The sequence below is a fragment of the Bufo bufo genome, chromosome 4, assembly GCF_905171765.1.
Source record: "Bufo bufo chromosome 4, aBufBuf1.1, whole genome shotgun sequence".
NCBI lineage: Eukaryota > Metazoa > Chordata > Amphibia > Anura > Bufonidae > Bufo > Bufo bufo.
In genome coordinates this window covers 443,029,761-443,173,939 of record NC_053392.1, presented here as the reverse complement: position 1 = coordinate 443,173,939, position 144,179 = coordinate 443,029,761, and the positions used below count along the sequence as shown (strand labels likewise).

Genomic DNA, 144,179 nt, shown 5'->3' with positions numbered 1-144,179 from the left:
GTCACTTGTGGGGTATTTATACTGCCCAGGCATTTTAGGGGCCCTAATGTGTGAGAAGTAGTTTGAAATCCAAATGTGTTAAAAATGCCCTGTGAAATCCTAAAGGTGCTCTTTAGAATTTGGGCCCCTTTGCGCACCTAGGCTGCAAAAAAGTGTCACACATGTGGTATTTCCGTACTCAGGAAAAGTAGGGCAATGTGTTTTGGGGTGTCTTTTTACATATACCCATGCTGGGTGAGAGAAATATCTCTCTAAAAGACAACTTTTCCCATTTTTTTTTATACAAAGTTGTCATTTGACAGAGATCTTTATCTCACCCAGCATGGGTATATGTAAAAAGACACCCCAAAACACATTGCCCTACTTCTCCTGAGTACGGCAATACCACATGTGTGACACTTTTTTGCAGCCTAGGTGGGCAAAGGGGCCCAAATTCTAAAGAGCACCTTTAGGATTTCACAGGGCATTTTTAACACATTTGGATTTCAAACTACTTCTCACACATTAGGGCCCCTAAAATGCCAGGGCAGCATAACTACCCCACAATTGACACCATTTTGGAAAGAAGACAACCGAAGGTTTTTCGTGATGGGCATAGTGAGTTCATGGAAGTTTTTATTTTTTGTCACAAGTTAGTGGAATATGAGACTTTGTAAGAAAAAAAATAAAAATCATCATTTTCCGCTAACTTGTGACAAAAAATAAAAAGTTCTATGAACTTTGCCCATCAGCGAATACCTTAGGGTGTCTACTTTCCGAAATGGGGTCATTTGTCGGGTGTTTCTACTGTCTGGCCATTGTAGAACCTCAGGAAACATGACAGGTGCTCAGAAAGTCAAAGCTGCTTCAAAATGCGGAAATTCAAATTTTTGTACCATAGTTTGTAAACGCTATAACTTTTGCACAAACCAATAAATATAACTTATTGCATTTTTTTTATCAAAGACATTTAGAACAATAAATTTAGAGAAAAATTGATATATAAATGTAGTTTTATTTGAAAAATTTTACAACTAAAAGTGAAAAATGTCATTTTTTTGCAAAAAAAAATTTAAATTTCGATTAATAACAAAAAATGTAAAAATGTCAGCAGCAATGAAATACCACCAAATGAAAGCTCTATTAATAAGAAGAAAAGGAGGTAAAATTCATTTGGGAGGTAAGTTGTATGACCGAGCAATAAACCGTGAAAGTAGTGTAGTGCAGAATTGTAAAAAGTGGTCTGGTCATTAAGGGTGTTTAAGCTAGGGGAGCTGAAGTGGCTAAGAACCTGTGTCCAAATTAGGTTTTTTTTTTTTTTTTTTACAGTACTTCGTGGGTAGCAGACCAGGACTGCTAATAAAGGTCCCCCATAACAGTGTGACATCCACAGGTCCCCCATAACAGTGTGTCACGCACAGGTCCACCATAACAGTGTGTAATCTACAGGTTCCCCATAAAAGTGTGTCATTCACAGGTCCCCATAACAGTGTGTCATCCACAGGTCCCCCATAACAGTGTGTCATCAACAGGTCTCCCATAACAGTGTGTCATCCACAGGTCCCCCATAACAGTGTGTCATCCACAGGGCGCCCAAACCGTGTGACAACCACAGGACTTCTATAACAGTGTGTCATTCACAGGTCCCCCATAACAGTGTGTCACGCACAGGTCACCCATAACAGTGTGTCATGCACAGAGTCCGCCATAACAGTGTGTCCTCCACAGATTCCCCCGTAACAGTGTGTCATCCACAGGTCCCCCATAACAGTGTGTCATCCACAGGTCCCCCATAACAGTGTGTCATCCACAGGTCCCCCATAACAGTGTGTCATCCACAGGTCCCCCATAACAGTGTGTCATCCACAGGTCACCCATAACAGTGTGTCATCCACAGGTCCCCATAACATTGTGTCATCAACAGGTCCCCCATAACAATGTCATCCACAGGTACCCTATAACAGTGTGTCATCCACAGGTACCCCATAACAGTGTCATCCATAGGTCCCCCATAACAGTGTCCCAGATGGGACAGCCCCTTTTTTTCAGCTTGTGGTTTTATAAACTGCACCATGGAAAAACAGAAGTGCCCTGGCCATTCATATTCATACCTTTTGATCAAAATGTACACTAATGCCTCTTGTACAGCATGCAGTATAGGGGGCTGTACACTTTAATATTGCGGTGAGAAGCGAGTTCAATTAGATCTAAGCATAGCATTGTGGATGTGCGATCAAGTTTTGTTTTTCTCCCCTTGATATACAGGGAGTGCAGAATTATTAGGCAAGTTGTATTTTTGAGGATTAATTTTATTATTGAACAACAACCATGTTCTCAATGAACCCAAAAAAACTCATTAATATCAAAGCTGAATATTTTTGGAAGTAGTTTTTAGTTTGTTTTTAGTTTTAGCTATTTTAGGGGGATATCTGTGTGTGCAGGTGACTATTACTGTGCATAATTATTAGGCAACTTAACAAAAAACAAATATATACCCATTTCAATTATTTATTTTTTACCAGTGAAACCAATATAACATCTCAACATTCACAAATATACATTTCTGACATTCAAAAACAAAACAAAAACAAATCAGTGACCAATATAGCCACCTTTCTTTGCAAGGACACTCAAAAGCCTGCCATCCATGGATTCTGTCAGTGTTTTGATCTGTTCACCATCAACATTGCGTGCAGCAGCAACCACAGCCTCCCAGACACTGTTCAGAGAGGTGTACTGTTTTCCCTCCTTGTAAATCTCACATTTGATGATGGACCACAGGTTCTCAATGGGGTTCAGATCAGGTGAACAAGGAGGCCATGTCATTAGATTTTCTTCTTTTATACCCTTTCTTGCCAGCCACGCTGTGGAGTACTTGGACGCGTGTGATGGAGCATTGTCCTGCATGAAAATCATGTTTTTCTTGAAGGATGCAGACTTCTTCCTGTACCACTGCTTGAAGAAGGTGTCTTCCAGAAACTGGCAGTAGGACTGGGAGTTGAGCTTGACGCTTGACTCCATCCTCAACCCGAAAAGGCCCCACAAGCTCATCTTTGATGAAACCAGCCCAAACCAGTATTCCACCTCCACCTTGCTGGCGTCTGAGTCGGACTGGAGCTCTCTGCCCTTTACCAATCCAGCCACGGGCCCATCCATCTGGCCCATCAAGACTCACTCTCATTTCATCAGTCCATAAAACCTTAGAAAAATCAGTCTTGAGATATTTCTTGGCCCAGTCTTGACGTTTCAGCTTGTGTGTCTTGTTCAGTGGTGGTCGTCTTTCAGCCTTTCTTACCTTGGCCATGTCTCTGAGTATTGCACACCTTGTGCTTTTGGGCACTCCAGTGATGTTGCAGCTCTGAAATATGGCCAAACTGGTGGCAAGTGGCATCTTGGCAGCTGCACGCTTGACTTTTCTCAGTTCATGGGCAGTTATTTTGCGCCTTGGTTTTTCCACACGCTTCTTGCGACCCTGTTGACTATTTTGAATGAAACGCTTGATTGTTCGATGATCACGCTTCAGAAGCTTTGCAATTTTAAGAGTGCTGCATCCCTCTGCAAGATATCTCACTATTTTTGACTTTTCTGAGCCTGTCAAGTCCTTCTTTTGACCCATTTTGCCAAAGGAAAGGAAGTTGCCTAATAATTATGCACACCTAATATAGGGTGTTGATGTCATTAGACCACACCCCTTCTTATTACAGAGATGCACATCACCTAATATGCTTAATTGGTAGTAGGCTTTCGAGCCTATACAGCTTGGAGTAAGACAACATGCATAAAGAGGATGATGTGGTCAAAATACTAATTTGCCTAATAATTCTGCACGCAGTGTATATAATGTGCCATTCCCTTACGTCCTACCAGCAGCACAGATGGGGTTAACTACCCCCCGTGGACTGGTAGGACCGGTGGAATTTTAATGAGTCCAAGCACCAATAATAAAGATTTACACCCCTACAAAAGAAGGAGACACCCCCCAGCCCACTGTGTTTTTTTCTGTCCTCCGGACAGGTGGACTGGCAGTTGCCCCTCCTCCTTGTTTTTTTTTTTTTGTTATCCTTTTCTTAGGGCGTGGGCGGGTTTCCGCCTATGTTTGCCTATATTTTTTGTTTTGTTTTTTTCACTTAGCCCCGCTTATTTTACTACGACGGAGCTCTTTTTCTTACCTCCCCCCCCCTTGCTACAGGCTGCGTGTTCCTGTTGGCCAGTGCGGCGCTCCGCCGTCTCGCCGGTGGGCACCGCCATCTCCGGAAGGGACGTCGGCCCCTTCCGGCATCACTTCCGGTTCTCGGCTTCTCGCCTGGGAAGCTTGCTTCCCGTCTGCCTGTTTGCTTGGGCTGTTTCTGGCTGCTTTTTTGGGGGGGGGAGGGGATTAATGTATATACATGGATACAATAAGATTCATGTATTGTTGAAATTCAGGATCTAAGATCAAGATCCTCCTGGGGGCGGGATCTCCGCCCATGGGGGCGGAGCTTTGCCTATTTAAAGAGCCACTTTGCTCTCTTCCTCTGGCAGCACACGCTTGTTGTAAGCTAGCTCCCAGAGCACATTAGTACTCTGTACTTTGACTGTCTGGTTCTATTACGTTTTTTTCTTTTTTCAGTGCCTGCTTTGATTGGAGCGCGCTTCTGGACGACAATTGTCCCTACTCAAGATGCGAGGGTTGCCGTAGATCCCAATCGGCCACAGAACCCACCATGCAAGAGATGTACGCGTGGGTCAAGGGATATGTGGATGAATCCATCAAAGGTGTGGTTAACCTGCTGGATGAGAGGCTTCCTGCTCCTACTCAGGCTCCAATGGATACCTCCGTGCCCGTTGAGAGGCCCGCTGCGATTTCCTTGGTCTCTTCCTCTTCGGATGAAGAGGAGTTAACATTATGTTTTTTCCCCCCAGAAAAAAAACTGAAATTGTTAAAGTCCATCAGGTCGGGGGACCATGATGTTGACCCTGGGGAGTCCTCCGATCCTTCCGGTATGGCACAGCGTGTCTTTAAGGCGGATGAGACCCTTCATTCCGTTATGCGGATGGAATGGAAGAAGCCTGAGAAGGGTCCGGTCTTGACTAAGAAATTCAGGACCATGTTTCCCATGGCAAGCTCCTTTGTGGAATCGTGGGGTTCCATTCCCAAGGTGGACATGGCTATCGCCAAATTGTCCAGACGCACTCTGGTCCCAGCGGACGATGGGTCTAGTCTGCAAGACCCCCTTGATAGGAGGGCAGAGTGCACATTAAGAAGAGGTTACTCGGCAGCTGCAGCCTCCGCGTCTACCGATATCGCGACCACAGAAGTTTCGTCCTTCCTCCGTTCCCGCTTAAACCAAATTCAGGCGGTTTGATCAGAGGGTTTCTCGGGACGACATCATGGCCACATTCAAGACCGTCAACCTAGCGACGGACTTTCTGTGCGACACTGCACAAATAAAGTTGAAGTTGGCAGCCAAGTCTATGGCCCTGGTCTCTGCAGCCCACAGGCCCTTATGGCTTAAACCATGGGTCGCGGATAACGCATCAAAGTACAACCTGTGCAGTCTCCCCTTTGAGCCAGATCGCTTGTTCGGCTCAGAGTTAAACAGAATCATGGAGGGCCTCTCTGATAAGAAGGGGAAGAGTCTTCCCCAGCAGCCCCTTCGGGGACGGGGCAGACAAGATCGTGGTGGTAGATCTGGCCAATAAGCTAGAGCGCGTAGAGACTGGGGGGCGCAGCGAAAAATTTCGAAGTGCCCTCGCAGAGGAACTAGGGAGGCTAAGCCCTCCTGACTATGGGCCTCCCGGAAGCTCTTGGTTAACCCCCGCTACTCCTGCCTTCCCTCCGTAAGATTTTCAAATACCTTATCCCCTTGTGCCTGTCGGGGGCGTCTCGCCCATTTCAAGGGAGTCTGGGCCCAGGAAATTCCGGACCCTTGGGTCCTAAAAGTCATATCCGAGGGCTACCTAATAAATCTCAAATCTCCTCCCCCAGACAGATTTATCATCAATCAGCGCTTACTGCCCGCCAAACAGGCGATTCTGGAGGCCTACATCCAGGACTACATCCTCAAGGGCGTCTGGAGGAGGTTCCGGCAGGAGAGCAGGGCTTAGGGATCTATTCTCCGGTTTTTCTAGTTCCCAAAAAATCTGGAGATCTCCGGATGACTATCGATTTGAGATTTTTCAATCGATTTATAAGGAAGGCAAAGTTTCGTATGGAAACTATCAGGTCAGTGATCGACGTTCTCAACCCGGGAGACGTGATGGCTACCCTGGACCTCAAGGATGCGTATCTTCACATCCCCATCCATCCTGCTTCCCGGAGGTATCTCAGGATCGTGGTCCAGGTCTCGGGGGTCCTCAGTCAGGTCCTCAGTCACCTTCAGTTCGTCGCCTTACACTTCGGGATTTCCTCTGCTCCTATCATCTTCACCAAGGTGGTGATTTCGGTGGTGGCAGCTTTGAGGCTTCAAGGGCTGACCATAATTCCTTACCTGGACGATTGGCTACTAAAAGCCTCTTCGGTTCCAGTCCTTACCCATCATTAGAGTTGAGCGAACACCTGGATGTTCGGGTTCGAGAAGTTCGGCCGAACTTCCCGGAAATGTTCGGGTTCGGGATCCGAACCCGACCCGAACTTCGTCCCGAACCCTATTGAAGTCAATGGGAACCTGAACTTTTCGGCACTAAAAAGGCTGTAAAACAGCCCAGGAAAGGGCTAGAGGGCTGCAAAAGGCAGCAAAATGTAGATAAATCCCCTGCAAACAAATGTGGATAGGGAAATGAATTAAAATAAAAATAAAATAAATAAAAATTAACCAATATCAATTGGAGAGAGGTCCCATAGCAGATAATCAGGCTTCATGTCAGCAGAGAATCAGTCTTCATGTCATAGCAGAGAATCAGGCTTCACGTCAGCCAAAACTGAAACAGTCCATTGTCATATATTTAGGCCCCGGCACCCAGACAGAGGAGAGAGGTCCCATAACAGAGATACAGGCTTCATGTCAGCAGAGAATCAGTCTTTATGTCATAGCAGAGAATCAGGCTTCACGTCAGCCAAAACTGGAACAGTCCATTGTCATATATTTAGGCCCCGGCACCCAGACAGAGGAGAGAGGTCCCATAACAGAGATTCAGGCTTCATGTCAGCAGAGAACCAGTCTTCATGTCATAGCAGAGAATCAGGCTTCACGTCAGCCAAAACTGGAACAGTCCATTGTCATATATTTAGGCCCCGGGACCCAGACAGAGGAGAGAGGTCCCATAACAGAGATTCAGGCTTCATGTCAGCAGAGAACCAGTCTTCATGTCATAGCAGAGAATCAGGCTTCACGTCAGCCAAAACTGGAACAGTCCATTGTCATATATTTAGGCCCCGGCACCCAGACAGAGGAGAGAGGTCCCATAACAGAGATTCCCGGCTTCATGTCAGCAGAGAATCAGTTTTCATGTCATAGCAGAGAATCAGGCTTCACGTCACCCAAAACTGGAACAGTCCATTGTCAGATATTTAGGCCCCGGCACCCAGAAAGAGGAGAGAGGTCCCATAGCAGAGATTCAGGCTTCATGTCATAGCAGAGAATCAGGCTTCACGTCACCCAAAACTGGAACAGTCCATTGTCATATATTTAGGCCCCGGCACCCAGACAGAGGAGAGAGGTCCCATAACAGAGATTCAGGCTTCATGTCATAGCAGAGAATCAGGCTTCACGTCAGCCAAAACTGGAACAGTCCATTGTCATATATTTAGGCCCCGGCACCCAGACAGAGGAGAGAGGTCCCATAACAGAGATTCAGGCTTCATGTCAGCAGAGAATCAGTCTTCATGTCATAGCAGAGAATCAGGCTTCACGTCAGCCAAAACTGTAACAGTCCATTGTCAGATATTTAGGCCCCGGCACCCAGAAAGAGGAGAGAGGTCCCATAGCAGAGATTCAGGCTTCATGTCATAGCAGAGAATTAGGCTTCACGTCACCCAAAACTGGAACAGTCCATTGTCAGATATTTTGGCCCCGGCACCCAGACAGAGGAGAGGTCCCATAGCAGAGATTCGGGCTTCATGTCATAGCAGAGAATCATGCTTCACGTCACCCAACACTGGAACAGTCCACTGTCAGATATTTTTAGGTCCCGGCACCCAGACAGAGGAGAGGTTCATTCAACTTTGGGTTGCCCCGCAATATAATGGTAAAATGAAAATAAAAATAAAAATAGGATTGAATGAGGAAGTGCCCTGGAGTACAATAATATATGGTTAAGGGGAGGTAGTAAATGTCCAATCTGCACAAGGGATGGACAGGTCCTGTGGGATCCATGCCTGGTTCATTTTTATGAACGTCAGCTTGTCCACATTGGCTGTAGACAGGCGGCTGCGTTTGTCTGTAATGACGCCCCCTGCCGTGCTGAATACACGTTCAGACAAAACGCTGGCCGCCGGGCAGGCCAGCACCTCCAAGGCATAAAAGGCTAGCTCTGGCCACGTGGACAATTTGGAGACCCAGAAGTTAAATGGGGCCGAACCATCAGTCAGTACGTGGAGGGGTGTGCACACGTACTGTTCCACCATGTTAGTGAAATGTTGCCTCCTGCTAACACGTTCCGTATCAGGTGGTGGTGCAGTTAGCTGTGGCGTGGTGACAAAACTTTTCCACATCTCTGCCATGCTAACCCTGCCCTCAGAGGAGCTGGCCGCGACACAGCTGCGTTGGCGACCACTTGCTCCTCCTCTGCCTTCACCTTGGGCTTCCACTTGTTCCCCTGTGACATTTGCGAATGCTCTCAGTAGCGCGTCTACCAATGTGCGCTTGTACTCGCGCATCTTCCTATCACGCTCCAGTGCAGGAAGTAAGGTGGGCACATTGTCTTTGTACCGGGGATCCAGCAGGGTGGCAACCCAGTAGTCCGCACACGTTAAAATGTGTGCAACTCTGCTGTCGTTGCGCAGGCACTGCAGCATGTAGTCGCTCATGTGTGCCAGGCTGCCCAGAGGTAAGGACAAGCTGTCCTCTGTGGGAGGCGTATCGTCATCGTCCTGCGTTTCCCCCAGCCACACACCAGTGATGGGCCCGAGCTGCGTTGGGTGCCACCCCGCTGTGAACATGCTTCATCCTCATCCTCATCCACCTCCTCCTCATCCTCGTCCTCCTCGTCCTCCGGTAGTGGGCCCTGGCTGGCCACATTTGTACCTGGCCTCTGCTGTTGCAAAAAACCTCCCTCTGAGTCACTTCGAAAAGACTGGCCTGAAAGTGCTAAAAATGACCCCTCTTCCTCCTCCTCCTCCTCCTGGGCCACCTCCTCTTCCATCATCGCCCTAAGTGTTTTCTCAAGGAGACATAGAAGTGGTATTGTAACGCTGATAACGGCGTCATCGCCACTGGTCATGTTGGTGGAGTACTCGAAACAGCGCAACAGGGCACACAGGTCTCGCATGGAGGCCCAGTCATTGGTGGTGAAGTGGTGCTGTTCCGCAGTGCGACTGACCCGTGCGTGCTGCAGCTGAAACTCCACTATGGCCTGCTGCTGCTCGCACAGTCTGTCCAGCATGTGCAAGGTGGAGTTCCACCTGGTGGGCACGTCGCATATGAGGCGGTGAGCGGGAAGGCCGAAGTTACGCTGTAGCGCAGACAGGCGAGCAGCGGCAGGATGTGAACGCCGGAAGCGCGCACAGACGGCCCGCACTTTATGCAGCAGCTCTGACATGTCGGGGTAGTTGTGAATGAACTTCTGCACCACCAAATTCAGCACATGCGCCAGGCAAGGGATGTGCGTCAAACCGGCTAGTCCCAGAGCTGCAACGAGATTTCGCCCATTATCGCACACCACCAGGCCAGGCTTGAGGCTCACCGGCAGCAACCACTCGTCGGTCTGTTGTTCTATACCCCGCCACATCTCCTGTGCGGTGTGGGGCCTGTCCCCCAAACATATGAGTTTCAGAATGGCCTGCTGACGTTTACCGCGGGCTGTGCTGAAGTTGGTGGTGAAGGTGTGTGGCTGACTGGATGAGCAGGTGGGAGAAGAGGAGGAGGAAGCCTAGGAGGAGGAGGCAACAGGAGGCAAAGAATGTTGCCCTGCGATCCTTGGCGGTGATGTGACAGACTGATGGGCTTGGTTTTCACGCGTCATCTGTGCGCTTTCTGCAGAAGACTGGGTGGGAGATAATGTGAACGTGCTGGATCCACTGTCGGCCACCCAATTGACTAATGCCTGTACCTGCTCAGGCCTTACCATCCTTAGAACGGCATTGGGCCCCACCAAATATCGCTGTAAATTTTGCTGGCTACTGGGACCTGAGGTAGTTGGTTCACTAGGACGTGTGGCTGTGGCAGAACGGCCACGTCCTCTCCCAGCACCAGAGGGTCCACTAACACCACCACGACCATGTCCGCGTCCCTTACTAGATGTTTTCCTCATTGTTACCGTTCACCACAATAATAAAAAAATTATTTGGCCCAATGTATTGAATTCAAATTCAGGCCTTTTTTTTTACAGGCACCTAACACTATCTGGCTATCTATTTAGGTACCGTATTACACTAATACAGGCACAACAGTAACGACAGATTGAGCTGAATATAAATTGTAGGCCTAGTATTTAGGCGCTGGGTGACAGGTATACGTTTACGGACAGAATTAAACTTGGAAATGCACGGTAGCGTGTGAAGTTATTGAGGATGACACTATCCGCACCTTCAATCTAATATACCCTTTTATGGATAGATTTAACCTTGGCCTGATAGCAATTCCCTAAATTTGTGGTTTCTGCTCTAAGTTGGGAATTGTATTTCAACCCAGAACAAAAACTGTGCTTTGGCAGACACTAAATAGATTGACCAGCCACAGCAGTATCAACAGATTTAGCTGAATATAAATTGTAGGCCTAGTATTTAGGCGCTGGATGACCGGTATACGTTTACGGACAGAATTAGACTTGGAGATGCACGGTAGCATGTGAAGTTATTGAGGATGACCCTATCCACACCTTAAATCTAATATACCCTTTTATGGATCAATTTAAACTTGGCCTGATACAGCATAAAAAAAATATTTAGGGGATTGCTAAGTTGGGAATTGTATTCAACCCAGAACAAAAACTGCGCTTTGGCGGACACTAAATAAATTGACCAGCCTCAGCAATAAACATAGATTTAGTTGAATATAAATTTTAGGCCTATTATTTAGGCGCTGGGTGACAGGTATACGTTTACGACAGAATTATTAAACTTGGAAATGCACGGTAGCGTGTGAAGTTATTGAGGATGACACTATCCGCACCTTCAATCTAATATACCTTTTTATGGATCAATTTAAACTTTGGCCTGATACAGCAGAAAAAAATATTTTCAGGGGGATTGCTAAGTTGGGAATTGTATTCAACCCAGACAAAAACTGTGCTTTGGCGGACACTAATAAATTGACCAGCCTCAGCAATAAACACAGATTGAGCTGAATATAAATTTTAGGCCTATTATTTAGGCGCTGGGTGACAGGTATATGTTTATGGACAGAATTATTTAAACTTGGTAATGCACGTAGCGTGTGAAGTTATGAGGATGACACTAATCCGCACCTTCAATCTAATATACCCTTTTAGGATCAATTTAAACTTGGCCTCATACAGCAGAAAAAAAATATTTAGGGGATTGCTAAGTTGGGAATTGTATTCAACCCAGAACAAAAACTGTGCTTCGGCAGACAGCAGACAGTATTACAATTACTAGCCAAGCTGAAACACCAATTAGGTACAGCTATTTTGGCCAATTGTATTTTACCCCTCAATAAAATAGCAAGCACAGCCAAGCCCCTGATGTAGGATATAGCAAAAAAATAACCACACTATTGATGGTTAAATGACTTGGTGGCAGCTGTGCTGGCGCACCACAAGACCACAAAATGGCCGCCGATCACCAAGAAAAAAGTGACATAAAAACGCTCTGGGCAGCCTAAAAACAGTGAGCAATTAAATAGCAGCAGTTCAATGATCCACAGCTGTAGATCGATCACTGAATTAAGTGTTTTTGCTGAGTAAATCCCTGCCTAATCTCTCCCTAACAGCACAGCTGCAACCTCTCCCTACAACTGATCATAGCAGAGTGACGTGCGGCGCTACGTGACATCAGCTTAAATAGAGGCTGGGTCACATGCTGCACTGGCCAATCACAGCCATGCCAATAGTAGGCATGGCTGTGATGGCCTCTTGGGCAAGTAGCATGACGCTTGTTGATTGGCTGCTTTGCAGCCTTTCAAAAAGCGGCAAGAAAGCGCCGAACACCGAACCCGGACCCAGACTTTTACGAAAATGTTACGTGTTCGGGTCCGTGTCACGGACACCCCGAAATTCGGTAACGAACCTATACAGTTCGGGTTCGCTCATCCCTACTTGCAACGTCAGATATTTGGGTGCCCTCCAAACCATTTGTTGCTCCATTTTATGTCTGCTTGTGTTCCTGTGTACCTGACTCGGGGCTTGTGTTTTCTGGACTCTGCTACCTGTTTGATCCCTGCCTGCTTGACTTGACTCTCCTGTTGCCATCCGGATTGCCTGACCTGTAATGTGCCTCTGCCCTGACCTATTGCTTAAAATACAAAAAACAGAAAGTCAGTCCTGTGTCCCAACACGGACAGTTACTTGCGCTGCTGCTGGTCCCGGAATAGTGTGGTAGGTCACTCAACTGGTTTAGGGAACAAATCAAGGGTTTTTGGAACCGCGCTGCTAGAGACTATGTCTCCCGGTCAACAGTGGATGGCAAAAAGGGTATCAGCCCTCTCCTCAATACCCAAGGATCCGATCTTCCCCAGACCTCTTCCTCTGCAGGGTTTTTAAAGAAGATAGGCAGAATAGTGAAGCACCCTTTGCAATCTTTTATAAAAGGTTTATTCTACTCACAAAAGTCGGTAGACAAAGGCATAAAATACAAATCAGTCGTCACGTTCCTGCCCGACCCGGGTTTCGCTGCCTCGCTTCTTCAAGGCGATGACTGCGCATGCTTGCAGTCAGGCCCTTTAAATAGCCCAGCTGATCTCATTACACAAGCCGGTATAGTTCCGGACCATATACCAAACTTCCAAAAGCAACAGTTACAAATCATACATAATAAAATCATGGTCGACAGTCCTCAATACAATCACATTAAAGACATTAGACTAAAATAAAAGAGAATTTTCTCTCACTATTAACAATTCATATATATACCCTTTCGGGTTACCGCAATTACATACATTCAGTGCATATCTTCAGCCTCCTTTCAAAATTACTACCCCACATCATAACCGTATCATCTAGCCTTTTGTCTACCGACTTTTGTGAGTAGAATAAAACCTTTATAAAAAGATTGCAAAGGTGCTTCACTATTCTGCCTATCTTCTTTAAACCTGCAGAGGAGGAGGTCTGGGAAGATCGGATCCTTTGGGTATTGAGGAGAGGGGCTGATACCCTTTTTGCCATCCACTGTTGACCCGGGAGACATAGTCTCTAGCAGCGCAGTTCCAAAACCCTTTGAACTGACCTATTGCTTGTTTGACTTCACCTCTGTCTCATCCTTCAGTCCTGCACTGTTGCTTCTGGTTACGACTCGGCCTGCTGACTACGTCTGTACTTCTGGGACCTTGCTCAAGTACCTCTTGGTCCACCTGGACCACCTGCCTCGTGTGCCAATCCTCCTCAAGAGGTAACATAGTAAAATAGTTTATAAAAAAAAAGACATTTGTCCATCCAGTTCGGCCTGTTATCCTGCAAGTTGATCCAGAGGAAGACAAAAAAACCCTGTGAGGTACAAGACAATTTCCCCACTTAAGGGGGAAAAATTCCTTCCCGACTCATATAAGGCAATCAGAATAACTCCCTGGATCAACAACCCCTCTCTAGTAGCTATAGCCTGTAATATTATTATACTCCAGAATTCATCCAAGCCCCTCTTGAATTCTTTTATTGTACTCACCATCACCACCTCCTCAGGCAGAGAGTTCTATAGTCTCACTGCTCTTACTGTAAAGAATCCTTTTCTATGTTTTTGTACAAACTTTCTTTCCTCCAGACGCAGAGGGTGTCCCCTCATCACAGTCACAGTCCTGGGGATAAATAGATGATGGGAGAGATCTCTGTACTGACCCCTGAATATATTTATACATAGTAATTAGGTCTCCCCTCAGTCTTCTTTTTTCTAAAGTGAATAACCCTAATGTTGATAATCTTTCAGGGTACTGTAGTTGCCCCATTCCAGTTATTACTTTAGTTGCCCTCCTCTGAACCCTCTCCAGCTCTGCTATGTCTGCCTTGTTCACAGGAGCCCAGAACTCTACACAGTACTCCATGTGTGGTCTGACTAGTGATTTGTAAAGTGGTAGGACTATGTTCTCATCACAGGCATCTATGCCACTTTTGATGCAACCCATTATCTTATTGGCCTTGGCAGCAGCTGCCTGACACTGTTTTTTACTGCTTAGTTTGCTGTTTATTAAAATTCCTAGATCCTTTTCCATGTCAGTGTTACCCAGTGTTTTACCATTTAGTATGTACGGGTGATTTGCATTATTCCTTCCCATGTGCATAACCTTACATTTGTCAGTGTTAAACCTCATCTGCCACTTGTCTGCACAAGCCTCTTATCTATCCAGATCCATCTGTAGCTGTATAGTGTCCTCTTCAGTGTTAATTACTTTACATAGTTTAGTGTCATCTGCAAAAATTAATATTTTACTGTGCAAGCCTTCTAACAAGATCATTAATAAATATATTGAAGAGAAATAGGGCCCAATACTGTCCCCTGAGGTACTCCGCTAGTGACAGTGACCCAATCTGAATGTGTACCATTAATAACCACCCTCTGTTTTCTATCATTGAGCCAGTTACTTATCCACATACAGATGTTTTCTCCTAGTACGAGCCATTCTCATTTTATATGCTAACCTTTTATGTGGTACAGGGTCAAATGCTTTGGAGAAGTCCAGATATACAACATCCATTGATTTGCCGCTATCAAGTCTAGAACTTACCTCCTCATAGAAACTGATTAAATTAGTTTGACATGACCGATCCCTCCTGAAGCCATACTGATATGATGTTATTTGCTAGTTTTCATTGAGATCCTCCAAGATAGCATCTCTTAAAAAAAAACTTCAACAGTTTACCCACAACAGATGTTAAACTTACCGGCCTATAGTTTCCGGCTCTGTTTTTGCACCCTTTTTGAATATTGGCACCTCATTTTGCTATGCGCCGATCCTGTGGAACACTCCCTGTCAGTATAGAGTCCTTAAATATCAGAAATAAGGGTCTGGCTATGGCATTACTTAATTATCTTAGGATACGAGGGTGTATGCCATCTGGCCCTGGCGGTTTGTCTATTTAAATTTTTTTAGGTCATTGTACTTCTTCCTGGGTCAGACAGGGCACTTTTAATGGGGAATTTACTTTTTAGATTCTGCATTTCATCTGACAGTTTATTTTCCTCAGTGAATACATTGGAGAAAAAAATATTTAATAGCTTTGCTTTCTCCTCATCGCTCTCTTCAACTCCCTCCTCATTACTCTGTAGATTTATACTTTTTACCATTTATATATATTGAAGAACATTTTAGGGTTAGTTTTGCTCTCTTTTGCAATTAATCTCTCGGTCTCTAGTTTGGCGGCTTTTATTAGTTTTTTACATATTAAATTTTTTTCCCGTATAGTTTTTCAGTGCTTCCTCGCTACCGTCTGTGATTTAGTGATTTAAATGCTTTCTTTTTGTCATTTATTGCCTTCTTAACAGTTATATTTATCCACATTGGTTTCTTCTTGTTTCTTAACCTTTTATTCCTATAAATACCTCTCACAATTATATTTTAGGATGCTTTTAAAAATATCTGTTGTTCTGTCAGGTCTATTGGTTAATACTAAGTCCAGTATGGCCATCCCTCTAGTCGGGTCCTGAACCATTTGGGACAGGTAATTGTCTTTGGTTTTTGCCAAGAACCTGTTTCCTTTATGAGATGTACAGCTCTCAGTTTCCCAGTCTATATCTGGGTAGTTGAAGTCCCCCATAATAACCACCTGATTATGATTTGCCGCCTTGTCTATCTTGTTTAGTAGTAGATTTTCCGTGGACTCTGGTATATTAGGTGGTTTATAATAAACTCCTATTAATAATTTTATTATTTTTTTTGCCTCAATGTATTTCTACCCACAGTGACTCCACATGTTCATGTCCTTCACTTATATCTTCTCGGACTGTGGGCTTTAGACAGGACTTTACATAAAGGCAGACCCCTCCCCCTCTCCGGTTTTGACGATCCTTTCTAAACAGAACGTAACCTTGTACATTAACTGCCCAGTCATAGCTATCATCGAGCCATGTATCAGTTATTCCCACTATGTCATAGTCCTCCTCACACATCACTAATTCAAGTTCACCAGTTTTATTTGTCAGGCTTCTGGCATTGGTATACATACAATTAAGAGGTTTATGTATATTTTTTACCTTACACCTTTCCTTCTGAACTGTTCTAGTCCCTCCTTCCATTCCTCCCCCAGTCCCATTACCTTGCCCCGGGTCTCTATCTGCCCTATTTTCCCATAGCGACCTGGTGTTCCCCTCGGGAAAGTCTATCCCCACCATCAGGGGTACTGTGAAGATCGAAAGGTTCACTTAGACCACGCCCTTAGAGGAGGTAGGACACGTGGCACAGTGGGTTCACATCCGCTGGGTTCGTGACAAATATACCACAATATAAAAGATGCCATCTCTGCTAATCATGTAGATCTGGTGGCAATTGTGGAGCGCACTGCACATTTGGAAGACAAAATGGAGGAATTTGTTGTGATGACCCACAATAACCTGGTCAACGCTAACAACGCCATGGAGAATTTCATTCAGCATTGCGACTTCCTCATCTTCCAGCTCCTGCTCCTCGACAGCTTGATTAATGACACGACCCAATGCACGCTCCAGAAAGAAGGTGTAAGGTACGATGTCACTGATGGTGCCCTGGCTGCGACTGACCAGTTTGGTGATCTCAAATGGCCGTAGAAGTCTGGATGCGTCGCGCATGAGCAGCCACTGGCGCGGTGAAAAGAAACCAAGCTCCCCAGAACCTGTCCTGATGCAGAGTTCGCACAAGTAGTCATTAACGGCACGTTTCTGCTGGATCAGCCTATCAAGCATATAAAAGGTGGAGTTTCAGCGTGTTGGGCTGTCACAAATCAGACGTCTGACGGGCAGGTGGTGTCGTCGCTGAACGTCAGCAAGGCGAGCCATGGCCGTGTAAGATCTTCTAAAATCGCCTGCCGCAAGACCCCGGGGTACTTGACAATGAATCGCTGAACAACTAAGTTCAGGACGTGTGCCATGCACGGCACGTGTGTCACTTTGCCTTGTTTCAGCACACTCAGCAGATTGGCACCATTGTCGCACACAACTTTACCAACTGTCAAATTGACCGGGGTTAGCCACGGATCGGCCTGTGACTGCAGAGCTGAAAGCAGTGCAGGACCGGTGGGGCTCTTGCCTTCCAGGCACAACAGCCGTAGCACAGCATGGCAACATCTCACCTGGAACGTCGAATAGGTTCTGGGGAGCTTGGGGGGGTGCAGCGGAAGAGGCGGTAGAAGTGGAAAAGGAGGAGTCAGCCGAGGAGGAGATGGAGGATGGAGTAGGAGGAGGAGAAGAAGAGGCAGGCCTGAATGCGATCCGTGGCAGTAACACCAAATCCACACAGCTGCCATGGGTTACAGGCATGACGTCGTCAGAAAGTTCACCCAGTGGACAGTAAAAGTTATGTACCTTCCCTGCCCGTGTTTGCTAGACCACGTGTCTGTGGTCAGATGTAATGACACTGTGTGCCAGAGATATATTCAATTGCCGCTGAACTTTGCCATATAGCTCTGGGATGCCCTTCTGGGAGAAATATTTCCTTCCCAGGAGCTTCCATTGCGGTGTGCCAGTTTATATGGCAGTAGTTGGCGGGCTAGCAGTTCCGACAAGCCATTGGTCAGCTGTTGGGCAAGAGGGTTATCCGGCGTCATCAACTTTTTACGCTCAAACATTTGGGCCACGGAAGCCTGCCTTCTGCCAGATGAACGCGACGACAGCACGGTGGAAGGTGGAGTGGAGGACATATGGGAGGAGAGAGGAGAAGAAGAAGAGGCAGGACGTGGAGCGCCGGGAGTGTGGCCTTGTGTGTTCAGACAGCGTTGCTCCCACTGGGCTCGGTGATGGGAGGCCAGGTGCCTTCTTAAGGCGGTCATCCCTAGGTGAGTGTTGGGCTTACCGCGACTTATGCGTTGACAGCACAGGCTGCAGATGGTAACACTATTGTCAGCATCTGAAACGTAAAAAAAAAAGCCTACACCCCGGCGGAGCTATGTGCCGGCGTCCTGGGAGCACAAAATGTGACCGTGAATGGTGGATAGCTTGCTCCAGATACATTTGCAGTCTGCTTTTTGCCTCCTATGCACTGTGAGTTCTGCCTGCTTCTCCTCCCGATCTGCTGCTCCGTCTCTCCCTCTGAACTCCCCTCCTCTTCCTCTCTTGTTGACACCCACGTGACGTCCATCGACACATCATCATCATCACCTTCACCACCACTGACATTAGAGATCTCGGAGTAGGCAGCAACAGCGGGGACCACCCTCCTTGGGCTGATCTGGGTACTGTCATCAGACCGCTGGGTGGCGGCCGTTGCTACCTCCTCTTCCTCATCCGATGCCAAGAATGGCTGCGCATTGGTAAGGTCTTGGAATGGATGGGAAAATAATTCCTCTGACTTGAGTGGAGGGGCTATGGTGGTGGTAGTGGTGTCTTTGGGGGTGCACACAGCAGAGAGTGAGGAGGGTGCAGATACAGATGATGAGGAGGGTGCAGAAGCAGAAGGCTAAATGAGCCACTCAACCAGCTCTGGTGCGTCTTTTGACGCAATCGCACACTCCTTTTCCAACTTCCCACTGTCAAGGATATAAAGCAAAAGGCTTTATATAAAAGAAAGGATCAAAGAAAATATTTGAAAAGATTATTGATCCTTGAGGTGGACATATATAACACCTCAAAAAGCGTTTGATCTGTTATTTAATTATATTGCAATCAGTAAACAAGGTACAAGCGTCTATGCAAAAATATAAATGATTTATTATACAATAATTTAAAATACAATCAAAGATTAATCAATGTGAAACTCAATAATCTGCAATGATACACAGTGATATGCAGTACGCAAAATTCGCCACTATATGGCACCAACACATATTCCAACGTATACACAGTACCTCTCAGACATAAGATGAAATATAACGGGAGCACACTTCTGAGATATAAAAACTCAATAACGTTAATAAAACATACGAATCCTTGCTCTATCAAACTATGACAAATCTCGGATAATGAGGTAGCAATATAAATTATCAAGCCTGGTATTGACTATGGAATGAAATTATTCCAATCAGAGAGTTACCTCTGAAATCAATATTTAGGTATTTTATTTAGTAATATGCATCGTTACTGGATATTAACAATATTGATGTAGTACTTTTAACAACTATACATCCGCCAACAGTGGGGAGTTTGCTGAATATCAGGCTGATTAACCTGTTTAGGACAGCGGGGAGTTTGCTGAATATCAGGCTGATTAACCTGTTTACGCCCTGATGTCCCGGTATCATTGAGCAGGCACCGGGGACAATGCACAGGACCCCCCCCCCTGTGTAGGCGATCGCAGCAAACCGCAGGTCAATTCAGACCTGCGGTTTGCTGCATTTCTGGGTTATTCGGGTCTCTGGGGACCCGATAACCCGGAACAGGATGGTGATCGGTGGTGTGATAATACACCACCAATCACCATCCTGCGATCCTGAGAGGTGATGGTGACATTACCTCTCAGGATCGCTCTCATTGGTCGGCTGCAGGGGCGGGCATTTCAAATTGCATCAGCTGCGTCGGATCTCCAGCCAGCACCCCATCTGTAAAAAGCTCAGGATCGTCAGCCAGCACCCCCATCTGTGCCCCAGCACCTCCAGCAGCACCAGGTATTTAGGGAAAGGCTAGGGACAGGTTAGATTAGGCAGGGATATTTAGGAAAGTTAGTGGAAGAAAAAATATATAATAAACGCTTGTGATTGCATCACCCTAATCGGGTGTCTGGGGTCCCATATATAGATTGGGAAAAAAAGGGGGTGAAATATTTAGTGCAAATATTTGAGGAGGATAAACTGAAGGACTTCTCTACCTTGGCAGCGGAGTTTGGGATCCATCAAACGGATAGCTCTTAAATATCTCCAGCTAAAAAACGCTATTAGGATACCAGCTAATCCAAATAAATATAGAAAAGAACAATCAAGTAGAATATATAAATTTACCAATGGAGGGGAAAAAAAAGGTGCTACAAAAAAAAGATATGGAATTTTGATGGAGGCAAGAAAAGAAGGGATTATAATATCAGCTAGAGGAAACTGGGAACAAGAGCTCCTATCTTTTTTGGAAGAAAATAGAATGACGCCCTTAGAAGTTATACTAGGGTTTTAGAAAGGGCTTCACATAAAATTTCGCAATTTTTTATACTCCATAGGTTACATCGATCTCCCTGGGTGCTAAAGAAAATGGGGGTTAGAACCTCGGATAAGTGTCCAAAATGTAGGGGTGAGAGGGCGGATCTTATACACTGTTTTTGGAGATGCCCAAAATTGATAAGGTATTGGAAAGAGATTGTAGAGATTACATCACTATTATTGGGGATCCAAGTTTTGGAAGATCCCGTAGTCTGTATATTAGGGGCTACTGCACACCTTAAGTTAAATAGAGAGCTACAGTCAGCGTTGAATAAAGTACTGTTTCAGGCTAGATTGCTGATACTTCGGAATGGATAAATAAAGATCCTCCTACAGTAGGTCAGTGGCAGGAAGCTGTGTTTAACCTGATTAGATTGGAACAGGTTTCGGAGAGATGAGAGCGATAGACAGGGAAAAATTGATAAAATTTGGAAGAAATGGTTGAACGAGGGGCCGAGGTGTTGAATTAAAAAGAAAAGAAAAAAACCTTTCTTTTTTTTTTTCCTCCCCCCCCCTCTCTCTCTTGCTTCTAGGGGGTGGGTGAGTATTTTGGGTAAACGGTTAATGTAAAATGTCAATGTAAATGTAAAATGTTTTGTAATATGGACCTTTTGGATGGTCCATTATTGTTGTATTGGTCTTTCTGTGTTTTGGAAAATAAAAAATATTCGTAAAAAAAAAAAAAAAGACAAGGCGGGACCAGATGCCCGTTGCTTCAGGGTCTAGTGGAGCAAATTTTCAGATGGGCAGAGCAGAAAGTCCGGTCCATTTCAGCAACTCACCTGAAAGGATCCCAAAACTCCAGGGCAGACTTCCTAAGACGTCGCAGAATCGACTCAGGAGAATGGAGTCTGTATAGAGATGAGCGAACCCGAACTGTACAGTTCGGGTTCGTACCGAATTTTGGGGTGTCCGTGACACGGACCCGAACCTGAACATTTTCGTAAAAGTCCGGGTTCGGGTTCGGTGTTTGGCGCTTTCTTGGTGCTTTTTGAAAGGCTGCAAAGCAGCCAATCAACAAGCGTCATACTACTTGCCCCAAGAGGCCATCACAGCCATGACTACTATTGGCATGGCTGTGATTGGCCAGTGCAGCATGTGACCCAGCCTCTATTTAAGCTAAAGTCACGTAGCGCCGCACGTCACTCTGCTCTGATCAGTGTAGGGATAGGATGCAGCTGCTGCTGTTAGGGCGAGATTAGGCAGTGATTTACTTACTGAAGTGATCGATATACAGCTGTGTATCATACAACCTCTGCTATTCAATTGCTCACTGTTTTAAGGGTGCCCAGAGCGTTTTTCAGTCACTTTTTTCTGGGGTGATCGGCGGCCATTTTGTGTCTTGTGGTGCGCCAGCACAAGCTGCCACCAAGTCCATTTTTAACCATCAATAGTGTGTTGTTGTTTTTTGCTATATCCTACATCAGGGGCTTGGCTGTGCTTGCTATTTTATTGAGGGGTAAAATACAATTGCCAAAATAGCAGTACCCTAAATCTGGTGTTTCAGCTGTGGCTAGCCAATTGTAATATTGTCTGCTGTCTGCCGAAGCACAGTTTTTGTTCTGGGTTGAATACAATTCCCAACTTAGCAATTCCCTAAATAATTGGGCACACTCACTTATGTAGAATCATATATTTTATTCAAGGACATGTAAGGTAAAGTAAAATCAATTATTTTAAAAAACACATATAAAATACAGTCAAGCAATATAAGAACACATGGATACAATAAAATATATAAATATAGAATAAATACTAGGACCAGTGGTGGATAGGCTGGGGATGGTGAAAAATCAGTCCATACGAAAATCAGAACAAATAGAAGTATAGCCCAGCTAGTAGTTAGAACTAATATAGTGGCTAGCTTCACAAAGTACTATAAGGTTCACAGTCCTGATTCACTGCAAGAGGATAATGTAACTGTGGTTCAACAGAATTCACTTAAGTGAGTATACTTGCGGCGTCCCGCTAATACTCACTGCTCCTTATGCGGTTCCTCATGCAGGTAAACTTGGAAACAAAATTTTCGTTATCAGCTGCTGCTGTAGCAACTGAAGGATACTGTGTCTTTTCTCTGTGCCCTTGCGATCCTCTGGCTGCCGCTCCGTAGTAGCAGGAAGCCGGTCAGCGCTGGGACTCAAGATGCTTTGCCCCTCGTCGGTATGTTATGCGACACACTCCTCGTGTGTTTGCGCTTGTAGGTCCCGGCGTATCAGGGGTTTAGTAAGGCACGGAGTTCTTAAAGACTTTGAATTGCCGCACGGCTCTGGGTAGTTCAAGCACGTACTCCTTGGGGTTGTTCCGGGGGGCTCCTCACCAAACGCGTTTCGGGGTACTTGCCCCTTCTTCAGTCTACACCACTGAAGAAGGGGCAAGTACCCCGAAACGCGTTTGGTGAGGAGCCCCCCGGAACAACCCCAAGGAGTACGTGCTTGAACTACCCAGAGCCGTGCGGCAATTCAAAGTCTTTAAGAACTCTGTGCCTTACTAAACCCCTGATACGCCGGGACCTACAAGCGCAAACACACGAGGAGTGTGTCGCATAACATACCGACGAGGGGCAAAGCATCTTGAGTCCCAGCGCTGACCGGCTTCCTGCTACTACGGAGCGGCAGCCAGAGGATCGCAAGGGCACAGAGAAAAGACACAGTATCCTTCAGTTGCTACAGCAGCAGCTGATAACGAAAATTTTGTTTCCAAGTTTACCTGCATGAGGAACCGCATAAGGAGCAGTGAGTATTAGCGGGACGCCGCAAGTATACTCACTTAAGTGAATTCTGTTGAACCACAGTTACATTATCCTCTTGCAGTGAATCAGGACTGTGAACCTTATAGTACTTTGTGAAGCTAGCCACTATATTAGTTCTAACTACTAGCTGGGCTATACTTCTACACTGCGTGCAGAATTATTAGGCAAATGAGTATTTTGACCACATCATCCTCTTTATGCATGTTGTCTTACTCCAAGCTGTATAGGCTCGAAAGCCTACTACCAATTAAGCATATTAGGTGATGTGCATCTCTGTAATGAGAAGGGGTGTGGTCTAATGACATCAACACCCTATATTAGGTGTGCATAATTATTAGGCAACTTCCTTTCCTTTGGCAAAATGGGTCAAAAGAAGGACTTGACAGGCTCAGAAAAGTCAAAAATAGTGAGATATCTTGCAGAGGGATGCAGCACTCTTAAAATTGCAAAGCTTCTGAAGCGTGATCATCGAACAATCAAGCGTTTCATTCAAAATAGTCAACAGGGTCGCAAGAAGCGTGTGGAAAAAACCAAGGCGCAAAATAACTGCCCATGAACTGAGAAAAGTCAAGCGTGCAGCTGCCAAGATGCCACTTGCCACCAGTTTGGCCATATTTCAGAGCTGCAACATCACTGGAGTGCCCAAAAGCACAAGGTGTGCAATACTCAGAGACATGGCCAAGGTAAGAAAGGCTGAAAGACGACCACCACTGAACAAGACACACAAGCTGAAACGTCAAGACTGGGCCAAGAAATATCTCAAGACTGATTTTTCTAAGGTTTTATGGACTGATGAAATGAGAGTGAGTCTTGATGGGCCAGATGGATGGGCCCGTGGCTGCATTGGTAAAGGGCAGAGAGCTCCAGTCCGACTCAGACGCCAGTAAGGTGGAGGTGGAGTACTGGTTTGGGCTGGTATCATCAAAGATGAGCTTGTGGGGCCTTTTCGGGTTGAGGATGGAGTCAAGCTCAACTCCCAGTCCTACTGCCAGTTTCTGGAAGACACCTTCTTCAAGCAGTGGTACAGGAAGAAGTCTGCATCCTTCAAGAAAAACATGATTTTCATGCAGGACAATGCTCCATCACACGCGTCCAAGTACTCCACAGCGTGGCTGGCAAGAAAGGGTATAAAAGAAGAAAATCTAATGACATGGCCTCCTTGTTCACCTGATCTGAACCCCATTGAGAACCTGTGGTCCATCATCAAATGTGAGATTTACAAGGAGGGAAAACAGTACACCTCTCTGAACAGTGTCTGGGAGGCTGTGGTTGCTGCTGCACGCAATGTTGATGGTAAACAGATCAAAACACTGACAGAATCCATGGATGGCAGGCTTTTGAGTGTCCTTGCAAAGAAAGGTGGCTATATTGGTCACTGATTTGTTTTTGTTTTCTTTTTGAATTTCAGAAATGTATATTTGTGAATGTTGAGATGTTATATTGGTTTCACTGGTAAAAATAAATAATTGAAATGGGTATATATTTGTTTTTTGTTAAGTTGCCTAATAATTATGCACAGTAATAGTCACCTGCACACACAGATATCCCCCTAAAATAGCTAAAACTAAAAACAAACTAAAAACTACTTCCAAAAATATTCAGCTTTGATATTAATGAGTTTTTTGGGTTTATTGAGAACATGGTTGTTGTTCAATAATAAAATTAATCCTCAAAAATACAACTTGCCTAATAATTCTGCACTCCCTGTATTTGTTCTGATTTTCGTATGGACTGATTTTTCACCATCCCCAGCCTATCCACCACTGGTCCTAGTATTTATTCTATATTTATATATTTTATTGTATCCATGTGTTCTTATATTGCTTGACTGTATTTTATATGTGTTTTTTAAAATAATTGATTTTACTTTACCTTACATGTCCTTGAATAAAATATATGATTCTACATAAGTGAGTGTGCCCAGTATATTTTTTAACATTATTTATTCACTTTAGAGGAAGGGCGGATCCTCTTTTACTGGCAGCACCTCGTCCTAATTTTTCCTCAGTCCTGTGCGTCTCATTAAACCTGTGTCCCTAAATAATTGTTTTCTGCTGTATCAGGCCAAGTTTAAATCTATCCATAAAAGGGTATATTAGATTGAAGGTGCTGATAGGGTCATCCTCAATAACTTCACACGCTACCATGCATTTCCAAGTCTAATTCTGTCCGTAAAAGGGATACCTGTCATCCAGGGCCTAAATACTAGGCCTACAATTTATATTCAGCTAAATCTGTCGTTACTGCTGTGCCTGTATTAGTGTAATACGGTACCTAAATAGATAGCCAGATAGTGTTAGGTGCCTGTAAAAAAAGGCCTGAATTTGAATTCAATACATTGGGCCAAATAATTTTTTTCTTATTGTGGTGAACGGTAACAATGAGGAAAACATCTAGAAAGGGACGCGGACGCGGACATGGTCGTGGTGGTGTTAGTGGACCCTCTGGTGCTGGAAGAGGACGTGGCCATTCCGCCAAAGCCACACGTCCTAGTGAACTAACTACCTCAGGTCCCAGTAGCCGCCAGAATTTACAGCGATATTTGGTGGGGCCCAATGCCGTTCTAAGGATGGTAAGGCCTGAGCAGGTACAGGCATTAGTCAATTGGGTGGCCGACAGTGGATCCAGCACGTTCACATTATCTCCCACCCAGTCTTCTGCAGAAAGCGTACAGGTGGCGCCTCAAAATCAAGCCCATCAGTCTGTCACATCACCCCCATGCATATCAGGGAAACTGTCTGAGCCTCAAGTTATGCAGCAGTCTCTTATGCTGTTTGAAGACTCTGCTGGCAGGGTTTCCCAAGGGCATCCACCTAGCCCTTCCCCAGCGGTGGAAGACATAGAATGCACTGACGCACAACCACTTATGTTTCCTGATGATGAGGACATGGGAATACCACCTCAGCACGTCTCTGATGATGACGAAATACAGGTGCCAACTGCTGCGTCTTTCTGCAGTGTGCAGACTGAACAGGAGGTCAGGGAGGAAGACTGGGTGGAAGACGATGCAGGGGACGATGAGGTCCTAGACCCCACATGGAATGAAGGTCGTGCCACTGACTTTTAGAGTTCGGAGGAAGAGGCAGTGGTGAGACCAAGCCAACAGCGTAGCAAAAGAGGGAGCAGTGGGCAAAAGCAGAACACCCGCCGCCAAGAGAGTCCGTCTGCTACTGGCCACCGCCATCTGGGACCGAGCACCCCAAAGGCAGCTTCAAGGAGTTCCTTGGCGTGGCAGTTCTTCAAACAATGTGCTGACGACAAGACCCGAGTGGTTTGCACGCTGTGCCATCAGAGCCTGAAGCGAGGCATTAACGTTCTGAACCTTAGCACAACCTGCATGACCAGGCACCTGCATGCAAAGAATGAACTGCAGTGGAGTAAACACCTTAAAAACAAGGAACTCACTCAGGCTCCCCCTGCTACCTCTTCTGCTGCTGCCGCCTTGGCCTCTTTCTCCGCCTCTGGAGGAACGTTGGCACCTGCCGCCCAGCAAACAGAGGATGTACCACCAACACCACCACCTCCGTCACCAAGCATCTCAACCATGTCACACGGCAGCGTTCAGCTCTCCATCTCACAAACATTTGGGAGAAAGCGTAAATTCCCACCTAGCCACCCTCGATCCCTGGCCCTGAATGCCAGCATTTCTAAACTACTGGCCTATGAAATGTTGTCTTTCAGGCTGGTGGACACAGACAGCTTCAAACAGCTCATGTCGCTTGCTGTCCCACAGTATGTTGTTCCCAGCCGCCACTACTTCTCCAAGAGAGCTGTGCCTTCCCTGCACAACCAAGTATCCAATAAAATCAAGTGTGCACTGCGCAACGCCATTTGTGGCAAGGTCCACCTAACCACAGATACGTGGACCAGTAAGCACGGCCAGGGACGCTATATCTCCCTAACTGCACACTGGGTAAATGTAGTGGTGGCTGGGCCCCAGGCAGAGAGTTCTTTGGCGCATGTCCTTCCGCCGCCATGGATCGCAGGGCAACATTCTTTGCCTCCTGTTGCCTCCTCCTCCTACTCGGCTTCCTCCTCCTCTTCTTCCGCCTGCTCATCCAGTCAGCCACACACCTTCACCACCAACTTCAGCACAGCCCGCGGTAAACGTCAGCAGGCCATTCTGAAACTCATATGTTTGGGGGACAGGCCCCACACTGCACAGGAGTTGTGGCGGGGTATAGAACAACAGACCGACGAGTGGTTGCTGCCGGTGAGCCTCAAGCCCGGCCTGGTGGTGTGCGATAATGGGCGAAATCTCGTTGCAGCTCTGGGACTAGCCGGTTTGACGCACATCCCTTGCCTGGCGCATGTGCTGAATTTGGTGGTGCAGAAGTTCATTCACAACTACCCCGACATGTCAGAGCTGCTGCATAAAGTGCGGGCCGTCTGTGCGCGCTTCCGGCGTTCACATCCTGCCGCTGCTCGCCTGTCTGCGCTACAGCGTAACTTCGGCCTTCCCGCTCACCGCCTCATATGTGACGTGCCCACCAGGTGGAACTCCACCTTGCACATGCTGGACAGACTGTGCGAGCAGCAGCAGGCCATAGTAGAGTTTCAGCTGCAGCACGCACGGGTCAGTCTGACTGCGGAACAGCACCACTTCACCACCAATGACTGGGCCTCCATGCGAGACCTGTGTGCCCTGTTGCGCTGTTTCGAGTACTCCACCAACATGGCCAGTGGCGATGACGCCGTTATCAGCGTTACAATACCACTTCTATGTCTCCTTGAGAAAACACTTAGGGCGATGATGGAAGAGGAGGTGGCCCAGGAGGAGGAAGAGGGGTCATTTTTAGCACTTTCAGGCCAGTCTCTTCGAAGTGACTCAGAGGGAGGTTTTTTGCAACAGCAGAGGCCAGGTACAAATGTGGCCAGCCAGGGCTAACTGCACCACCACCTGATACGGAACGTATTAGCAGGAGGAAACATTTCACTAACATGGTGGAACAGTACGTGTGCACACCCCTCCACGTACTGACTGATGGTTCGGCCCCATTCAACTTCTGGGTCTCCAAATTGTCCACGTGGCCAGAGCTAGCCTTTTATGCCTTGGAGGTGCTGGCCTGCCCGGCGGCCAGCGTTTTATCTGAACGTGTATTCAGCATGGCAGGGGGCGTCATTACAGACAAACGCAGCCGCCTGTCTACAGCCAATGTGGACAAGCTGACGTTCATAAAAATGAACCAAGCATGGATCCCACAGGACCTGTCCATCCCTTGTGCAGATTAGACATTTATAACTACCTCCCCTTAACCATATATTATTGTACTCCAGGGCACTTCCTCATTCAATCCTTTTTTTATTTTTATTTTACCATTATATTGCGGGGCAACCCAAAGTTGAATGAACCTCTCCTCTGTCTGGGTGCCGGGGCCTAAAAATATCTGACAGTGGCCTGTTCCAGTGTTGGGTGACATGAAGCCTGATTCTCTGCTATGACATGAAGCCTGATTCTCTGCTATGGGACCTCTCTCCTCTGTCTGGGTGCCGGGGCCTAAAAATATCTGACAATGGCCTGTTCCAGTGTTGGGTGACATGAAGCCTGATTCTCTGCTATGGGACCTCTCTCCTCTGTCTGGGTGCCGGGGCCTAAAAATATCTGACAGTGGCCTGTTCCAGTGGTGGGTGACGTGAAGCCTGATTCTCTGCTATGGGACCTCTCTCCTCTGTCTGGGTGCCGGGGCCTAAAAATATCTGACAATGGCCTGTTCCAGTGTTGGGTGACATGAAGCCTGATTCTCTGCTATGGCACCTCTCTCCTCTGTCTGGGTGCCGGGGCCTAAATATCTGACAATGGCCTGTTCCAGTGGTGGGTGACGTGAAGCCTGATTCTCTGCAATGAGACCTCTCTCCTCTGTCTGGGTGCCGGGGCCTAAATATCTGACAATGGCCTGTTCCAGTGGTGGGTGACGTGAAGCCTGATTCTCTGCTATGACTTGAAGCCTGATTCTCTGCTATGGGACCTCTCTCCTCTGTCTGGGTGCCTGGGCCTAAATATCTGACAATGGCCTGTTCCAGTGGTGTGTGACGTGAAGCCTGATTCTCTGCCATGAGACCTCTCTCCAATTGATATTGGTTAATTTTAATTTTTTTTATTTTTATTTTAATTCATTTCCCTATCCACATTTGTTTGCATGGGATTTACCTACATTTTGCTGCCTTTTGCAGCCCTCTAGCCCTTTCCTGGGCTATTTTACAGCCTTTTTAGTGCCAAAAAGTTCGGGTCCCCATTGACTTCAATGGGGTTCGGGGCGAAGTTCGGGGCGAAGTTCGGGTCGATTTCGGATCCCGAACCCGAACATTTCCGGGAAGTTCGGCCGAACTTCTCGAACCCGAACATCCAGGTGTTCGCTCAACTCTAAGTCTGAACAGACAAGCATTCCAACAGATCTGCCAGAGATAGATCTGTTCGCATCAAAGGGAAATTCACAGCTGGACTGTTTCTTTTCTCTAAGCCCCAGTGGAAATCCTGTTGCAGTGGATGCCCTGGCTCAGGAGTGGGATATGCACCTGGCATACGCCTTTCCCCCATTGCTCCTGATCCCGGCAATCTTGAAAAAGATGAGATCCATCTCTACGACTCTGATCCTAATAGCGCCAGACTGGCCCAAGAGAGCATGGTACCCTATCTTAAGAGAAATGTTGATCAGAGATCAGTTTCCCCTTCCATACAGGAAAGACCTGTTATTACAAGGGCCGCTGGAACAGCCAAATCTCAACAAACTGAGATTGAGTGCCTGGATCCTGAGAGGCAGACCCTAAGAAGGGACTCTCGGATAAGGTAATTTCAACCCTGCAAACAGTGTTGTAAACCTGTAACCTCTGCCATATATGCTAAAATATGGAAAAGGTTTTCATCCTGGTTATCCCAGACTCACCCAGGAACCGAAACACAATCAGTAGGTTACATACTAGATTTCCTTCAGAAAAGGGTTTGATCTAGGTTTAAAACCCAGCACGCTTAAAGTTCAGGTTTCGGCTTTAAAGAGGACCTTTCATCCGAATCAAGTATGTAAACTGAATATACATACATGGAGAGCGGCGCCCAGGGACCCCCCTGCACTTACTATTATCCCCGGGCGCCGCTCCGTTCTCCGGTGATAGCCTCCGGTAAAGTCATAGTTAGGCTCCACCCATTTGAGCCTGCCGGCGTCTCCTTCTCCTATGCTGTAGCGCTGGCCAATCGCAGCGCTCAGCTCATAGCATGGCTAAGAGCTAAGCGCTGCGATTGGCCAGCGCTACAGCATAGGAGAAGGAGCCGCCGGCAGGCTCAAATGGGTGGAGCCTAACTATGACTTTACCGGAGGCTATCACCGGAGAACGGAGCGGCGCCCGGGGATATAAGTAAGTGCAGGGGGGTCCCTGGGCGCCGCTCTCCATGTATGTATATTCAGTTTACATACTTGATTCGGATGAAAGGTCCTCTTTAAGTTGTTATTTAGATATTCCCTTAGCAGACCATAGGTGGATCAAAAGATTCATCAAGGCAGATTCCAGAATGCGGCCCACCCTGAGACAGACCCCTGTGGGATTTACAGTCAGGTCCATAAATATTGGGACATCGACACAATTCTAAACTTTTTGGCTCTATACACCACCACAATGGATTTGAAATGAAACAAACAAGGTGTGCTTTAACTGCAGACTGTCAGCTTTAATTTGAGGGTATTTAAATCGAAATCAGGTGAACGGTGCAGGAATTACAACAGTTTGCATATGTGCCTCCCACTTGTTAAGGGACCAAAAGTAATGGGACAGAATAATAATCATAAATCACTTTTTAATACTTGGTTGCAAATCCTTTGCAGTCAATTACAGCCTGAAGTCTGGAACGCATAGACATCACCAGACGCTGGGTTTCATCCCTGGTGATGCTCTGCCAGGCCTCTACTGCAACTGTCTTCAGTTCCTGCTTGTTCTTGGGGCATTTTCCCTTCAGTTTTGTCTTCAGCAAGTGAAATGCATGCTCAATCGGATTCAGGTCAGGTGATTGACTTGGCCATTGCATAATATTCCACTTCTTTCCCTTAAAAACTCTTTGGTTGCTTTTGCAGTATGCTTTGGGTCATTGTCCATCTGCACTGTGAAACGCCGTCCAATGAGTTCTGAAGCATTTGGCTGAATATGAGTAGATAATAATTGCCGAAACACTACAGAATTCATCCTGCTGCTTTTGTCAGCAGTAACATCATCAATAAATACAAGAGAACCAGTTCCATTGGCAGCCATACATGCCCACGCCATGACACTACCACCACCATGCTTCACTGATGAGGTGGTATGATTAGGATCATGAGCAGTTCCTTTCCTTCTCCATACTCTTCTCTTCCCATCACTCTGGTACAATTTGATCTTGGTCTCATCTGTCCATAGGATGTTGTTCCAGAACTGTGAAGGCTTTTTTAGATGTCGTTTGGCAAACTCTAATCTGGTCTTCCTGTTTTTTAGGCTCACCAATGGTTTACATCTTGTGGTGAACCCTCTGTATTCACTCTGGTGAAGTCTTCTCTTGATTGTTGACTTTGACACACATACACCTACCTCCTGGAGAGTGTTCTTGATCTGGCCAACTGTTGTGAAGGGTGTTTTCTTCACCAGGGAAAGAATTCTTCGGTCATCCACCACAGTTGTTTTCCGTGGTCTTCTGGGTCTTTTGGTGTTGCTGAGCTCACCGATGCGTTCCTTCTTTTTAAGAATGTTCCAAACAGTTGTTTTGGCCACGCCTAATGTTTTTGCTATCTCTTTGATGGGTTTGTTTTGTTTTTTCATCCTAATGATGGCTTGCTTCACTGATAGTGACAGCTCTTTGGATCTCATCTTGAGAGTTCAGAGCAACATATTTCAAATGCAAATAGTACACTTGAAATGTACTCTGGACCTTTTATCTTCTCATTGCAATTGGGATAATGAGGGAATAACACACACCTGGCCATGGAACAGCTGAGAAGCCAATTGTCCCATTACTTTTGGTTCCTTAACAAGTGGGAGGCACATATGCAAACTGTTGTAATTCCTACACCGTTCACCTGATTTGGATGTAAATACCCTCAAATTAAAGTTGACAGTCTGCAGTTAAAGCACATCCTGTTCATTTCTTTTTCAAATCCATTGTGGTGGTGTATAGAGCCAAAAATGTTAGAATTGTGTCGATGTCCCAATATTTATGGACCTGACTGTAAATGTGGTTCTAAATAGCCTGTGTAGCTCTCCCTTTGAACCCATTGACCAGATATCTAATAAGTTACTGTCCTTCAAAACGGTATTCCTGCTAGCAATCACTACAGCCCGTAGAATAGGCGAGATACAGGCCCTGTCGATTACGGAGCCCTTTCTAAAAATCCTAGACGATAGAATAATTTTAAAAATGTGGGTGATTGAGTCAGCACAACCCTGTATGTGGTGCACAGCACTATGGCGAAATACATATACAAACGCAAAATACAAATGTGATGGCACTCTGCAACCAGCATTCTGCCCTGCCTCTATGCTGGATGAGGCATTGGTGTACATTTTGACCCACATTTTTTCTTTGTAGTATATATTGGAGGCGTGGCGATCTTCATGCAGTCATGCACACCTGACCAGTCAATCTGTCCTGGAGGCTGGTTTTAAAGTCAGTATAAAACTGAGTCTGCTTATATAGAACCTACCAGTAGCCATTTGGCTCCAGGAGAAGTATATGGTGGGCTTAGCATGCATGTTGGTACTTGCATCCCTGGATCAGATAAAAGCAATAATGGCACCGGACGGGGTTAAAAGCAGAGTGTGCTTGGCGTGCATGCTGACCTGCATTCCCTGGACTTTGTGTGGCTATCTTGGCCCATAAACAGGTAGGAACTAGTGTTAGGGACCACTCCATAGAGGCGACCTTGACGTGGTGAGTGGCTTATTACGCTTTGGCCAAAATGTACACCAATGCCTCATCCAGCATAGAGGCAGGGCAGAATGCTGGTTGCAGAATTTTAAAAATGGATCAGTCCTTTTTACCTAAAGTTGTCTCAAATTTTCACAGAGAACAGGACATAATACTTCCTTCATTTTGTACCGCCCCCAAAAATGTACAGGAGGAACGGTTCTAGTGCTTGGACGTGAGAACAGTCCTCGCCTACCTTGAACGGACAAAACTGTGAAGAAAATCAGCAAATCTATTCATGAAATTCGGGCGAAAAAACAAAGGATGCAAAGCTTCAAAGTCTTCACTTGCCCGGTGGATCAAAGAATCCTATAATCTACAGAACTTATTATGCCCCATATCTTTAAGAGCTCATTCGACCAGAGCCATGGCTACAACATGGGCAGAAAAGGCAGGGGCATCAATTGATCAGATCTGCAGAGCCGCGACCTGGTCTACTTCCTCAACCTTTGTCAAGCACTATAGACTAGACACAATGGCCAACCAGGACTTGGCTTTTGGCCGGAAGGTCCTACAGGCAGTGGTCCCCCCCTAAAGATTTCGGTCTAAGTTGTTAGTTCTCCATGGGTGCTGTCATGGAGGACATCCTGGAAACATATATTTAGTTTACCGGTAAATGGTTTTCCAGGAGTCCGGAATGACAGCACCCAGTATTTACCCCCCTTGTTCTTTTTTGTTGAAATGGCATTGATCTGACTTGTATACAATGTGAATTTAACATTGATGCTCTAAATAAATGAGTTGGATCATATCCGGTGTAGTAAGTTGTAAGAACACTAGAGAGGGGGTGGGGAGGGGCCCTTTAATCTCTCTCTCTCCCTGTCCCAACAGTGACCAATAGGACATCCTCCATGGGTGCTGTCATTCCGGACTCCTGGAAAACCATTTACCGGTAAACTAAATATATGTTTTTAATGCTTCCCCCACCAATATATTCTACCTCCATATTTATAGCCGTATCCTCCCCCCTTGTTTAAAGAGGATCTGTCACCACTCCTGACATGTCTGTTTTAATAGCTTCATGCTTTCCCCATGTAATAACGATTCTGGAGCATCTATTCTTATGTCTGTATGTTGTGCCATTCCTTTGTTATTTGCACTAATTATTTGCTACAAACTAATTGCTATTAGCCTTCAGTAAGGGTACAGAGGGGAGATAAGCAATTGGTGGTGAGTACCTGCACAGACTCACTATCCAATCAGTGCTGCAATTTTCAGACTGTGCAGGGACACCCCGCCCAACTGGTTACCTCCCCCTCTGTACCCTTACGGCAGGCTAATAGCAATTCATACATAACTTCTAGTAGAAATAATAAAGGAATGACACAACATAGAGCCATAAGAATAGATGCTCCAGAATTGTTATTACATGGGGAATGCATGGAGCTATTAAAATAGGCATGTCAGGAGTGGTAAAAAGGTCCTCTTTAAGGACCGGGCTCATTTTCACCTTCAGGACCAGGCCATTTTTTGCAAATCTGACCAGTGTCACTTTATGTGGTGATAACTTTAAAACGCTTTGACTTATCCAGGCCATTCCGAGATTGTTTTTTCGTCACATACTTCATGACACTGGTAAAATGGAGTAAAAAAAAAAAATCATCTTTATTTATAAAAAAAAAACAAATTTGCCAAAAATTTGGAAACATTAGAAAATTTCCAAGTTGCAATTTCTCTACTTCTATAATACATATTAATACCTACAAAAATAGTTATTACTTTACATTTCCCATATGTCTTCATGTTAGGATCATTTTGGGAATGACTTTTTGGGGGGGACATTACAAGGCTTAGAAGTTTAGAAGTAAATCTAAAAAACAACTTTTTAAAGGACCAGTTCAGGTCTGAAGTCTTTGTGAAGCTTACATGATAGAAACCACCCAAAAATGACCCCATTCTAGAAACCACACCCCTCAAGGTATTCAAAACTGATTTTCTCAAACGTCATTAACCCTTTAGGTGTTCCACAAGAATTAATGGAAAATAGAGATACAATTTCAAAATTTAACTTTTTTGGCAGATTTTCCATTTTAATATATTTTTTCCAGTTACAAAGCAAGGGTTAACAGCCAAACAAAATTTATTTATGGCCCTGATTCTGTAGTTTACAGAAACACCCCATATGTGGTCATAAACTGCTGAATGGGCACACGGCAGGGCGCTGAATGAAAGGAATGCCATACGGTTTTTGGAAGGCAGATTTTGCTAGACTTTTTTTGGTTACCATGTTCCATTTGAAGCCCCCCTGATGCACCCCTAGAGTAGAAACTCAAAAAAGTGACCCCATTTTAGAAACTACAGGATAGGGTGGAAGTTTTGTTGGTACTAGTTTAGGGTACATATGATTTTTGGTTGCTCTATATTACACTTTTTGTGAGGCAAGGTAACAAGAAATAGCTTTTTTGGCACTTTTTTTTTGTTATTTACAACATTCATCTGACAGGTTAGATCATGCGGTATTTTTATAGAGCAGGTTGTCACGGACGCGGCTATACCTAATATGTATACAATGTGAAAAAAAAAAAAATCTATTTTGGGCATTTTAAAGTTTCTGATCCCCGCGCTGAAAACCGCAGGTCTGAAATTGACCTGCGGTTTGTTGCGCTCGCTGATACGGGGGGGGAGGGGTGGAATATGCCTGCTGACAGGATGCCCACTGAAATCACCCTGTTCCGATTAACCCCCACCGCGCCGCAATCGCGTTTTAAACCCATGACGTACCAGTATGTCATGTGTCCTTAAGGACTCGGGAAACATGCCGAACCGGTACGTCATGAGTCCTTAAGGGGTTAAATGCATCTAATGGATCTCCTAGACAGCCCAAGTCCTCAAAAGGGAAGCGCAGATCTTTTTGCAATCTTTGCTACTGGTGCATCCACTGTGGGGGCTCTATCCCACACCTTGGATACGGATTCCTCAAAAGGGATATTTCCACTTAACAGTCATTGGGATAAAGAATTTTCTATCTGGATTCTTCCAATTTTTTTTTATATTTTTATGCACCAAAAACACCCTGTGACCTCTTGGGATTAACCCTTCAAAGGCCTGGTCCGCTATATACTTGGTCTGTTTAACATCTAGCTGCATAGTAGCCTTGACTGCTTTCAATAAAATCTCAGTATGCTTGGTCAGAAACAGAGCCCTTCCCACAGTGTCCTCACCTGGATGAAGAGTAATACTGACAGATTCTGAATCATAATTTTGCTCGCTAGACGTCTCAGTCCGATTCTATAGTACGCCTGGCGCCCTCTAATGTATACAGGCGACTAAAATCACATTAAAAGCTGTAAAGGTGTGTAAATTAGTTTTCTATAGTGCGATTTATTTCTTAGATTAAAATAAAAGGAATCAGTTTATTAAAAAAAAAAAAACTGGTTGGCTAACAAATCTGCATGTAACTCCTGAGGAGTGGTCATGGATTTCACCCTACGTATAGCAATGGATTTAATCACACAGGCATCAAACATGGGATGCGTTTCTGCCATCACGCAAGCCAGCCTTTTTCAAATCAGCATACATTCTCTGCTATGGATAGTGTATTGAAGACCTCATTCATACATTGTACAGTAAATTGCTAGGGATTTGCACACAGTCTGGGATATACATGAGAAGTTATGTCAAGTAAAACTATGGCAAATAACCAAATCTTCTCAGAGATCATTTTTTTTATTATAAAGAAAAAGGTTACATAAGTATCAGGTTACCAAAAATCAAGTGAATTAATCTTTTCTGAGAGAAACAGTCTCCTCTCTTATGCCATCCTTGGTAACGATGCTGATTTTCAGGGCATCTCCTGTGTACACATCTCTTTCCGCTGCAGAAATAAATACATCTTTCACAAGTTGTAGTGCCTTCTCCAGGGTCAGTGGAAGCCGGTCCACATTTTGCATGTTCTTGTGTCCAATCTGAGAACATAAGCAGACAGAGTGTCAAAACCAGAGCATGGATTCAAATGAATACCATGTAACCAGCCATGACATATCGTATATCAATTAGCACAGAGAATTGAAAACAAAGAACAGATTCACTTATTACAAAAATAGCTTGGTACCAATGCGGACCCCTAGTTTCAACCCAATGCCAGGAGATGCGTTGTTGCTTACAGTCTACACTATGGATATTATCCAAGACAATGCATACCAATTAGTAAAGCGTACATTCCTCTGGTAAGGAATAAGGCTTTTTAAGTGATTTTGCATGTTTATTATGGCCCTCTTAATATTTTGACTCAAATTTACCACTGTCATGAAGTACAATATGTGACGACAAAACAGTCTCAGAATGGCTTGGACAAGTAAAAGCATTCCAAAGTTATCACCACAAAGTAACATGTCAGATTTGCAAAAAATGGCCTAGTCCTTAAGGTGAAAAATGGCAGGGTCCTGAACGGGTTAAAGATGGCACCAGCTCTGGAGAGAAGCAAGCGCCATAGCCACCAGGTGCTTGCTATTTCATACAGCAGACACCCGCAGCTAATGTCCACGATCAGCAGTAATGCTGACCGTGGACATTAAACTCCTCAGATTCCATGGTCAAATGTGACCACGACATCTGAGTGCGCTAAAAATCCAGAAGCGCGTGCTTCTGGGCTGGGAGCACTTTACCATGGCAGAGATCGGGGAAAGCATCCTATGCTAATAATGAGCCCGAGCCTGAGCTAGGCTTACAGGCTCATTATCTGTATATACAGTGCTGCCCATAATTATTCATACCCCTGGCAAATTTTGACTAAGTTACTTTTATTCAACCAGCAAGTAATTTTTTGACGGGAAATGACATGTCTCCCAAAAGATAATAAGACGATGTACAAGAGGCATTATTGTGGAAAAAAAACATTTCTCAGCTATTATTTACATTTGAGCAAAAAGTGTCCAGTCCAAAATTATTCATACCCTTCTCAATAATCAATAGAAAAGCCTTTATTGGCTATTACAGCATTCAAACGCTTCCTATAATTGCAGACAAGCTTTTTGTATGTCTCCACAGGTATTTTTTCCCATTCATCTTTAGCAATGAGCTCCAAATCTTCCAGGTTGGAGGGTCTTCTTGCTATCACACTGATCTTTAGCTCCCTCCACAGATTCTCAATTGGATTCAATTAATGTTGTTGTCTGCTAACTATTTCTTCACCACTTTTGCTGTGTGTTTTGGGTCATTGTCATGCTGAAATGTCCACTGGTGCCCAAGGCCAAGTTTCTCTGCAGACTGCCTGATGTAGTCGTTGAGAATTCTCATGTATTGCTCTTTTTTTCATGGTGCCATTTACTGTGATAAGGTTCCCTGGTCCATTGGCTGAAAAAAAAAACCCAAAGCATTAGGTTCCCACCACCATGTTTGACAGTGGGGAGGGTGTTCTTTGGGTTGAAGGCTTCTCCTTTTTTATGGTAAATGAAGGAAACATCATTGTGACCAATCAATTAAATTTTAGTTTCATCTGACCATAACACAGACGACTAGAAGTCTTCTTCTTTGTCCAGATGAGCTTTTGTGTGCCTTATCTGGAGAAGTGGCGTCCTAATTGGTCTGCATCCGTGGAACCCAGCAGTGTGCAGTGTCCGTTGGATTGTCTGCCTTGAGACATTGCCACCAGCAGAGCCCAGATTCACCAGGATGGCCTTGGTGGTGATCCTTGGATTCTTTTTTACCTCTCTAACTATCCTCCTGGCCAGCACAGGTGTCACTTTTGGCTTCCGACCACGTCCTCTGAGATTTTCCACAGTGCGAAACATCTTGTATTTTTTTGCTCAAATGTAAATAACAGCTGAGAAATGTTTTTTTCCCCACAATAATGCCTCTTGTACATAGTCTTATTATCTTTCAGGAGACACCTATGTCATTTCCCGTCAAAACATTACTTGCTGGTTGAATAAAAGTAACTTAGTCAAAATTTGCCAGGGGTATAATTATCGGCAGCACTGTAACAGTTTATGCCAGCACCGAGCTGTTACATACTGACAATACGGATGAAAAAAAAAAAAGGGATTGATGCCATACAGCGAATGGCATAACAGAAAAATAAAAATGTCCGATTCACCATTTTTTCATTGCTTTACTTGCCAAAAAATAAAACATTTTTATAAAAAGTTATCAAAAAGTCACACACACATTGTATTACAAAAAAACTACAGATAGTCCCGCAAAAAATGAGCCCTCACACATCTGTAGACTTAACTTGAAAAAAGTTATTGGAGTCAGAATATATCAGTGACTATTTTTTCAAAAGTTTTACATTCCCACCCCCCCAGTATTAAAACACAAGAAAAACTATACATATTGGTATCGCTACAATCGTACTGACCCGGAGAATTAAGAGCACAAGTCAGTTTTGCTGCATCGTGAACGCTGTAAAAATAAAACCCTTAATACTCTTGCGGAACTGCATTTTGTTTTTCAAATTCCAACCTATTTGGAATTTGTTTCCCGCTTCCCATTACATTGTATGCAATATTAAATGGTGGTATTAGAAAGTACAAATTATCATGCAAAAAAACAAGCCCTCGCATGGCTATGTGAACGGGGGAGAAAAATAAATAAAAATATGGCTCCAGGAAGGCAGAGAGTGAAAAACAAAAACAGAAAATCCCTGCATCAGGAAAGGGTTAACATTTCCATTCCAGTGGAGCTGGATTGCATTATGTACCTTAACATCCTTTGGCTGGATAGCTGGTGAATATACTACTCCCTATAAGATCAAACCTCAAGCAGTGGAGTCACACTTGTGAAAGAATGGGTCATTATAAAGAGATCAGTGAATGGAGACTGCGAGTCAGCCCCTCTAGTCCATAATCAGTGTCTGGCCTCACAAATGGTCTTCTGTATGAATGGGCAAAAATTCCCACAGACACCCCAAAATCTTTTCGAAAGCCTTCCCAGGAGAATGGAAGCTGTTTTAGCTGCAAAGGGGGAACCAACTCCATATTACTGCCATAAGGTGTATGACCTTTGGCTATATAGTATAGGTTTTCAGATTTAAAAGGCACTCATTTTAATTAGGGCCATCTCTGTGTGATTCTCCCACAATCGTGAACTGAAGGAGATATTGGACAAGACTACCATTAACAGTTAAAGGGGTTGTGTCTTTTCAACAAACAGCATTTTTCATGTAGAGAAAGTTAATACAAAGCAATTATTAATGTATTGTGATTGTCCATATTGCTTCCTTTGCTGGCTGGATTCATTTTTCCATCACATTATACACTTCTCATTTCCCTGGTTACGACCACCCAGCAATCCACCAGCAGTGGTTAAAGTGCCGGCACTGGTGTTTTCACACATGCTGGCATATACAGCAGGGGCTTGACTGTCAGTAACTGCCGCTGATCAGGCGGGCGCAGCTCCTGCACCCACCGAATCAACGTGCTGTACCTGTACGGCACTAGGGCTTAAAGGGAACCTGTCACCTGGATTTTGTGTATAGAGCTGAGGACATGGGCTTTGTGTATAGAGCTCAGGACATCTCAGCGACAGGACTCATCTCAGTTTAATTTGCATATGTATCAAATCAGTGTTTTTACACAATAAAAGCACACAGAGCTATGGGGACTGGGTATTGCGGATGTGCTAGCGGCCATCTAGCAACCTAAGTCCTCAGCTCTATACCCAAAACTCCGGTGATAGGTTCCCTTTAACCACCTCAGCCCCCAGTGCTTAAACACCCTGAAAGACCAGGCCACTTTTTACACTTCTGACCTACACTACTTTCACCGTTTATTGCTCGGTCATGCAACTTACCACCCAAATGAATTTTACCTCCTTTTCTTCTCACTAATAGAGCTTTCATTTGGTGGTATTTCATTGCTGCTGACATTTTAACTTTTTTTGTTATTAATCGAAATTTAACGATTTTTTTGCAAAAAAATGACATTTTTCACTTTCAGTTGTAAAATTTTGCAAAAAAAACGAGATCCATATAGAAATTTTGCTCTAAATTTATTGTTCTACATGTCTTTGATAAAAAAAAAAATGGTTTGGGTAAAAGTTATAGCGTTTACAAACTATGGTACAAAAATGTGAATTTCCGCTTTTTGAAGCAGCTCTGACTTTCTGAGCACCTGTCATGTTTCCTGAGGTTCTACAATGCCCAGACAGTACAAATACCCCACAAATGACCCCATTTCGGAAAGTACACACCCTAAGGTATTCGCTGATGGGCATAGTGAGTTCATAGAACTTTTTATTTTTTGTCACAAGTTAGCGGAAAATGATGATTTTTTATTTTTTTTTTTTTCTTACAAAGTCTCATATTCCACTAACTTGTGACAAAAAATAAAAAGTTCTATGAACTCACTATGCCCATCAGCGAATACCTTGGGGTCTCTTCTTTCCAAAATGGGGTCACTTGTGGGGTAGTTATACTGCCCTGGCATTCTAGGGGCCCAAATGTGTGGTAAGGAGTTTGAAATCAAATTCTGTAAAAAATGACGAGTGAAATCCGAAAGGTGCTCTTTGGAATATGGGCCCCTTTGCCCACCTAGGCTGCAAAAAAGTGTCACACATCTGGTATCTCTGTATTCAGGAGAAGTTGAGGAATGTGTTTTGGGGTGTCTTTTTACATATACCCATGCTGGGTGAGATAAATATCTTGGTCAAATGCCAACTTTGTATAAAAAAATGGGAAAAGTTGTCTTTTGCCAAGATATTTCTCTCACCCAGCATGGGTATATGTAAAATGACACCCCAAAACACATTCCCCAACTTCTCCTGAATACAGAGATACCAGATGTGTGACACTTTTGCAGCCTAGGTGGGCAAAGGGGCCCATATTCCAAAGAGCACCTTTCGGATTTCACAGGTCATTTTTTACAGAATTTGATTTCAAACTCCTTACCACACATTTGGGCCCCTAGAATGCCAGGGCAGTATAACTACCCCACAAGTGACCCCATTTTGGAAAGAAGAGACCCCAAGGTATTCGCTGATGGGCATAGTGAGTTCATGGCAGTTTTTATTTTTTGTCACAAGTTAGTGGAATATGAGACTTTGTATGAAAAAAATAAATAAAATAAAAAATCAGCATTTTCCACTAACTTGTGACAAAAAATAAAAAATTCTAGGAACTCGCCATGCCCCTCACGGAATACCTTGGGGTGTCTTCTTTCCAAAATGGGGTCACTTGTGGGGTAGTTATACTGCCCTGGCATTTTCCAGGGGCCCCAATATGTGGTAAGTAGGTAAATGACCTGTGAAATCCTAAAGGTGCTCTTTGGAATATGGGCCCCTTTGCCCACCTAGGCTGCAAAAAAGTGTCACACATGTGGTATCGCCGTATTCAGGAGAAGTTGGGGAATGTGTTTTGGGGTGTCATTTTACATATCCCCTTGCTGGGTGAGAGAAATATCTTGGCAAAAGACAACTTTTCCCATTTTTTTATACAAAGTTGGCATTTGACCAAGATATTTATCTCACCCAGCATGGGTATATGTAAAATGACACCCCAAAACACATTCCCCAACTTCTCCTGAGTACGGCGATACCAGATGTGACACTTTTTTGCAGCCTAGATGCGCAAAGGTGCCCAAATTCCTTTTAGGAGGGCATTTTTAGACATTTGGATACCAGACTTCTTCTCACGCTTTGGGGCCCCTAGAATGCCAGGGCAGTATAAATACCCCACATGTGACCCCATTTTGGAAAGAAGACACCCCAAGGTATTCAATGAGGGGCATGGCGAGTTCATAGAAATTTTTTTTTTTTGGCACAAGTTAGCGGAAATTGATATTTTTAATTTTTTTTCTCACAAAGTCTCCCGTTCCGCTAACTTGGGACAAAAATTTCAATCTTTCATGGACTCAATATGCCCCTCACGGAATACCTGGGGGTGTCTTCTTTCCGAAATGGGGTCACATGTGGGGTATTTATACTGCCCTGGCATTCTAGGGGCCCTAAAGCGTGAGAAGAAGTCTGGAATATAAATGTCTAAAAAATTTTACGCATTTGGATTCCGTGAGGGGTATGCTGAGTTCATGTGAGATTTTATTTTTTGACACAAGTTAGTGGAATATGAGACTTTGTAAGAAAAAAAAATAATAATTCCGCTAACTTGGGCCAAAAAAATGTCTGAATGGAGCCTTACAGGGGTGTGATCAATGACAGGGGGGGTGATCAATGACAGGGGGGGGGGGTGATCAATGACAGGGGGGGGGGGGGTGATCAATGACAGGGGGGGGGGGTGATCAATGACAGGGGGGGGGGGTGATCAATGACAGGGGGGGGGGGGTGATCAATGACAGGGGGGTGATCAGGGAGTCTATATGGGGTGATCACCACAGTCATTGATCACGCCCGTGTAATGCTTCATTCAGACTCCCGGATGCGTTTTGCGGATCCGATCCATCTATCAGTGGATCCGTAAAAATCATGCGGACGTCTGAATGGAGCTTTACAGGGGGTTGATCAATGACAGGGGGGTAATCAATGACAGGGGGGTAATCAGGGAGTCTATATGGGGTGATCAGGGGCTAATAAGGGGTTAATAAGTGATGGGGGGGGGGGGGGGTGTAGTGTAGTGTAGTGGTGCTTGGTGCTACTTTACTGAGCTACCTGTGTCCTCTGGTGGTCGATCCAAACAAAGGGGACCACCAGAGGACCAGGTAGCAGGTATATTAGACACTTATCAAAACAGCGTCTAATATACCTGTTAGGGGTTAAAAAAAACACATCTCCAGCCTGCCAGCGAACGATCGCCGCTGGCAGGCTGGAGATCAACTCTCTTACCTTCCGTTCCTGTGAGCGCGCGCGCGCCTGTGTGCGCGCGTTCACAGGAAATCTCGCGTCTCGCGAGAGGACGCGCCGGCGCGTCCACCCAGAAGAGCAGGACCGCCGCAAAGACGCAATCCTGCGTACGGCGGTCCTGAGGAGGTTAAGCCACGTCCTGCAGTGCTGTATATGTACGGCGCTGGGTGGGAGGGGTTAAGCTGCCCAATTATGGTTATAATAGAATCAGAATAATAAATTGTTGTAAATGGGTCTTAACAGTTGTCGGCCTCAAGAATTTACAAGATTTTGGGAGTTGACATTTTTCTGTTAAAATATATTACGACTAGCAATAATACCTGGTTATCTAAAAGGGGCTGAAGCATTGCACTCGCCGAACCACCAGCCTTGTATGCATCCCTCTGGTAGGATCCTACTGGATCAAAGCTGTACACTGCTCCTTTACCTGAAAGGAAAAGTATGACGTTAAAGAGGACCTGTGACCTCTCCTAACAGGTCTGCTTTAGTAACTACCGGTACATGCATTCCCCACATAACAATTCTGGAGCTTATCTTATGGCTCTATGTTGTACCAATCATATTCCATTATGAATGAATTGCCAGCAGTCTGCAATAAAAGTACCATGCTGTAGGAACTGAAAGCGGAGCTCTGATTGGTTGCTATGGACAACTAACACAGATTTGCCATTAGGCATTTCGACTTTGAGACTGACCACTTTTTCATGGGCTACCCCCTGTAGACGCCAATAAATTGACACGCTGTGGCAGCAGCTTTTTTCTTTTCTTTTTGAATCGTAAATAAAAACTAAATCTTAACGAGTAGTTAAGATGTTAAGAAATACAGAAAAATTTGGTTACACCAAATAATAACAAAACCCTAACACTGACTAGTGTTTAGCACAAAAAGTCTGAAGAAAGTTAGAATTTGGTCACAATCATTGAATAGACTAGCAATAAAAACGTCACCTTCTTCATCGAGGCCTCCAATAATATTGTACACATAGTAAGGAAAGAAGCGTCTTGAGTAAAGGATTGTGGAAAGCATTGCTGCGATAGCTCCGCTCGTCATGGTCTTGTTGTTTGAGTGCTTGTACATCTTACAGGGAGCAAAAAAAAAGGGTGACGATTAGTACACAATTTAAAGGGGTTGTCTCAATTCAGCAAGTGGCCTTTATCATGTAGAGGAAGTTACTACAAGGCACTTACTAATGTATTGTGATTGTCCATATTGTCACCTTCGCTTTCTTCATTCATTTTCTCATCACATTATACACTGCTCATTTCCTGGGGTTACAACTAGTGTCGAGTGAAATGGGTTCGGACTGCTCGGTCCAAACCTGATAGGTCCCTAAACTTCGTTCATAAAATACGCGCCGTACAGCAATCTTATCGCCATCAGTAACAACAGACTTGTTTAGTCTTGTGCCTGGTCTGCTAGTTAGTTTCTGTGAATACATTAATATTTCAAAATCCAAATGTCATTAACGAACCTGGATTTTGAAACATTAATGTATGCACAGAAACTAACTAACAGCCCAGGCACAAGACTAAACAAGTCTCACGTTACTGGTGGCGATAAGAAGATTGCCTCAGATGAACCCATACTGTAATGTTGTACATATTATGAACAAAGTTTAGGAATGATTTCAGTTCGGACAGAGCAGTCTGAAGCCGCTTCGCTCAACACTAGTCACGACTACTGCTGACGTGCAGATATGAGGTGGCTGGGATGGGAGATCCCACAGTTCCAGCCACCAGAAAGGCTGGTGTTTTTTTCTTGTGGTCATAACCATGGAAACGAGCAATGTATAATGTGATGGAAAAATGAATCCACCCAGCAAAGGAGGCAGTGTGGGCAATCACAAAACATTAGCAAGGGCAACCCCTTTAATGTCTTAGCCTCATGAGGTTGTGTGTACAGGGGAACATACCACCGCCACCTACATGTACACTAAGATAATCCCAGGGGTGAACAGGAAAAACTGGCATTTTCGAAGACTTATTAAAACTATGCAGGGGGCAGTGATCACCCCCTCTGATACACTCTAGGGTTGTTGCGGGTATAGAAATATTGATACTTTTGTCCCGGTATCAGTTTGGTAACGGGATTTGCCTTTTATCGATACTGCGCAGCCCAGTATCAGAGAACATGGAGCGGGCTGCTTTCACCTATTCCGTTCTGCTGGCCATAGACTTCTATTATGATGGAATGCCTCTAAAGGCATTCAGTCATGGAATTGCGTTATAGTCCATGGTAACAAAAAAAAAAAAACACACACTTGGAAAAACCCTTTAACTACTGACTAACATACAGTGGCTTTTACAAAGGGATAGAGACAAGGAGGCACACACAATGGGGATATTTAATAAAGGAGTTGCCTTGTCCATATACCGGTATGTAACTATTAGGACCTCTCTGTCTATGAGCGGCGGCTCTCGCAGACGATCTTCTGCAGCGGAAAACCCGGCTTGTAGCAACTTTCCCAGACATTTTCAGAAAAAAGTGGCCTAAGAACTTCATAAATATGGATTTTGACAGTAATGCCCTATCTTCCAATGTTCTTAGGCCTAAGTCAAGTGTAAACGTGCCCCAAAGCAATAGAAAACTTTAACGATGTACCTTTAATCTAGCTTCAATTATCTTGGTCAGTGTGAGGCAGTCTCCATGAAATCCACTACAGCCGATAACTGTATTGTCTGTCCTGTGGCAGAGGAGGAAAAAAGTATTAGATATTAATGATGTCCAATAACTGGGAGGCAGAAGATGATGCATCTATTCAGCAACTTCAAGATCTGGTGAAAGAGTAACCAAATTGTTGCACAGAATGAAGAGCAGCAGTTCTTGGAAGTTCATAACACATGGACCAGTGAGACAGATCTCAGCCTCTCAACATACAGGATGGTGCATTCTATAACAATGCATGCAACATAAAAACAACCCCCACACACACACTTTGCCAGACCCGTAAAGGGAAGCTTACTTACCCGCTCCTCCTCCTCCCGGTCTGCGATGCTCTGCTGCGCTCCCTTGCAATAAACATCCAGTTTGACATCCCCACAGCCAATCACTGGTCAGGGATGGGGTGAAATGAAGGTGACCGCCTCCCCTTACATATGATGTAAGGCAATCCGGTCTCCACCGCGGCCAGTGATTGGCCGTGGCAATGTCAAAGCAGATGTTTTCAGCAAGTGAGCCCAGAAGAGCATTGCAGGCCTGGAGAAGGAGCAGGAAGCCAGTGCTGGGAAGCAGGTAAGTAATATGGCCTGACCTGTAAAGCGAAAAGTGGGTTCAAAGCAGATCAGGAGGGAAAAATGCTAGTGAAAAAAATAAAAAGCCTTAATTGGCCTTACAGTGGCCATTTCTGCCGAGATCATGGCAGGTCTCCTGCTGCTTTCAAAATTTGTATTGCAAAGGCTGAAAGCCCCAGATAAAACCTGCAGCGCAAGTGAGTTTACATTGCGGTTTCTCTCTACAACATGCAGATGAGCTTTCTTAAAATCTCACACACATTGCTGGTACTGTATAACATTGTGCACACAAATCCTCAAAGTTTACACCACATGTGGACATACCCTTAAAAAGATTTTCTAATATTAAAACATTCATTCTGCTTGAGTCCTGAATTATTGCGTTTCTTCACCTACTTTCTGCTAGAACTGCTCAGCATTCCCTTGAGGCCACAAGGTAAGATCCCTAGCTGCATCTGTTTACAGTGATGTGTCAATGAGCAGGCAGGTCCGTCACAGGTCCATAGTGATGTCACTACAGCCAGCTTCATGTATCACTATGGACAACACATCATGCAGCCATGTAAAGGGAAACGCCCAATACAACCAGGAAAACCCCTCTAGGTGGATTTGCAGGATGAAAATCTACAGCATTTTAGAGTACTAGCAAAGTAGATGGGATTTTAAAAAATCTCATCCACACACATTGCATAAAAAACTAACAAACTGCAGTGCAGACTTTATATCCGCAGCATGTGAATTTATGCTGCAGATTTCAAACATGGATATTGCCCTTTGCAATGCCAAGGGTGAAATCGTAATGACCATAATGTGGATATTTTGGCTGGAAATTACATGCCAGTGGATGTAACCTTAAAGGAAGTGTCCCAGATTAGAAAAAAAATTGACAAAAGGAAATAACAAAATGAAAGGTTTTGCTGGGATTTTTATACTGCTGGCCTGCCACTTGAATGGGAGTAGTGCTGCAGTCACCAGTCCTCTCCACCACACAGTGGACAGTGCTGGGCACTTCTGTGACTGGAGCTTCGGTACAACAGCTATCCTGTACATTTACACAACTATTAAAAAAGCAAAACAGACTGTTTACATGTTCTATTTTTTGATAGGTAATATGGACCATCAATATAAAAATCCTGGAGAACTCCTTTAAATTCTCTACAGCTACAGTGATCCCACTAGCTTTTACTTTCCTGCAGCGAAGACCTGTTGTGCATACAAGTGGCCACTGCAGCCAATCACTGTGATCATGCACAGAGCAACATCGCTAAGGCCACCAATTGACTTCAGAGGTCATGTGGATGTACAGCATGCGGACCACCTAACTAGTGGCGCTGGAGTGTCAGGGTCTGAGTAAGGTCCATTTCTTATCACCTTCCTGATGCAGCCATTTTCAGTTATTTATTTTTTTTCTTCGTTCGCTGCTTTCCAGGAGCGAAAATTTTTTTAAAAAAAAATAAATTCCCAGGAGTTTTTCAAAGTCATTCAATAAAAATGCATTAGGTCCATCGTAGTTTGAGGCCACAAGTATGTCGGCTTTTCATATTAAAAATCCATAGTGCCTTATTGTATCCTTGTTTGTACCCCTGATCCTGTGCCACTGGTTCCCCTGATTGTATTTGTGGTTCAGTTACACCCCCCTGATGACCCCCACTGTATCTCCACCGTGTAACCCTTTCCCTACCCTGATTAACCCCTGGTGGTAACCCCTGCCACACCCCCCCCCCCCCCCCCTCACTGTACACTTGCAGGGTATTTACCCTTGCATTGCTGTACAGTTCTGATATTATCCCCATTGTTAACCCTTTGTGTTTGTGGTCGGCTTACACCCCTGTGAGGCCACCATTAACCCTCGCCGTACCCCGTAGGGACAGTGAATAGTCGGGTGGGTTACTGATATTTGTGTGTATGCGAATGCGAATGTATTATTGTAATGTATAGATAGTATGTGGGGTGGAATTTGGGATTGTGTAGTGTAGTTAGGCTTGTATTGTGTTTATTGTAGTACTGTTTCTGTACTGCGGTGTGTACGTCTATATGTATATATATTCATATCCATTGATCCATGAATATATATAGATATAACGTATTGCTAGACTGATATAATTGTATTGTGTAATAAATATTCCTTATTGTTCATAATGCAGTGTATGGTGTTTTTAGTAGTCGCCGCCGTAGTATAGTGATAGTAAGGCGCTTGCAGCTAGCGTAGTGATTAGTGTAAAGCATAGCAAAGGTATTGTTATTATATAAAGGCATAAGTGGGCGGAGTTATCACCAGACAGCTCCTCCCATTTATGAATATTAATTATTGATATTTGCATAAATATTGGTGATCAATATTCCCCCTTTACATTGGCGAGTCAGGCCCACTGCTTAGATTTTGAAATCTGTGTTTGGTTTTGGGGTTAGAGGTCGGTCATCCTGTGAATTGTCAGGCAAGAGAGACGTGGTCAGCGGTCTGAGCGTCTAGGACCTGATAATTCGGACAGGTAACGCGACTCTTCCTTACGGCACCAAGCGCAGATTAAAATCTTTAGCAGAGAATCTATAATCAGTTCTGTGAATTAATATTTTGCTATTTGCTTTGCACGGTCACCGTCGCTGGGGTAAGAGAAGAAGACACGGAAAAGTACAGCACCAACAAGCATCGCTCAAGTGATTGCGAGGGAGAAGATGGACGCTCAGCAAACGGTGAGTATGGACTTCCCCACACTGCAACACTTGAGCAGACACAGCACATTTAAGGCTACTTTCACACTAGCGTTCGGAGCGGATCCGCTCCGATAATGCAGACGTTTGCATCCGTTCAGAACGGATCCGTCTGCATTATTACTTAGAAAATTTTCTAAGTCTGAAAGTAGCCTGAGCGGATCCGTTCAGACTTTACATTGAAAGTCAATGGGGAACGGATCCGCTTGAAGATTGAGCCATATTGTGTCATCTTCAAGCGGATCCGTCCCCATTGACTTACATTGTAAGTGTGGACGGATCCGCTCGCCTCCGCACGGCCAGGCGGACACCTGAACGCTGCAAGCAGCGTTCAGGTGTCCGCTCACTGAGCGGAGCGGAGGCTGAATGCTGGCAGGCGGATGCATTCTCAGTGGATCCGCCTCCACTGAGAATGCATTGGGGCCAGACGGATGCGTTCGGGGCCGCTCGTGAGCCCCTTCAAACGGTGCGCACGAGCGGACACCCAAACGCTAGTGTGAAAGTAGCCTTACCCCATCCTCCCAACCACATACAAGGCAGCAGAAATGCTGTGGTCCGATTTGTTAGCACAGGCTTGTAGTTATGACAAGCTTTGTGTTAACAAACGGACGGTTTTGAACAAGGCCACCAAACGGCTTCAGATGCTAGCCAAACTCGTTCATACGTTTGAGGCTAGCATCTGTAAGCCAAAGGAAGTGGCGCTGGTGTCTCAGTCAACGGAGACAATTCCTCCGGCCATTCACTGCCAGTGCTGTGCGAGTAATTCGGACCAGGTTTCGACATTGCAGGCACAGCTGGCAGAGAATGTGCAGTCTACTGTTGACTGAGATGCGCAGGTGGCTAGGATAGAGTCACAGTTAGTAGAGCTGCAGAGGCAGAAGGAGGAAATTGAGGCTAAGTTGACTCAGTCTTATACTGAGGTCAAGGCCTTCAAGGAGCGGACTGCCTCTACTGACGTGACGGTAGCCAAATTGAAGGCTCAGGTTGCTGTAAGGTCCCAGCTAATGTCTGGCATGCAACAGGTTATCACCAAGTTGGTGCCGGCCCTTTCTTTTTCCGTAAAGCCAGGGTCGGAATCTCCCAAAATGTTGCCCTGTGCAGGGCCACAAGGGGGGAGAGTAGTCTGTGACCGGTCTGATCATCAGGTCAAGCCGGTCCAGACTAACAGAGATTTTTCCCTGACTTTGGGAAAAAGAACTGTGAAGAGTGCGTCCCTGAGGATGGAACAATTCAGGAGAAGGGAGCACGGCTGCAGTGTAGATGGACCTGGGCCATGCAGAGCAAACTACAGATGTTTTGCATGTGGTGGCCTAGGTCACATAGCGAGACACTGCAAAACACACAGGACAGGAAACCAAGTCACGTGTTTCAGGTGTGGGAACAAAGGACACATTGCAAGGAATTGCCCTTGTGCAAGTAATTGCAATGTGTCCAACAGTATCAGCCAGGTAACAAATTGTGCAGTGGGGTCTAGTCAGCTTGGCCATAAAGGGGTTACCTCTCGGCAGCATCACCAGCTGCTGAGGGGTCAGAGTGGCCAAGCTAGGCTAGGCAACACTTGACACCCCTGTACTATTTGTTACACCGTTTGTTCCCTGTGTATGTCCATGTTGTGTGTTTTTATTATCTGTAAGTTTTTCTTGATGTTGATGGTGGTGGTCCTTGTCTACGGATGTGTTCTACCATGCTGATTTATGTAGTTTGTTGTAAGTCCCGTCTGCTGTCTTTGTTTCATTCTGTGTCCCCTTGGAGTGGAACAGTGTTATACTGTGGATCGAGAACGTATAGGTTCGCGAGCAGATAATATCACACGGGAAATCCTGCTGGTCGGGAGAAGGCATAAGGACCTTCTCCATGCAGCACACAAAGGATGATGTGATATTATTCTGGGCAACCAGGGTCTCAGATCGATACAGATAACACTGTTTTGCTCAAGGTTTTCGGTAGGGCTGTGTTGCGCTGGGGACTGGGGCGAACAGACAACATTGGTGTAATGTTGTGCTGCGCACTTGATTCTAGTCCGAGCAGGCGGCACAGCTCTGATAGGGATTGGACGCAGTGTTTGGCAGCAGAGTGTGGACTGTGTTCTTGTGTTGTGGGGTCCTGGGGAGCCAGGGCATGACTATGCCATTGGTTCTGCAGGCCTCCACAGGACGGGATCACAGGGGGAAGTCAGCCTGGGTGCACACGAGTGGACAGGGATGCGGTGCCCTCAATAACAAGATGGTGCTTTGTCCACAGAACTCCAGTTATCCTAACCTAGTAGGGTGGCCATCCTTATCTGTTGGTGCAGAGGGATGTGCAGCAGAGGACTCAATCCTCTGAAGGTAGGGTGTTCAGACACCAGTGTTGGGATAACGAGGGGTCCTGTGAGATAAAGGGCAGCCCAATACCTTTCTCTACCCATGGGTCAAAGGTATTGGGGCTGGGAATTTTCACATTTAATTGCACTGTTAGGGGAGAAATTCCCCTGGGAGCGCCTGGTGTTTTCTTCTGCCATAGGTGAGATTTTATATGGAGCGGAAGAAAAACCTAGGAGATGCCACAGAAGAGGCCAGCTATTCCCCCTGACACTGTTGTGAAGCTCCAGAGGATCCCACTGGATTTTGGCAATGAAGCGACCTCTACCTAGAGGTGTTATAGCAATGAAGACTGTGCCACAATCCAGCGGGAGCATTATTTAAGGCTCTGGAGGAAGACTTGGGAGACGTTCGGGTGGAAGAACTTATTCAATTGTTTCACCCAGTGAAACTTCTTCTGGTTCTGGTCATCGTAATCGGAGGGTCAAGGGACTTACTGACCAAATACACCAGAACCAGACAGAACTTTACAGAACTATCCGGAGGAGGAGGCTCAGGACATAACCCAAACATGGTTCCTGTAGCCAAATATTGTATGGACACACTTTGTTTCCTATGAGGGTTCGGGACTTATAACTTGTACTACCCCGAAACCCCATAGCACATTGTATTTATTGATTGATTGTGTTTGTTGCTCGATGGTGTACCCATAGACACTCTAGGTACAATTGTGTGACAGCCTATATTCGGCTGTACACATTTGCATCCTATAGTCGATTCCCATTGACACAGGGGTCTGCGACCTACCTGTGTCTTTGGAGGTGTAGAGATATGCCAGGTTGCATGAGTCTCTATGGGTACACATACATATAATGATTTTGGTGGTGTTGGGAGGGATGTGACATGTGTTTTGTGTGAATGGGGATAAGGTTAGGTCACGATAGGGACAGGCATCATTCATTTGCCACCTTGAACCCTGAAACGGTGAGGTTCTTAAGGAAAGGGCTGGAGGTGTAGTGTGGCGGAGGTGTTCTCCGCAGTAGAATTTAGGTACTATGACATCACCGCTTAAGAGTCTGACCTGCCTTGTAAAGACCTATTAATCTGTCCACGGGAGAACCGCACCCATCAAGATGGAAACAGACATTGGATAGAAGAAAGTTGGGACAAAGACTGTAAGGGTGAACCCGCTCCAGAATTGGGGGGGGCGAAGATACTTGAAGATCGGCAGAATTACCGAGAGACTGTGGGGGTGTGGCCACTCCAAAGTGGGGGTGGCCAACACCAAGAGACTGTTCCAGTTAAAGACTAAGGGTGAACCCACTCCAGAATTGGGGGGGGGGGGGGGGGGAAGATACCTGAAGATCGGCAGAATAACCGAGAGACTGTGGGTGTGTGGTATCCTAAAGATGTCAAGAAGTAGACGGTGTATCCTGTGGACGGAGGAGGAGGTTACGGTGAAGGGCAGGTCGGAGGAAGCTGGATGAGGGATGTCTAAGTACCTAAAGATCAGTGTGCACTACAGTTCTTCCTGAACTTCCACCAAAGATGGGGTTGAAGGGGGGGCAAATATATCTCAACCCGTTCCCCCAAGATATTGTCGTATTATAGACAGACAACAGGGGGATTGTTGAGGAACGGTTGAGACGTATGCATATATCCATGCATGCCTGCAAACACGTGCGGTCATGTATGGTATATATCTGCATACATTAACCACAGCATCATGGGACGATGTGCGCAGATGTGCCAGCATCTGCGCACGTCTGCCCATGGTGATCCCCAGGGGCTCATGGTGGCCCTTGTGGGAAATATGTGGTCCCTGGAAGCTGTGCCCCCTTATAATCCCCCTTATATTAGTATATATATGTGCCCCCTTATATGTGTCCCCTTATAGTTAGTATATATTTCCTGTATGACCGTGTATATATTGGCCCTGTATGGCAAGTGGGGACATATGCATGTCCCCTGTACGTGATGCCCCAGATATATGCGAGGGTGTGTGTGTATATATAGATATGTGTGTATGTATTTGCACACGTGTCTATGTATATACACTTATGTTAGCATGACAGTATGTATGTGGGCTTATTGCTGCCCATTCATACCCCCGGTTTTGTATGTGTTTATAGCTGTGCCCCAAGCATCTGTGGATATATATATATGCATAAATGCAATTCCAACTGTTATCAACAGAGTTGTTTAGAGAAAAACTTGTGCTGATAGCCTGTAGGATAACAGCTGATTAGCATCTAGTCCCCTTTTGTTCAGGCCCCTTACAATCAGACTCTCTGGCACCGTTAGGGCCTTCTAACCAGAGACAACCTGTTTTCCACACCTCTGCCCCATGGCCATGCCCATTACTCCCAGCATTTTTGGGACTAGGAGGGGGGACTAAGGCACACTATGATGTCACATGCCTGAGGAAGGAGGAGGGGGTTGCTTTTGGGCTATAAAACCCCAAACCGGACAGAGGTGCCCTCTCTTGCAACCAGACTAGATTCAGAGACGCATGGGAGAGAGGAGCTCCATGATGACCACCTGGATAAGGCCTAAGTATCACCCCTGGTCCTGTAACCCCTATATTTGACCCTGATGTGCACCTTGGGCCCTGCCTTATAACCCTTGACCCTGATTTACCCTTGCCGTGTTACTGGACACCCTGATCCCCCAAACCCTTGCCTTATTGTATCCTTGTTTGTACCCCTGATCCTGTGCCACTGGTTCCCCTGATTGTATTTGTGGTTCAGTTACACCCCCCTGATGACCCCCACTGTATCTCCACCGTGTAACCCTTTCCCTACCCTGATTAACCCCTGGTGGTAACCCCTGCTCAAACCCTGCCACACACACCCCCCCCCCCCTCACTGTACACTTGCAGGGTATTTACCCTTGCATTGCTGTACAGTTCTGATATTATCCCCATTGTTAACCCTTTGTGTTTGTGGTCGGCTTACACCCCTGTGAGGCCACCATTAACCCTCGTCGTACCCCGTAGGGACAGTGAATAGTCGGGTGGGTTACTGATATTTGTGTGTATGCGAATGTATTATTGTAATGTATAGATAGTATGTGGGGTGGAATTTGGGATTGTGTAGTGTAGTTAGGCTTGTATTGTGTTTATTGTAGTACTGTTTCTGTACTGCGGTGTGTACGTCTATATGTATATATATTCATATCCATTGATCCATGAATAAATATATTTTATATATATATATATATATATATATATATATATATATATATAAAAAACGTATTGCTAGACTGATATAATTGTATTGTGTAATAAATATTCCTTATTGTTCATAATGCAGTGTATGGTGTTTTTAGTAGTCGCCGCCGTAGTATAGTGATAGTAAGGCGCTTGCAGCTAGCGTAGTGATTAGTGTAAAGCATAGCAAAGGTATTGTTATTATATAAAGTGGGCGGAGTTATCACCAGACAGCTCCTCCCATTTATGAATATTAATTATTGATATTTGCATAAATATTGGTGATCAATATTCCCCCTTTACAGCGCGCATGTTTGCGCCACCTTCTTAATCACAAAAACAGAGTTGACATGGAAACAATCACCATCATCATGCCGGAATAGAAGGTAAGTTAAAAGCATATATAAAGACATGGACAAAAAGCAGCAATAGCAGTACATGTATGCACATATAACACATATGACACTCATGTCATTTAAACCATTTTACTTGTAAGAGCACATACGTGGTGTATCTACTGTTGTGCAGCTGTGGCAGGTTCTATATCGGTAAAACGATTAGGTGTTTGTATGAACGAGTAAGAGAACATCTTAACTCTGTCAGGACAGGTAAGGGGTGCCCGAGGTTCATGGATCACATAAGGAATGCCCACGGAAGTAATGTGGACTGTATCTCATTCACAGGTTTGGAGATAGACATCGCCTCCTTTTGCAGAGAGAAGCAAGGTGGATTCTGCAGACTCGAGCGCTAGGTGAGCTGGGTTTAAATGACATGAGTGTCTTCCTTTAAATGATGTTGTGTTATATGTGCATACATGTACTGCTATTGCTGCTTTTTGTCCATGTCTTTATATATGCTTTTAACTTACCTTCTATTCCGGCCTGATAATGGTGATAGTTTCCATGACAACACGCTATTTTTGTGATTAAGAAGGCGGCGCAAACATACCTGCTGACGTACAGCCCGACGAAGTGCAACTAGCGCGAAACAGCAGTCACTGTTTGGTGCGTGTAGTTCGTTCGTCTGCCCCATGCCGCAAGCACTTGGATTGTGACTACCGAATAAAGCATCAAGTTTGAACTTCACGCTTTTCTGAAGCGGTGCACCACCGGGAGTGCGATTTATCAGGAGGCTAGTGGGATTGCCGTCCTTCGATCGCTGCATCTGAATGTTCACAGCTGTGCCGCCTTGTTATCTACGTTGCCAAGTCCATAATAGAACAGTCCTATCCTATCCTATTTTTGGGGTGACTTAAAAAAAAAAATAAGTGAATCGCGCAGTTTTTCTTTTACAGTGTTCACCGCATAAGAGATTTTTTAATAGTTTGGACTTTTTGGATGTGGCGATATGTAATATTTTATTTATTGTTTATATATTTTATATGCAAAATTGGGAAAGGGGGTGATTTATACTATGTGTATTTTTTTTACTTTTTTTTTTTAATAACCATTTCCCCCCCATTAGGGATAGAACCTTGGATCTTTTAATCCCTTGTCATACTTACCCCTAATAGATCTCTAATTAAGGTGAACAGGATCTTACATTGTTCCTGCTGTCCTGTGCACACAGCAGGAAGCTTACCATGGCAGCCAGGGTTTCAGTAGCGTCCTGGCTGCCATGGTAACCAATCAGAACCCCAGGATTACACTGCTGGGGCTCCGATCACAACTGCCACCAATGAGAGGAGGGGAGGGAACTCTGGCCACAGCCACCAACGATTATAATACTGTGGAGGGCGCACTGCACCAATGTTTTTAATACTGGGGATCGGGCGCACTTCACCACTAATGATAATTAACGTTTAATATACAAATACAGCCGGCGGCAGAAACACATTGCCGCCACCCAACCTCTGACAGGGCGCTGCAATTAGCGGCAGCTAACCCCCTCAGGTGCGGCACCTGAAGGGTTAATTGCCGCGGATCGCAGCACCCTGTCAGAGGCAGGGTGACGGCAATGTGTTTCTGCCGCTTATGTTTGTAATGTATTAAACGTTAGTTATAATTGGTGGCGCAGTGGCCACAGCCCCTCCCCTCCTTCGCCCCTCTACGCTCTCATTGGAGGCAGCGGCAGCAGCAGCACAGGGGGAGGGAGAGACTGCTTCTTTCTCCACCGTGCTGAGAGCAGTGTGCTCATGTTCTCTGGTACTGGGGTGTGCAGTAGCACAACCTATTATCGATAAAGGGCAAATCCCAGTATTGTACCGATACTGGGACAAAAGTATCGATTGGGTATCGAAAGTTCTATACCCGAAACAACCCTACTCTGCAATGCATTACAATACATTCTGTATTGTAATGCATTGCCTGTTTGCTTCTATGCTGACAGCCTGCCTGTGACACCCAGCCTAAGGGGGCTGGATCTCACAGGCTTTCGTAGAAGGCAAGCCCCGATGTAGAGCTGCAGTGACGGGAACATGTACCCTCCACATGCCGCGGTTAGCTTTAACAGGGGCATACAAAGGGTTAATACGCCGACATCTGGTTTCACTGATGCAGGCATATGCAGCAGGGGCCCGGCTGTCAGTGACTGCCGGTTTCCGTGCCGTCCCAATCAGCCCGTCGTACATTTATGGCGCTAGTCATTAAAGGGGTTCTCCGGGTTCAGAGCTGAACCTGGACAAACCTCAATTTTCACCCAGGCAGCCCCCCTGACTTGAGCATCGGAGCAGTTCATGCTCCGATGCTCTCCTTTGCCCTGCGCTAATTCACGCAGGGCAAAGGCATTTTTAGGAGTTTCGGTGACGTACCAGGGCTCTCCATGGGGCTGCTAGGAAGCCCGGTGACATCACTGGCACTGATGGGCGGGCTTTAGCGCTGCCCTAGCCAGTAAAACGGCTAGGGCAGGGCTAAAGCCCGCCCATCAGAGCCGGTGACGTCACCGAACACACTGCCGGGCGGAAGTTACCGTCCAGCAGTGTGTTATGATAAACAAAAGAGCCCTTGCCCTGCGCGATTTAGCGCAGGGCAAGGGAGCGCAACGGAGCATGATATGGTCACATTTATTTGATATATTTGTCTTATCCTTAATCCTAATACTTAAAACTTCTCCAGTTTTTCTACTCCACCCTCCTTGGGAGCGATACACATTAAAGAGGTTGTGTCTCTCCAGCAATTAGCATTTATTACGTAGAGAAAGTTAATACCAGGCACTTACTAATGTATTGTGATTGTCCATATTGCCTCTTGATGGCTGGATTCATTTTTTCATTGCATTATACACTGCTCGTTTCCATGGTTACAACAATCCTGTAATCCAGCAGTGGTGGTCATGCTTGCACACTATAGGAAAAATAACCAGCCTACTTGAGCTCCCACAGCCCCGGGCACCAGAGAGGATGGCACTTTTTCCTATAGTATTTAAGCATGGCCATCGCTGCTGGATTACAGGGTGGTCATAATTAGTGTTGAGCAAATCGAGCTTTGGATCCAAGATCCAAAGTTGATTCGCTCAAAACTTCATTTTAATGCTGTATGGAGACCCAGGACTCCAGCAAGGTGAAGTTCGTTATCACCGAAGTCTTGTGAGGCTTTGGTGAATAACTTCGCCATTTGATTTTTAAACTTGAAAACCATTTTAAAACAGTAATCCGAAGTCTGCTTCAGTATCGTCTGGTACCTCGGTACCCAAGCCGACTCCAGATCCAGTACCGGCTGGTACCTCGGTACCCAAGCCGACTCCAGATCCAGTACCGGCTGGTACCTCGGTACCCAAGCCGACTCCAGATCCAAGTTTTGAAATGGTTTTCAAGTTCTAAAATTGAAGTTCGAAATTATTCGCCAAAGTCCCGCGAGACTAAGGGTGATAACGAATTTCCCTCGCCGGAGCCCATACTTTTGAATGCTCTATGGAGACAAATCTCTGCACAGCAAAGTTTTGAGCAAATCAATTTCGGATCATAGATCCGAAGCTCGATTCACTCAACACTAGTCGTAAACTAATGGAAACAATCAGTGTATAATGTGATCGAAAATTTAATGAAGCCAGCAAATGAAACAATATGGACAGTTGGAATACATTAGTAAGTGCCTTGTATTAACTTTCTCTACATGATAAATGCCACTTGCTGAAGTGAGACAACCCCTTTAAACCCTTAGGCTGGGTTCAGACCTGAGCGTATTTGATATGCGCGTTTAACGCGCGTTTTTGTTGCGCGTTTTTTGCAATAGTAAACGCGCGTTTGACGCGCGTTTGTGTGATTGACTGCAGTGTCCTATGGCCATAAACGCGCGTCAAAACGCCCCAAAGAAGCTCAAGAACTTGTTTGAGCGTAGGGCGTTTTTCAGCGCGTTCAAACGCGCTGTAAAACGCTCAAGTGAGAACCAGAGCCATAGGGAAGCATTGGTTTTCATGTGTTGAGCGTTTTACAGCGCGTTTGAACGCGCTGTAAAACGCTCAAGTGTGAACCCAGCCTTAAGTACCCATGACGTACATGTACGTCCTCTCTGGCCGTGACTTAAGGACCAGAGAAGTACATATACGTCATGGTGATCGGGCGGGTGCAGGAGCTGCGCCCGATATGCTGCAATCACTGATAGCCGGACCCCTGCTGCATGCGCTGGCATCGGTGAAGTCCTAGATGCCAGGGCATTAACCCCTGCACAGCCGCAGTCAGCGCTGACCGCGGCACATGCAAAGTCCGTGCAGTGAGAAAGCAGCCATCAGGTTACAGCGCTGCTGTAATGGGGACCCGATGGCATGGAAGGCAGCACGATGCCTTCCTTAGGCATCATGGCTGCTTTCCGGGAGATCCTGTGAGATCCAGTCCCTCTGTCAGATCCCTTAGGCATAACCTGAGGGACCGGACGATTGTGGAGGCGGGGCTGAGGTGAGGAAGGCGGCGCTGGGCACCAGACGGAGATGGGTGCAGCCGGGCACACTGTAGGAAGCGACGTCCCTTTGGGCACCTTAGGTAGGTGAATAACAGGTTATAAAAATCCGTTTTATGTGCTAATAGAGCCACAGGCAGATTTAATAAGTACAGTTTCGGATTCAGGTTATTAGTACGGACCTGGCCATATGTTTAGGTTTTAGGCCTAAAATGTCATGACAGAATCCCTTTAAAGTATCCTTTTGCAAAAATAAAAGGGAAAAGTAGAAATTTTAGGTATCGCCGCTCTATAAAACTATCACATGACCTAACCCCTCAGGTGAATACCGTCAAATATTTTTTTATAAAAACTGTGCTAAAACAACCATTTTTTTCACCTTACATCACTAAAAGTGCAACACCAAGCGATCAAAAAGGCGTATAACCCAAACAATTGTACCAATCTAACAGTCACCTCACCCCGCAGAAAATGAGCCCCTACCCAAGACAATCACCCATAAAATAGAAAAACTATGGCTCTCAGACTATGGAGACACTAAAACATGATTTTTTTTTTTGCTTCAAAAATTATATCATTGTGTAAAACTTACATATATAAAAAGTAGATATATTAGGTATCGCTGCGTCCGTTATAACCTGCTCTAAAAAAATATCCCATGACCTAACCCCTCAGGTGAACACAGTAAAAAAATAAAAACTGTGTCAAAACAGCTATTTTTGTTACCTTGCCTCACAAAGTGTAATAGAGCAACCAAAAATCATATGTACCCTAAAATAGTACCAACAAAACGGCCACTTTATAACGTAGTTTCCAAAATAGGGTCACTTTTTTGCAGTTTCTACTCTAGGGGTGCATCAGGTGGGCTTCATGGTGTCAAAAAAACTGTCCAGCAAATTTTGCCTTTTAAAAACCATGTGGCGTTCCTTTCCTTCTGCGTAATGCAGTGCACCTGTACAGCAGTTTACGACCACATATGGAGTGTTTCTGTAAACTACTGAATCAGGGCAATAAATATAAAGTTTTGCATTGTAACTGGAAAAAATGGAAAATCTTTCAAAAAAGTGAAATTCTGAAAGGTCATCTCTATTTTCCATTAATTCTTGTGGAACACCTAAAGGGTTAACAAAGTTTGTAAAATCAGTGTTGTATACCTTGAGGGGTGTAGTTTCTAAAATGGGGTAACTTTTTTGGAGTTTCTACTCTAGGGGTGCATCAGGGGGGCTTCAAATGTGACATCGCAGCTTAAAATTATCCCATTGAAATCTGCTTTCCAAAAACCATATGGCGTTCCTTTCCTTTTGTGCAATGCAGTGTGCCCGTACAGCAGTTTACGACTACATAAGGAGACTTTTGTATTACTTACCAGTAAAGTCTCTTTCTCGCTCTTCCTTGGGGGACACAGGAAACCATGGGTATAGCTCTGCTCCCTAGGAGGCGTGACACTAAGCGAAAGCTGTAAGCCCCTCCTCCATCAGCTATACCCTTCAGCCTGGAGAAGGGACTGCCAGTTGCGTGTCCAAGTAGTGAAAGATAACCACCAACCGGAAAAAGAACTGTCGAGCCCCAACGGGGGCAACCAAGCCGGAACCACAACTGTAACCCAATGAAGGGCGGGTGCTGTGTCCCCCAAGGAAGAGCGAGAAAGAGACTTTACTGGTAAGTAATACAAAAGTCTCCTTTTCTCGCCCATATTCCTTGGGGGACACAGGAAACCATGGGACGTTCCAGAGCAGTCCCAGAAGGGAGGGACCAGAACAAACTCAACCAACACCAGAGGCATCAATCAACTGCCGCCTGCAACACCAGACGGCCTAAAGCAGCGTCAGCCGACGCATGAGTATGCACCCTGTAGAACTTGGTGAAGGTGTGCAAGGAGGACCAAGTGGCCGCCTTGCAAATCTGCTCCGAAGAAGCCCGATTTCTCTGAGCCCAGGAAGCCCCGACCGCTCTAGTGGAGTGAGCGGTAACACCAAGGGGAGGAACCCTGCCCTTGGCGAGATAAGCCTCAGTAACAGCCATCTTGACAAAACGAGCGATAGCAACTTTGGATGCCGCCATCCCTCTGCGCGACCCTTCCGGGACCACAAAGAGCGAGTCAGTATGCCTGAAAGAGCTGGTTACTTCCAGGTAAATCTTGAGCGCCCTGACAACGTCCAGGCGATGAAGCTTCCTCTCCCGCGGATGGGAAGGGGAAGGACACAAAGAGGGGAGAACGATGTCCTCGTTCAGATGAAAGGCGGAGACCACCTTAGGAAGGAAGGAAGGGACCGGACGAAGAACCACCTTGTCCTGGTGGAACACTAGGAAAGGTTCCAGACAGGAGAGTGCAGCCAATTCGGACACCCTCCGAAGAGAGGTGATGGCTACAAGGAAAATAACCTTGCAGGACAGAAGTCGCAAGGAAACCGTCCGCAGAGGCTCGAAAGGAGAAGCCTGGAGCGCTGAGAGAACCAGGTTCAGGTCCCAGGGCGGTACCGGAGGGCGATACGGGGGAACCGCGTGAGCCACGCCCTGAAGGAAGGTCTTGACAGGACCAAGGGGGGCCAGTGGGCGCTGAAACAAAATGGACAGCGCAGATACCTGACCCTTCAAAGAACTAAGGCCTAGACCTTGGGCCAGTCCGCTCTGCAGGAAGGACAAAACGGTGGGGAGAGAAAAGCGGAGCGGAGGAATCCCCAGATCGGCACAGAACCCCAAAAAAGTCCTCCAGGTCCTATAATAGATCCTAGAAGAGGACGGCTTACGGGCGCGGATCATGGTGCGGACGACGTCCGCAGAAAAGCCCCTACGTGTCAGGACGGTGGTCTCAACAACCACGCCGTCAAACGTAGGGACCCTAAACGCGGGTGGAAGATCGGTCCCTGAGAGAGAAGATCTTCCCTGGCGGGCAGTGGCCAGGGCGCGTCTGCCAGGAGCAGCATGAGGTCGGCATACCAAGACCGGCGGGGCCAGTCCGGAGCGACCAGAATCACCGAGACGCCTTCCGCCGCGATCTTCCGAAGGACCTTGGGCAGGAGAGGGATGGGAGGGAATATGTATGGGCGCGCGAAGCCTCGCCAAGGAAGAACGAGGGCGTCGGCTCCGCAAGCTCCCGGATCCCTGGCCCTGGACAGATAGGCGGGGACCTTGTGATTGAATTTTGAGGCCATGAGGTCCACATCCGGAATGCCCCAACGAAGGCAAATGGCCTCGAATGCCTCCGGGTGAAGAGACCACTCGCCGGGGTCGACGGTGGTGCGACTGAGGAAGTCCGCCGCCCAATTGTCCACCCCTGGAATAAAAATTGCAGATAGGGCCGGGACGTGGGCTTCCGCCCAACGGAGAATGCTGGTGACCTCCCGCAGCGCTGCGAGTGCCCCCCTGGTGGTTTATGTACGCCACGGCCGTGGCGTTGTCTGATTGTACACGAACTGGATGACCCTTCAGCAGATGAGTCCAGTGTCGTAGAGACAGAAGGGCCGCTCTCAGTTCCAGGACATTGATCGAGAGTTTGGACTCCGATGGAGACCAAATGCCCTGGACGGATCGGGGAGGAAACACGCCTCCCCAGCCCGAGAGACTGGCATCGGTTGTAACCACCAACCAGTTGAGTGGCAGAAAGGACCTGCCCAGAAGAGGGGACTGTAACCACCAGCGGAGAGATGACCGCACCGGAGGCGAAAGATGGAAGGGATGATCCAGAGACTGCGGCGATTTGTCCCAGGAGGAGAGGATCGCCCGTTGGAGAGGGCGGGAGTGAAACTGCGCAAATGGGATCGCCTCGAAACAGGCAACCATCTGCCCCAATACCCGCATGCAGAAGCGGAAGGACGGTCGACGGTGGAGAAGGAGACCCCGAACCGCCCCACGGAGGATCAGACGTTTTTCCGAGGGAAGACGTACCTCCGCCGCTCCCGTGTCTAAAAGCATTCCCAGGAAGACGAGTTGTCTGGAGGGGGGAAGGGAGGACTTGGGGAAGTTGATGACCCAACCGAACCTCGCCAGAGTCTCTAGAGTGAGATCCACGCTGGCAACCGCTTGAGAAAGGGACGGAGCCTTGATGAGGATATCGTCCAAGTACGGTAGCAGAAAAACACCCCTGGAACGGAGTAAGGCTAAAACCGGGGCCAGGACCTTGGTGAACACCCGGGGGGCTGTTGCCAGTCCAAAGGGAAGGGCGACAAATTGGAAGTGGAGGTCCCCCACGGCGAATCGAAGGAAGCGATGGTGACACTGGGCTACCGGAACATGGAGGTAGGCATCCTGTATATCGATGGAAGACATGAAATCTCCCTGCTCCAGGGAAGCCACCGCGGAGCGGAGGGACTCCATCCGAAACCGTCGAAGGAGGAGAAAACGGTTGAGCTTTTTGAGGTCCAAAATGGGCCGCACCGAACCTCCCTTCTTGGGAACTACAAAGAGGTTCGAGTAGAACCCTTGGAATCTTTCCTCTAGAGGAACGGGGGTAATCACCCCCCTGTCCAGTAAGGCTTGAACGGCCGCGGAGAACGCAGCCGCGTCTTTCGGGTCTCGCGTGGGGCGGGAGCGAAAGAACCGATCCGGAGGGAAGGATGCAAATTCGATTTTGTATCCGGAGGACACAATTTCGAGGGCCCAGGCGTCGGAGACGTGAGCCATCCAGACGTCCTTGAAAAGGAGGAGCCGGCCCCCCACCCGGGTGGGTGGGGGCGCGCCTTCAGGCAGAGGACTGTTTTGCTGCGGGTGTGCGGGCAGCCTGCGGCTTGCGCCAGGAGGGCTGCGCCCGAAAAAACGGCTTCCTACGCTTGTCCTGGGGAGGAGCCGAAGCGGCAGCTGTGGTGGGAGCCCCAGAGGCCCTGCGGGAGGACCGAAAACGAGACGCACCAGGGCGTCCGCGGGGGGCGCCCCTGGCTTGGGGTTGAGGAAGATGGGTGCTTTTACCACCCGTGGCCTCTGAAATAAGTTCGTCTAAGCGGACCCCGAAAAGGCGGGAACCCGCAAACGGTAGCCCCGCCAAGGAACGTTTGGAGGCAGCGTCCGCTTTCCAGACCTTCAGCCAGAGCTCCCTCCTGACGGCAACTGCCAGGGCGGAGGAGCGTGCAATAAGGGCTCCCGCATCAAGGGAGGCCTCACAGACAAAATTCCCGGCCCGAATAATAAGCTGGGCCAAGGAACGTAGGTCCTGGATGGGGATGTCCGAGTCCAACTCCTGTTCCAGCTGCGTACCCCAAGCAGAGATTGCTTTCCCTGCCCAAGCAGAGGCAAAAACCGGTCTGAGGGCAGAACCGGAGGCAGCAAAAATGCCCTTGGACAGGGTCTCCATGCGACGGTCCTCCGCTGACTGAAGAGAGGACCCGTCGGGAACAGGGATGGCCGTGTTCTTTGACAGCCGGGCCACAGGGGGGTCCACCTTGGGTGGGGAAGACCAGGTGGCCACGACATCGGCTGGAAAAGGATAGCAAATGTCCAGCTTCTTTGGGTTGACAAAACGGGCGTCCGGGCGAGCCCAAGCCTTAGACACCACGGAGGAGAAATCAGAGTGGATTGGAAAGACTTTTGAGGCCTGCCTGGGTCTGATAAAGGAGACGCTAGCTGCGTCCGAGCTAGGGGGGTCATCCTGCACCTTAAAGGTGTCACGTATATCAGAGATGAGTTGACCCATCGCTGAGGCTAGCTTGGACGGCAGGGCCGAGTCCATTTCCAAATCTGAAGCCGCCAATTCACCTTCAGAGAGCGAATCCTTTGGAGAGGAGAGGCTCGTCTGGGTGCGCACGCGTGGCGGGGAGAGGGAGGCATCCGAGGAGGAGGCTCGCTCTACTCTAATACGCTTCTGAGAGTGCCTAGCTCGGGAGGGGTCACTAGGAGAGGGTGAACCCGCTGCAGCGGCAGAAGCAGTGGACCCGGAGGGCGCGACAGTCAGAGTGGCGTCCTGCGGGGTAGGTGGCCTGTCTATTAGGCGGCCCACGACATGAGTGAGGCTTTCCACGGCCTGGGACAGGGATCTAGCCCAGTCAGGCGGGTCAGAGGAAGCAGGGAGCGACACAGCGGGCGACTGAGGCTGCGGTGGAGCTCGGCATGCAGTACAGTGCGGATCAGACTGCCCCCGGGGAAAGGGTTCCCTACAAGCAGTACAGGCATGGTACCATGGCTTGGCGGCTGCAGAAGGGTCTGACATGGTGGAAAGATGTTGCACTTAAAAGTGAGAACCAAGCAACAGTACTGTGGCACGGAGGGGGTTAAACAGTCCTACCAGACCCGGAGATACAAGCGGCAGCTGTAAGGGGAACAGACTGAGGAGGCTGTGGAGGAGAGGCAGCAGCACGGAGCTGAATGGCTTCAGGATCGCACGGCAGAGAGATGAACCCGGAAGTAGCGGAGCGCAGCAGCACGGAGCTGAATGTGTAAGGAAGCTCCGCCCCCCCTCTGCCGCGCTGAAGCCGAAGCAGAGCCGCGCGCGCGCGGCAAAATGATTTTAACCCCCAAGGATGTTGAAGTGCCGGCCATGACATGGCGCCGTTCATGCCAGGAAAACGGCTCCCACCGCGCCTAGATGTAGCAGACGGCTTGCAAGTCTGCAGCCGTCCCCTGTAAGGCAGCGTTCTAGGACTTGCCCAGATAAACTGCCCTCCAACTAAGCCCGGTAACGTCCCGATATGCGGGAAGGGGGCGGGGGGGGGGGGGGGGGTTGTCCGGGATTGTAGCAGTGGCCATGTAACAGTGGCCATGTTGGTAGCAGCGGTGGGAGGGAGGAAGGGGAGGCTGGAGCAGCCACTCTCACCATACGCTGTCTTCGCCCTCAGTCCATCCAGCGGGGGTCGCCCCTTCAGCTCCTGGCACCGCGGTGGCAGGAAGCCGGGGGAGGGACTTGGCGTGCGGGCGACCCTGAGCTGGCGGGACGCAGGGGAGCGAGGCTGCCCTGGTCCACCTTGTCTTCTGTGGGGGAGGCGGCAGTGCGGAATTACCGGCACTGGCGCAACTCAACCCCGGGAGAAACAGAGGGGTCTAATGCGCCTCTGTTGTCCCTGTAGGTAGAAAAAAACCGAGTTAAAAACAACAAATACGTAAAAATAAAAATCATAGGATAACAACCCTGCATAAGCAGGGGGTGTCTTGCCTCCTTGGACACTAAGCAAAAACTGGCAGTCTCTTCTCCAGGCTGAAGGGTATAGCTGATGGAGGAGGGGCTTACAGCTTTCGCTTAGTGTTACGCCTCCTAGGGAGCAGAGCTATACCCATGGTTTCCTGTGTCCCCCAAGGAATATGGGCGAGAAATAGGGTTTTCTGTAAACTACAGAATCAGGACAATAAATAGAGTTTTTTTTGGTTGCTAACCCTTGCTTTGTTAGTGGAAAAAAAAATGGATTAAAATTGAAAATCTGCCAAAAAAGTGAAATTCTGAAATTTCATTTTTATTTTCCATTAATTCTTGTGGAACACCTAAAAAGGTTAACAATGTTTGTAAAATCAGTTTTGAATACCTTGAGGAGTGTAGTTTCTAAAATGGGGTAATTTTTGGGTGGTTTCTATTATGTAAGCCTCACAAAGTGACTTCAGACCTGAACTGGTCCTTAAAAAGTGGGATTTGGAAATTTGCTGAAAAATTTCAAGATTTGCTTCTAAACTAACGTCCCCAAAAAATAAAATGACATTCACAAAATGATCCAAACATGAAGTAGACATATGGGGAATGTAAAGTAATAACTATTTTTGGATGTATTACTCCATTATAAAAAGTAGAGAAATTGAAATTTGTAAATGTTTCAAAACATTTTTGGTAAATTTAGTATTTTTTTTATATATATATAAAAAATACATTTTTGGACTCAATTTTACTACTGTCATGAAGTACAATATGTGACGAGAAAACATTTTCAGAATGGCCTGGATAAGTAAGAGAGTTTTAAAGTTATCACCACATAAAGTGACACGTCAGATTTACAAAAAATGGCCTGGTCCTTAAGGTGAAATATGGCAGGGTCCTTATGGGGTTAACATAGCAGCGCTCCAGGTAAATAACCACTCACATGCTGTGGTCACAAGTGACAATGGCATATAAGGGGTTAAAAGTCTGATTAGAGTTGTCTCCGATCCTCAAGTTGGGAAGGGGTGGGAGGCTGTTATTGAGTAAAATGTTACAGTATTTTAATTATCCTAATGCTGTATTGCTCATATAATTCTTGACTTCCCATATTGGTCTTAGGTGTCTGCGTACACCAATATCTTTGTATCTTTTTGTACTTACTTTCAACTGTACAAAAAATTAAGAACTCCTTTTTGGTGTTCATGTGATAGTTAATTTTAATTGAAAGAAAAATAAACCGATTATAAAAAAAAAAAAAAAAAAAAAAAAAAAAAAAAAAAAGGAGTTGTCTCCGATCACAGACTAACACGGGGTGTCTGCTGTGTAACACAGGTACCTGGTGACTATGGCATCTGCTCAGCCGCAGAGCAGGCGGCATCTTTACAGAGCTGACATCCGCCGTACATGTACATCAGATAGCAGTTTTATTTTAAATGTGTACATTCCTCTTTTTACCATGCAAATAAAATTACATTTGCATTTATTGCAACTTACAGTTTGTAGCACTTTGGAGTGTCCCGGCTATGAATTGAATACCCCTCACTGAGTCTGGTATCTGATGCAACAATGGCAAAGTCTTCCCCTGCAAGAGCCAGAACCGTCCTAGGAGGAAAGAGGGAAGATCATTACTAGAACGTTTCCCATTCATTAGTTTCAGTCAAATCAATGGGATTAATGAACAAGAACTATATTATGGTTCAGATTTGTAGTGCTGTTACTACAAGCTGCTCCTCTAGCATACGTGCAGCAAGCAATGCTGTTACTACAAGCTGCTCCTCCAGCATACGTGCAGCAAGCAATGCTGTTACTACAAGCTTCTCCTCCAGCATACGTGCAGCAAGCAATGCTGTTACTACAAGCTGCTCCTCCAGCATACGTGCAGCAAGCAATGCTGTTACTACAAGCTGCTCCTCCAGCATACGTGCAGCAAGCAATGCTGTTACTACAAGCCGCTCCTCCAGCATACGTGCAGCAAGCAATGCTGTTACTAGAAGCCGCTCCTCCAGCATACGTGCAGCAAGCAATGCTGTTACTACAAGCTTCTCCTCCAGCATACGTGCAGCAAGCAATGCTGTTACTACAAGCTTCTCCCCCAGCATACGTGCAGCAAGCAATGCTGTTACTACAAGCTTCTCCCCCAGCATACGTGCAGCAAGCAATGCTGTTACTACAAGCCGCTCCTCCAGCATACGTGCAGCAAGCAATGCTGTTACTACAAGCCGCTCCTCCAGCATACGTGCAGCAAGCAATGCTGTTACTACAAGCTTCACCTCCAGCATACGTGCAGCAAGCAATGCTGTTACTACAAGCTTCACCTCCAGCATACGTGCAGCAAGCAATGCTGTTACTACAAGCTTCACCTCCAGCATACGTGCAGCAAGCAATGCTGTTACTACAAGCCGCTCCTCCAGCATACGTGCAGCAAGCAATGCTGTTACTACAAGCCGCTCCTCCAGCATACGTGCAGCAAGCAATGCTGTTACTACAAGCCGCTCCTCCAGCATACGTGCAGCAAGCAATGCTGTTACTAGAAGCCGCTCCTCCAGCATACGTGCAGCAAGCAATGCTGTTACTAGAAGCCGCTCCTCCAGCATACGTGCAGCAAGCAATGCTGTTACTACAAGCCGCTCCTCCAGCATACGTACAGCAAGCAATGCTGTTACTACAAGCTGCTCCTCCAGCATACGTGCAGCAAGCAATGCTGTTACTACAAGCTGCTCCTCCAGCATACATGCAGCAAGCAATGCTGTTACTACAAGCTGCTCCTCCAGCATACGTGCAGCAAGCAATGCTGTTACTACAAGCTGCTCCTCCAGCATACGTGCAGCAAGCAATGCTGTTACTACAAGCTGCTCCTCCAGCATACGTGCAGCAAGCAATGCTGTTACTACAAGCTGCTCCTCCAGCATACGTGCAGCAAGCAATGCTGTTACTACAAGCTGCTCCTCCAGCATACGTACAGCAAGCAATGCTGTTACTACAAGCTGCTCCTCCAGCATACGTGCAGCAAGCAATGCTGTTACTAGAAGCTGCTCCTCCAGCATACGTGCAGCAAGCAATGCTGTTACTACACTGCGTGCAGAATTATTAGGCAAATGAGTATTTTGACCACATCATCCTCTTTATGCATGTTGTCTTACTCCAAGCTGTATAGGCTCGAAAGCCTACTACCAATTAAGCATATTAGGTGATGTGCATCTCTGTAATGAGAAGGGGTGTGGTCTAATGACATCAACACCCTATATTAGGTGTGCATAATTATTAGGCAACTTCCTTTCCTTTGGCAAAATGGGTCAAAAGAAGGACTTGACAGGCTCAGAAAAGTCAAAAATAGTGAGATATCTTGCAGAGGGATGCAGCACTCTTAAAATTGCAAAGCTTCTGAAGCGTGATCATTGAAAAATCAAGCGTTTCATTCAAAATAGTCAACAGGGTCGCAAGAAGCGTGTGGAAAAGCCAAGGCGCAAAATAACTGCCCATGAACTGAGAAAAGTCAAGCGTGCAGCTGCCAAGATGCCACTTGCCACCAGTTTGGCCATATTTCAGAGCTGCAACATCACTGGAGTGCCCAAAAGCACAAGGTGTGCAATACTCAGAGACATGGCCAAGGTAAGAAAGGCTGAAAGACGACCACCACTGAACAAGACACACAAGCTGAAATGTCAAGACTGATTTTTCTAAGGTTTTATGGACTGATGAAATGAGAGTGAGTCTTGATGGGCCAGATAGATGGGCCCGTGGCTGGATTGGTAAAGGGCAGAGAGCTCCAGTCCGACTCAGACGCCAGCAAGGTGGAGGTGGAGTACTGGTTTGGGCTGGTATCATCAAAGATGAGCTTGTGGGGCCTTTTCGGGTTGAGGATGGAGTCAAGCTCAACTCCCAGTCCTACTGCCAGTTTCTGGAAGACACCTTCTTCAAGCAGTGTTACAGGAAGAAGTCTGCATCCTTCAAGAAAAACATGATTTTCATGCAGGACAATGCTCCATCACACGCGTCCAAGTACTCCACAGCGTGGCTGGCAAGAAAGGGTATAAAAGAAGAAAATCTAATGACATGGCCTCCTTGTTCACCTGATCTGAACCCCATTGAGAACCTGTGGTCCATCATCAAATGTGAGATTTACAAGGAGGGAAAACAGTACACCTCTCTGAACAGTGTCTGGGAGGCTGTGGTTGCTGCTGCACGCAATGTTGATGGTGAACAGATCAAAACACTGACAGAATCCATGGATGGCAGGCTTTTGAGTGTCCTTGCAAAGAAAGGTGGCTATATTGGTCACTGATTTGTTTTTGTTTTGTTTTTGAATGTCAGAAATGTATATTTGTGAATGTTGAGATGTTATATTGGTTTCACTGGTAAAAATAAATAATTGAAATGGGTATATTTTTGTTTTTTGTTAAGTTGCCTAATAATTATGCACAGTAATAGTCACCTGCACACACAGATATCCCCCTAAAATAGCTAAAACTAAAAACAAACTAAAAACTACTTCCAAAAATATTCAGCTTTGATATTAATGAGTTTTTTGGGTTCATTGAGAACATGGTTGTTGTTCAATAATAAAATTAATCCTCAAAAATACAACTTGCCTAATAATTCTGCACTCCCTGTACAAGCAGCTCCTCCAGCATACGTGCAGCAAGCAATGCTGTTACTACAAGCTGCTCCTCCAGCATACGTGCAGCAAGCAATGCTGTTACTACAAGCTGCTCCTCCAGCATACGTGCAGCAAGCAATGCTGTTACTACAAGCTGCTCCTCCAGCATACGTGCAGCAAGCAATGCTGTTACTACAAGCTTCTCCTCCAGCATACGTGCAGCAAGCAATGCTGTTACTACAAGCTTCTCCTCCAGCATACGTGCAGCAAGCAATGCTGTTACTACAAGCTTCTCCTCCAGCATACGTGCAGCAAGCAATGCTGTTACTACAAGCTTCTCCTCCAGCATACGTGCAGCAAGCAATGCTGTTACTACAAGCTTCTCCTCCAGCATACGTGCAGCAAGCAATGCTGTTACTACAAGCTGCTCCTCCAGCATACGTACAGCAAGCAATGCTGTTACTACAAGCTGCTCCTCCAGCATACATGCAGCAAGGACCCTGGGAGCTCCAACATTAAAGGCTATGTACACCTTTGGGTGCAATTTTTTTTTATTATTTTACTCATCAAAATGAGTATAATTCAATAATTTTTTCAATTGGTCTTTATTAAGCATGAGCGAATTGACTTCGGATGAAACATCGATTCGCATAAAACTTCGCTCCGTACAGTATTAGTTCAGATGAGCCGAAGTTACCAATTGGAACCAAACCCGAGTTCAGGAAAGGGTTTTTAAGAGTAGAAATTAATTCCTGAAGTTATTACCTGAAGTCTCACGAGACTTCGCGAAGTAATAACTTCGGCTCATCTGAGCCAATACATTCTAATACTGTACAGAGCGCTTGCTCCGTACAGTATTCAAGCGAAGTTTTATGCGAATCGACTTGGGATGTTTCATCCGAAGTCGATTCGCTCATCCCTAGTCTTTATTAGTATGGAACCCTTTTTTGTGAACAGAGCTGACACACTCTACTAGCTGCCTGTGGATCTTTTGTCTTTTCCGTCATCTGGGGAGGAGACAGACTCCTTATTTCTGCTCTGACATCATAAACACTCATTATGACTCAGTTCTTATGTTACTGATAAGAATGTGGATTAGGGCCCATTCACACGTCTGCAAATGGGTCTGCATCCGTTCCGCATTATCGGGAATGGGTGTGGACCCATTCATTCTCAATGGGGCAGAACTGGATGCAGAGAGCACACTATGTGCTCTCCGCATTTGCGGAGCGGACAAGAATAGGCAGTTCTATGGGGGGTGCGGGCTGGGTGTATTGCGGATCCACAATACACCACGGACGTGTGAATGGGCCCTAAGGCCCCTTTCACACGAGCGAGTTTTCCGCGCGGATGCATTGCGGGAGGTGAACGCACAGCATCCGCACGGAATCCTGACCCATTCATTTCTATGGGGCTGTTCACATGAGTGGTGATTTTCACGCATCACTTGTGCGTTGCGTGAAAATCGCAGCATGCTCCTCTTTGTGCGTTTTTCACGTAACGCAAGCCCCATAGAAATGAATGGGGCTGCGTGAAAATCGCAAGCATCCGAAAGCAAGTGCGGATGCGGTGCGATTTTCACGCATGGTTGCTAGGAGACGATCGGGATGGAGACCCGATCATTATTATTTTCCCTTATAACATGGTTAAAAGGGAAAATAATAGCATTCTGAATACAGAATGCATAGTAAAATAGCACTGGAGGGGTTAAAACATTTTTTTAACTCGCCTTAGTCCACTTGTTCCCGATGCCGGCATCTCCTTCTGACCCCTTTACTGAATAGGACCTGTGGTGAGCATTAATTATAGGTCAAGGACCTTTGATGATATCACTCCGGTCATCACATGATCTTTTACCGTGGTAAAAGATCATGTGACGTACCATGTGATGACCGGAATGACGTCACCACAGGTCCTGTTGCTGCATAGAGATCAGATGAAGCCAGAAGGAGATGCCGGGCCGCGAACAAGTGGACTAAGGTGAGTTTAAAAAAAATATATATTTTTTTTTTTAACCCCTCCAGCGATGTTTTACTATGCATTCTGTATTCAGAATGCTATTATTTTCCCTTATAACCATGTTATAAGGGAAAATAATACCATTTACAGAACACCGATCCCAAGCCCGAACTTCTGTTAAGAAGTTCGGGTTTGGGTACCAAACACGCGCGATTTTTCTCACGCGAGTGCAAAACGCATTACAATGTTTTGCACTCGCGCGGAAAAATTGCGGGTGTTCCCGCAACGCACCCGCACATTTTTTCGCAACACCCGTGTGAAAGAGGCCTTAGGCTACTTTCACACTAGAGTCTTTACTGGATCCGGCAGGGTTCAGAAAAAAACGCTTCTATTACTGATAATACAACCGTCTGCATCCGGTATGAACTGATCCGGTTGTATTATCTTTAACATAACATTGCCAAGACTGATCAGTCACGAACTCCATGGGGGACGGATCAGTTTTCTATTGTGCCAGATTGTCAGAGAAAATGGATCCGTTCTCCCTAGGACTTGCATTGGGGGTCATGACGGATCTGTCTTGCTCCGCATCCCAGGACGGAGAGCAAACTACAACATGCTGTGGTTTGCTCTCCGTTATAGGAATGCAACTAAAAAGAATGCATTTTGGTGCATTCCATTCTGTTCAGTTCTGTCCCCGTTGACAATGAATTTGGACAAAACTGAAGCGTTTTTTTTCTGGTATTGAGCCTCTATGACGGAACTCAATACTGGAAAACAAACGCTGGTGTGAAAGTAGCCTTAAAGGGGTTCTGCAGTTTGTTTAAACTGATAAATCTATCCTCTGGACAGATCATCAGCATCTGATCGGTGGGGGTCCGACACCCGGGACCTCCGCCGATCAGCTGTTTGAGAAGGAAGCAGCGCTCCAGGAGCACCACGGCCCCTTCTCACTGTTTACCGCAGGCCCAGCGATGTCACAACTAGTTAACTGGCCTGGGCGGGGCTACGCTGTTCACTTGAATGCAGCTTAGCCCCACCTAGGCCAGTTGATACTAGTCGTGACATCACTGGAGCGTCAATGCCTTCTCAAACAGCTGATCGGCGGGGTCCCAGGTGTCAGACCCCCGCTGATCAGAGGCTGATGATCTATCCAGAGGATAGATCATCAGTTTAAACAAAGTGCAGAACCCCTTTAAATAAGTGCTTATGACCTCTCAGTAGTTTAGAGATGAGGTTTATCAGATGACCAAAGTGTAAGTGACAGAACAGCTCAAAATGTTTCATAAAGGCCAGTTAAAAATATGATTTTTAGCCAAAAATTTGTGAAATGCAGTCATAAAAAAATTGCCTTCAAAGGTGTACATAGCGTTTATGGAGAATAAGGCGAGTATGTGAAATCACCACAGGAGGAGCCCCTCCATCACTATCATCTGACACTCAATGCCAAAACGAAATCGAAAAGGCATGAGTCTGCGTTTCACATGCGGCATTTCTGCGCCTCTCACCCTCCGTTGAAGGTGTAGGGGTTGAAGCGCTGCTCCACAGGCCCGGTGTAGTGGTAGTCCATATCTCTGTATAGCTTCTGTTCAGAACGCGGCCAGCTTGACAGAGACATCCTCTTCCTCGCACCAGCACTGCTGTATCACCGGAGAAATGGCGATAATACTGCTTCCGCTTTCTTTTCTTCCGGCGCGGGAAGCCCCGCCCACTCGTCCCATTACTGGCTCCGGAGCCGTATTTCTCTTGTGAATCTCTCGCCAATCTTTATAAATTTGAAAGACGTGGCGTATTTCTGTCTTCAGTGACAAAGTGCCCGTACAAGCTCACTCTAGCACTTTCTGAACGGTAGCGTGTAACTTCCATGCACCGCAAGGACCCTCTGACGTCACGGGGTCGCTTGACGTTCCAAGCCTCAATCCTAACCTCCCCCAAACACTGCTTCATTAGGGTTAGATATTCTTATTATTTTACTAACAATTATTACCAGAGAGCATAGGATGTAGACATTACTCTATTGGCACTTCGGTGGTGTCTAAATCCCTACCTCTTGAGATTCCCCATGAATTGAGGGGGTGCGCCGCGCAGGCGCACCACGACAAGTAGGGAAATTTCACAGCGGTTAGCTGGACACCGGCCGACACTGCGCATGCGCTGGGAGCCTCACCAGCGGTTAGGGAAGGGTAAAATTATGGGCCAGTGCTTTTTCCCTACCCTAACCGCTGGTGAAGCTCCCAGCGCATGCGCAGTGTCGGCAGGTGCCCGGCTAACTCTCCTGTGTAATTTCCCTACCGCGTCGTTGTGCGCCTGCGCGGCACGGCACACCTCCTCACGTCGTGTCCGGTGTCCGAAGTGACGAAGGAAGGGAAATCTCACGAGGTAGGGAAATGTAACGGAACATCGTAATAACCCACGTCTGTTTCAAAGCCATGTGACTTTTATCATGTCACGTGACTCTGTGACGTAAGACGGTCCTTTGCGCTCATGGGATTTTAGACAAGGATGCCTAGAGACTTCCGTGGTTGGCAATACAGCGCCTAGCAGACCGCGGAAATGACGTCATCCTGGCAGTGGGAAATGGTGCGGATTGGTTGAGCAGGGGCGAGTAAGTCATTGTCCGCATGTGCAGTAGCTAGTGGCGCCGGCGGAATGGCGTGAGGGAAGCTCGGCGAGCATTGAGCGTAGGCTGTTCGTCTTCCTGCAGGTATTCTGGGCGGTTTGGACTCTGCATGTGGTGACAGCGCCGCCGCTCCGGGTGGTGCTCGTCCATGACCTTGCTGCTACATAGGTTTAACCCCTTACTGACTCTGTGTCGTTGTTTGCTTATGTCCTGGCGTCTTGAGAAGCAGCTTGTGCCCTGGTGACCCACAGCCGTGTGGAGGGGGGGCTAGGCTGAGTGTGAAGAGGGGCTCTGGGGTGCCCCGTGACTGTGTCCTGTACTCTGCAGTGGGTGCCCCGTGACTGTTGTCCCGGACTCTGCAGTGGGTGCCCCGTGACTGTTGTCCCGGACTCTGCAGTGGGTGCCCCGTGACTGTTGTCCCGGACTCTGCAGTGGGTGCCCCGTGACTGTTGTCCCGGACTCTGCAGTGGGTGCCCCGTGACTGTTGTCCCGGACTCTGCAGTGGGTGCCCCGTGACTGTTGTCCCGGACTCTGCAGTGGGTGCCCCGTGACTGTTGTCCCGGACTCTGCAGTGGGTGCCCCGTGACTGTTGTCCCGGACTCTGCAGTGGGTGCCCCGTGACTGTTGTCCCGGACTCTGCAGTGGGTGCCCCGTGACTGTTGTCCCGGACTCTGCAGTGGGTGCCCCGTGACTGTTGTCCCGGACTCTGCAGTGGGTTCCCCGTGTCTGTTGTCTTGGACTCTGCAGTGGGTGCCCCGTGACTGTTGTCCCGGACTCTGCAGTGGGTGCCCCGTGACTGTTGTCCCGGACTCTGCAGTGGGTGCCCCGTGACTGTTGTCCCGGACTCTGCAGTGGGTGCCCCGTGACTGTTGTCCCGGACTCTGCAGTGGGTGCCCCGTGACTGTTGTCCCGGACTCTGCAGTGGGTGCCCCGTGACTGTTGTCCCGGACTCTGCAGTGGGTGCCCCGTGACTGTTGTCCCGGACTCTGCAGTGGGTGCCCCGTGACTGTTGTCCCGGACTCTGCCGTCCCCTAAAGCCCCGTGACTGTTGTCCCGGACTCTGCCGTCCCCTAAAGCCCCGTGACTGTTGTCCCGGACTCTGCCGTCCCCTAAAGCCTGATAGGGAATAGAATAATTGTAGACAGCACTCCAATATGAGATTAATGCTTTTTTTATTATTTTTTGCCGGACATAGAGGTCCTTTTAGGACTGAATGAAAGCAACGTTTCGGGCAAAATATATGCCCTTCATCAGGCTATTAGCGTGAGCAAAATTGCAGTTCCAAGAGGTGGAGCCAGGAACGTACCTAGACGTGCACCCTAAATCTACCATTCTGAGACAGAGTGCCGTGGTCGCCTTGTGATTTCTAAAAGCCTGATAGGGAACGCAGCTAACCTCTTCAGAAGAATACAAACACCACTATGTGCACATACTGTTGTAGTAGTTTTGATTGCGGGTTACGTCTATTTTCTATGACTGCATCCGCAGTGGATTTTTGCCATCTGATCATACCATTACCCTCTACATTTTATTTATTATACTCACTTATATAGCGCTGACATTACCATCACACTGTCCCCAATGGGGCTGACAATCTAAGGTCCCTATCAGTATGTCTTTTGGAGTGTGGGAGGAAACCGGACTACCCGGAGGATACCCATACAAACACAGGGAGAACATACAAACTCCATGCAGATGTTGTCCATGGTTGGATTTGAACCCAGGACCCCAGTGCTGCCAGGCCCCAGTGCTAACCACTGAGCCACCGCGCCGCCCAGTTGTTTCCCTGCATTTTCCTCGAGTAGGAGTGTATTTAGAATATAAAAAAATTGGTTGACAGTGGGAATCTTAATAAAATGACTTTCACCTGTTAAATCCATCGCTGCTCTTCTGGTCAATGTAAATTTAGCTGTTGTGGTTACATGTTGTACCCAAGTGATTGCCAGCAGCGGTCACATGGATCGACGGACAGCGAAGGAAATAAACCAGGACTGCTGGAGCCGAGGAGGATTTCACTGCTGTTAGCCAGATCTTTGAGGATCTCTTTTAAGCTACTTTCACACTCGCGTTTGGTGCGGATCCGTCATGCAGAGACGGATCCGTTCAGATAATACATGTGTCTTCATCTGTTCAGAATGGATCCGTTTGTATTATCTTTAACATAGCCAAGACGGATCCGTCTTGAACACCATTGAAAGTCAATAGAGGACGGATCCGTTTTCTATTGTGCCAGATTGTGTCATAGAAACGGATCCGTCCCCATTGACTTGCATTGTGTCAATGTTTTGTCAGACGGACACCAAAACCCTGCAGGCAGCGTTTTGGTGTCCGCCTCCAAAGCGGAATGGAGACGGAACGGAGGCAAACTGATCCTTATCCATTCAGAATGCATTAGGGCAAAACTGATCGGTTTTGGACCGCTTGGTAGAGCCCTGAACGGATCTCGCGAACAGAAAGCCAAAACGACAGTGTGAAAGTAGACTTATAAGAAAGCTGTTTCCTAGAGTCACCACTAGGGGAGGCAGCAGAGCGAACGTCCTACCGTCTTATCATGGACTTCAACGTGCAGTAAGCTCCTCCTAAAGATGTCTATGAGAGGCCTCATGCACACAAACGTATCGCGAAAAAATGCGAGGCTTCTGTTTTGTTTTTTCCCCTCCCACCAATAGAAAGGGCTAATCTCATCCAGAAAAACAGACAAAGGGCGTTAGACATAGGCCACATGCACACAGTATGGGTTTTAGTGTGGGAAGTCTGTGCAATCCAGTACCAGCTAAGTAGATGAGACATTAAAGTCTCATCTACACTGTGCAGACCTCTTTCCACACACTAATCGACCTGCTTTGGGGGTTTAGAAATGCACAGCCTGGTAATGGTTTGCACTGCAATGGGTGAGATCTTGGGCGAATCCACAAATAACGCGTGCGGCTGTGCAGTGAAATCTTCCCAGAAAATTCAGAAGCTTCCCTTAGGGGAAACTGTAAAGAGGTGCGAATTTCCATAAGGATTTTGTTGCGATTTTTGCTCAAGTCTCTTCCTTTGCATTACAAAGGGTGAGATCCGCATAAAAAATCCTCACGGCCAGTCAATTTCCACAGCTAAGGAGAAAAGCAGGCAGTCACTTTGTTCTGTATTCTGCTGCTGTCTTTCCGTATGAAAGCCCACGAGTAATCCGCAACGAGTGCTTTATAGAAATGGTAGTGTCCCTTGCAGAATGTCATGAAAGTAGCCCTACTCTATCCTTTGCCCCTCGCGCCTTATATTGTGTAAAGCTGTGCGGCGGTTCACCCCTGTGGCAAGTGATGGGCTGGTCACAGTCCCGACTCCAGGCGGTGTGGGCTGGTCACAGTCCCGACTCCAGGCGGTGTGGGCTGGTCACAGTCCCGACTCCAGGCGGTGTGGGCTGGTCACAGTCCCGACTCCAGGCGGTGTGGGCTGGTCACAGTCCCGACTCCAGGCGGTGTGGGCTGGTCACAGTCCCGACTCCAGGCGGTGTGGGCTGGTCACAGTCCCGACTCCAGGCGGTGTGGGCTGGTCACAGTCCCGACTCCAGGCGGTGTGGGCTGGTCACAGTCCCGACTCCAGGCGGTGTGGGCTGGTCACAGTCCCGACTCCAGGCGGTGTGGGCTGGTCACAGTCCCGACTCCAGGCGGTGTGGGCTGGTCACAGTCCCGACTCCAGGCGGTGTGGGCTGGTCACAGTCCCGACTCCAGGCGGTGTGGGCTGGTCACAGTCCCGACTCCAGGCGGTGTGGGCTGGTCACAGTCCCGACTCCAGGCGGTGTGGGCTGGTCACAGTCCCGACTCCAGGCGGTGTGGGCTGGTCACAGTCCCGACTCCAGGCGGTGTGGGCTGGTCACAGTCCCGACTCCAGGCGGTGTGGGCTGGTCACAGTCCCGACTCCAGGCGGTGTGGGCTGGTCACAGTCCCGACTCCAGGCGGTGTGGGCTGGTCACAGTCCCGACTCCAGGCGGTGTGGGCTGGTCACAGTCCCGACTCCAGGCGGTGTGGGCTGGTCACAGTCCCGACTCCAGGCGGTGTGGGCTGGTCACAGTCCCGACTCCAGGCGGTGTGGGCTGGTCACAGTCCCGACTCCAGGCGGTGTGGGCTGGTCACAGTCCCGACTCCAGGCGGTGTGGGCTGGTCACAGTCCCGACTCCAGGCGGTGTGGGCTGGTCACAGTCCCGACTCCAGGCGGTGTGGGCTGGTCACAGTCCCGACTCCAGGCGGTGTGGGCTGGTCACAGTCCCGACTCCAGGCGGTGTGGGCTGGTCACAGTCCCGACTCCAGGCGGTGTGGGCTGGTCACAGTCCCGACTCCAGGCGGTGTGGGCTGGTCACAGTCCCGACTCCAGGCGGTGTGGGCTGGTCACAGTCCCGACTCCAGGCGGTGTGGGCTGGTCACAGTCCCGACTCCAGGCGGTGTGGGCTGGTCACAGTCCCGACTCCAGGCGGTGTGGGCTGGTCACAGTCCCGACTCCAGGCGGTGTGGGCTGGTCACAGTCCCGACTCCAGGCGGTGTGGGCTGGTCACAGTCCCGACTCCAGGCGGTGTGGGCTGGTCACAGTCCCGACTCCAGGCGGTGTGGGCTGGTCACAGTCCCGACTCCAGGCGGTGTGGGCTGGTCACAGTCCCGACTCCAGGCGGTGTGGGCTGGTCACAGTCCCGACTCCAGGCGGTGTGGGCTGGTCACAGTCCCGACTCCAGGCGGTGTGGGCTGGTCACAGTCCCGACTCCAGGCGGTGTGGGCTGGTCACAGTCCCGACTCCAGGCGGTGTGGGCTGGTCACAGTCCCGACTCCAGGCGGTGTGGGCTGGTCACAGTCCCGACTCCAGGCGGTGTGGGCTGGTCACAGTCCCGACTCCAGGCGCTGTGGGCTGGTCACAGTCCCGTTTTGTATACGGGGATCAGTGATATTTTTAATTTGACTGTGCATTAGGGACAGCATTTCCTTGTGAGGTAGAGATCTACTGTAATATTCTATTTTTTTATTTGTACACTTTGCTCACCACTTAAAAAATATTACTTTACTTTGTCCTGTTTTAAGTATTTGTCCCAAGTGAAAGTTTTGAGATTTACATTTTTCTTGTGTATATATTCAGATGACTTTATATATGTGTCCACATCCGTTCTGCAATTTTCATTGGGGCCACAAAAGATGCAGACAGCACATCACGTTGCACGGCCATGCAAAAAAGATAGAACGTGTCCTATTCTTGTCCATTTTTGCGGACAAGAATAGTTATTTCTATCATGGCGCTGACCATTCCGTGCAGAACGCTTACCACTGGTATCCATGTTTTGTGAACTGCAAAGCGGATATGGTCGTCTGAATGAACCCTAATTGTGTATATAATGGAAGACGGGATTTGGGCAGTAGAGTATTGGCCAGAAGGCCTCTGGTGAACTGTGGGAATTACCGCTGCTTTAGGCTCCATTCACACGTCCGCATCTGTTCCGCAATTTTGCGGATCCATTCATTCTCTATGGGGACGGAATGGATGCGGACAGCACACAGTGTGCTGTCCGCATTTGCGGAGCGCGGCAGCTGCGGACAAGAATAGGCATTTCTATAGGGGTGCCGGGCGGGTGTGTTGCGGATCCGCAATTTGCGTGTCCGCAACACACCACGGATGTGTGAATGGAGCCTTAGTCCAGGCCTAGTTTTTTACTGGGACTAGTTCTGTGCCTATATGGTCCATAGACTCGTTGCCTACTTGTGATTTTTTTTTTTACCTGTGTACTGTGGCAGATCGGGTGAGCATTCGGGATGATTCAATGAAATTCATCGGCCTGGAAACGTGAAAAAGAAACCTTTCTTCAGTTAATCTGCTCCTTGGTGAGGTGCCACAGCGAAGATGGATCAGAACAATAGTTTGCCCCCTTTCCAGGGACTACCATCCCCCCAGGTGAGTAACTCATCACAATCCATTCAGTAGCTGCTTCTTTTTATTAGTCACCCATGTGCTAAATGTGTTCTATATGTAAGGCGCTGTTCACATAGCATTTCTCGCACATTCCATTGGGGGACACAGACCATGGGTATAGCCTAGGCCAGGGATGGGCAAACTGCGGCTCTCCAGCTGTTGTAAAACTACAAATCCCATCATGCCCATTCAGGGCATGATGGGATTTGTAGTTTTACAACAGCTGGAGAGCCGCAGTTTGCCCATCCCTGGCCTAGGTCATTACTAGGAGGAGACACTATGCAAATAAAAAAAGAGCTCCTCCTCCACAGGCTATACCCCCATGCTCCACCGGGAGAACCCCAGTCTTTGCTTAGTGTCTGATAAGGAGGTGACATTTCTAAGACTCTCTACGCCTGTTTATTTTTTTTCAGCAAGAGGACACAGGGTCGCATTTTGCTTCCCTGGTCTCTCGGGGAGCGAGCGCCAGGGTCGAATTGGCGTCCCTGGCTACCTCCCCTCCCCCAAGAAGATAAGTAGAACCGGGCTCGACCTGCAGCTCCGGCGGCCTACCAGATCCGGGGTCACCTACTCCTGCCCTCCTTCCAGATCACTGCCACTCCTTGTGCCAGCTGACTGAAGAGGTGAACCCCGCTGGTGTGGAGCAGAGGGCGAAGACTGCAGGACGCAGATAAGTATATGCGGCCTTCCTGCAGAACCCCCTGCCCTCCCTCTGTCTCCCTGTGTGACACTTGGGGCCCGCTTGGGTGGGTCGTGTTGAAGGGGGGAAGGGATTCCTGTCTTGGGGCAATCGTTCTTCAGAAGTGGCAGCTTCCTCGGCCTCCTCCCACAGCGGTACACTAAACTGCGCCGCTCAGTTCTCCTACCCCTCCGGCGGCCGCAGCTCTATCCTTAACACCCGCTACGCAGTTTTTGGCGCCAGGGCGGTTTTTTCATACTTCCCGCGTGCGGGTTTCGCGCCATCCTTGATGCGATTGGTGGGCGGAGCCCTATTTATTCAGCTTCGGTGCTTCCATTTCGTCTCAGCGCTTCTCCACCCATGGCTGCTCCTCACGGGTCGCGGTAGGACAGTTTGTTTAGCCCTCAGCTTGCTGCAGGAACGGTAGGAGTCCCTGACCTTTTTTCTTTTCTGGGATTGTCGCCATCATGCCAAAACCTGGGGCCCCCCAAAAATCCAAGGAGGCTCCTCAGGCCCCACTGGGGTCATGTAAGGTCTGCTGTTTGACACTATCGGTCACTGGATCCTGTGACTCTTGCCTTGCCTCTGGACAGGATCATCCTCCCCCCGCATGGGCCTCTGCCATATCTAGGGCGGCCGCTGATTTGGCCCAAGTTTCTCTGGTCGCCATGGCCTTCATGGAACTCATGGCGACCACGGGTCCTGTAGCTAACACCACTCCACCTCCCAGTGGTTCCCACAGAGGACGCTCGGCCGCTAAGAGGCAGCGTACGCAGCAGCATCCCTCCTCGGATGACTCTGCTTCCCCTCCTCGCCTGGAGGCACGTTCAGACACTTCCCCTCCTCGCAGGGACCATAGGTCGGAAGGGGAACGATCCACCTCGGACGAGGACACAGAGCTGGAACCCTCGCTCAAGCTGTCCACCATGGTGGCAGACTTGGTGGCGGCGGTCCAGGACACTTTTGATATCCATAGGAAATCTCCTTCCACTAGTAGCCAGGAATTCCCTCTTTTCCATTCTAGGAAACCACAAACGGTTGTATTCCCCATCCATGGCGAATTCGACAAGGTCCTTTCTAAGGCCTGGGACTGCCCTAATCACCGATTTTCTGCCACTAAACGCATGGATACTCTTTATCCATTTCCGGCAGAAAATGTGCAGCAGTGGTCTTCCCCTCCTAAGGTTGACCCGCCGGTGGCCAGATTGGTTAAGAATACGGCCATGCCTGTCTTGGACTGTTCCTCTCTACGGGACTCGGTTGACAGGCGTTTGGATTCTCTTTCCAAAGCCATCTTCACTCTGGCAGGCTCGGCGTGGGTATCCAGAGCGCTTTCGGTATGGTTGCAGCGCCACCATCAGGACCTCGCGGCGCAGGATGCCTCTGAGGACACCTTGAACTTTGTCCTCCAGATGTCTCAGGCGACGAAGTTCCTCTGTGAAGCTTTCTTTGATGTTCGCATTCTTTTTGCGCATGTTTCGACCCTCTCGGTCACTCAGCGCAGAGAGATCTGGTTGAAGGTTTGGGATGCTGATGCTTTCTCCAAGCATTCCCTCACTAACCTCCCCTTTGCGGGTTCCAGGCTTTTTGGTGCTAAGCTGGACGAGATCATCTTGGACGCGACGGGAGGCAAGAGCACCAACCTGCCCCAATCTAGATCCAAGTGCACCTTCGGAGCTCGGTCCTCCGGTTTTAGGAACCAGTCCTTTCGTCGCTTCTCCTCTTCCAGGTCTGTGGCGGCCCCCTTCCCGGGTGCCACTCAGGACTCCCGCAAGAAGCCTGCCTTTAAGCCCCAACCTTCCTGGCGCCCCCGCGGGCACAATCAGCCTGCCCCGCGGCCCCCAAGCAGTCCTCCGCCTGAAGGGGCGCCCCCCACCTCTTGCGGTGGGGGGGCCGACTGCTCTCCTTTCAACAGGTTTGGAGAGCTCACATCCGGGACGCCTGGGCCCTGGAAATTGTAACCTCCGGTTACAAAATAGAATTGGCTTCCAGACCTCCGGAGCGTTTCTTCCCTCTCGGGTTCCGGGGGATCAGGTCCGGGCCTCGGCCCTTTTACAAGCGGTCTCTTCCCTTTTGGACAGGGGAGTGATTGTCCCAGTCCCCCTAGAGGAACAAGGCACAGGTTTCTACTCCAACCTATTTGTTGTGGAGGGATCAGTGCATCCGGTCCTAGACCTCAAGCTATTAAACAGGTCCCTGCGGGTGCGGAGGTTCTGGATGGAATCCCTCCGCTCCGTTATTGCTTCTCTACTTCCAGGGGAGTTCCTCGCGTCTGTGGACATCCAAGACACCTATCTGCATGTCCCTATCGCAGAATCTCACCACAGATTCCTGCGCTTCGCTGTCGGCGGACAGCATTACCAGTTTGTCGCCCTTCCCTTTGGGCTGGCGACAGCCCCTCGGGTATTCACGAAGATCTTGGCGCTTTTCCGTACCAGGGGCATATCTCTGTTGCCCTACCTGGACGACATACTGATAAAGGCTCCCTCCCTTCCCCAGGCCAAGGACAGCGTCCGAATCACTGTTCAGACTCTGGAACAGTTTGGCTGGCTGATCAATTTCCAAAAGTCCTCTCTTCATCCCTCTGAGAGTGACCTTCCTAGGGGGCTTATGGTGGCCTCCTTCGAGGCAGTCCCCTTTGCCCAGTTTCACACTCGGCCTCTGCAGCGGGCGATCCTCTCCTTTTCGGACAGGACATCGCGCGGTCTGGACTCTCGGGTCCGCCTGCTTCCTCGGGTTCGTGTAGAACTCCCTTGGTGGCTGTCTCCTCAGAACCTGACTTCAGGGAGGTCCTTCCTTCCGATCTCCTGGACGGTCGTCACCACCGACGCCAGTCTCCTGGGTTGGGGTGGCGTTCTACAGGCCCGGACGGTTCAGGGGGTTTGGGCGGCGGCAGTAGCCTGCTTTCCGATCAACGTGCTGGAGCTCAGAGCAATTTTCCTCTCCCTTTCTCATTGGACTCCTCTCCTAGCAGGTCACTCGGTAAGGGTCCAGTCGGACAATGCCACAGCCGTGGCTTACATCAACCATCAGGGCGGGACCCGCAACCGGACGGTGATGCAGGAGGCGGAAAGGATCCACCAGTGGGCGTAGACTCATGTTCCAGTACTGTCGGCAGTGTACATCCCAGGGGTCGACAATTGGAAGGTGGACTTTCTCAGTTGCAACACAGTGGATCCGGGAGAGTGGTCTTTACATCCGGAGGTATTCGAGGACGTCTGTCGCCGTTGGGGCCGCCCAGACGTGGACTTGATGGCGTCCAGACTCAACAACAAGGTTCCCACGTTCCTGGCCCGTGCTCGGTATCCGGAGGCGTATGGGGTGGACGCGCTGGTGTCTCCGTGGCAAGACTTCCCCCCTCCTCTATGTCTTTCCACCACTGCCTCTACTCCCAAAGGTCCTTCGCAAGATCACAACGGAAGCGATTCCGACCATTCTCATCGCCTCCGATTGGCCTCGCCACACCTGGTTCTCGGATGCTGGCAGACGTTCCATGGCCTCTTCCTCTCAAGGAGGACCTACTGTCTCAAGGACCGCTCTTCCACCATAATTTACGGTCACTTCGTTTAACAGCGTGGCTGTTGAGACCGCCATCCTGAAGAGGGGCTTCTCGGACTCCGTCGTGAAGACCATGATCAAGGCTAGAAAACCAGTTTCTTCCCGGATATACTATCGTACCTGGAAGGCCTTTCTTGCCTTTTGTGAGAAGCTAGGCGTTTTCCCCCTTCGTTTCTCCGTTCCGGTGGTCCTCTCCTTTCTCCAGTCGGGCCTTGAGATGGGAATGTCCCTGAGCTCCCTGAAAGGTCAGCTCTCTGCTCTAGCCTTCTTCTTTCAGCGATCCCTGGCTCTGCTCGGTCCTGTGAGGACCTTCCTACAGGGGGTGGCGCATTCGGTTCCTCCGTATGTTCCTCCCCTGCCCCCCTGGGATCTCAAATTGGTTCTGTCTTCCCTCCAGGCGGCTCCCTTTGAGCCTCTGAGGGAGGTTTCCTTGAGCTTTCTCACCTGGAAGGTGGCCTTTTTGGTGGCCATCACCTCGATCAGGAGGGTGTCGGAGCTGGCCGCTCTTTTTTCTAGGGAGCCCTTTTTGGTCTTCCACCAGGATAAGGCGGTGCTACGCCCGGTCCCTTCCTTTTTGCCCAAGGTGGTCTCCGCCTTCCACCTTAATGAGGATATAGTCCTGCCCTCTTTTTGTCCATCCCCGGCGAACCGTAAGGAGCGCGCTCTCCATTCCCTGGACGTTGTCGCCATACGGCCTCTCTTTTCGTTATTCCCGATTGGCCTCGTAAGGGTCTGGCGGCTTCCAAGGTCTCGGTGGATTCGGTCGGCTATTGCCATGGCCTATTGTTCCTGTGGCAGGGTTCCCCCAGCTGGGGGCCTCCTGGGCTAGGTGGAATCGCGCCTCGGCACCTCAAATTTGTAAGGCGGCCACCTGGTCGTCCTTACATGCCTTTTTACAAAGTTTTACCAACTGCACTCTTTGGCATCGGCTGATACTGCCCTTGGGCGCAAGGTATTGCAGGCGGTGGTTCCTGTTTGACCGATGGGCGTTTCCCCCCCGGAGGTGCTGATCTTTTTCCCACCCCATGGACTGCTCTGGGACGTCCCATGGTCTGTGTCCCCCAATGGAATGTGCGAGAAAAGGATTTTTTTTTTTTTTTTTTTTTGTTCTGAAACTCACCTTTAAAATCTTTTTCTCGTCTTTTCCATTGGGGACACAGCTCCCACCCATTCTTGCCTGTGGCAGGAGGGGTTGGTTTAGTTCTTCGGGACCTCATGGTTAACTGTCCGATGGCGGTATTCCTTTGTTCTGGTCTCTGTAGTTTTTTTGTCTCCTTCTCCTACTGCTTTTGCGCTCACTGGGGTCCTCCCGGTGGAGCATGGGGGTATAGCCTGTGGAGGAGGAGCTCTTTTTTTTTTTTATTTGCATAGTGTCTCCTCCTAGTAATGACCTAGGTTATACCCATGGTCTGTGTCTCCCAATGGCAAAGACGAGAAAAATATTTTACAGGTGAGTTTCACAAAAAAATCTCCTTTTTTTCCATTCCTCCATGGTTTTCAGTATTTTGATGACAATATTGCATTACTATTTTTCTTGCATTTCCTTGTAAATGCTGTGAACCAATTAACTTGACTACTTTCTGGCGTCCCAATAGCCAAAATAAAAATATTTCTGCTATGAGTTCCTGGCACATGAGGAAGGTGCCTGACAACTTTCCGTGGCGGTCTGACCAGATCCTTCACCCCAGTCAGGGCTCCAGTTGGTGACCAAAACGGTCGCCAATGCATCTTAAAATTTGACTTTTTAGTCTTGTCGCCATTTGCGACTGGACTGCTGCTGCGCAGCCTAGTATCAGTTAAAGAACATGGCACGCGCCATGTTCTCTTCACTAGCACAGTGAAGAAGGGAGTCCCTCCCTCCCCACTGTGACGCAGCCGCCACTGCCACAAATGGGGAGATAGCAGGGAGGAGGAGTGGAGGAGCTGTAGCCACTGCGGCACCAATGGGGAGATAGCAGGGAGGAGGAGTGGAGGAGCTGTGGCCACTGCGCCACCAATGAATGTAAAACATACTAATTCAAGTATAGGCAGCGGTATCTCAGACCCGGCCTCAATAACAGGGCATGCGATACGCAGCAATTAACCCCTCAGGTGCCAGATCTGATCACATGCGCTGCCGACACTTGTATAAATGAGTTAAAGAGGACCTTTCATGGGTCCAAAGAATATGACCTAAGTAGCAGGCTACATAGAGCGACGCCCAGGGATCTAAGTGCACTTACTATTATTCCTGGGCGCCGCTCCGTTCGCCCGTTGTGGCCCTGGTATTTTTAACATTCAGAGCAAGGAGGAGGAGACGCCAGTGTCTCTCTCCCTGACAGCAGCGCTGTCCAATCGCAGCTCAGAGCCAGGGAGGTTTTTTTTTTCTCCCTGGCTCGGAGCTCTGCGCTGTGATTGGACCGCGCTACAGCCTGTTTAGGAGCCAATGGCTCCTGGTTATTTTATTTTATTTTTTTCAGTCTGGAGCACTGCCAGTTTATAGGCTATAAGCTTACAATATCTTTTATTTTTTTTTTTTTTTTTTTTTTTTTTTTTTTTTTTCTACAAATTGGGAAAACAAGGACCTCTGGGAAATGTTTCAAAGGACATCTGTCAGGTTCCTCAAGCACTATTAGGAGCAGTTCTGCTTGTGCTGGGTCTGGGTTGCTGACTTTTATGCTGCTGCACTCTCCTTCTGTCAATGCTATATATTCCTCCTTCTGTGGAATACATAGACAGGACCTCTGAGCTTGTACTGAGGAGGTCCTCTCCATTATGAGCGCAAGCTCACAAGTCCTGTCAATGTATTCTAGTGGCACTTTGCAGAGTGAGAGCATCAACATACAGACTCAATACAAGCAGTATTACTTGTACTGTACTTCTTTTCACTTGGGGCGGAGCAGGTGTTAGGTGTAGTAAAATGCATTTGCTATATTGGTGGTAGTTGGCTTCTGTATGTACTGTTACCGGTTGAAATTGAGCACCACTTTTTCTTTTTGGTTCACAATGTCTCCTGTCTGATGAGGACTATGTGCGCTAAATGCAAAGAGCTAATCTCCAAACTAAATCTCATTATGAATGTTTTGGTGAAAGTCACTGCTTTTGTACATTTCACCCCTCATTTTGCAGGGAGCAATGACACCTGGAATCCCTATCTTCAGTCCTATGATGCCCTATGGTAGTGGCTTGACCCCTCAACCTGTACAAACAACCAACAGTTTGTCGATTCTTGAAGAACAGCAGAGACAGCAACAGCAGCAAGCTCAGCAGTCGACATCCCAGCAAGGCACTCAGGGGTCCGGCCAAACCCCTCAATTGTTTCACTCACAGACTCTAACTACAGCACCTCTTCCAGGCAATACACCTCTGTACCCCTCCCCTATGACCCCCATGACTCCTATCACCCCAGCCACTCCTGCATCTGAAAGTTCTGGGATTGTACCTCAGTTACAGTAAGTACACTTTGGGTTTCTGGATTACCTAATGATGCTACACTTGTACACTAAACCTAGATTAGGCCCCATTCACACGTCCGCAATTTCGTTCTGCATTTTGCGTAATGGAATTGCGGACCCATTCATTTCTATGGGGCCGCACGATGTGTGCGGCCCGCCTCCGGAAATGCGGACCCGCACTTCTGCGTCCACACTTCCGTTCCCGAAAAAAATAGAACATGTCCTATTCTTGTCCGCAATTGCAGACAAGAATAGGCATATTCTATTAGTGCCGGCGATGTGTGGTCCGCAAAATGCAGAACGCAAATTGCCGGTGTCCGTGTTTTGCGGATCCATGGATCCGCAAACCACGTTACGAACGTGTGAATGGACCCTAACTGTGTTTATTCTCTAAGGCTCCATTCAGATGTCCGTATGAATGGTCCGGTTCCGTTCCACAATTATGCGGAACGGGTGCGGACACTTTCATTTTCAATGGGGCCAGGAAAGATGCGGACAAAACACAGTGTGCTGTCCGCATCCGCACTTCCGTTCCGCGCCTCCGCCAAAAAATAGGACTTGTCCTATTCTTGTCCGCAATAGTGGACCAGAATAGGCATTTTCTATTATAGTGCTGGCCATGTGCATATGGCCGGTGTCAGTGTTTTGCGCAACCGCAAAACACTTATGGATGTGTGAATGGACCCTAAGCCAAGAACCTTCTGCTCTAAATTATATAAAGGTTCATCCAGTGCTAAGGGGGCTGTGACTGATAAAAGCGAGTAGCCCATAGACATGGTGTGTCTGGGCTCTAAAATATGTATTACCTAATAAGTGTAATCGTTGGTTTTCCTAATAATATGCACATGTCTATACGGTGGCAATCATTTTTTACTGTGATTCTATACTTTGTGCTACCCTTTAAGGGTACGGTAAGGATATTTCATGACTGGTAATAGGGGTTATAGTTTGTCCCCCATGCACTAGTTGTATGTTTCGTTAATTCTGTATATTGTGTTCTCTCCAGGAATATTGTCTCCACAGTGAATCTTGGCTGCAAATTGGACTTAAAAACGATTGCACTTAGAGCTCGAAATGCTGAATATAATCCAAAGGTAAAATTGCAGCTATCTGTTCTGTTAGTCACCAGTAAAAGGGGTTATCTGGGTATACATTTTTCCCTTTCCCTGTGCTTCCCCTGCCACGCCCTACAACTTACTACTGTACTTGCGCTACTTTTTCTGTCTCGCTCAGGAGATTGGGAGAGTAGTCACATGACTGCTCTCTGTGGAGACTGGATTTCCTCTGACATCACAACCATGCCTCCCATGATCCCCGCTCCAATAGTTGTGATGTCGGACCCATGTGATCTTTGATCCACAAGCAAAGTAGGCGGAGTCCACTGCTTGTCATATCGAAGCTGTGTGGGAAGAAACATTACGAGAAGTCAGCAAATGGATGATGGAGGGTGTAGTGGGTGTGGGTTTTGACCCAGGGAAGGATGTAGTAGGCGTACACACTTCTGGCTGATCTTCCAGCACTAGGAAGTGTTGTGGATGCTGCTCATCTATGCCTACAACCTGGAAGTTGACGTTGTAAACAATGGAGTACATCGTAAAGAATATACGAGCCCAGGAGAATTTCACACAGGACACACTCGCTGCGTGTCTCAAGCAAATTCCCAACTTTATTGTCAAAACATAGTCTTATAGGTAACTGACACGAAAGAGACACACCGCCAAGGGGGTGGAAATTGAAATTAGTAATTTGATTAGTTACTTCTGGACCATACTAACAGCATTTTTCATAGTTAAAAAGCTTATGCAGCAAGGTTAGCATTCTTTAGCAGCACATTATATGAAAATAAGGAAGAACAGAATCTATCTTTGGGGCCTAAACAACTGACCAAAGTTTTCCACAGTTCAGACCTTCTCCATAACACCTCTTATGCTCTGTAGGAGACTAGATGAGATTTCCAAAATTAAATGGCATTTTTTTTAGGATCCCGCACAACCTCTTTTTAATTATAAAGTCAGCCTATGTTCAAACAGCTTAAAGGGTTTTTCCAGGATTATGGCTCTTTTAATTATCCCGCATAGTTTGTAGTACCTAATGAGACTCCCTGTTCCCCACTCATCTGTTCTCATGACCTGGCTCTGTTTGAGGATCTTCCTGATAGGGTGATGTGTGCTCCTACAGCCAATGACTGGCTTCAGCAGCGACATGTCCCCAAGTGGAACTTCAATAAGGAACACAACTAAAATACTCTTGAACCAAGCCACATGCTACTTAGGAGCCATGTTTGGAAACAGCTGTGTAAAATCAATGGGAAACTGTTGGTGACGTTTTCTCGCCCATATTCCTTGGGGGACACAGGAAACCATGGGTATAGCTCTGCTCCCTAGGAGGCGTGACACTAAGCGAAAGCTGTAAGCCCCTCCTCCATCAGCTATACCCTTCAGCCTGGAGAAGAGACTGCCAGTTTTTGCTTAGTGTCCAAGGAGGCAAGACACCCCCTGCTTATGCAGGGTTGTTTTCCTATGATTTTTTATTTTTACGTTATTTGTTGTTTTTTAATTCGGTTTTTTTCTACCTACAGGGACAACAGAGGCGCATTAGACCCCTCTGTTTCTCCCGGGGTTGAGTTGCGCCAGTGCCGGTAATTCCGCACTGCCGCCTCCCCCACAGAAGACAAGGTGGACCAGGGCAGCCTCGCTCCCCTGCGTCCCGCCAGCTCAGGGTCGCCCGCACGCCAAGTCCCTCCCCCGGCTTCCTGCCACTGCGGTGCCAGGAGCTGAAGGGGCGACCCCCGCTGGATGGACTGAGGGTGAAGACAGCGTATGGTGAGAGTGGCTGCTCCAGCCTCCCCTTCCTCCCTCCCACCGCTGCTACCAACATGGCCACTGCTACATTGTCCAAGGGGACCTCCACTTCACCGCAACCCCGGCCCCCCCCCATACCCCCCACGCCACCCCCCCAAAATATCGGGACGTTACCGTGCTTAGTTGGAGGGCAGTTTATCTGGGCAAGTCCTAGAACGCTGACTTACAGGGGACGGCTGCAGACAAGCAAGCCGTCTGCTACATCCAGGCGCGGCGGGAGCCGTTTTTTCTTGGCATGAACGGCGCCATTTCATGGCCGGCACTTCAACATCCTTGGGGGTTAAAATCATTTTGCCGCGCGCGCGCGGCTCTTCTTCGGCTTCAGCGCGGCAGAGGGGGGGCGGAGCTTCCTTACACATTCAGCTCCGTGCCGCTGCGCTCCGCTACTTCCGGGTTCATCTCTCTGCCGTGCCATCCTGAAGCCATTCAGCTCCGTGCTGCTGCCTCTCCTCCACAGCCTCCTCAGTCTGTTCCCCTTACAGCTGCCGCTTGTATCATCCGGGTCTGGTAGGACTGTTAACCCCCTCCGTGCCACAGTACTGTTGCTTGGTTCTCACTTTTAAGTGCAACATCTTTCCACCATGTCAGACCCTTCTGCAGCCGCCAAGCCATGGTACCATGCCTGTACTGCTTGTAGGGAACCCTTTCCCCGGGGGCAGTCTGATCCGCACTGTATTGCATGCCGAGCTCCACCGCAGCCTCAGTCGCCCGCTGTGTCGCTCCCTGCTTCCTCTGACCCGCCTGACTGGGCTAGATCCCTGTCCCAGGCCGTGGAAAGCCTCACTCATGTCGTGGGCCGCCTAATAGACAGGCCACCTAACCCGCAGGACGCCACTCTGACTGTCGCGCCCTCCGGGTCCACTGCTTCTGCCGCTGCAGCGGGTTCACCCTCTCCTAGTGACCCCTCCCGAGCTAGGCACTCTCAGAAGCGTATTAGAGTAGAGCGAGCCTCCTCCTCTGAGGCCTCACTCTCTCCGCCACGCGTGCGCACCCAGACGGGCCTCTCCTCTCCAAAGGATTCGCTCTCTGAAGGTGAATTGGCGGTTTCAGATTTGGAAATGGACTCGGCCCTGCCGTCCAAGCTAGCCTCAGCGATGGGCCAACTCATCTCTGATATTCGTGACACCTTTAAGGTGCAGGATGACCCCCCTAGCTCGGACGCAGCTAGCGTCTCCTTTATCAGACCCAGGCAGGCCTCAAAAGTCTTTCCAATCCACTCTGATTTCTCCTCCATGGTGTCTAAGGCTTGGGCTCGCCCGGACGCCCGTTTTGTCAACCCAAAGAAGCTGGACATTTGCTATCCTTTTCCAGCCGATGTCGTGGCCACCTGGTCTTCCCCACCCAAGGTGGACCCCCCTGTGGCTCGGCTGTCAAAAAACACGGCCATCCCTGTTCCCGACGGGTCCTCTCTTCAGTCAGCGGAGGACCGTCGCATGGAGACCCTTTCCAAGGGCATTTTTGCTGCCTCCGGTTCTGCTCTCAGACCGGTTTTTGCCTCTGCTTGGGCAGGGAAAGCAATCTCTGCTTGGGGTGCGCAGCTGGAACAGGAGTTGGACTCAGACGTCCCCATCCAGGACCTACGTTCCTTGGCCCAGCTTATTATTCGGGCCGGGAATTTTGTCTGTGAGGCCTCCCTTGATGCGGGAGCCCTTATTGCACGCTCCTCCGCCCTGGCAGTTGCCGTCAGGAGGGAGCTCTGGCTGAAGGTCTGGAAAGCGGACGCTGCCTCCAAACGTTCCTTGGCGGGGCTACCGTTTGCGGGTTCCCGCCTTTTCGGGGTCCGCTTAGACGAACTTATTTCAGAGGCCACGGGTGGTAAAAGCACCCATCTTCCTCAACCCCAAGCCAGGGGCGCCCCCCGCGGACGCCCTGGTGCGTCTCGTTTTCGGTCCTCCCGCAGGGCCTCTGGGGCTCCCACCACAGCTGCCGCTTCGGCTCCTCCCCAGGACAAGCGTAGGAAGCCGTTTTTTCGGGCGCAGCCATCCTGGCGCAAGCCGCAGGCTGCCCGCACACCCGCAGCAAAACAGTCCTCTGCCTGAAGGCGCGCCCCCACCCACCCGGGTGGGGGGCCGGCTCCTCCTTTTCAAGGACGTCTGGATGGCTCACGTCTCCGACGCCTGGGCCCTCGAAATTGTGTCCTCCGGATACAAAATCGAATTTGCATCCCTCCCTCCGGATCGGTTCTTTCGCTCCCGCCCGCCGCGGGACCCGAAAGGCGCGGCTGCGTTCTCCGCGGCCGTTCAAGCCTTACTGGACAGGGGGGTGATTACCCCCGTTCCTCCAGAGGAAAGATTCCAAGGGTTCTACTCGAACCTCTTTGTAGTTCCCAAGAAGGGAGGTTCGGTGCGGCCCATTTTGGACCTCAAAAAGCTCAACCGTTTTCTCCTCCTTCGACTGTTTCGGATGGAGTCCCTCCGCTCCGCGGTGGCTTCCCTGGAGCAGGGAGATTTCATGTCTTCCATCGATATACAGGATGCCTACCTCCATGTTCCGGTAGCCCGGTGTCACCATCGCTTCCTTCGATTCGCCGTGGGGGACCTCCACTTCCAATTTGTCGCCCTTCCCTTTGGGCTGGCAACAGCCCCCCGGGTGTTCACCAAGGTCCTGGCCCCGGTTTTAGCCTTACTCCGTTCCAGGGGTGTTTTTCTGCTACCGTACTTGGACGATATCCTCATCAAGGCTCCGTCCCTTTCTCAAGCGGTTGCCAGCGTGGATCTCACTCTAGAGACTCTGGCGAGGTTCGGTTGGGTCATCAACTTCCCCAAGTCCTCCCTTCCCCCCTCCAGACAACTCGTCTTCCTGGGAATGCTTTTAGACACGGGAGCAGCGGAGGTACGTCTTCCCTCGGAAAAACGTCTGACCCTCCGTGGGGCGGTTCGGGGTCTCCTTCTCCACCGTCGACCGTCTTTCCGCTTCTGCATGCGGGTATTGGGGCAGATGGTTGCCTGCTTCGAGGCGATCCCATTTGCGCAGTTTCACTCCCGCCCCCTCCAACGGGCGATCCTCTCCTCCTGGGACAAATCACCGCAGTCTCTGGATCATCCCTTCCATCTTTCGCCTCCGGTGCGGTCATCTCTCCGCTGGTGGTTACAGTCCCCTCTTCTGGGCAGGTCCTTTCTGCCACTCAACTGGTTGGTGGTTACAACCGATGCCAGTCTCTCGGGCTGGGGAGGCATGTTTCCTCCCCGATCCGTCCAGGGCATTTGGTCTCCATCGGAGTCCAAACTCTCGATCAATGTCCTGGAACTGAGAGCGGCCCTTCTGTCTCTACGACACTGGACTCATCTGCTGAAGGGTCATCCAGTTCGTGTACAATCAGACAACGCCACGGCCGTGGCGTACATAAACCACCAGGGGGGCACTCGCAGCGCTGCTGCGATGCGGGAGGTCTCCAGCATTCTCCGTTGGGCGGAAGCCCACGTCCCGGCCCTATCTGCAATTTTTATTCCAGGGGTGGACAATTGGGCGGCGGACTTCCTCAGTCGCACCACCGTCGTCCCCGGCGAGTGGTCTCTTCACCCGGAGGTATTCGAGGCCATTTGCCTTCGTTGGGGCATACCGGACGTGGACCTCATGGCCTCAAAATTCAATCACAAGGTCCCCGCCTATCTGTCCAGGGCCAGGGATCCGGGAGCTTGCGGAGCCGACGCCCTCGTTCTTCCTTGGCGAGGCTTCGCGCGCCCATACATATTCCCTCCCATCCCTCTCCTGCCCAAGGTCCTTCGGAAGATCGCGGCGGAAGGCGTCTCGGTGATTCTGGTCGCTCCGGACTGGCCCCGCCGGTCTTGGTATGCCGACCTCATGCTGCTCCTGGCAGACGCGCCCTGGCCGCTGCCCGCCAGGGAAAATCTTCTCTCTCAGGGACCGATCTTCCACCCGCGTTTAGGGTCCCTACGTTTGACGGCGTGGTTGTTGAGACCACCGTCCTGACACGTAGGGGTTTTTCTGCGGACGTCGTCCGCACCATGATCCGCGCCCGTAAGCCGTCCTCTTCTAGGATCTATTATAGGACCTGGAGGACCTTTTTGGGGTTCTGTGCCGATCTGGGGATTCCTCCGCTCCGCTTTTCTCTCCCCACCGTTTTGTCCTTCCTGCAGAGCGGACTGGCCCAAGGTCTAGGCCTTAGTTCTTTGAAGGGTCAGGTATCTGCGCTGTCCATTTTGTTTCAGCGCCCACTGGCCCCCCTTGGTCCTGTCAAGACCTTCCTTCAGGGCGTGGCTCACGCGGTTCCCCCGTATCGCACTCCGGTACCGCCCTGGGACCTGAACCTGGTTCTCTCAGCGCTCCAGGCTTCTCCTTTCGAGCCTCTGCGGACGGTTTCCTTGCGACTTCTGTCCTGCAAGGTTATTTTCCTTGTAGCCATCACCTCTCTTCGGAGGGTGTCCGAATTGGCTGCACTCTCCTGTCTGGAACCTTTCCTAGTGTTCCACCAGGACAAGGTGGTTCTTCGTCCGGTCCCTTCCTTCCTTCCTAAGGTGGTCTCCGCCTTTCATCTGAACGAGGACATCGTTCTCCCCTCTTTGTGTCCTTCCCCTTCCCATCCGCGGGAGAGGAAGCTTCATCGTCTGGACGTTGTCAGGGCGCTCAAGATTTACCTGGAAGTAACCAGCTCTTTCAGGCATACTGACTCGCTCTTTGTGGTCCCGGAAGGGTCGCGCAGAGGGATGGCGGCATCCAAAGTTGCTATCGCCCGTTTTGTCAAGATGGCTGTTACTGAGGCTTATCTCGCCAAGGGCAGGGTTCCTCCCCTTGGTGTTACCGCTCACTCCACTAGAGCGGTCGGGGCTTCCTGGGCTCAGAGAAATCGGGCTTCTTCGGAGCAGATTTGCAAGGCGGCCACTTGGTCCTCCTTGCACACCTTCACCAAGTTCTACAGGGTGCATACTCATGCGTCGGCTGACGCTGCTTTAGGCCGTCTGGTGTTGCAGGCGGCAGTTGATTGATGCCTCTGGTGTTGGTCTAGTTTGTTCTGGTCCCTCCCTTCTGGGACTGCTCTGGAACGTCCCATGGTTTCCTGTGTCCCCCAAGGAATATGGGCGAGAAAAGGAGACTTTTGTATTACTTACCAGTAAAGTCTCTTTCTCGCTCTTCCTTGGGGGACACAGCACCCGCCCTTCATTGGGTTACAGTTGTGGTTCCGGCTTGGTTGCCCCCGTTGGGGCTCGACAGTTCTTTTTCCGGTTGGTGGTTATCTTTCACTACTTGGACACGCAACTGGCAGTCTCTTCTCCAGGCTGAAGGGTATAGCTGATGGAGGAGGGGCTTACAGCTTTCGCTTAGTGTTACGCCTCCTAGGGAGCAGAGCTATACCCATGGTTTCCTGTGTCCCCCAAGGAAGAGCGAGAAAGAGACTTTACTGGTAAGTAATACAAAAGTCTCCTTTTTGCTGCTTTATTATCTGTGCTGCAGATTTAAAAGGGTTATCCCATCTTAGACAATGGGGGCATATCGCTAGGATATGCCCCAATTGTTTGATAGGTGCTGGTCCCACCTCCTGGGACCTGCACCTACAAGGAGAATGGAGCCGGAGAGAGTTGCAGCTCCCAGTCTTTCCCATTCAAGTGAATGGGAGCGCACCACGCATGCGCGGTCACTGCTCCCATTCATTTCTATGGGGCCGACAAAAATTGCCGAGCCAGCACTCTATTTTTGGCGGCTCCATAAAAATGAATTGAGGGCAGCTGCGCATGCGCAGTGCGCCCTCCTCAACTTTCTCTGCTCCGTTCTCCTTGTAGGTGCGGGTCCCAGAGGTGGTAACAGCACCTATCAGACAATGGGGGCATATTCTAGCAATATGCCCCCATTGTCTAAGATGGGATAGCCCCTTTAAGCAATATGAACCTAGCCTTAGTTTATGGTAGGAGAGAGATTTGCATCTCTGTATTGTAGGAAGTAACAAGGGGCCATCATTGATGGTCGGTACATGTCACCGAGGTTCCTGGCCTCGTTGAGGTAAGAGCCTTTTTTTTTTTTTTCCCTGAAGTGTTATTATTGCAGATTGCAGTCTGGCACTTCAGCTGTTTAGTATGGCTGTAAAGCTGATCCGGGACGGCTCTTACTGAGAGTAGCCAAAGTGCTGGATCAGTGGCTACTCTCCACTTTCCAGGCCGGGTCTTGGAAGGCTTATAGAAGCAGTCAGCACTATCAGGTGGGGTGGATTTTCCTCCATCTGACAGTGAAGCTGGGGAGTCCTCTAGGCTGAAAACTGCAAACGGGCGTGCAGGCCGCCTGGAAGCCTGCTAGTTAACTATTCTGTGGTTGAGCATTCAGCCAGGTGTGAACCAACACCTAGGATTCCAGGTGAACGTTTGTGTGTGTGTGTGTGTGAGTGAACAAGCACCAAGACTCTTATATGTTGCTGAGTGTGAATAAAACACTATGCCTCTATACTGCATCTGCTAAACCTGTCTACCAGAGCAAATCCCTACAGTATGAATGCCCAGCATGCAGTTTGTGTATATGTATATGTGTGTGTATATAATATATATATATATATATATATATTATATATATATATATATATATATATATATATATATTATATATATGTGTATATGTGTGTATATATATATATATATATATATATATATATATATATCTATATATATCTTGCAAAAGTATTCACCCCCTTGACTTTTTTCATATTTTGTTACATTACAGCCTTAAGTTCAATGTTTTTGTTAATCTGAATTTTATGTGATGGATCAGAACACAATAGTCTAAGTTGGTAAAGTGAAATGAGGAAAATATATAAATAAAACTATTGTTTAGAAATAGAAAACTGAGAATTGGCATGTGCGTATGTATTCACCCCCTTTGTTAGGAAGCCCATAAAAAGCTCTGGTGCAACCGATTACCTTCAAAAGTCACATAATTAGCGAAATGATGTCCACCTGTGTGCAATTTAAGTGTCACGTGATGTGTCATTACATATACACACCTTTTTTTTTTTTTTTTTTTTTTAAAGGCCCCAGAGGCTGCAACACCTAAGCGAGGCATCACTAACTAAACACTGCCATGAAGACCAAGGAACTCTCCAAACAAGTAAGGGACAATGTTGTTGAGAAGTAGTCAGGGTTAGGTTCTAAAAAAAAAATATCCAAATCTTTGATCCCCGGGAGCACCATTAAATCTATCATAACCAAATGGAAAGAACATGGCAGAACAGCAAACCTGCCAAGAGACTGCTGCAAACTCACTGACCAGGCAAGGAGGACATTAATCAGAGAGGCAGCACAGAGACCTAAGGTAACCCTGGATGAGCTGGAGAGTTCCACAGCAGAGACTGGAGTATCTGTACATAGGACGACAATAAGAGTCAGTCTTTATAGCGGAGTGGCCAGAAGAAAGCCATTACTTTCAGCTAAAAACAATAAGGCACATTGTTAGTTTGCGAAAAGGCATGTGGGAGACTCACAAAATGTATGGAGGAAGGTGCTCTGGTCTGATGAGACTAAAATTAAACTTTTCGGCCATCAAAGAAAACGCTATGTCTGGCGCAAACCCATCACATCACCCAAAAAACACCATCCCCACAGTGAAACATGGTGGTGGCAGCATCATGCTGTGGGAATGTTTTTTAGCAGCCGGGACTGGGAAACTGGTCAGAGTTGAGGGAAAGATGGTGCTAAATACAGGGATATTCTTGACCAAATTCTGAACCACTCTGTGCGTGATTTGAGGCTAGAATGAAGGTTCACCTTCCAGCAGGACAATGACCCAAACAGACTGCTAAATCAACACTTGAGTGGTTTAAGGGGAAACATGTTAATGTGTTGAAATGGCCTAGTCAAAGCCCAGATCTCAATCCAATAGAAAAATCTGTGGTCAGACTTAAAGATTGCTGTTCACAAGCGCAAACCATCCAACTTGAAGCAGCTGGAGCAGTTTTGCAAGGAGGTATGGGCAAAAATCCCAGTGGTAAGATGTGGCAAGCTCATAGACTTATCCAAAGCGACTTGGAGCTGTGATTTCTGCAAAAGGTGGCTCTACAAAGTATTGACTTTAGGGGGGTGAATAGTTATGCACATTGACTTTTTCAGTTATTTTGTCGTATTTGTTTGCTTCACAATAAAAAAACAAACCAACATCTTCAAAGTTGTGGGCATGTTCTGTAAATTTAATGATGCAAATCCTCAAACAATCCATGTTAATTCCAGGTTGTGAGGCGCCAAAATACACACACAAAGTCAAGGGGGGTGAATACTTTTGCATAGCTTATGACGGGACAGCATCTCACTCAGACTAGAGTGAAATGCCACTTCAGGGGTGGCTCTTCTCTGCTGTGGTGTCTCAATCTGGTCTGCGTGTGACGCTGTCCCGTCAGAAGCTATGCTTCAGCGTGGTCTCTCAAGAAGTCGTGAGATCACGCTGCATCAGGAGGCTATGTGATGGAGATCGTCACAGCGAGAAGAAACCTCGCCTAGTAAAGAAGAGAAGTGACCAGTCCCACACCTGTGGCCAGTAACATCAGATTGGCATGTGTGGTGCAGAAATATTGGGAGACATTAGAACAGGGGGATGCATATTCGCAAGGTATGCCGTGCTCCGAGAAGTATGGTCAACTAGACTATATTATTATTATTTTTTTTGCATTGGTGACATGTCCTCTATAAAGAAATGCTAAATCTGCAGGAATGCACCAACCAATTTTTGCATGCAAGTGCTGGGATTTATGTATAGAATTTTTATCCCCCTATGCAAACTGTAGTCCTGATTAACAATACGTCTCTGAATCGCATATAATGCATTAACTAAGGACACATTCAGACTGTACCGCTGGTTCTGATGAATCATGGGAAGTCCAGGTGTGAAAATGTATTTTCTGTTGATGAAATTTTTTTTTCAGTCTGTCAGAAATATATTGGATATTCCTCTCTGGTGATAATTGTTTTCACTATTACTGTATCATGTAACAGTTTTCTCTAAATCATTGGTCTGGGTATTTTACGCTCTAGATCTGGTATGGACAGGATAGTGTAAAATGTAAACTTTATTGATGTTTGGTGCGACTTATGTGCTGCTGTTCAGCTGGTGGGGGGGGGGAAAAACTTCATATGTGACAGAGAGCAAGTATGCTCTCTGATGGTGGGTGAAGGGGGTTCATACAGTAAGATGGACAGAAGTCCTCCCTGGGGGCATGTAAAGTTACACACAGAAAAGTCTGTCTCTCTCCTCTATGCAGCTTGTCAGTCGCTCTCCCACTTGCCCCCCTCTCCTCCTCTACACTGGCTGACATCTGAGCCAGCTGAAGGGGCAGGGCTGATTTTTCATGGCATATCTCAGGATGTGTAACAGCTAGAGATTAAAGTCAGGTCTTAAAACTTAGTATCTCATCTTTAAAACAAGAAAAATATTGTGAGTTATGAGAAGTGTTCAATAAGTTATCTACCAGAATATGAAAACAAAATTTTCTGAGAAAATTTACTTACTACTTTTCAGTGTAATCCCCCTTGACTTCAACATACTTATTCCACCTCGCCTCCAGTCATTTGGATGCAGTCAAAATAGATGGAGACTTGTTGCTGCAGCAGAAACCCTGTTACTGCCCCTTTTGACTGCATTATTATCAGGAAATCGTTGTCCATGCAGACATTTCTTCAGGTTCCGAAAGAGAAAGTAATTACTGGATGCCAGGCCTAGACTGTAGGGTGAATGGATAAGCTCCCTTAGGGGGCTAGAACCTGGGATTTTTTTAATCCTTTGTCCCATACACCATAATAGAGAACTATTATGGTAAATGAGATTCTGCTTTCCCTGCTGAGCTGTGCCTCCTTCACAGCTTTGCAAGCAGGTTACCATGACAGGCCTGAGAACCATCAGCAGCTCCCATGGTAACTAATCGGAGCCTCCGAGATTTCGATCCAGGGGCTCTGATTAGAAGGCAGATAGAGATGCCCATCTCTACCTAACTCTAAAGATGGTGCGATTTGCCATTGAACGCAGCATTTGTGGGGTTAAGTGACGGACTTGATCACTGATCCCAGTCATTGTGGCCGGGTGCCTGCTGTATTCTACAGCTGACACCCACCATGTATGGGGTGGACTCAGCAGCCTGCTCCATACATTCCCTCAGCCACTATGGTTGCTAAAAGGGTTAATCATTCAGTTTTGTCATCTTAACTGCAGAATGCTTGGTAATGTAACAAAATAATGTTTTTGAGAAGAAATATATATATATATATAACGTGGCTTTCTTTTGGTTTCCTCCTAGCGTTTTGCTGCAGTAATTATGAGGATCAGAGAACCACGTACTACGGCGCTTATATTTAGCTCGGGTAAAATGGTTTGCACAGGAGCTAAAAGGCAAGTAAAATAAAGGCACCTTTTTGCCTTGCGATTACTGTGAAGTAGATCATGGATTCTCCACCTAAATTTACTTTTAGACCTCATGCACACGGTTGAATCCGTTTTGTGGTCCGCAAACTGTGTATTTGCAAAATATGAATACTGTCCGTGTGCCTTCCATATTCAGTTGTGGACTAGTTGACGTCAATGGGTCCGTCAAATGGCACCTTTTTTTATAGTTAACTGACAAACGGATGCAGACAACACACAAATGAGATTCATAAAAATGCAGTTTGTGGACTGCAAAACTGATACGGTCTTGTACATCAGCCTTTGAAAAATATGGATAAGTGGATAGTCTACATAATTGCCCATTGATGCATTTAGGGTATGGCCTGACGTGATGTAAACTGAATTGGCACAAAACGTGACTTGCAGTGCAGATATTATATCAAGTAGAAAAAGTTTTTGATAATCTATAGCTAGATCACCTATAAATACAGAGTACAAGGAAAGTTTGGAGTGTTTTGATCTTAATTAAAACGTAACTTTTAATTCAATTAGAAAAAGGGTCCCTAAATATAACACATATTAGCAATCTAGTGCACAATGACACATTAAATTATTGGTACACGGCGGCACCTGAAGCGTAACCGGTTGTCCTACCGTAACCCAGGTGTCTTCCGGTCTTTACAGATGTTCAGTAGATCAGTAATCTTGCTGAAAATAAAAGGTGGCAGGAACCAGACGGGAATGATGGTGGGCTCTAAGTCCCTATATCACCCTAGGATAGGGGTGCTGACGTGACCCTGACGTCCTAACCATGGAGCACCGTCCTGAGAAGAGCAACCCCGTTCGGAACCTTGCCCTTACGCTACTTGGCCCTGTTGTGCCCTAGTGCAGCTGATCCCTACATGCATGTTTCATGTAACAATCATCAGGGGAATATTGTGCAATCGAGCAGGGCGTGAATCACATAGTGTTGATCTAGATGATTCAATAATCAACACTGAGGGTATTCAATGTGAAAGCAAAAGACACTTACATCAATACAAAATGGTAGCCTGTAGTGTGGGCTCCACTGGATATCGGGGCTAAACGCAAGCCTAAAGATATAAGGAAGTATAAGGTGCAGGGAGGTCACTTGGTATGCAGCTCCCCCGGACCAGCGCGCCGTGATAGGCTATATCACAGCCTCAGGACCTAACTAAGGACCTTCGCCTTGGAACTCGGCGTGGTGACGTGAAGGGGGCAGTCCATGCACCCGCGCATGCGCAGTCCACGCTGAAGATCGACAGCACTTGTAGGACTATACAATGCAGTCTGACGGAGCCGGTTCGGCATACGTCACTGCAAACGGCCACGGATTGTGTCATCAGCCCAAGACACAATTACTCCAATGGCCATGGTTGAATGCGTTGCCATGCAACCGGGACTGTTTATGGCAACCATCGCCATACCAGCGATATTATAGACATAGGACAGCGCTCCTAATATAAGGCATTTTGTGGCAATCCGATAAGAGGTCTACTAATCTAGGAGGCCCACACACAGGGCCATGATTCAACAGAGGTACATAATAACAGCTGTTTTATTTGACAATATTATGGGACTATAAATAACGAATCCCAATTTCATATACCGTACCTTCCTAACCATGATATTCATATTATGGTCCAAATTTTCTAGGCAAAATCTCTACCTGTAATGCCTGATATGTCGGCCCACCCAGAGGTCGCAATAACGCCTGTACAAGCGTCATAGACGCCTGTTCAGGCCATTTTACACCCTGGAAAAAGTCTAATACGTACCTTTTCCCTGCCATTCATCAGCGCAGTGAGTGCTGTGAACGGCAAGGGCAGCGCACCGATGCTGCTTGAAACAACCAATAGCAAAGCTCCTTACACTAAGGAGCTTAGTGATTGGTCAGTTTGAGCAGGCTGCCAGAGCTTATGCCACACCTCTCTGAAGTAAGGAAGCAGGCGCACGATCCTCACATTTTTTTTTTTTTAATAAAAGAACACAGTTATTTTTAACGTACCTTATTCAGGCAGTTAATAGTTTTCAATAGCAGTACATCCATTTTCTATCAAAAAGCAGTTAACTACAATCTGAGACCACTGCAGAGGGGGAAGCTCTCATGTAACAGTGTCCCCAGCTTTAGGCGTTGTAGGAATGACTGTAATAAGGAGTCTACTGTTCGCGTGTATACCAGCAAAAACTGGTGGCACTGTTTAGGTGGCAGTGGTCTTATGTTTAGTATATGTCAGCTAAATTTAAAATTGTCTAAATTTGCTATTTATGCATGGATGACAGTTCTAGAATACTAGTAATGGTTTCCCTGCATAAATAGCAAACCCTTAATGTTACGTAGGCCTTCGTATTAACTATTTGAATTACTGTAACTTTCGTACTCCTCATCAGCTAAAAATACTCCTCCAAAAATGGTAAGAGGAGTATTTTTACGCTTCCAGAAAAAATGTAGCGCGGCCTCTGGGCCCACCCGAATCTTTTGAGGTGGGATATATTTTATGTACCTCTGTTGAATCATGGCCCTGTATGTGGGCCTCCTAGATTAGTAGACCTCTTATCTAATTGCCACAAAATGCCTTATATTAGGAGCGCTGTCCTATGTCTATGATAGCGCTGATATGATGATGGTTGCCATAAACAGTCCCGGTTGCATGGCAACGCATTCAACCATGGCCATTGGAGTAATTGTGTCTTGGTCTGATGAGACAATCCGTGGCCGTTTGCAATGACGTATCCCGAACCGGCTACGTCAGACTGCATTCTATAGTCCTACAAGCGCTGTGGATCTTCAGCAAGGACTGCCCCCTTCACGTCACCGCGCTGCGTTCCAAGCCTCGTTCTGAGGCGGGTGAGCGTCCTTAGTTAGGTCCTGAGGCGGCACGCTGGTCCGGGGGAGCTGCATATCAAGAGACCCCCCTGCACCTTATGCTTCCTTATATCTTTAGGCTTGCGTTTAGCCCTGATGCCCAGTGGAGCCCACACTACAGGCTACCATTTTGTATTGATGTAAGTGTCTTTTGCTTTCACATTGAATACCCTCAGTGTTGATTATTGAATCATCTAGATCAACACTATACAGTTGCAAGAAAAAGTATGTGAACCCTTTGGAATTATATGGATTTCTGCACAAATTGGTCATAAAATGTGATCTGATCTTCATCTAAGTCACAACAATAGACAATCACAGTCTGCTTAAACTAATAACACACAAAGAATTAAATGTTACCATGTTTTTATTGAACACACCATGTAAACATTCACAGTGCAGGTGGAAAAAGTATGTGAACCCTTGGATTTAATAACTGGTTGAACCTCCTTTGGCAGCAATAACTTCAACCAAACGTTTCCTGTAGTTGGAGATCAGACGTGCACAACGGTCAGGAGTAATTCTTGACCATTCCTCTTTACAGAACTGTTTCAGTTCAGCAATATTCTTGGGATGTCTGGTGTGAATCGCTTTCTTGAGGTCACGCCACAGCATCTCAATCGGGTTGAGGTCAGGACTCTGACTGGGCCACTCCACAAGGCGTATTTACTTCTGCTTAAGCCATTCTGTTGTTGATTTACTTCTATGCTTTGGGTCGTTGTCCTGTTGCCACACCCATCTTCTGTTGAGCTTCAGCTGGTGGACAGATGGCCTCAAGTTTTCCTGCAAAATGTCTTGATAAACCTGGGAATTCATTTTTCCTTTGATAGCAATCCATCCAGGCCCTGATGCAGCAAAGCAGCCCCAAACCATGATGCCCCCACCACCATACTTCACAGTTGGGATGAGGTTTTGATGTTGGTGTGCTGTGCCTCTTTTTCTCCACACATAGTGTTGTGTGTTTCTTCCAAACAACTCAACTTTGGTTTCATCTGTCCACAGAATATTTTGCCAGTACTGCTGTGGAACATCCAGGTGCTCTTGTGCAAACTGTAAACGTGCAGCAATGTGTTTTCTGGACAGCAGTGGCTTCCTCAGTGGTATCCTCCCATGAAATTAATTCTTGTTTAGTGTTTTACATATAGTAGATTTGCTAACAGGGATGTTGGCATATGCCAGAGACTTTTGTAAGTCTTTAGCTGACACTCCTAGGATTCTTCTTCACCTCATTGAGCAGTCTCTGCTGTGCTCTTGCAGTCATCTTTACAGGACGGCCACTCCTAGGGAGAGTAGCAGCAGTGCTGAACTTTCTCCATTTATAGACAATTTGTCTTACCGTGGACTGATGAACAGCAAGGCTTTTGGAGATACTTTTTATAACCCTTTCCAGCTTTATGCAAGTCAACAATTCTTAATCGTAGGTCTTCTGAGAGCTCTTTTGTGCGAGGCATCATTCACATCAGGCAATGCTTCTTGTGAAAAGCAAACCCAAAACTGGTGTGTGTTTTTTATAGGGCAGGGCAGCTGTAACCAACACCTCCAATCTCATCTCATTGATTGGACTCCAGTTGGCTGACACCTCACTCAATTAGCTCTTAGAGATGTCATTAGCCAAGGGTTCACATACTTTTCCCACCTGCACTGTTGATGTTTACATGGTGTGTTCAATAAAAACATGGTAACATTTAATTTTTTGTGCAGAAATCCATATCGTTCCAAAGTGTTCACATACTTTTTCTTGCAACTGTATGTGATTCACGCCCTGCTCGATTGCACAATATTCCCCTGATGATTGTTACATGAAACATGCATGTAGGGATCAGCTGCACTAGGGCACAACAGGGCCAAGGAGCATAAGGGCAAGGTTCCGGACGGGGTCGTTCTTCTCAGGACGGTGCTCCGTGGTTAGGACGTCAGGGTCACGTCAGCACCCCTGTCCTAGGGTGATATAGGGACTTAAAGCCCACCATCATTCCCGTCTGGTTCCTGCCACCTTTTATTTTCAGTAAGATTACTAATCTACTGAACATCTGTAAAGACCGGAAGACACCTGGGTTACGGTAGGACAACCGGTTACGCTTCAGGTGCCGCCGTGTACCAATAATTTAATGCGTCATTGTGCACTAGATTGCTAATGTGTTATAATTAGGGACCCTTTTTCTAATTGAACTAATTAAAAGTCACGTTTTAATTAAGATCACCCCTCCAAACTTTCCTTGTACCCAGATATTATATCGGCCTCATGTTAGTCTATGCTGCAGATTTCACCCTTTGCAATCAGAGGTTGAAATCTGTGTTAAAAGCCTCATACATGTGCAGATTTTGTTGCACACTTGTTGCGAATGTTGCAATACAAAATGCGCCTCCTTCACCCCGTCCCTTTTTTAGAACTGCAGAGTATTAGAACTAGAAGTTGAGAATTTTTCATTTTATTAATCTTTCATTTAAGCTTCCTTCTTACATTGAAATGATGTGGTGTTTTTTTTCCCCCTTAGTGAAGAACAATCTCGGTTAGCAGCCAGAAAATATGCTCGAGTTGTACAGAAATTGGGATTCCCAGCCAAGTTTTTAGACTTTAAAATCCAAAATATGGTGGGCAGCTGTGATGTGAAGTTCCCGATCAGATTAGAGGGTCTCGTGCTCACGCATCAACAGTTCAGCAGGTAAAATTATACCACTTTGCATACTGCTTTAAGGAGGTTGTCCAGGTGTCCTCAGGATGGACCATCAATATCCGATCCGTGGGCTCTAACACCCCGCAACCCCACGATCAGCTGTTTCATTGAAGCTCCAGCAAGGAGACTACACAGCTCTGTAGTAGAGCTTGCTGCTTAAAAATATATAGTTTTTTGCAAAAATTGGCTTCCCTTGTCAAATTTCATGATCTATTCACTTGGTGGCAGATTATTTTTGCTTAAAGGGGTTGGCTACTTGTGATGACTAAATGGCACTTACTAATATAGCCTTTGTTGCAGTTCAGTGCTTTTCGCTGTATTTCATAAGTAATGTCCACTTGTTGGGCAGATCATCTGGGCTTTCTGGATAGATGTCTTGTCCATAAGATGGCTGCTGATGGAGGGTCATCTGACCAGACACATTATTTAGACTCCTCCATTCAAGCACTGTGCAACTACAGTAAATTCCCCAAAAAGCAAGTGCAGATGACTATTGCAGTGTATTTGAATGGCGAAGACATCATATAGAGGCGATTTGCCAGGTCACTTGACTCTCCGTCAGCAGCCATTTTATGGACAAGACCTCTGTGGACAGCACAAAAGACTTGGCAAACCAGGGGCATATCTTTAAAATTGGCACAGAATTTCAATAAAGGCTATATTAGTAAGTGCCATTTAGTCATCTTAGACACATTGGTCAACTGTAGCTAGAGAGTGGGCAAGCCCTTTAAAGAGGTTGTGCAGCTCTACCATATTGATGGACTATCCTCAGGATCAGCAGGGGTCTGACGGTCAGCTGTTTGAAGGGGTAGTGGCGATCGTGCGACCACTGATACATGTGCATTGTCTCGCTTGTGATTACAACTGATTGTCCCATTCCACTCACACTCTGGTGATCAGATCACTCATACTAGGTTTGTGCAAGCAGCACAGCACAGCTGGGCGGTGCAACACTACACTAATAGCAGCCAAATGTTTATGCAGGTCCTTGGTAATAATGTGGAATCCTGCTTTTAATACCTGACTGATCTTGGCAGCTCTTGGTTTAGCAGGCATTAATTTTTACGCTTAAGTCTTTCACACTTGCGTTTTGCCTTTCCGTTTGTGAGATCCGTTCAGGGCTTTCACAAACAGTCCAAAACGGATCAGTTTGCATTCTAATGCATTCTGAATGGATAAGGATCCGCTCAGAATGCCTCAGTTTGCCTCCGTTCAGTCTCCATTCCACTTTGGAGGCAGACACCAAAACACTGCTTGCAGCATTTTGGTTTCCGTCTGATGAAACTGAGCCAAACGGATCTGTCCTGGCACACAATGGAAGTCAGTGGGGACGGATCCGTTTTATCTGGCACAATAGAAAATGGATCCGTCCTCCATTGACTTTCAGTGGTGTTCAAGACGGATCCGTCTTGGCTATGTTAAAGATAATACAAACTGATCCGTTCTGAACGGATGCATGCGGTTGTATTATCTGAACGGATCCGTCCACAAAACGCTAGTGTGAAAGTAGCCCAAAATACAAATTCTCGTTCGGCGAATCTGCTGCATTTTACAGCACTAGTGAGGCTACTTTCACACTTGCGTTAGGTGCGCATCCGTCTGGTATCTGCACAGACGGATCCGCACCTATAATGCAAACGCTTAGATCCGTTCAGAACGGATCCGTTTGCATTACCATGAACAACAAAAAAAAAAAAAAAAAAAAATAATATTTTTTTTTTTTGTTCATGGTAATGCAAACGGATCCGTTTTGACTTTACATTGAAAGTCAATGGGGGACGGATCCGTTTGAAAATTGAGCCATACTGTGTCACCTTCAAACGGATCCGTCCCCATTGACTTACATTGTAAGTCTGGACGGATCCGTTTGCCTCCGCACGGCCAGGCGGACACCCGAACGCTGCAAGCTGCGTTCAGGTGTCCGCCAGCTGAGCGGAGCGGAGGACAAACGGTGCCATACTGATGCATTCTGAGCGGATCCACATCCACTCAGAATGCATTGGGGCTGTACGGATCCGTTCGGGGCTGCTTGTGAGAGCCTTCAAACGGAACTCGCAAGCGGAACCCTGAACGCTAGTGTGAAAGTAGCCTAAAGTGGATGAGGTTTTAAGAAATCTCATTGACATGCTGCAAATTATTATTTTATTTTTTTTCAAAATCCACTCTGTTAATTGACTAGCAGTGGGGATTTCCACCACAGATTTCTGCACCAAATCTGCTGTAGAAATTCCACCCTGTGGGGCCATACCCTATTTAATTGGTGCTATTTTAGGGTTAAATGGTGCTTATGTGTTGTTTTTTTTTTTTTTTTTTTTTAATCCTATTCTTTGGAGGTGGAATGAGAGAATTTCTGGTGGATATGGCATACATTTATGAAAAGATACCACTGTAAGTGTGAATATGGCATCAATCACTTGGTCCTGGAACTAGGCTGAGGTGATATGAGGTGAAATAGCCTTTAGAAATTGTGTAACTGCACATAATCTAACAATACCCCAACTGGTTGTGGCATTTCTATAGAATTGTCTGAGAGGACAGTGACTGACTGCAGCGGTCATGTGCTGTATACCAGTAGGTCACCACCGCTACTGGCAAACAATCAGCCGTAGCAGGACCAGACCACCGCTGCAGAAAAGATTTTAAGTAATTGTAGGGTTTGTTTGAGAAAGGGACCACCCTTTTAATGCTCAATTTATCAAGGAAACCTTCCCTGCATCCCTTTTACAGCAGATTTATAAGAACTGTCTTTCTTGTACATGGCAACCAATCACAGCGCAGCTTTCATTTTTCAAAAGCACTAGAAGAAATGTTTGTGGCGATTGGTTGCTGGTAAGAATTCATCTTTTAGACCGTTTTATAAATCTCCAATGGGCCTCATTTATCGGAGTTCACTAACTCTCATTATTTGGTGTAGGAATCAATATCATTTCTCTGTTGGACAAAGTGCAGCATTAATTTTTATAGAGCAGTTTAATAAATGAACGCAGAGCTCTGATTGGGAGTTAAGGTAGGTCCACGAGGGACGGAATCGCTGTGGATTTTATCAGGTATAGTCTGCAACAGGTTACAGTACCAGGAACATGTATTAGGTTTTAAAAGGCTTTCATCCCAATGCCGTGGTATCTTTTCATGTTAAAATTGTGTCATGCAGATTTATAAATGTCATTTTTGTGTTGTGGATTTCAATGTGGTGGTGTGAAATACATATTCACTCAGTGTATCCATTGGGTGATGTGTTTTACACTAAATCATGTACAGTCATCTGCACAGTTCTCATGTACTTTGGGTCTCGTGCAACTTACTGTTTTCTCTTTTTGTCTAGCTATGAACCAGAGTTATTTCCTGGTCTCATTTACAGAATGATCAAGCCAAGAATTGTTCTACTGATTTTCGTTTCTGGAAAGGTTGTATTGACTGGTGAGTGACGAGCGTGAAATGAATTATTAGCAATCGGTCATAATTCAGCGAAAAAATAAATAAAGCCTGTAGATGGGTCTATAATACTAGATTATGAATTGATAATGTAATTCCCCATGACAGCCAGTATACCTTAAACCTGGGTTTCACAGTGCTGGCGGAATTGTGGAAAACTATAGTTATGTAGTGTTTTGATACAAAAATATCCGTTGTTTTATATGGTCTTTTTTGTCCTGATACAGGCGATTGATCATCAAAACTGTCATAATTTCCCTAGTCATCTCCATGACACCACACCCTGAGACTGACTTCCGCTGATAGAACAGGAAAAACACAGAGCGGTATAAATCCCACCCGTCCCCTTCATCACCAGCGTTTTTCCTGTCCTATCGGGATAGGAAGCAGGAGAGGTGCATGGAGGCTCTTATGGGTCACCTGTGAACCATAATGCAGGCAGAGGTCGGATCCGGAGTGTGGCACTCCCTCCTCTTGTTGGGGCCTGTGCACAGGCGCTGACTGTTGCTGTCCCATGCGACGATCCCCCTGCAGCAGTCCAGGCGGATTACGTGCAGGTGGGAAAAGAAGATGGCGGTCGGAGCAACGCTGTGATGCGCTCCCTCCGGCCTCCAGCGTGTGACATCAGACGCTGGGGGGGCGGAGCCGGACATCATCTCCGGGCTCGGCAGGTCCTTGCAGGTCACAGGAGGTATGAAAGACCGTAGGGCCTTGCGTCCGGACAGCGGGATCCTTCTGGCAAGGGAAGCAGATCATTTTATTGCTGGCAGACATGAGCGGAATAGAGATCACACGGGGCTCTGGAGGTGAGCCTGCAACAAATCCAGGAGTTGGAGAAAAGGAATCTGCTTAATCTCTCAAAATGACAAAATGTGGAATATGTTATAAGCATTTACCCAGTACAGGAGCTAAACCTTTGTAAAGAATGTACTTCTAATGTGGTAAAAGCCAAATAATCTAGTTTACTGGAGGATATCAGGATATTAGATAAAGATGACGTTCAATCACACTTGCTTCCCGGGATTCTGGCCCCCCTAAAAACCTTCCTCAAATCATCCGTGATGGTCGCAATCCAGTGTCTGACTGATTCTGACATTTCGGAAGGCTCGGACTTTGAAACGTAAAACATATGAATCTTCTGATGAAGATAATAAGTATAAATGTTTCTTTTTCAATCCGGATGACAGTAATGAGCTCATAAAAGCGTTTAGAGCCACAATACAGATGGAGGTGCCTAAAAAGTCAGTGCAGAAAGGGATATTTAGAGGGCTGGGGGAAAAAGGAAATCTGTGTTCCCAGTTCCAGATAGTATAAAAAAGTTAATTAAGTCAGAATGGGAAAAACCAGATAAAGGATCTTTCATTCCTAGGGGTATTAAGAGGTGCTGCGTTTTTAACCATGAGGATTGCGCCGATTGTGAGTCCATTCCCAGAGTGGACGTACACTTGACAAAGGTAGCAAAACATACTGCCCTGCCATTTGAAGATTCAGCGCAACTTAAAGATCCCACGGATAGGAAGGCAGATGGCCTACTAAGAAAGCACACAAGTAGGGGGAAGACTCGGCTCTTTTTTATTTAATTTTTTTAAACCCCACCAAATTCGTGGATTTTAAACAATATAAGGGAGGGTTATTATATAGAGTTGGTCTTCCCCCTCCACAAAAGTTTATGACCACTCTTCCTCAGTCTCAGCAAGGTACCTTGAGAAATAGAAAGAGCACGGTAAGTGGGGGTTAACAGAAATTAAAGGGAGGTAGCTGACTCGGCCACTGGTGAAGGGGGGGGGAATGAAGAAGGAATGCAGCAAGAGAGAGTGAGGAGACGATCAGGATGGAGAACCGATCAATATTATTTTGCCTTATAACATGGTTATAAGGGAAAATAATAGCATTCTTAATACAGAATGCATAGTACAATAGGGCTGGAGGGGTTAAAAAATAATTAAACTCCCCTTAATCCACTTGTTCGCGCAGCCGGCATCTCTTCTGTCTTCATCTGTGAGGAAAAATACCTTTTGATAACATCACTGCTATCATCACATGGTCCGTCACATGATCCATCGCAATGGTAAAAGATCATATGATGGACCATGTGATGAGCGCAGTGACGTCATCAAAGGTCCTATTCCTCAAAGAAGGAGACAGAAGAGATGCCGGTTTTGCGAACAAGTGGATTAGGGTTAGTTAAATTATTTTTTATTTTTTAAGCCCCCTCCAGCCCTATTGTACTATGCATTCTGTATTGAGAATGTATTATTTCCCCTTATAACATGGTTATAAGTGAAAATAATAGCAATCTACACAACCTTCAACTTCTGTGAAGAAGTTCGGGTCTGGGTACCACATTCAGTTTTTTTTTTTTTTTTATATCACGCGCGTGCAAAACGCATTGCACCCGCGTGATAAAAACTGAACGGAACGCAATCGCAGTTAAAACTGACTGCAATTGGGTACCTACTCGCGCGGGTTTGCTGCAACGCATACGGACCTTATCCGGACACGCTCGTGTGAAAGAGGCCTAAGTGGACCTAATAGTCCAAGTCAGCCGGACTAGCAGGTCGCAATAGTAGTGAATTTACAAGAAAAAAGGATACAAGTGGAGCGCCAAAGTGTAAAGGATAAATAAAGAAGTAGCAGTTGATAACATCAACAAACCGTCACTACTTTTAGGCTTTAACCCTTCTACCCCGGGCCAGTTCTCACCTTCCTGCCCAGGCCATTTGTTTGCAAATCTGACGTGTCACTTGCGGTAATAACTTTGGAACGCTTTTATTTATCCAAGCCATTCTGAGATTTTCTCGTGACACATTGTACTTTAATGACAGTCATAAATTTGAGTCAATATATTTCACCTTTATTTATGAAAAAATCCCAAATTTTACCAAAATGTTGAAATATTCGCAATTTTCTAAATTTTAATTTCTCAGCTTTTAAAACAGAAAGCGATGCCTCATAAAATATTTGTTACTTAACATTCCCCATATGTTTACTTTTATTTTTGCATCATTTTGTAAATGTCATTTAATTTTTTGGGGGACGTTAGAAGGCTTAGAATTTTAGAAGCAATTCTAAAAAAATGTAAGAAAATTTCCAAAACTCACTTTTTAACGACCAGTTCAGACCTGAAGTCACTTTGTGGGGGCTTACATAATAGAAACCCCCATAAATGACCCCATTGTAGAAACTACCCCCCTCAAGTTACTCAAAACTGATTTTACAAACCTTGTTAACCCTTTAGGTGTTCCACAAGAATTAAAGGAAAATGTAGATGAAATTTCTAAATGTCACTTTTTTGGCATATTTTCCATTTTAATCCTTTTTTTCTTTAACACATCGAGTGTTAACAGCCAAACAAAACAATATTTATTACCCTGATTCTGAGGTTTACAGAAACACCCCACATGTGGCTGTAAACTGATGTAAGGGCGCACGGCAGGGCGCAGAAGAAAAGGAGCGCCATATGGTTTTTGGAAGGCAGATTTTGCTGGACTGGTTTTTAGACACCATATCCCATTTGAAGCCCCCCTGATGCATCCCTACAGTACAAACTCCCAAATGTGACCCCATTTTGGAAAGTAGGGGATAAGATGACCGTTTTATTGGCACTATTTTGGGGTATATATGATTTTTAATCGCTCTATATTGCATTTTTTGTGAGGCAAGATAACCAAAAAATAGCTGTTTTGGCACTTTTTATTTTTTACAACGTTTATCTGACTGTTTAGATCATGCGCTATTTTTATAGAGCAGGTTGTTACGGACGCATTTATCAAATAGGTCTACTTTCTTTGTTTCAGTTTTACATAATAAAGCATTTAAAAAAAAAGTGTCTCCATTTTCTAAACGCCATATTTATTTATTTTCTGCAAATCGTCTTGTGCAGGTGCTCATTTTTTTGCAGAAAGAGTTTACTTTTTTATTGGTACCATTTTTGGGTACATATGATTTTTTTGATCATTCATTATTAGTTTGAGGCAAGGTGACCCAAAAAATTGGTTGTTTTGGCACAGCACCTGAGGGGTTAGGTCAAGTAATATTTTTATAGGGCAGGTCGTTACGGACGTGGCAATACCTAATATGTATACTTTTTTCTTATTTATTTTGCTTTAACACAATTAATTGCATTTTTGAAACCCAAAAAATGTTTTTGTCTCCATGTTATGAGAGCTATAGTCGTGTTTTTCTTTTGGTGATTGTCTTTATGTAGGGGCTAATTTTTGCGGGAAGAGATGACTGGTTCTATTTTGAGGGGCATACGCCTTTTTGATCGCTTGGTGTTGCACTTTCAATGATGTTAGATGACAAAAAATGGCTTTTGGCACATTATTATTATTATTATTTACGGTGTTGCGTTAGGTCATGTGATATTTTATAGAGCAGGTTGTTACGGACACGACGATATTTAACGTATCTACTTTTTTTTCACTTTAACACAATAATAGCATCTGTGAAGCAAAAATAAATAAATCTTATTTTAGTATCTCCATTGTCAGTTTTTTTACATTTTTTGGGCGATTATCTCTTTTTTTGCGGGTTGAGGTGACTTTTTTTTTTTTATTGGTACCATTTTTGGTTCCATATGATTTTTTTTATTTTTTATATATTTTTTTTTCCATTCATTATTACACTTTGAGGCAAGGTGACCAAAAAACAATGTTGTTGTATTTATTTATACAGCGTTCACGTGAGGGGTTAGGCTACTTTCACACTGGCATTTTGAATTCCGTTTGAGATCTGTTTCAGGGATCTCACAAACTGTTCAAAACTGATCAGTTCCGCCCCAATGCATTCTGAATGGATAAGGATCCGTTAAGAATGCATCAGTTTGGCTCCGTTCCGCCTCCATTCCGCTCTGCTTGCAGCGTTTTGGTGTCCGCCTGGTGATGCGGACCCAAACGTTTCCGTCCTGACTTGCAACGTAAGTCAATGGGGACGGATCTGTTTTCACTGACACAATATGGTGCAGTTGAAAACAGATCCGTCCCCAATTGACTTTCGATGTAAGTCAGGACGGATCCGTTTTGATTTAGACTTTTTTAAAAAGAATAATGCACACGGATACAAGTGTTTGCATTATAGGTGCGGATCCGTCTGTGCAGATACTAGACGGATCCGCACCTAACGCAGGTGTGAAAGTAGCCTTAGGTCACGTGATATTTTTATAGAGCAGGTCGTTACGGACGTGGCAATACCTAATATGTATAATTTTTCTTATTTATTTCACTTTAACACAATTGCATTTTTGAAACCCAAATTTCTCGCCCATATTCCTTGGGGGACACAGGAAACCATGGGTATAGCTCTGCTCCCTAGGAGGCGTGACACTAAGTGAAAGCTGTAAGCCCCTCCTCCATCAGCTATACCCTTCAGCCTGGAGAAGAGACTGCCAGTTTTTGCTTAGTGTCCAAGGAGGCAAGACACCCCCTGCTTATGCAGGGTTGTTTTCCTATGATTTTTTATTTTTACGTTATTTGTTGTTTTTAATTCGGTTTTTTTCTACTTACAGGGACAACAGAGGCGCATTAGACCCCTCTGTTTCTCCCGGGGTTGAGTTGCGCCAGTGCCGGTAATTCCGCACTGCCGCCTCCCCCACAGAAGACAAGGTGGACCAGGGCAGCCTCGCTCCCCTGCGTCCCGCCAGCTCAGGGTCGCCCGCACGCCAAGTCCCTCCCCCGGCTTCCTGCCACTGCGGTGCCAGGAGCTGAAGGGGCGACCCCGCTGGACGGATTGAGGGTGAAGACAGCGCATGGTGAGACAGGCTGCTCCAGCCTCCCCTTCCTCCCTCCCACCGCTGCTACAGGCCTCCTGGGCTCCCATGGCCACTGTTACTACATGGCCACTGCTACATCGTGCGCCCACCCCTCCCCCCCCCCCCCCGATATCGGACCGTTACCGGGCAGGGGAGTTTATCTGGGCAAGTCCTTGGCAGGGACGCTGCCTTCTGCCACATCCAGGCGCGGAGGGGGCCGCTTTCTTGGCGTGAACGGCGCCATTTCAGGCCGGCACTTCATTATCCTTGGGGGTTAAGTTCATTTTGCCGCGCGCGCGCGGCTCTGCTTCAGAGCGGCAGGGAGGGGGCGGAGCTTCCTACATGCGCTCCGCTACTTCCGGGTTCATCGAGTGCGATCCGAAGCCGGTGCTGCTGCCTCTCCTCCACAGCCTCCTCAGTCTGTTCCCCCTTACCGCTGCCGCTTGCATCATCCGGGTCTGGTAGGACTTTTAACCCCCTCCGTGCCACAGTACTGTCGCTTGGGTGTTATCCCCGTTTCTTTCCTTGGGGTCTCCCACTTTAAGTGCAACATCTTTGTTCCACCATGTCAGACCCTTCTGCAGCCGCCAAGCCTTGGTACCATGCCTGTACTGCTTGTAGGGAACCCTTTCCCCGGGGGCAGTCTGATCCGCACTGTACTGCATGTCGGGCTCCACCGCAGCCTCAGTCGCCCGCTGTGTCGCTCCCTGCTGCCTCTGACCCGCCTGACTGGGCTAGATCCCTGTCCCAGGCCGTGGAAAGCCTCACTCATGTCGTGGGCCGCCTAATAGACAGGCCACCTACCCCGCAGGACGCCACTCTTACTGTCGCGCCCTCCGGGTCCACCGCTTCTGCCGCTGCAGCGGGTTCACTCTCCTTTAGTGACCCCTCCCGAGCTAGGCACTCTCAGAAGCGTATTAGAGTAGAGCGAGCCTCCTCCTCGGATGCCTCCCTCTCCCCGCCACGCGTGCGCACCCAGACGAGCCTCTCCTCCCCAAAGGATTCGCTCTCTGAAGGTGAATTGGCGGTTTCAGATTTGGAAATGGACTCGGCCCTGCCGTCCAAGCTAGCCTCAGCGATGGGTCAACTCATCTCTGATATTCGTGACACCTTTAAGGTGCAGGATGATCCCCCTAGCTCGGACGCAGCTAGCGTCTCATTTATCAGACCCAGGCAGGTCTCAAAAGTCTTCCCAATCCACTCTGATTTCTCCTCTGTGGTGTCTAAGGCTTGGGCTCGACCGGACGCCCGTTTTGTCAACCCCAAGAAGCTGGACATTTGCTATCCTTTTCCAGCAGATGTCGTGGCCACATGGTCTTCCCCACCCAAGGTGGACCCCCCTGTGGCCCGGCTGTCGAAGAACACGGCCATCCCTGTTCCCGACGGGTCCTCTCTTCAGTCAGCGGAGGACCGTCGCATGGAGACCCTTTCTAAGGGCATTTTTGCTGCCTCCGGTTCTGCTCTCAGACCGGTTTTTGCCTCTGCTTGGGCAGGGAAAGCAATCTCCGCTTGGGGTGCGCAGCTGGAACAGGAGTTGGACTCGGACGTCCCTATCCAGGACCTGCGTTCCTTGGCCCAGCTTATTGTTCGGGCCGGGAATTTTGTTTGTGAGGCCTCCCTTGATGCGGGAGCCCTTATTGCACGCTCCTCCGCCCTGGCAGTTTCCGTCAGGAGGGAGCTCTGGCTGAAGGTTTGGAAAGCGGACGCTGCCTCCAAACGTTCCTTGGCGGGGCTACCGTTTGCGGGTTCCCGCCTTTTCGGGGTCCGCCTAGACGAACTTATTTCGGAGGCCACGGGTGGTAAAAGCACCCATCTTCCTCAACCCCAAGCCAGGGGCGCCCCCCGCGGACGCCCTGGTGCGTCTCGTTTTCGGTCCTCCCGCAGGGCCTCTGGGGCTCCCACCACAGCTGCCGCTTCGGCTCCTCCCCAGGATAAGCATAGGAAGCCGTTTTTTCGGGCGCAGCCCTCCTGGCGCAAGCCGCAGGCTGCCCGCACACCCGCAGCAAAGCAATCCTCTGCCTGAAGGCGCGCCCCCACCCACCCGGGTGGGGGGCCGGCTCCTCCTTTTCAGGGACGTCTGGTTGGCTCACGTCTCCGACGCCTGGGCCCTCGAAATTGTGTGCTCCGGATACAAAATCGAATTTGCATCCTTCCCTCCAGATCGGTTCTTTCGCTCCCGCCTGCCACGGGACCCGAAACGCGCGGTTGCGTTCTCCGCGGCCGTTCAAGCCTTACTGGACAGGGGGGTGATTACCCCCGTTCCTCTAGAGGAAAGGTTCCAAGGGTTCTACTCGAACCTCTTTGTAGTTCCCAAGAAGGGAGGTTCCATGCGGCCCATTTTGGACCTCAAAAAGCTCAACCGTTTTCTCCTCCTTCGACGGTTTCGGATGGAGTCCCTCCGTTCCGCGGTGGCTTCCCTGGAGCAGGGAGATTTCATGTCTTCCATCGATATACAGGATGCCTACCTCCATGTTCCGGTAGCCCGGTGTCACCATCGCTTCCTCCGGTTCGCCGTGGGGGACCTCCACTTCCAGTTTGTCGCCCTTCCCTTTGGGCTGGCAACAGCCCCCCGGGTGTTCACCAAGGTCCTGGCCCCGGTTTTGGCCTTACTCCGTTCCAGGGGTGTTTTTCTGCTACCGTACTTGGACGATATCCTCATCAAGGCTCCGTCCCTTTCTCAAGCGGTTGCCAGCGTGGATCTCACTCTAGAGACTCTGACGAGGTTCGGTTGGGTCATCAACTTCCCCAAGTCCTCCCTTCCCCCCTCCAGACAACTGGTCTTCCTGGGAATGCTTTTAGACACGGGAGCGGCGGAAGTACGTCTTCCCTCGGAAAAACGTCTGATCCTCCGTGGGGCGGTTCGGGGTCTCCTTCTCCACCGTCGACCGTCCTTCCGCTTCTGCATGCGGGTCTTGGGGCAGATGGTTGCCTGCTTCGAGGCGATCCCGTTTGCGCAGTTTCACTCCCGCCCTCTCCAACGGGCGATCCTCTCCTCCTGGGACAAATCGCCGCAGTCTCTGGATCATCCCTTCCATCTATCGCCTCCGGTGAGGTCATCTCTCCGCTGGTGGTTACAGTCCCCTCTTCTGGGCAGGTCTTTTCTGCCACTCAACTGGTTGGTGGTTACAACCGATGCCAGTCTCTTGGGCTGGGGAGGCGTGTTTCCTCCCCGATCCGTCCAGGGCATTTGGTCTCCATTGGAGTCCAAACTCTCGATCAATGTCCTGGAGCTGAGAGCGGCCCTTTTGTCTCTACGACACTGGACTCATCTGTTGAAGGGTCATCCAGTTCGTGTACAATCGGACAACGCCACGGCTGTGGCGTACATAAACCACCAGGGGGGCACTCGCAGCGCTGCTGCAATGAGGGAGGTCTCCAGCATTCTCCGTTGGGCGGAAGCCCACGTCCCGGCCCTATCGGCAATTTTTATTCCAGGGGTGGACAATTGGGCGGCGGACTTCCTCAGTCGCACCACTGTCGACCCCGGCGAGTGGTCTCTTCACCCGGAGGTATTCGAGGCCATTTGCCTTCGTTGGGGCATACCGGACGTGGACCTCATGGCCTCCAAGTTCAATCACAAGGTCCCCGCCTATCTGTCCAGGGCCAGGGATCCGGGAGCTTGCGGAGCCGACGCCCTCGTTCTTCCTTGGCGAGGCTTCGCGCGTCCATACATATTCCCTCCCATCCCACTCCTGCCCAAGGTCCTTCGGAAGATCGCGGCGGAAGGCGTCTCGGTGATTCTGGTCGCTCCGGACTGGCCCCGCCGGTCTTGGTATGCCGACCTCATGCTGCTCCTGGCAGACGCGCCCTGGCCGCTGCCCGCCAGGGAAGATCTTCTCTCTCAGGGACCGATCTTCCACCCGCGTTTAAGGTCCCTACGTTTGACGGCGTGGTTGTTGAGACCACCGTCCTGACACGTAGGGGTTTTTCTGCGGACGTCGTCCGCACCATGATCCGCGCCCGTAAGCCGTCCTCTTCTAGGATCTATTATAGGACCTGGAGGACCTATTTGGGGTTCTGTGCCGATCTAGGGATTCCTCCGCTCCGCTTTTCTCTCCCCACCGTTTTGTCCTTCCTGCAGAGCGGACTTGCCCAGGGTCTGGGTCTTAGTTCTTTGAAGGGTCAGGTGTCTGCGCTGTCCATTTTGTTTCAGCGCCCACTGGCCCCCCTTGGTCCTGTCAAGACCTTCCTTCAGGGCGTGGCTCACGCGGTTCCCCCGTACCGGCCTCCGGTACCGCCCTGGGACCTGAACCTGGTTCTCTCAGCGCTCCAGGCTTCTCCTTTCGAGCCTCTGCGGACGGTTTCCTTGCGACTTCTGTCCTGCAAGGTTATTTTCCTTGTAGCAGTCACCTCTCTTCGGAGGGTGTCCGAATTGGCTGCACTCTCCTGTCTGGAACCTTTCCTAGTGTTCCACCAGGACAAGGTAGTTCTTCGTCCGGTCCCTTCCTTCCTTCCTAAGGTGGTCTCCGCCTTTCATCTGAACGAGGACATCGTTCTCCCCTCTTTGTGTCCTTCCCCTTCCCACCCTAGGGAGAGGGAACTTCATCGCCTGGACGTTGTCAGGGCGCTCAAGGCTTACCTGGAGGTAACCGGCTCTTTCAGGCGTACTGACTCGCTCTTTGTGGTTCCGGAGGGGTCGCGCAGAGGGTTGGCGGCATCCAAAGTCGCTATCGCCCGTTTTGTCAAGATGGCTGTTACTGAGGCTTATCTCGCCAAGGGCAAGGTTCCGCCCCTCGGTGTTACCGCTCATTCCACTAGAGCGGTCGGGGCTTCCTGGGCTCAGAGAAATCGGGCTTCTACGGAGCAGATTTGCAAGGCGGCCACTTGGTCCTCCTTGCACACCTTCACCAAGTTCTACAGGGTGCATACTCATGCGTCGGCTGACGCTGCTTTAGGCCGTCTGGTGTTGCAGGCGGCAGTTGATTGATGCCTCCGGTGTTGGTCTAGTTTGTTCTGGTCCCTCCCTTCTGGGACTGCTCTGGAACGTCCCATGGTTTCCTGTGTCCCCCAAGGAATATGGGCGAGAAAAGGAGACTTTTGTATTACTTACCAGTAAAGTCTCTTTCTCGCTCTTCCTTGGGGGACACAGCACCCGCCCTTCATTTGGGTTTACAGTTGTGGTTCCGGCTTGGTTGCCCCCGTTGGGGCTTGACGGTTCTTTTTCCGGTTGGTGGTTATCTTTCACTACTTGGACACGCAACTGGCAGTCTCTTCTCCAGGCTGAAGGGTATAGCTGATGGAGGAGGGGCTTACAGCTTTCACTTAGTGTCACGCCTCCTAGGGAGCAGAGCTATACCCATGGTTTCCTGTGTCCCCCAAGGAAGAGCGAGAAAGAGACTTTACTGGTAAGTAATACAAAAGTCTCCTTTTTTTTTTTAGTGTCTCCATGTTCTGAGAGCTAATTTTTTTTATTTTTTTTTGGGGTGATTGTCTTATGTAGGGGCAGCTGATAAGAAAAAGGGTTTTCCTGAGGAGAATAAAAGGAAGTCCTTTCGTCCCTTTAGTTCACAGCCTAAGCCTTACAGATGTAAGGGCAAAACGGGACGTTGGAGTTACCAAATGGGGGCAGAGGGTTTCTCCTCAATCCCCATAACAAACAAAATGACAAACAATGACGCCAAAGTTGGAGGAAGGTTGAGGAAATTTCCGACCCAGTGGGAATCAGTCACCCCAAATCCCTATGTCTTAGATATAATCAGAGATGGTTACAAGATAGAATTTTCCTCAAAACCTCCAAAAATATACCAAATAACTCACAATCAAAAGGTGCTATCAAAAGTTTGGCAAGGAGTTGTAGAGCTAAAATAATTAGGAGTAGTGATAGAAGTACCCAAATTAGAAATGGGAAAGGGCTTTTACTCACGATTATTCCTAGTCCAAAAACCAAACGGTTCTTCCCGTACTATTATAAATCTAAAAGGGCTAAACAAAGTCAATAACTTGCAGAAGATTCAAGATGTAGTCAATATCATCTATCATTCCACTAATCAAGGAAGGAGCATATCTGACATCCATCGACCTAAAAGATGCCTACTACAATGTCCCCATACACGCAAATTCACAAAAATATCTGAGATTTGCACTAAGACAGGAAGGGCATAATCAATCATTTTCAGTTTGTCACTCTCCCATTCGGGATTTCGCCAGCCCCAAGGGTGTTCACAAAACTGGTAGTAGAGATGATAGCTGCTAATAGGCTGCTAATTTTTCCCTATTTAGACGACTTCCTTATAGTCAGGAATTCAAAACCAGAAACATCCAGACAAACCGAATTTGTGTTACAGAAACTTTCAGAGCTAGGCTGGATAACAAACCTATAAAAAAAAAATCCTGCCTAGTACCATCATCAAAAAGGAAGTTCTTAGGGGTAATGTTAGACTCAAAAACCCAGTCGGCATCCCTCCCACAGGAAAAAATTGAATCTTTCACGGAGAGAATAAAAAACTTCCAAGCTCAAAAAGAGTGCTCTATCAGAAAAGCTATGGGCATCGTGGCACTGACATCTTGCATTCCAGCAGTAGCATGGTGTCAGGCCCACACCAGAGTAACACAATCCTGGATCCTGAGAAAATGGAACAAAAAACATCTCTAGACAAAAGGATCGGAATCCCTTACCACATAAAGTTAGATCTGAACTGGTGGAAGGAAAGGGCAAATCCTACTAAAAGGTGTAACCTGGTGGACAACGCCACAGATACAGATCATGACCGATGCAAGCGGCTACGTGTGGGGTGCAAAAGTAGCCTCCACAAACTGGCAGGGAAGGTGGTCAGAAGAAGTAGGGAAAAGATCATCAAACTACAGAGTTACAAGCTGTCTGGGAGACCCTAAAGGTATGTCAAGTCATGTTACGAGAAACATTTAAAGATATTCTCAGACAATACCACGACTGTCGCATATCTAAAACATCAAGGAGGCACAAGGTCACCAAGTTTAATACTACTAGCAGGAAAAAAAAATCTTGGGCAGGAAAGAATGTTCTCTCAATTACAGCAGTCCATCTCAAGGGTTTGGAATATGTAGAAGCAGATTATCTGAGCAAAAGAACACTGGACACAGGGGAATCGTCTTTAAATCAAGAAATCTTCCAACAGATTTGCAAAAAATGGGGCTCACCACAGATACACCTGTTTGCATATCAGGCAAATGCAAAAATAGGATGCTTTTTGCTCTCTAAATCCCAGGGAAAAACCAGGGGCATTAGACGCCTTTTTTCGATAAAATGGTAATGGGACGCGTATGCTACAGTGCAAAGTATTATTAAAAAATACAAGATGTTTCGCACTGTGGAAAATCTCAGAGGACATGGTCGGAAGCCAAAAGTGACACCTGTGCCTGGCCAGGAGGATAGTTAGAGAGGTGAAAAAGAATTAAAGGATCATCACCAAGGCCATCCTGGTGAATCTGGGCTCTGCTGGTAGTAATGTCTCAAGGCAGACAATACAACGGACACTGCACACTGCTGGGTTCCACGGATGCAGACCAAGGAGGACGCCACTTCTCTGGATAAGGCACACAAAAGCTCACTTGGCCTTTGAAAAAGCTTAGGCTACTTTCACACTTGCGTTCGGGGTTCCGCTTGTGAGCTCCGTTTGAAGGCTCTCACAAGCGTCCCCGAACGCATCCGTCCAGCCCCAATGCATTCTGAGTGGATGCGGATCCACTCAGAATGCCTGTCTGGCTCCGTTTGGCCTCCGTTTCGCTCAGCAGGCGGACACCTGAACGCAGCTTGCAGCGTTCGGGTGTCCGCCTGGCCGTGCGGAGCCAAACGGATCCGTCCAGACTTACAATGTAAGTCAATGGGGACGGATCCGTTTGAAGTTGACACAATATGGTGCAATTTTCAAACGGATCCGTCCCCCATTTACTTTCAATGCAAAGTCTGGACGGATCCGTCTGACTAACTTTCACACGTTCTGAACGGATACCATCGTTTGCATTATAGGAGCGGATCCGTCTGTGCAGACACCAGACGGATCCGCTCCGAACGCAAGTGTGAAAGTAGCCTTATCTGGACAAAGAAGAAGACTTCTGGTCTTCTGTGTTATGGTCAAATGAAACAAAAATTGAATTGTGTGGTCACAATGATGTTTCCTTCATGTGGCGTAAAAAAGGAGAAGCCGTCAACCCAAAGATGCGAAAGATTAAATCAATTCAATGTAGAGTTCTAAGGAAGATAATTGCCTCTGCCAGATCCTCTTTCATAGAGGCTCTTAAATCAGACTTTATTATTTTTAGAGCTGAAAATAATCTTTCAACACTGACTTGGGTGGGTGGCATTGCAGTAGAAATTCTGGCCACATCACTAATGATCTCTGGATAAACAAAGATTGCTTTTTCTACAGTAAGTTTTGATGAGCGATCATACTTTTTAACTTCTTTTAGAACTTTAAAAAACATATTTACTTAATCAGTCATCATTGAGAGGCTAGGTTAACCATGGGCATTGCGTTCCATTAACTGTGTGTTGCGTGCCATATATTGAAGCATATGAAAAGCATGCTTCTTCACGGTCACTTAACGTGTTCGTTTTGCGGTAACGTGACGCACTGCATGCATTGGCCTTTATTCTTACAGTAGAGAAGTAATTATAACTTTTTGTGAATTGGGACATATAAACTTGCTTTTTTTTATTCCAATTTTAAATTTAGTCTGAGTCGGTTCATTTTTGCCGACTCCGACTCCAGGTACCCAAAATTGCCTCTGCCTCTGACTCAAACTCCACAGCCCTGGTTAAATGTCTGCAATCTGCATTTTGCTATCTGCTACGGCGCCCATTCCAGAGCGGGCATCATCTGTAAAGACTCAACATGTGATGTATTATTACGTTACATGTCTGGAAAGTGTTAAAAATCAGGTTGGGAGTGATGGCAGCTGTAAGAAAAGCAGGTAGATAAGAATACTGTGATCCTGATCTTATTTTAAAGCTTAGATTGTCAGCTTTTAAACAAGACCAGCTACACAGCCCAAGACATGAAGGTTTAATTCAGCCCTCTCCCCTTTATCTGTCTGTGATGCCAGCCAGGAGAAGGAGAGTGGGACAGCTGACAGCCTGCAGTATAGGAGAGAAAAAAACATACTTGCAAACTTCCTCGCTCATGACCTCAGGGGGAGGGTAAGGGTTCTTTCACACTTGTGGCAGAAGATTCTGGCAGGCAGTTCCGGCAATCCGGACGTCAATGGATGCATTTTTTGAGACTGATCCGTCTGATGAATGCATTTTAATACAGGATGCATTGCAATACCGGATCCGTCTTTCCGGTTGTCATCCAGAAAAATGTATCCAGTATTTATTTTTTTCACATTTTTAAAGGTCTGCACATGCGCAGATCGGGAAACCGGATCCGGTTTTCCGGAACACTTAGTACCGGATCCGGCATTAATACATTTCAATGGAAATGAATGCCGGATCAGGCATTCCAGCAAATGTTCAGTATTTTTGGCCGGAGAGTAAACTGCAGCATGCTGCGGTATTTTATCCGGCCAAAAAACGTAAGCGGGACTGAACTGATGCATCCTGAACGGAATGCTCTCCATTCAGAATGCATTAGGATAAAACTGATCAGTTTTTTTCCCGGTATTGAGCTCCTGTGATGGAACTCGATACCGGAAAAGAAAAACGCTAGTGTGAAAGTACACCAACGTGCTGCCTATCCCGCAATCCTCCTTCAACAGAAAGCATAGTTTCTCTCTGTTATGGAGGCATTATTAAAAAAAAATTTATCCAGGAGTGAGAAGATGAGCGCTTTCCCATCTAATCACCCCTCTGCTCCAAATTAGGCCATATTTTTAACACCAAGATCCAGACATTTTCTGGGTCAGGGCATCGAACACTTTATACCACAAAATAAAATCCTGCAAAAAATTTGAAATTGCTGTCGTTCTTCCAAAACAGCTGATAGGTGAGCGTGCTGGGTGTCAGAACACCACTGGTCTGATGTTGATGACCTAGCCTGAGGATATGTCATCAATGAATATGTCATCAATAGCTATGCTCCAGAAAACCCATTTAGGACACTTTTTTTCAGTATATTTTGGGGCCTGATCTAGTGATTTGAGCTCTCCTTTTAAGCTCCTGATTTGTAGCTGTGCATGAAAAAACAAATCTAAATGTTTTTCAGAGGTATTGTGTGGAGTAATGCTTTGTGTGTTAAACTCTTGGTCAGCCCTTAAAACATGTGAGATTCATTGCAGTCTTCTTTTTTTCCTTAGGTGCTAAAGTTCGAGGAGAGATCTATGAAGCTTTTGAAAACATATATCCTATTCTTAAAGGCTTTAGAAAAACGACATAACAGCTGCTTTTGCAATTTTAACTTTTTGTATATGTTTTGCAAAGTAGACGCCTTTTCTACCTGGTTTGGCGTACCGTTATATGAAGAGATGGACTCTAGTTACATATGGTGTTCCACTGACTTCAGTATGTTCCTGTCACTCTTTCACATTTTATTTTATTGCCAAATGGTCAGGGAAATGGAGGTTTTATGTGACAGGTTTGTTTTAATGTTTTTATTAAAAAAATCTGATACTGCATTTTACTCAGTTCTTAATGTGTAATTTACAGACTAAGTATTTTTATTTTGTTACTTTGCATCTCTAGGAAGGAGTTCAGCATCTGTAAATATGCTACCTGTGCCCTGTATTATTCTTCCCATATGGGTCATTCTCAGTAGTGTTAGTCTGCTGTATTTCATTGTTCAGCGTCTCCCTTTTTAAATACTCTTAAATTTTAAGCCATTGTATGTAAATTTCTCCAAAGCCATTTTTATGATTGAATACCTTTTTGTGCCAGAAACATTCCTGAATTTCAGTGTTTAGTTGGACAAAATAAAAAATTTTTATTGTTCTCTGAATGTGTTTTTGCATTTGAGTTTTGTTTAGATTGATGCCTGAGTACGAAAGTCAAGCACAAGGCTGTTTGAGCCCAAACAAAGGGGTACTTTAAAGAGCAAGGACAGAAAGTAGAATACATTAAGTGACTTAAAAAAAATCTTCTGAAAACATCCACTTTTTTGTAAAAAAAACAAACAAAAAAAAAAATAGAATATTCACATATATGTGACATTAATACCATTGCTGGTTTTGTTGGGGTAAAAAAAAACTTCTATAATTGTCGGGGTCCCAATTGATGTTTTTCATTATGAGTGCTCAGAGCTGACGACACACTGCTGAATCAGATTCTCTCTAATTTATTCCATACAACAGGCATGCTCAACCTGCGGCCCTCCAGTTATGGTAAAACTACAACTCCCACAATGCTCAGGCATCCTGGGAGTTGCAGTTTTACAACAGCTGGAGGTCCCCAGGTTGAGCATGCCTGCCATACAAGTGTATACATCTTTATAACACTACAGATAATCACAGACAAATCTAGCACACCACCAAAGGGGTGGAAAGCGAAACTAGTGATTTTGATTCATTATTCATAAAAGGCAATACTTTTGCACCATACTAACAGAATTCTAATAATTAAAGTCTCTTCAACCTCTTATCTCAAAATTAGCATTCTCCAGCAGTACACCCTGAAACTCAGAAGGAACATAACTCCTTTGTATGTCAAACTCTAATAAGGAAATGAGGGAGCTGCTATCTTGACCTTGCAGCTGGGAACTTCTGATCTATATACACAAACTCCCCACATCCTTCCAGCTGGCTCATTAATTTTTCCACATATGCACAAGATGGAGAACATGTTTTATACAAAATGGATTCTCATCCCTCATAATTCCGCCATTTTGAGATATCTTGGAACTGACATCTTAACCCAGATGTACTTCAGGTGGGATAGGTCTAACTGCCAGCCGGAGGTCAGATTCCCTCTCAGGTAGTGATGCAGTTCCTAAGACCTCTCAATAATCTTGGTAGTTTCTCCTTTTGGTACAGAACCTGTTGGTGCTCATAAACATAAGCTTAATCACAGCATAAACTACTATTATAATCAGCACTACTTGCTATAGTGTTTTTCTTGCCATCAGGGAGCCTCCACCCACCCTGCTATGGGAAGAGGGACTGCAGTGAGTTCTACATTTGATCATCAGGACCTGGTCGTCTTTGAGACAAACTGCCAGCAAGACATATGAATAAGTTATTTAAAAGTCAAAGGGATTGCCAGATAAGGCATAGTTCTTGAATTCACGGGACTGTGAGCACTGATCCAACAGTCTTTAATTTTACGGTCAGTGTCATTGAGTCCTCTAAACACCTGGTGGTGTCGGATAAGTGCATTGTCCCAATTATCCTTCAGTTGTTGGTAAAGTGCCGTTGTTCCCAGGATTAGGGTGGCCATCAACAGGAGGATCCTCATCCTTGGGTGTCAGAACTTTCTTGCAGTGAGAAGCTTGTATCCAGTTCGGCTTTCCATCAACCTTTACTGCTGTATGAGTAGTCAATAGGACTTGGAAAGGACAGTCAAATCTGGGATCCAGGCCTTTCCTCACATGTCTTTTTATCACCACCCAGTCTCCTGGTTGCAGACTGTGTGTTCCTTCTTCTGGATCTGGAAGGGAAGCAAACACTTCTTTATGGGTGTACTCAAGTCTCTTTGTGAGGGCGCGCATGTAGCTTGTTGGACTATCGTAGTTCATTTGCAACTGTTGTGGAAAATACAATCCTAATCTAGGGGCGCTTCCAAACACAATCTCAAATGGGGATAATCCTGTCTTTCTGTTTGGAGTGGTCCTGACTGAGTGTAAGGCCAAAGGTAAACACTCTGGCCAAGGTCGCTGAGTTTCCTGCATGGAATTTTCAATTTGAGTGTGCCATTTAGGCGCTCGACTTGGCCACTGCTTTGGGGATGGTATGCTGTATGGAAAGCTTTGGTGACCCCTAAAGCCTGCATCACTTCCCTCATTACTTCTCCTGTGAAGTGGGAACCCCTGTCTGATTCAATAACTTCAGGGACACCATACCTGCACGGCAGTTCATTGACCAGCTTCTTTTCTGTGTTCTTTGCATTTGCCTTTTGCTACTGGGAAGGCTTCCGGCCACACTGAAGAGATCAACACACACAGAAGGACAAATTCATATACTCCTACCTTTCTATCATTGCCTGCACTGCCGCTACCGCCCTGACACAGGAGGGGGCGCCTCTGGCTACAGGATCTAATCTGGCTGAAAAGTATGCCACTGGCGGTCACCATGATTGTGAGTCAGTACAGCTGTGCTGTGACCCTGGATTTCTGAACAGAACTGGAATTCCTCGTTCTATTTTGGGGTACCCAGGGCTGGGTCCGAGGTTATGCACAGCTTCAATGTATTCAAATTATTCACTGCCTCTTCTGTCAAGTGAAATGGGTCAGATGACAGACAATCATACAGAGGCTTCATTAACATGGAAGCATGTCTATTCCAGGGGTGACAGTATGACACCAGCCCCAAAAACACCCTTAGGCTTTGTGCTCCTTTGGGCACATATCTTTTCAACAGCCTCCTTTTTTTGTGGGGTTAGGTGGCGAGCTCCATGGGAGAGGCAGTGTCCTAGAAATACAACCTTGTTTTTACAAAACTGCAGCTTCTGTTTTGAGGCTTTACTAGTGATGGCCTTGCGGTTTGCCCGGCGGTCGTTTCGCAGCAAACTTTGCGCGTTCACGATTCGCCGAACATGCAAACATATGGCGATGCCCGCCGGCGCCATATTCTTTTGCATTGCTCTGAACTTTGACCCATGACACATCCATCAGGTGGGACAGGACAGTCAATTGAGACGTTTAAGCACATGGACACACCCCCACACTATCACAGAACCCGATTTGGCAGCCATTTTACATTCTGTGTTTTGCCAGTGTAGGGTGAGGTTGCTTTGTGGAGCAGGGACAGACTTTTAGGGACACCAAACGCTAGCTAATAGGGCCACAAAGGTCATTTTAAGGACTGTTCTAGGTGTACTATAAAAAGGTGTGATATACTGAGTGGTAGTGCATTTGTATTGTGCAGCAGTTGTGTGTGGTTCTGCTGCGATACCGCAGCTATATAGAGGGACAAGCGCTTTTGGAATAACTAATGTCAACTGGTGTAATATACCTGTTACCCCAAAAAAACTGATTGAGAGGTGTGATATACCTATAATATACTTACTAACATAGAATAGTTTTGCCAGTGTAGGGAGAAGTTGCGTTGTGGAGCAGGGACAGACTGTTGAGGACCCCAAACGCTAGCTAATAGGGCCATAAAAGTCCTTTTAAGGACTGATATAGGTGTGCTATTGATAGGTGTGATACACTGAGGGGTGTGATACACTTATAATATACTTTCTAACATAGAAAGTATATTATAGTGCATTTGCGGTTCTGCTGCGATACCGCAGCTAAATAGAGGGACAAACGCTATTGGAATAACTATTTGCAACTGTTGTGATATACCTGTTGCCCCAAATGAAACTGACTGAGGGGTGTGATATACCTGCTTCCACCAAATATTGATGCCTGTGATATACCTGCTTCCACAAAATACTAATTGAGGGGTGCGATATACCTGCTTCCACAAAATACTGATTGAGGGGTCCGATACACCTCCTTCCACAAAATACTGATTAAGGGGATTGATATACCTGCTTCCACAAAATACTGATTGAGGGGTGTGATATGCCTGCTTCCACAAAATGCTGAATAAAGGGTTTGATATACCTGCTTCCACAAAATACAGATTGAGTGGTGCAACATACCTGCTTACACCAAATATTGATTAGGGGGTTCTATATTCCTGCTTCCACAAAATACTGATTAAGGGGATTGATATACCTGCTTCCACCAAACATTGATTGAGGCCTGCGATACACCTGCTTCCACAAAATACTGATTAAGGGGATTGATATATCTGCTTCCACCAAATATTGATTGAGGTCTGCAATACACCTGCTTCCACAAAATTTTGATTAAGGGGTTTGATATACCGGCTTCCACCAAATACTGATTGAGGCCTGCGATATACCTACTTCCCCAAATACTGCTCTTTTCCAGGGACTTTGGCACAGGGTCATTTTGAAAATGACAGACTGAGGAAGAGGCAGGCCGGTTCCGCAGGGGTGGTAGGGGTCGGGCAGGTGCACCAGCCCGAAACCTAAGTGGGAAGTTGGAGAAGGTGCGTGCGATTACGTCAAAGGACGCACCAGAGTTGGTTGAGTAGCTCACTCAGCCTTCTGCTTCTGCACCCTACTCACACTCTGCTGTGTGCACCCCCAAAGACACCACCACCATAGCCCCTCCACTCGAGTCAGGAATTATTTTCCCATCCATTCCCAGACTTTACCGATGCACAGCCATTCTTGGCATCGGATAAGGAAGAGGAGGTAGCAACGGCCGCCACCCAGCGGTCTGACGACTGTACCCAGATCAGCCCAAGAAGGGTGGTCCTCGCTGTTGCTGCCTACTCAAATGTCAGTGGTGGTGAAGGTGACAATGATGACGTGTTGATGGACGTCACGTGGGTGCCCACAAGAAAGAAAATGGAGGGGAGTTCAGAGGGAGAGACGGAGCAGCAGATAGGGAGAAGAAGCAGGCAGAACTCGCAGTGCATCGGAGGAAAAAGCAAGACTGCAAATGTATCTGGAGCGAGCCATCCATCATGCACAGTCACATCTTGCGCTCCCAGGACTCCAGCACATGGCTCCGCAGTGTGGGCTTTTTTTTAACGTGTCAGCTGCTGACAATAGTGTTGCCATCTGCAGCCTGTGCTGTCAACGCATAAGTCGTGGTAAGCCCAACACTAACCTAGGGACGACCGCCTTAAGAAGGCACCTGGCCTCCCATCACCGAGCCCAGTGGGAGAAACGCCATCATAACCCACAAAGCCACACTCTAGGCGCTCCAAGTCCTGCCTCTTCTCCTTCTCCTCTCTCCTCCCATTTGTCCTCCACTCCACCTTCAACCGTGCCGTTGTCGCGTTCATCTGGCAGAAGGCAGGCTTCCGTGGCTCAAATGTTCGAGCGTAAAAAGTTGATGACGCCGGATAACCCTCTTGCCCAACGGCTGACCGCTGGCTTGCCCGATATGCTAGCCCGCCAACTACTGCCATATAAACTGGTGGACTCGGAGGCCTTTAGAAAATGGAAAGTCCCCGGAAGGAAATATTTCTCCCAGAAGGGCATCCCAGAGCTATATGGCCACGTTCAGTGGCAAGTGAATATATCCCTTGTACACAGTGTTGGTACCAAGATACATCTGACCACAGACACATGGTCTAGCAAACACGGGCAGGGAAGGTACATAACCTTTACTGCCTACTGGGTGAAACTTCTGACCGCCGCCAAGCATGTAACCTGTGACACCCGTGTGCATTTGGTGTTACCGCCATGGATTGCATGCAGGCCTGCCTCTTCTTCTCCTCACCCTACTCCATCCTCCATCTCCTCCTCGGCTGACTCCTCCTTTTCCACTGCTACCACCTCGTCCGCTGCCCCCCTGAGCAAAGATTAATAAATGTGGCAGGTGGTGGCCCCAGGCCACAGTTCAGCAGACAGAGAGAACCCAACCTCTTTGTCTCCCGTCTCTATAATAATCCCCCACTAATGGGGTTATTTAAATTACTGGTGGATTATTAGAGAGACGGGAGACAAAGGGGTTGGGTTCTCTCTGTCTGCTGAACTGGGGCCGGCTGGCCACATTTACTAATCTTTGCTCAGGGGGGCCCTCATAAATATAGACCCACATGGTGTGGACTGGTCATTTTTTCTAAGGAATATAGTTTAACTGTTTATGTGCAAAAGAGAAAAAAAGAGGTCACTAAGTCAGCTCCAATCAGATATCTGCACATAGACCCAGAGTCTTGGTCTATGCGCAGATATCTGATTGGAGCTGACTTCTTATTTTCTCTTTTGCACATAAATGGTTAAACTATTCCTTAGTGAAAATGACCAGTCCAGTCCACACCATGAGGGCCCCCCTGAGCAAAGATTAGTAAATGTGGCAAGTGATGGCCCCAGGCCACAGTTCAGCAGCAGAGTCAGACAGAGAGAAGAACCCAACCCCTGCCCTTGTCGCCTGGGGCTCTCTATAATAATCCCCCACAAATTTATGAATGGTCGGATCTGGTGACCTGACCGGTTTCTTCTAATATAAAATAAAGTCAATATATATATGCCTATGCGCAGCGTGCCACTGCTTTTTGCTTACCTCCTCCTCAGTCCTGTCCTCCCCTCCTGGCGCGGCAGTGGCAGGTCGACTCTGGCTGGCTGCCTGACTGTACTATTATTAGGTAGGTCAGGTCAGCAGGTCAGTGACTTGAGACTGGTCTGGTTCTTGTCTGGTAAGTGGTCACGTCACGTGAGGCTGTGACTCACTCACCACTGCCACCCAATCCCTTTAGCCTCCAGACCGGAGGCGGGGACTTAGTCCCTGCTGATGCCTGCTCCGCCGTGGCGCTTCACCAGGCTGCGGTGACTCACACAAGACACACACCCTTTTACCACGTGAGTGACGGGGGCGGGGGGCCGAAGTGCTTCGCCTTCGCTGTAAGTTCAAGTTGTCTAGTCTGTGAAGAGTAGACTGTGCTGCGCTGCTGCATATTAGATACATAGAGTCAGAGTTGCGAGTTGGACCAGGGCCCCCATGAGCAACTGGGCCCGGGGCAGCTGCCTCTTTTGCCCTGCGGCAAAGACGGCCCTGGCTGCGGCTGTTCTGCCTGGAAGCCAAGAGCCACACCGGTCCAGCACTGCTTTCAGGTCTGCGGTCACAAGCCGATCAGTGGCTAACCCCGCTCAATTTGACAGTTGGTAAAGTGGTGTGCGACAACGGTGCCAATCTGCTGAGTGTGCTGAAACAGGACAAAATGACACTCGTGCCTGCTTGCTGCGAGAGATGCTGCATTCTGCTGTTGCGGGCGCTGGTAGAGGAATTTCCACCCACAACAAAACAGGTGCGGGTACCAATCCTACCGTGCCTGCAAGAAGAGGGCGGTTTGAAGATGTGTTGGTCACTTCGGATATGAGATCATTCTTGCAGCCATCCCATCGACAGCTGCCCTCCAGATCTAGCTTTAGGAAATGCCTAGACCGACAGGTGTCAGACTACATTGGGTTAACGGCTGATGTGGACACTCTGAGTAGCGAGGAACCACTGGACTACTAGGTGTGCAGGCTTGACCTGTGGCCAGAGCTTACACAATTTGCCATGGAACTCTTGGCTTGCCCCTCGTCGAGTGTCCTGTCCGAAAGGACGTTCAGCGCAGCAGAGAGGATCGTGACCAATAGGCGCACTCGCCTAGCTCACGACAGTGTGGACTACCTCGCATTTCTAAAAATGAATGAGGCATGGATCTCGGAGGAATTCAACACCTGTGACGACCACGTGTAATTGAATTTCCTCATGCCAGCCCACACATCCGCCACCACACAGAACAAAGAATGGTCCTTGTCTTATGTACACTGCTCAAAAAAATAAAGGGAACACAAAAATAACACATCCTAGATCTGAGTTAATTAAATATTCTTCTGAAATACTTTGTTCTTTACATAGTTGAGTGTGCTGACAACAAAATCACACAAAAATAAAAAAATGGAAATCAAATTTTTCAACCCATGGAGGTCTGGATTTGGAGTCACACTCAAAATTAAAGTGGAAAAACACACTACAGGCTGATCCAACTTTGATAGAAAAAAGGGGTGGTCCCTAGAAGGAGAAGGTGCGGAATCACCTCTCCGGGGAGTACTGCTCTGTAAAGCGAAAATATGTAAGAAAAGGGGCAGTAACGTATTAAAACCTGTATTTTATTAGGACGATTAATAACTAGGAATAAGGAGCCCCTACCAGACGAACCACATAAACATAAACAAACAAAGGCAAGGGACCTAGTCAAATAGGTCACCTGTAGGTCAGGTCCACTTAGGCCCTTGAAATGGTGCGAAAGTGAAAGTGACCAAAAACATATACGCTGTGTTGAGACCACGGCAGTGTGCCTGAGGTCTAATAATATGTCAATAGGCAAAAGTAACAGGGTAGATCTTACCGGTGATAGACGCCTGGACCTATACCAGCTGGATGATAGTTGCAGATGGAGGAATGGGGGGGAGAAATAAAAATTGCACAGGTTTGGGTGGACGTGTATAGTCCAAATCAGCCCAAGTACCTGTAAGTGGGAAACATAAAGAAAAAGGACCCACTCAGGTACAGTATATAGTTGCAATTCTTGCATATGGCATATTAGATAAATTTACTCACTGTGTGTCACATGGAGCGCGTGTAGCCTTTACCATAGAGGGTGGCAGGGCAGTCTAGTATACCGCCTGTCTGCCAGCGTCTGTCAGCGCAAGAAGTGTGCGCTCTATAGTTTAAATAGACGGAAGGGGCTGGCAGCGCGTCTGCTAAGGGGCGTGGCCACCAAGCACGTGATTGCATGTGTATCACATGACGCGGTGGGCCCTCCCCTATTACGCATGCGCACTTGCAGTGAAGGCAGCCGTAACGCTGTGCGGCCTCAGCCGCGTCACGGTGTTCGTATGGACGTCACAACCTGGGGGCGCGGTCGAGGCGGAGCACTGAGTCGGCTGTCCGATAGAGGCAGCGGGAGTGGGAGGAGTCACTGGTAAAGCAAGGTAACTCCTACTACCAACCTCACGCTGGTATTAGAGATGGAAATAAACATCAACTCCAGTATGGGACCTCAAGGGGGACATTCATAACAAGTTACCTACTTGACCTAGACAGGGTGCCATAACTTTACAAACAAACAATCATGTTATTATACGCCGCTCCATTCTAGCAGTGCGATCGTTACTCAGACTTGCACATGAATAATGAGAGCGGGGGTAAACAAAATGATGGGGGTAGCCACCAGAAGCAGGTGTGCAGATTGGCACTGACTTATGCCAGATCCAGAGGATGGGGGGCAGTTAACTTAAAGGAGCTTCACCTCCTAATCAGACATTCCAGGAAGACAGCCACAGATATATATGTATGTATAAAGTTCATGTGGCAGAGATACCATGTGGGTCACAAGAAGCAACCAAACTGAAGTTGGTCATTCAAGCCATGGGGGTTGGTGGTTTTCATCTTGAATATCCACCAACACTCCCTCTGGAGGATCCTTTTGTCCCAGTCCCCCCCTCGTAGTGGCTTCTTGATCACTTCTAAACCTGAATATTTAACCCCTGACGCACGTCCATCATGAACCGAATGCATGTGTCTCGCTACCGGGGTATCTCTATTATTACGGATATCGCCCATATGCTCGCCTATACGTATCCGTAGTTCCCTACGGGTCTTGCCCACATACCTGATGCCACACTCGCAGGTAAATCACTCCTGTCGTGCGGCAGTTTATAAAATCACGTATCTGGTGGGTAGAGCCTATAGAGTCAAGTGTCAATATTTTACTCTGAGTGACATACTTGCAAAAGCTGCAGCGGCTGCACTTCAAGCATCCGTATACTGGTTTGTCTAGCCACGTCCTTTTTTTAGGGGGAGTGTAATGACTGTGGACAAATAGATCTCTAAGATTGGTCCCTCTCCTAAAGGTCAGTGATGGGTGGGTACTGATCACATCTACTAGGTCCGGATCCATCAGGAGAGTATCCCAGTTACGGGCTAGAATCTCTTTGATTTGCCTGGCCGCCGAATCAAATGTGCCAATAATTCGTAAGTTCTTTTGTAGTTCAGTTTTAGGACCCCTCACGGGATGTAGGAGTGTGGTACGTGTCTCCTGTTGTGCTCTCTGATACGCTTTTCTCAGTATATTATCAGGATACCCCCGTGCCTGGAAACGCTGTCTCAACTCGTGTGCCTGGCGTTTAAACTCCCGCGGTTCTGAGCAGTTACGCCTTAATCTCAGATATTGGCCCACAGGGATCCCCCGCTTCAATGGGACAGGATGACAGCTGTCCCATCGAAGCAGTGAGTTCGTTGATGTCTCCTTGCGAAAAATAGTTGTCTGAAGACCCCCCTTCCTGTCTCTAGATATACAGATGTCCAGAAATGGCAGATTGTCGCGTACAATCACAGACGTAAACCTGAGATTGATGATGTTATGATTGAGTTCATCCACCAGCCTCCCGAACTCGTCCTCTGGCCCGCTCCACAGTATGAAAATATCATCTATCATTACACTCCCCCTAAAAAAAAGGACGTGGCTAGACAAACCAGTATACGGATGCTTCAAGTGCGGCCGCTGCAGCTTTTGCAAGTATGTCACTCAGAGTAAAATATTGGCACTTGACTCTATAGGCTCTACCCACCAGATACGTGATTTTATAAACTGCCGCACGACAGGAGTGATTTACCTGCTCACCTGCGAGTGTGGCATCAGGTATGTGGGCAAGACCTGTAGGGAACTACGGATACGTATAGGCGAGCATATGGGCGATATCCGTAATAAGAGAGATACCCCGGTAGCGAGACACATGCATTCGGTTCATGATGGACGTGCGTCAGGGGTTAAATATTCAGGTTTAGAAGTGATCAAGAAGCCACTACGAGGGGGGGACTGGGACAAAAGGATCCTCCAGAGGGAGTGTTGGTGGATATTCAAGCTGAAAACCACCAACCCCAATGGCTTGAATGACCAACTTCAGTTTGGTTGCTTCTTGTGACCCACATGGTATCTCTGCCACATGAACTTTATACATACATATATATCTGTGGCTGTCTTCCTGGAATGTCTGATTAGGAGGTTCAGCTCCTTCAAGTTAACTGCCCCCCATCCTCTGGATCTGGCATAAGTCAGTGCCAATCTGCACACCTGCTTCTGGTGGCTACCCCCATCATTTTGTTTACCCCCGCTGTCATTATTCATGTGCAAGTCTGAGTAACGATCGCACTGCTAGAATGAAGCAGCGTATAATAACATGATTGTTTGTTTGTAAAGTTATGGCACCCTGTCTAGGTCAAGTAGGTAACTTGTTATGAATGTCCCCCTTGAGGTCCCATACTGGAGTTGATGTTTATTTCCATCTCCAATACCAGCGTGAGGTTGGTAGTAGGAGTTACCTTGCTTTACCAGTGACTCCTCCCACTCCCGCTGCCTCTATCGGACAGCCGACGCAGTGCTCCGCCTCGACCGCGCCCCCAGGTTGTGACGTCCATACGAACACCGTGACGCGGCTGAGGCCGCACAGCGTAACGGCTGCCTTCACTGCAAGTGCGCATGCGTAATAGGGGAGGGCCCACCGCGTCATGTGATACACATGCAATCACGTGCGCGGTGGCCACGCCCCTTAGCAGACACGCTGCCAGCCCCTTCCGTCTATTTAAACTATAGAGCGCACACTTCTTGCGCTGACAGACGCCGGCAGACAGGCGGTATACTAGACTGCCCTGCCACCCTCCATGGTAAAGGCTACACGCGCTCCATGTGACAAACAGTGAGTAAATTTATCTAATATGCCATATGCAAGAATTGCAACTATATACTGTACCTGAGTGGGTCCTTTTTCTTTATGTTTCCCACTTACAGGTACTTGGGCTGATTTGGACTATACACGTCCACTCGAGCCTGTGCAATTTTTATTTCTTCCCCCCCCCCTCCTCCATCTGCAACTATCATCCAGCTGGTATAGGAGTGGGGGCTTTTCCTCTACTTATGACCCCTGTCCCCTGATGAGTTAGGGGGTTCTGTAGAAGTAGAGGTACCTTATTCCCTGAAGGTTTTCCACCAATATCACACCCTGATAGCCATAGCCCCCCACAGGGCCATTTCCCCTGCCTTTACAGGGCCATCTAGGGTGCATCATTCAGGGTCAGGTTCCGGACGGGGCCATCCCTTGCGGGGATAGGACCCCGTGTTAGGAGGTTACCTTAGGGCACAATAGGCCAAGTAGTGCATTAACAGGGTTAGACTTTTCCCTGTGGCCCTCAGCTATCAAGGCCTAACCTATTGAAGGACGCATTCAGGTGTTAAGAATTCCTTCCCTTGAGCATTGGACTACACGGTCCGGGCGTCCATCACCGGTAAGATCTACCCTGTTACTTTAGCCTATTGGCATATTTTTAGACCTCAGGCACACCGCCGTGGTCTCAACACAGCGTATATGTTTTTGGTCACTTTCGCACCATTTCAAGGGCCTAAGTGGACCTGACCTACAGGTGACCTATTTGACTAGGTCCCTTGCCTTTGTTTGTTTATGTTTATGTGGTTCGTCTGGTAGGGGCTCCTTATTCCTAGTTATTAATCGTCCTAATAAAATACAGGTTTTAATACGTTACTGCCCCTTTTCTTACATATGATCCAACTTTGATGTAATGTCCTTAAAACAAGTCAAAATGAGGCTCAGTAGTGTGTGTGGCCTCCACGTGCCTGTATGACCTCCCTACAATGCCTGTGCATGCTCCTGATGAGGTGGCGGATGGTCTCCTGAGGGATCTCCTCCCAGACCTGGACTAAAGCATCTGCCAACTCCTGGACAGTCTGTGGTGCAACGTGACGTTGGTGGATAGAGCGAGACATGATGTCCAAGATGTGCTCAATTGGATTCAGGTCTGGGGAACAGGCGGGCCACTCCATAGCATCAATGCCTTCGTCTTGCAGGAACTGCTGACACACTCCAGCCACATGAGGTCTAGCATTGTCTTGCATTAGGAGGAACCCAGGGCCAACCGCACCAGCATATGGTCTCACAAGGGGTCTGAGGATCTCATCTCGGTACCTAGTGGCAGTCAGGCTACCTCTGGCGAGCACATGGAGGGCTGTGCGGCCCTCCAAAGAAATGCCACCCCACACCATTACTGACCAATGCCAAACCGGTCATGCTGGAGGATGTTGCAGGCAGCAGAACGTTCTCCATGGCGTCTCCAGACTCTGTCACGTCTGTCACATGTGCTCAGTGTGAACCTGCTTTCATCTGTGAAGAGCACAGGGCGCCAGTGGTGAATTTGCCAATCTTGGTGTTCTCTGGCAAATGCCAAACGTCCTGCACGGTGTTGGGCTGTAAGCACAACCCCCACCTGTGGACGTCGGGCCCTCATATCACCCTCATGGAGTCTGTTTCTGACCGTTTGAGCAGACACATGCACATTTGTGGCCTGCTGGAGGTCATTTTGCAGGGCTCTGGCAGTGCTCCTCCTGTTCCTCCTTGCACAAAGGCGGAGGTAGCGGTCCTGCTGCTGGGTTGTTGCCCTCTTACGGCCTCCTCCACGTCTCCTGATGTACTGGCCTGTCTCCTGGTAGCGCCTCCATGCTCTGGACACTACGCTGACACACACAGAAAACCTTCTTGCCACAGCTCGCATTGATGTACCATCCTGGATAAGCTGCACTACCTGAGCCACTTGTGTGGGTTGTAGACTCCGTCTCATGCTACCACTAGAGTGAAAGCACTGCCAGCATTCAAAAGTGACCAAAACATCAGCCAGGAAGCATAGGAACTGAGAAGTGGTCTGTGGTCACCACCTGCAGAACCACTCCTTTATTGGGGGTGTCTTGCTAATTGCCTATAATTTCCACCTGTTGTCTATCCCATTTGCACAACAGCATGTGAAATTGATTGTCACTCAGTGTTGCTTCCTAAGTGGACAGTTTGATTTTACAGAAGTGTGATTGACTTGGAGTTGCATTGTGTTGTTTAAGTGTTCCCTTTATTTTTTTGAGCAGTGTATATACAACGGCATAAAAGGCCTTTTCTGTCAGGTGAATACTTAATTTTTGAGGCCTCTACTCCAGTGGCCTACAGTCAAATTGTTATCCACTGACCGTCTAATATACCTCCAGCCACATAATCACTTGTTCTTTTCTGTCAGGGGAATGTGAAATTTGTGGGGCCTGTACTGGCCTACAGCAAGATTTTTAGCCGGTGACTGCCTATTGTGCCTCCAGCCACATCATCACAAGTTATTTTCTGTCAGGTGAATGCCTAATTTTTGGGGCATGTACTGGCCCACAGTAAAATTTTTAGCCATTTTACAAAAAAATTTAAATGTCACCCAAGAATGTAACAGAAAAATTTGTGAAATTTATTAACTGTCTACTAGGTAGAGCAGGGGTCTATCACAGCCAAAAATTGTTGAATGTCACCCAAAAATGTAACAGAAAAATTTGTGAAATTTATTAAGCTGTCAACTAGGTAGAGCAGGGGTAAATCACAGCCAAAAATTTGTGAATTTCACCCGAAAGGTGAATATCCCTAATACAATGGGTATGCGATTATACTGTACTATGTTTACTGTAAATTTAAGGGATGTTGTTGCTCATAGATTTGTTATATATTTTTTGAGGCCCTGGCATTTGATTATATTTATTAAGGTTACTTTGATTAATTTTGTTATTGTGCCACGGCTATATATTTATGGATAAGTGCAAGATAATGCACCTGGAGCGTAAAAACCCAAGAGCAGAATCTAAAATCAGTGATACAGTCCTAACCTCAGTATCTGAGGAAAGGGATTAAGGGGTCATTATTTCAGAGCAGCAGGAAATGCTAGCAGAATGCTTGGGTGTATAGGGAAAGGCATTACCAGTAGAAAGAGGGAGGTGCTCATGCCACTCTACAGAGCACTAGTGAGACCTCATTTGGAGTATTGTGCTCAGTACTGGAGACCATATCTCCAGAAGGATATTGATACTTTGGAGAGCGTTCAGAGAAGAGCTACTAAACTAGTACATGGATTGCAGGATAAAACTTACCAGGAAAGATTAAAGGACCTTAACATGTATAGCTTGGAAGAAAGACGAGACAGAGGGGATATGATAGAAACTTTTAAAAGGGAATCAACAAGGTAAAAGAGGAGAGAATATTTAAAAGAAGAAAAACTGCTGCAAGAGGACATAGTTTTAAATTAGAGGGGCAAAGGTTTAAAAGTAATATCAGGAAGTATTACTTTACTGAGAGAGTAGTGGATGCATGGAATAGCCTTCCTGCAGAAGTGGTAGCTGCAAATACAGTGAAGGAGTTTAAGCATGCATGGGATAGGCATAAGGCCATCCTTCATATAAGATAGGGCCAAGGGCTATCCATAGTATTTAGTATATTGAGCAGACTAGATGGGCCAAATGGTTCTTATCTGCTGACACATTCTATGTTTCTATATGGAGGTTTAGTTGTTACTATGCACTTGCACTTTGCTGTGCTGTCTGTGACCGTTTGTTGATGTGGAGATCTAATTTTATCTCTCACATGCACTTGCACTTTATACCCTTTGGGTGTTATATGGTTATATATATACATATCAACTGTGGTCACGGACTTATGCACAGCATCAAGCTAGATGATTTACCTTTTGTTTCCATCTTTTCTCCCGCCCCATTTCCTCGATATATACATGCTGATATACCTCCTCAGGTGTAGTCAATTTTTTATCTGATGTATCATGTTCTCATTTTATATATGTAATTTGTATTTAATAAAGAATTTATTTTTTCATGATATACCCGCTGAGTCTCAGTTAATTTTCGGTATTAGGTGTATTTA

At 47.3% G+C, this 144,179-nt stretch overlaps 2 protein-coding genes across 2 annotated transcripts; one reads left to right on the top strand and one right to left on the bottom strand.

Moving 5' to 3' along the window:
- Nucleotides 1–36,776: 36,776 nt before the first annotated feature.
- Nucleotides 36,777–75,414, bottom strand: PSMB1 (proteasome 20S subunit beta 1). Its single transcript, XM_040429396.1, has 6 exons — nt 75,249–75,414; nt 68,679–68,786; nt 46,465–46,546; nt 44,811–44,940; nt 44,183–44,289; nt 36,777–37,036 (listed from the first exon to the last, which is right to left on the bottom strand). The coding sequence occupies exons 1-6, from the start codon at nt 75,356–75,358 to the stop codon at nt 36,851–36,853; spliced, it is 723 nt and encodes a 240-aa protein (XP_040285330.1). The 5' UTR covers nt 75,359–75,414; the 3' UTR covers nt 36,777–36,850.
- A 916-nt stretch (nt 75,415–76,330) lies between these two features.
- On the top strand, nt 76,331–128,709 carry LOC120998643 (TATA-box binding protein). Its single transcript, XM_040429395.1, has 8 exons — nt 76,331–76,444; nt 82,111–82,267; nt 89,631–89,953; nt 90,963–91,050; nt 103,031–103,122; nt 108,499–108,666; nt 112,001–112,095; nt 128,072–128,709. Exons 2-8 carry the CDS (start codon nt 82,217–82,219, stop codon nt 128,149–128,151), a joined length of 897 nt encoding a protein of 298 aa, XP_040285329.1. The 5' UTR covers nt 76,331–76,444; nt 82,111–82,216; the 3' UTR covers nt 128,152–128,709.
- The last annotated feature ends 15,470 nt before the right edge of the window (nt 128,710–144,179 follow it).

Bases quoted from the DNA above. Each gene is read 5' to 3' on its own strand.
- PSMB1 (XM_040429396.1), bottom strand. From the start codon at position 75,358: ATGTCTCTGTCAAGCTGGCCGCGTTCTGAACAGAAGCTATACAGAGAT. The intron at 46,547-68,678 runs GTAAGTTGCAAT...CCTCTGCCACAG, and splicing joins ACTCCAAAGTGCTACAAACT to GACAGACAATACAGTTATCG. The intron at 37,037-44,182 runs GTATTATTGCTA...TTATGTTCTCAG, and splicing joins AGCCCCTTTTAGATAACCAG to ATTGGACACAAGAACATGCA.
- LOC120998643 (XM_040429395.1), top strand. From the start codon at position 82,217: ATGGATCAGAACAATAGTTTGCCCCCTTTCCAGGGACTACCATCCCCC. The intron at 91,051-103,030 runs GTAAAATTGCAG...GTTTCCTCCTAG, and splicing joins ATGCTGAATATAATCCAAAG to CGTTTTGCTGCAGTAATTAT. The intron at 103,123-108,498 runs GCAAGTAAAATA...TTTCCCCCTTAG, and splicing joins GTTTGCACAGGAGCTAAAAG to TGAAGAACAATCTCGGTTAG.